Genomic DNA, 144,179 nt, shown 5'->3' with positions numbered 1-144,179 from the left:
TTTATCCTTGTGTCTAAGATAGTTTCTTGTAGACAGTATATAGATGGGTCCTGTTTTTAATCTATTCTGGCGGTCTATGTCTTTTGATTGGGGAGTTTAATCCATTAACATTTAGTGTTATTACTATATGGGCAGTACTTTCTTCTACCATTTTGTCTTTTGGATTTTATATGTCATATCTAATTTTTCTTCTTTTTACCTTTACTGATGGTCTTCCTTTCTACAGTTTTCTCCACACCTGTCTGATCTGTCTTTTTGTATCTGCCTCTAGTGCTCCCTTTAGTGTTTCTTTAAGAGTTGGTCTCTTGGTTACAAATTCTCTCAGTGATTTTTTGACTGAAAATGTTTTAATTTCTCCCTCATTATTGAAGGACAATTTTGCTGGATATAGAATTCTTGGTTAGCAGTTTTTCTCTTCTAGTGATTTAAATATATCATCCCACTGTCTTCCTGCATCCATGATTTCTGCTGAGAAATCTACACATAGTCTTAATGGCTTCCCTTGTGTGTGATGGATTGCTTTTCTCTTGCTGCTTTCAAGATTCTCTCTTTCTCTTTGACGCCTGACATTCTGATTAGTAACTGTCTTGGAGTACCTCTATTTGGATCTATTCTGTTTGGGGTATGCTGCACTTCTTGGACCTGTCATTTTAAGTCTTTCATAAGAGTTGGGAGATTTTTAGTGATAATTTCCTCCATTAGTTTTTCCTCTCCTTTTCTCTTCTGTTCTCCTTCTGGGACACCCACAACATGTATATTCATGCACTTCATATTGTCATTCAATTCCCTGAGTCTCTGCTCATATTTTCCATTTTTTTCCCTATATTTTCTTTTGCTTGCCAGATTCAGATGTTCCCTCCTCCGGTTCATTAATCCTATTTTCTGCCTGTTGAAATTGAACTTTGTAGGTTTCCATCGTGTTCTTATCTCTTCTACCTTGCCTTTCATTCCCATAAGTTCTGTTTGCTTTTTCAGACTTTTGATTTCTTCTTTTTGTTCATTCCTTGCCTTCTCTACCTCCTCCCTGAATTCATTGGCGGATTTTTGATGATGTTTTCCATGTTTGTTTGTACATTCTGAATTGTTTCAGTTCCTGTATCTCATGTGAATTGTTGGTTAGTTCCTTTGACTGGGCCATATCTTCTATTTTCCTAGTGTGATTTGTTATCTTTTGCTGGCATCTAGGCATCTAATTACCTTAATTAGTTTATTCTGGAGACTGTTTTCAGTTCTTTTACATAGGGTTTTCTTGCTGGATGAATTTGTTGTTTGTCTGTTCTTTGACATTCAGTTCAGCTTTTTCTGGACCACCAGCTTAGGTTGTGTTTAACAGAGGAGAATTTTTCAGTTTTTTTTCTGTTCTTGCTTTGCCTGTATGGTGTCTTTCCCCCCACACCCTTAGGAGGGTCTACTTATATATTATAGACCCCAGCTGGGTTTTCCCAGATGAAATTGGCCTCCTGTCAGGAGGAAAGAGTCACTTGTGTCAGTTTTCTGAGGGTGAGACCCAACAGGTGGAAAGACTTTCCTGTGAAGTCTCTGGACTCCGTTTTTATTATTCTGCCCAGTATGTGGCACTTGACTGCCTGCAGGTTGCACCAGCATAAGATGATGCGGTACCTTCAACTTTGGCTGACTCTTCCTGCTGGGGATTTGGTAGAGATAGAGGAGAGGTTTTAGCCTGGTTTTAATGGCTTCAGATTATCAAGCCCTGGGCTCTGAATTCCTTGAGGGAGGGATTCCACCTGAGTTGGGCCTAACTCCTCCCCTGGGGAAGGCACAGCTCCAGAGAAGCCCTCAAAGAGCTTGTTTCTGCCTATGTCTGGGGCAGCTGCAGCCTGAAGTCCTACCGCTGTATCCAAAGGCAGTCAAGACTTTGTAGAAACAGAGCCAGACAAACCTCTGTATTTTTCTTTTTCCGTCAGCCGTGCTCCCTTGGTGATGGGGCAACAATGAGCAACCTCAGCTTTGACCAGGTTCACCTGAGCTGGGGGCCTTTTTCAGTAGTCAGAATTGGTGAATTAGTTCCACAGTTGGAACTTAGTTGTGCTCAGCCCCTGCTGCTAGTAAAGTTTCTTTTATTTCCCCAGGGAAGTAGCCTGGGGGAGGGGAGCCGGCTGCAGCGGCTTGGGGAACTCACGGTTCTGGGGGCCTCACAGATGGTTCAGCTGGTCCAGACTGGGGTACGCTGTGTGTTCAGTCACTGATGTGGCCCCAGGAGCTGTTCTGTACTGTTCCTGGTTATTTAGTAGCTGTTCTGGAGGATGAACTAAATCCCCCACCTCACTAAGATGCCATCTTGGCACCTCCCTCAGTAAACTTCTTTTGTACTTTCATTTTCAGAGTCTGTTTCGAGCAAACAGAACACACAGAAAGATATCAGATATTTGACTGAACCACTGAGACGGAATCCCCCAAGCCTGAAGTCTGTCCTACCACTCACCTTGCTTTTAGGTAAAATAATAAAATTTCTGTCTGCCTTTGGCAACTTGAGAGATGCCTGCTGTCAGCAAGCAAACACTTCCTAACTCAAATAACATTATGAAGAAAAAGACAAAATAAATATCCGAAGTAATTTCAGGAAAAAAAGAACTGTGATAGAAGAGTATGTGCAATTAAAAAAAAGCAGCGAGCTATGAGACCTTGAGATTTTTCAGTTAAATTGAAACAATAGCATAAAATATAACTATAAATACACCTTTTTCCTTGAAAATATTCAAGCATATAGCAAACTTGAAAGAGTATTAAAAAAGAATACCCATAAATCCTCAATCTAGGCTTAACAATATTTTACGATATTTCCTTCATGATTATATGTAATTTTGCTGAAACATTTATGGGAAATTACAGATAACTTGAAATTTAACTGAAAAATTGTAACACATTTCTAGAACATAAGGACAATCTCCTACATAACCACAGTACTCTTATCATACCAACAATACAAACAATGCTTCCAGAGTGTTGCCTACACCCAGACTTTATTTAAATTTACATAAAAATCCTCCAAAATGTTTTGTATAGTTAAGTGTTCCTTTTATTATAAACAAGGAAACCTATCATGGACCATCATAACAAATACCCACAGGAACTAGTATTAAACCTGCTCATTCTATCAACAAGTTTGTTTTAGCAAACATGCTTTCACAACTCAATCTACTAGTAGCATCTCCTAGCTCTTGAAAGTCAGCCAATTAGAGATGGACCATTTCCATTAATACATCTCTGAGTGCCAGTCAATCAACAATCCTGAATTTTACACTTCCCAAATAGGATGAGCAGTCCACATAAGATGACTTGAATGACATGCTTGGGGAGGCAGCCTGAACAGCATAGCTCTTCCTTATACCGATAGTAAACAAGAAATTCAGCTTTGTCTTTTAAATTTCAGGTATTGATTAGTAGTTTCATCACCATTTGATGCTTGTGGTGAATTGTATAATTATGCTAATTAGGATGGTGCAGGCAGTTCATTTCACTATAAAGATTATTTTTTTTCCTAAAGCAATAATCTAGGGAGTGATACTTAAGCATCTTTGGAAAAAATATCTAGTTCACTCTTAGCTCTTCAGTAAATGATTTTAAAATCAGTAATGATTCTTTTCCAAATCAATTATTTCAATAGGGTTTGGAAAATGGTAATTTTCTATATCTAAAATTTATTAGCTGTTTTTTTTTGATCAGCTATGGGTATTTATTTAACATGAAATAATGACAAGGTAAAAGCTTAACCCTTTACTTTGAACCAACAATTTTACAAATGAGAAGCTGATGAAATAATCCCCTATAGTGATGGCATGTGAAGGAGGGTATGCTGCTTATTTCTTTTTTGAATATTATTGTAGATTAAGGATGTGTGCGTGTGTGTGTGTAGTTCAATAGGTTTCAATAAAGTACAATCATGCTTTTCATGGCCAGGACTTCCCATTAATCCATATTTATATTTCAAAATCTAATTTAACTTTGTATAGCTTTCCTTAATTTATTTAATCCGTATACCACATTAACTATGAGAATTATTTTTACTTTGCTATACCTTGTTACTCATAATTGCTAGCCTGGTGGGGATAGCTGGGCATGTATTCTCTGCTTTTCTGGTTCAACCTCAATGTTAGGCAGGCAACGTGTCCTTTGTTTTGGGGGATGGACCCTCTTAGTGATCCTGCCCCTTTCCTGTGTGTTCACCCTGAGACCTAATTTCAATCCAAACTATAGGATTCAGTGTATGTCCTCCCCCTTCTTTATTTGTAACTCCCTTTTCCAATATTAAAAACCCTAGCTTTCACTATTCTTCATATATTTACTTATTTCTTCAATCCTCCTATGTGTGATCCATCTCCAATCTCTACTGCGACCTCCTTTCCCCACACATGCAACCTTTCCTTTCCCTGCTTGTGCTTTGCCTTCTCATGGGCAGCCACGAGTCCTCCATACCCCAGCATGAAGACAGCTTCACCATTCCTGGGTTTTGACCTCCTCCTCTTCGTCTTGCTCAGCCTCTGAAACCCCGTACAGTTCTGCTCCCATGTGTGGACGCCCTCTGTGACCCTCCCGCACTCTGCCCACCCAACAGGAACCCACCTTTCACCCTCTATTTCTGAGACCCTTGGTGAGGCCCCCTCATGCTTGGATGCTTCTTCCCTCTGCTCAGCTTCTGACTTTCCATGCCAAGTCAGCCTTTTTCAATTTGTGTGAGAACTACACGGGGCATGAATCTCCAGAGGCAGTGAGCATTGAAGGTGAGCTCGAAGGCTGATACCACATTACCCCATTACACTTTCTCACCCATCATATTCACATCCCTCCCAAATGCAAAATAAATCCATGCTCACAAATTAATTAGAAATAAGCCCTCTCTACAAATTAGACTAGTTCGTTCAAGACTATTTCGTTCTACCATATTTTAATATGTATCAGTACTCCATTCTTTTAATGGCTGAATAATATTCCTCTGTATGTGTATACCATATTTTGTTTATCTATTCAGCTGATGGAAATTTGGGTTGTTTCCCCTTTTTTCCGTATTAGAAATAATGTTCCTATTATATTCATGACATTTTTCCCCTAGTAAAAAAACACAGCAATGTGTGAAAAGCCATAACAACTTTCTTCCTAGATTTAATATTCATTGTTGATTTTGCTCACACCAGTCTTTACTCTGGTGTTTGCATAATGATAATTTTCCAACTTCACTACTCTTATTACACTTATCAGTAATCATTCTCCTGGAGGGAAAAGTCCCCCCTTTTCCTTTTTATTTATTTATTTAATTGCTTAATTTTCTATCTAATATTGTCAGTGGGGATACATTGATTTCTATTTCATGAACTTTTGGTTTTGTTGAACTTTCTCTAGTTTGTTTATATCTGTTTAATCTTTGTTATTTCTCTTCTTTTCTTTGTTTTGGATTAGTCTGCTGATCTTCTCTAAATTCTACATGGAAGCAGTTATGTCCTTGATTTTTGCTCATTCTTGTTTTTAAATATATGCATTTAGGGGTTATATAAGTATCCGTCTCACCACTGCCCTTTCCGCATCCCATAAATTCTGATATGTTTAATTCTCATTGTCATTCATCCCCAGATGTTTACTGTTTTCTCAAGCAATTTCTTCTATAACCCAATGAGTATTTAATAATATTTTGTTTAGTCTCCATATATTTGTGCAGGTTCCTACTCATTGGTGATTATTAATTTTCAACCTCATTATATTGTGGTCAGAGGAAGTGCTTTGGATAATTTCAGTCTTACTAAATTTATAAAGATTCAGTTTGTGTCTGAGCATATGATCTGGCTGGACAACATTCCATGCTCACTAGAGAAGAATGTGTATTCTGGTGTTTTGTGGTATAATATTCTATCTCTGTCTGTTAGGTCTAATTCATTTATCAGATTGTTTAAGTTCTCTGTTTCCTTGTTGATCCTCTGTCTGATTCTTCTATCTATGGAGGAGAGAGGTGTATTGAAGTCTCCCAGTATTAATGTTGAAATGTCTATAGCTCCTTTCACTTTTTGCTAAAGTCTGCCTCATATTTCTTCTTGGTGAATTGTCCCTTTTGTTAACATGAAGTGTCTTTCTTTGTCTCTTATGACCTCTTTACATTTAAAGTCTATTTTATCTGATGTTAGTATAGCTACTCCTGCTGTCTTTTGGTTACAATTTGAATAGAATACCTTTTTCCATCTTTTCACTTTCAATCTATTTGTGTCCTTGGGTCTGAGATGTGTCTCTTGGAGCAGTGTATAGACAGATTATATATTTTCGATCCATTCTGCCTAGCTGTGTCTTTTAATTGGTGAGTTTAGTCCATTAGCATTCAAAGTTATTACTGTTAGTTAAAGTTATTACTGTTAATAATAATACTGTTAAACTGATACTTTGTTTTCTTCAATTCTGTGCCCTCCTTCCCATCTCCTACTTCTGATATTTCCTCAACTGACAGGACCCCCTTTAGTATTTCTGGTAGAACAAGTCTCTTGTTGACTGGTTTTTTTTTTTTCAAGATTTTAATCTCCCCCTCAGTTTTGAAGGACAACTGCACTGAATAAAGAACTCTTGGCCGGAAAACTTTCTCATTCAGGATCTTAAATATATCATACTTCTTGCTTCCATGGTGCCTGTTGAATATTGCAAATTTAGTCATATGTGTTTCTTCCTGCATGTAGTAGCTTGCTTTCCATGTCCTGTTTTCAGGAACTTTCTGTTTCTCTTCATTATTTGGTAGTTCGCTCTGTCTGTATCTTGGAGTAGGTTTATTTGGATTTATTCTATTTGGTGTTCATTGGGCCTCTTTGATTCATGTATTTATGTCTTCTATAAGGGTTGGAAAGTTTTTCCCAATTATGTCTTCAACTACTTTTCCCAGCCCTTTATTCTTCTCTTCTCCTTCTAGTACACCAGTGATTCTTATACTTGTCTGCCTCCTGTTCTCCATCATCTCCCTGAGATCTAGTTCCATTTGCCCATCTTTCTTGCTGTTTGTTCTTTTATGTGCTCTAGTTCAATTGTTCTGTCTTCTAGCTCACTTGTTCTTCCTTTGGCCTCTTTGGATCTGCTGTTGTGCATCTCTAGTATATTTGTAGTTTGGTCTAATGTATCTTTCATGTCTGAAAGATCTGCCATTTTTCTATGTATCTTTCAGATTCTTCTTTATGCTCTTCTATTATCTTCCTGATTGCCTTTATTTCTTTATAAATATCCTTGAGTAGTTTTCCCACATTCTCTGTTCTCTCTGGTGCTTTGATTATGTTATTTGGCTTTGTCATTTCTGCTTGGATCAGCATGTGCTATGCTATTTCCTGTTGCGTTTTGGGCATTCACTTATCTGAATAAGATTATTTTGCACATTGGTTTCCTTCAATTATCTAAACTTTTTATTTACTTGGTTTTCTATTGAGGGTATCCGGTTGTACTTGGGTTGTTGGTAATTCCCTACCAAATGAAGGCCCAGATCTCATGTAGGGCACAGAATTTTACTTGAAGGTCTACTGAAACTAGTACATGGTATATCATAAGGTATAGTTTTACTTGAGGATCTATTAAATATAGGCCAGGTACAAGTGTACTTCAGTGGTAGCATACCTGCCTGCCACTCAAGAGACCTGGGCTCAATTCCTGGCCCATGAACACCTATGAAAAAATAAATAAATAAATAACAGTAATAAAATAAATAGATAATAAAGATGAAAAAAAACTCAATAACAAAAAAACACACCACACCAGTAGTAAGCCCCACCAAAGTCAAAAGGAGATAAACCAAGATATATTGAGAATGAGTGCAAACTGTGGCTCACAGAAGGCTGAGAAAATACAAATTAAAGAAAAGTAAATAAATGAAATAAAATAATAGGAAAACAAAAATCAGTAGAAAGTACAAATACTTGACTGTATGTAAATAAAAAATAAAAATAATAATGCTACCTATAAGAAATATATATATCTACATAAAATAAGAAAAATGACGTATAGAAAAAGGTACCTAGGAAGATAGGGAGTCTGCTTCCTTTTACTGAGTGCTTTCCCTAGCTGGTGGCTCTTCTTAGATGTCTTCTCCCCTCAGGCCTGTGCATACAGGGAGCAGCTGGTATATCGCACACATCACATAGGGGGATGCTCTCTGTCCACAATGGCTGATCATCTGGTCCTGGTGCATGGGATGGGGGAGTAGATCAGCACCCACGGAGAAGAGCAGCTGACCTGTAGCACTGTAGCTGTTTTCAGCACCTGGCCAGGTGACCGCTTCAGCACTGGGTTGTGTGGCTCTTCACAGCAGATGGCTGGGCCCACCTCCATGGTCCCTGAGGGTGCTGCTCAGGGAGGTTTCCTCAGCCAGCAACCAGGACAGGCTGGAGCAGAGGGAGGTTGGTTCCCTCCAATCCACAACACCCCATACACTGGCTGCCACCCCCAGTGGGGATCCCTGCCAATCCAATCCCCCCTGCCTCTGTCCTCCGCTAAAAACCCTGAAGACCCTCTTCAATGACTCATTCCCCAGAAGCGCCGTCCCAGGCATTCTCTCCCGTCCCCTATCTTATCCCACAGACCAGGGGTGATTTCAATCCATTCTGCTCTGCCATCTTCCCTGAAGTGGTCATTTATATTTTGTATATATTTTCTGTCATTGAAAACTATTAGTTTTGAATTTAGTCATTTTGTTTATTTGTTTATATATTTTTGTTTTCACCTGCATGCTTTTGGTTCAATTGTGAACCAAATGGATTCTATCTCATTTCAAATATCTACTTTTTTCTGTTCTTGTTTTAATGGTTTACAATATACATGAACTTATTGTGACTGACATTCAAATAACACTATATTACATCAAGCACGAAATGATGATATATTTTTGCTTCATGCATCCCATTTATATGATATTTTTGTCATATATTTTAATTCTACATATGTTTAAACTCCACAGTATAGCTTGTAAAGAGATTTAAAAATTAAAATGTTGTTCATATTATTCTAAACATTTTCATATAAATAGATTTCAAAGACAAACATGAACTTGTAGGAGTATATTGAGTGGACAAGAGATGGGGGAATTATTTTAATTATTTTGGTCTCCATCAATCACCCACCTATCCCTCTTGGTGATGTCTTCTGTGTATAATATTTGAATACTTCCAATTATTTTTTTAATTTCAATTACTTTTTAGTTTTCAGAAATGATGCACAGAGAATACTATGCTCCCCTATGGTTGAATAAAATGCTGTATGTGTTATTTTCCCCTCCCGTATCAAATTCATACCTAGTTTTGAAGCAATTTACAGTATTCAGCATTTTCTAAATTTCTCCCAGCACTATGTTCACAAGCATTATGACAGTAATAGCAATTTGATGTTATTGTCCTGTAGTCTTTAGCTCTATCTCACCTGCAATGTGTGGACAACTGTACTTTCTATATAATTTAAATTGTAGCGGTATTTACGTTATGTTATGGAATGACTAAAGGTTTGTTCTAGAACAGAAGTATTTTCTCCTTTCTTTCCTCTCTCCTTTCAGAATGATATGAATAGAGGCAGGTAGCAGCCCCTTCTCTGCCCCGGCTCAGATCCCAGAGGAGACCAAGGCTGGCTGGGGCACGTACACACATGCACATGTGTGCCCAGAACTGTGGACGGGCGGCCATTTACTCAGGTGGGTCCATGTTAGACACAGTATTGTGCAGCTTGATGTTTGTAACGTAACAGTATCGCGGTAAGGACAATTCAACCCCAGAGTCATGTCTTTAGTAGGCAGGTTTCAGAAAAGAAAATGCAAATGATTAGTGAGCATATGAAAGACCCCAAAAAATGTGAAGTTAAATCTATAACTGACTATATTTCACCTACTTGAATGCTAAGGAGAAAAAAACCTTTTATCATATAGAGTATTATTGAGGAGGTGGGGGGAAATGGCCCTTTGGTACTTTGTTCAGTTGTCACCTTCTAATGAAGCCTACTCTGACCATCTCATTGGAAATTGCAACCGTTTTCTGTCCTAAGCCTCCTCATACTGCATCTCCTGGACCCATTTATCCCACATTTTCAGTTTCTGTTGGCACCTTTCACCTCCCAAAAGACCTGTCGTATTCAACAGACATGTGTAGAGAGCACTTTCTTCATGCAGGGTACTTAGTGATCTTAGAGCTCTGAACGTGTTGAAATCAGTCACTCAATATTACAAGTCTATTGGGATAGATGCAAATGCAAAGTATCCATTAATAGTGAAGGGTATATGGGAAATCTGTATTTTCTGCATGAGTTTTGTGGAAACCAACACAACATATCTAACAAAATAATCTCAAAAATCCTTCAGCTTTGTTAAGATATTTACAAATACATCAGATTCAAAATTTAGACAGTTTAACTTGATCTATGTAGTAATTTAAAGTCTTAGGATTCATTCTATGGATACATTCAGTATGTGCACAAGGAAATATGTGAAGTATATACACTGCAGGAGTTTGAGATAAAGGTGAGAAATAATTTACATGCTCTTCACTAGGAGACTATTTAAAAAAATCACGATGTAGCTATATCATGATCTGGTATGAGAAAGTAAAAAATCATTTTTGTCTGTTTCATAGGCAATTGTTGATTATGTTCCAGGCACAGTTCTAAACAGTTTACACACCTCGATTGATTCTAGACTTATCAAAATCCAATGAGGTAAGGACAATAGCAATTCATTAACATTTAACAGACAGAAACATTGGGACACAGAGACTTTCACTGATATTGCCAGTGTCCCAAGGACAATCAGTCCTAGATCTAGGGTCAAACCCACAGGTGGCTCAGGAGTCTGTTCCCGTCAACAGTACTCCACCCTGCTTCTAAGTAGTGGGTCCACGTGAACGGTGGGGAGCAGACAGCATGGTATCCTAGTCTTATCGTCTGTAAGCTGCTAGCATGCGATATACCAGAAATGGAAAGGCTTTCAAAAAGAGGAGTGTGTTAAGTTGCAAATTTACATTTCTAAGGCCATGAAAATGTCCAAATTAAGGCATCCAAGAAAAATACCTTGGTTCAAGAAGGCCAACGATGTTTGCGGTTTCTCTCTGAGCTGGAAAGGCACATGGCGACATGTGCCAGCTTTTTCTCCAGGCTTCTTCAACGGCTTCCCTGGGGTGTTTTCTTTATGTATCTCCAAGGGCCTCTGGCTGTGTGTATTCTGTTAGTTCTTTTGGTGCTTTACAAAGTGGATCTGCTTGGGCCAGTCTTTCCAGAACATCAAACAGTTCCATCCCCCTATCCCATATTATTGAGGGCTCCTTATTAATAACCTCTGTGAAGCTTATTCCTAGAAAGGATAGGCTGAACCTACTTGAAATTAGACCTAAGAGTCACCCCCAGAGAACTTCTTTTGTTGCTCAGATGTGGCCTCTCTCTCTAAGGCAGCTCAGCAGGTGAGTCATGTCCCCTGTGTGGGACATGATTCCTAGGGATGTAAATCTGCCTAGCAACACGAGGCAGGACTCCTGGGAATTAGCTGGAATCCAGCATCATGGGAATGAGAAAGCCTTCTTGACCAAAAGGGGGAAGAGAGAAATGAGGCAAAATAAATTTTCCGTGGCTGACAGATTTCAAACAGAGTTGAGAGGTTCTCTGGATGTTATTCTTATGCACTGTAGGTTATCCTTTTTAATTTATTGTGTATTGGAGTGATTGAAAGGAATACCTGAAACTGTTGAGCTGTGTCCCAGTAGCCTTCATTCTTGAAGTTTGTTATATGAAGATATATCTTTTACAATACGATTGTGTGATTGTGAAAACCTGTCTGATGCTCCTTTTATCCAGTATATGGACAGATTAGTAAAAAGACATGGGACATGACATCTAGGGGTGAAAGTGTCCTTGGAGGTGCGGGGTGTGACTCCCAGGGATGAGTCTGGTCCTGGCACCATGGGATCAACAATCCCATCCTGACCAAAAAGGGGAAAAGATCTATAACTAACAAATTATCAGTGACAGAGAGAGTTCAAATAGAGTTGAGAGGCTCCTCCAGAGATTGCTCTCACAGAAGCTTCAGTTAGACATTGCTACCTATCATAACCTGCTAACCTCAAACCAGGACCATTCCAGCCAATCCCTAAAGAACACTTAGGGCAATTTGTAAGATTCCACAAGGATTCCATGCACTAGAGTGACTTTCCAGAAACCTGCAACCTCCAAATGTGTCCCTGGACCACATAAGTCCTGAAATCTAGAGGGCCCAATCTCTCTGGAACATCAGATAGTTCCATCTCCCTACTCTATATTGTTGACAGATCCTGCCAACATGGAAAAATTCAAATGGCCATAGCCTAAATATCCCTAAAGAGAGGCATAGAAAGATCTATTCACTGTACTGGGCACTAGATGGACCCTTTCTATCGAAATGTCATCATATGGAAGTGGTTTCTCTGAGGACATTCAGTTTTTCCAGGGAAGACTCCTCCAGTATTCTGTAGTTGGCTGTTGGGTTCTTGTGAGCAGAATGTGGAAGGGGCTGAGGGTCTCAATTCTGTGTGTGGAGCTTGGAAACCCGGATTCTAGTACAAGACCTTGTTCTGATGCATTGTTTTTACTTCACCTTGCCGACTCAGCAGTTACTTAATAATGATAGTGAGGGATTTGACTAGAGTATCTCTGAGGTCCCTAAACTTGTAAAGTATTTGTGATAGGATACTGAAGGAACATCACTGGAAAAAGAGAAAAGCAGAACAGAGACTCAATATTCAGGGAAGAAAAGATTGTTCTAATTAGAGCTAGTGAATTTGCTTTTTTCCAAACTTTTGTACATTTCATTTTAACCAACTGGTGTTGCATTCTTAACAGTTCCTGTTTATTTTGAAAGTTACATTTCATAGTGAATTATGCAATACCAAGTTACATAAGATGCTCAGAAAATATGATCCATCTCTTTAATTAATATGTTACCAGGATTGGAAAGTCCAATACTCCAGAGAGGGCGTCCAAGCCTAACCTCTGCCCCTCACAGACTGTGTGTTCTTGGGAAGGCATTGAATCCCTGTGGTTTTCTCTCATCACCTCTAAAAATGGCAAAACTTTTATGGAGGTGACCATTGTTATGAGCAAAGGAGATATAAAAGATGTAAAAATGCTTTGTACTTTGCCCGGTTCCTTGTAGTAATATGTGGTAAAAACACTTTGAAAATACCAAAGTAGTATTGTAGTTTTAAAATAATTGCTCTAAATGATTGAAAACAAATCTGATAGTGCTTTAGAAAAAAAAAAGCTTTGAAAAAAAAAAAAAAACTGTGATCCCTTTAGGAGCTTGGTGTGAAGTGTTGGGATTCAGTCGTGTTACATTTAGCTCCCCAGGGTCCCTCGTGATGTCTCCCAGGACTGTATGTGGTGGTGTCCTTAGCTGAGTCTGTTTTGGGTCAATCCCTGTCTCCCATCTCCCACTTAAGGCCACATGGTGCTGTTCCCCTAGAACCTCTTTTCCTTGCTTTACAGAAGTCATTGGTGGGGTGGGGTGAGGACATTGGGAAGGGGAAAAGCCCTTGTCTCTCAGTCTTCCCCGCTGACTTTCTCTGACCAGGTCTTTCCGTAATGGGCCTGAGCAAGTTTCACCTCCACTGCAATGGGGAATGGAGCAATCAGTCCCTTGGGTTTTGGTTTGGCTTCTTAGGAGCACTTGTGACCTAGTGTATCAGAAAGGGGCTTCCACTTGGTGTGAAAGGTATGAGTGGGTGGTACTTTCATTGTAAGTGGTGATTTCTGTTTACTAATATTGTCCTTCTGGCAGCGAAGATGCATTAGATGGTGCTCTTCAATTGTGCCCAAATGTCTAGTTCAGATCCCTGCCCTGTACTAGTTGTCAATGGGAAAATCTCCATATTTTTCTGAAATTTATAAAATAAAAAACAACGATACTCATTATCCAGGTTTATTTGAGGAGTTCAATTGTAAAGTGTGTGGAGAGTTACTGAACACATATTATTATGCAAAAAATGATTTTTTCATTCAGTGTGAATGCATTATTCTTGCTATTTTTTATATATCCAGCTGTAACTTAATATAACTTCTTAAAATATTTCAAAAGATATCTGTTTACAAGGACAAGGGATTACAGTTTCAGCTGAAGTCATAAGAGGAAGATACTTCTTTTTAAAGGAAGGGCTTAATCACATGTATTGCCCTAAATATTATCAAATCCCAATACGTCATCATGAGCATTCAGAATAGTAGCATTTAAAAAAAAAATAGTCATCTGGTCTAGTGGTCTTTCATCCTGGCTCATATTGCAATCATCTGGGAGATTATTAATCAATATGTCAATGCCTGATCTTCTCTCTAAAGCTGTCAGATTTTACAAATGAACACACACGACATCCAGTTACATTTGAGTTTCAGAAAAGTTTGCGGTATTTGGGTGTTTGAAAGCAGGTATCTGGGCCACTCAACAACAGTCACTCAATTGAAACCTCTCTTTTGAGGAAAACAGATTTATTTTTTCTTTCTTTACTAAAATCTTCTGTACTTTATAATTCCTCCAAATCGTAGAGATGCACTCGTTTGATATTTCATAGCCAGCCAAAGTCCACTTGGAAAAGACCTAAGTTGATGTAGGTGATGAGCCACTGTAGTGATTGGTAGAGCACAGGTCAAGGGGGCACTGGGTGTTTATAAGGCATTCAGTTCCAAGCTTATCAGCTGCCTTAGGAGGAAGAAATCGTTCAGATGAATCCAATTTTGGTCCTACTGCTGTGTCTCTCGTGTTTGCTCCTCCTTTCACACCTGAAACAGAGCTATGGGAAAGGGAGGCTCCCTCCTGGCCCCACTCCTCTTCCAATTATTGGAAATCTCCTCCAGTTAAATCTTAAGAACTTTGGCAAATCTCTAGGCAATGTAAGTGTGCCTGAAGCTCTTCCAGTGGCTTGTAAGGGGAAAGTAGCATAGCTCTGCACTGTTAAGTGAAATATGTTCCTAGAGGCCAATTGTTAAAATAGATCATTGTATTACTGAGTAATTGTAATGCTAATTTTCAGGCTAGTCATTGTCAACAGTAATTGAATAAAGTAATGTTGTTTGTAGGAACTAAGACATAGAAAGCCTGGATGGAAAGAATAGAAACAGTGAAGTGCAAAATGGCCACATTAGGACTTTGCTTTCAATGATTTTTCCATGGTAATGGAATGGAAGTCTCTGTGATTTGTGTATTTTTGTTCAAAAAGCTGTATTTCCTCTTGCAGTGGTGTATCAGGTTGCTGGAAGGGTGGGAACAGTATTCCAAGCAGGGAGATGCATTCAGTCACTGATATTGTATAGAATTCCTGTGGCCATGGTGATAACATTAATAAACCAAACTTTTAGTCAATCATTATTGTTTACAAACTCTACAGTAAATACATCTTTTGTATTAATAAGACCTTTTATTGCCTATCCCAGGCAAAAAACCATTTGGGATTTTAATGATAAAGGTGTAGTGAATTGCTTCCCACATATTAATTGCATAAGTAATGATTTTCCAGTTCAATGTGGATGGTGGATGCATTATTCTTGCGATTTTATGTATATGCAGCTGTAACTGTTGATATGACACTTTAAAATATTTCAAAAGCTATCTGTTTGCAAAGGCATCCCTAGCCCCATTGCCTCAGACTGCCTCTAAAGCAGTGTGTTTTGTTGAGATTTGTTACAAAAAACATTTCAAAGGATGAAAATTATGGTTGAAATCAAGGAAAGAGCCAGGCTTTAGTGCCAGAGGAAGTGAGCTAATCAATAAGGTGCTGACATATCCTGCAGAGGGCTCTGGGGTGCAGATGCTGGAGGAGGGAAGAAGCTGGTGTTCCTGTAGCTTCATTTAATTCAACAACCATCGCTATCCTCCCACTTTTTCTGCATTGGTGCCACTGGGGGTTCTCAAACTGGGTCTGGGTGAATATTTAAAATAGAGTTTTATAGGGATCATCATAGCTCTACTGAATCTGAATTCCCAGGGCCAGAGCCCAGCAACACGCATTTTGAAAGCCCTTCCTGATGATTCTGGACTGTCAGCTTGGGCACTGGTTCCCAGGCAGGCACCAGGAGATGACACATTCGTTAGTTTAGTTTGGCCAAACAGGATTTGAATTCTGCTTTTCTACTTTTTAGAGTTGTGGCCCTGGGTCAGATCCATAAACTCTCTGAATGTCAGTTTTGTCATATGTAGAATGGGGATAAATAACCTTATCTTGAGAGTTTGTTAAAAGCGTGGTTGGAATAGGGTTTGTAAGAGGTTCCTAGACTTAAGTCTAGCACACACTGGTCATCCCATGAATACCAGATTATGGGGACTATATATACAAGAAATGTTTGATATTGTGGGTGCAGATTAAGAATCAGTGGTACACAGGGATATCAATCTGAATTACATACATCCATTCCAGGCCAAAGAAATACCGGTGTGATTAAAGTTTCCCCAGTTGTTTGGTTTCCCAGCTAGCCAAAGTCTATGGCCCCGTGTTCCCAGTGCATTTGGGCATGAAGCCCTCCGTGGTGTTGCATGGGAATGAAGCCGTGAAGGAAGCTCTGATTGACCATGGAGAGGAGTTTTCTGGAAGGGGATCTTTCACAGTGTTAGAAAAAGGTCATCAAGGACTTGGTAGGTTTGTGTGTGTGTGTGTGTGTGTGTGTGTGTGATAGTAGCCTACAAAGGACCAGATTAAATTCATGTTCAAATATCAGAATACCACACCACAGAAGCCATTCACTATTTGAATACTGATTGTTTTTTTTTTTTTTTACTTTCTTTCTTTCTTTTTTCTCCAAAGATCTTTTAATAGGTAGTTTTGTTCATATACCATACAACCCATCCAAAGTGTACAATGGACAGCTCTCAGTAAAATCACAGAGTTGTGCATGGATAACCACAATCAATTTTAGAACATTTTCAGTACTCTGAAAGAAAAACTCCATATCCCTTTTACCCTATCGTTGACACTTAGCATTGTTAAGTAACTTTTTTACAATTGATGAAAGAATATTAAATGTTACTCTTAATTATAGTCCATAGTTTACATTGGACATATTTTTCCCATATACTACCGTATTATTAACACCTTGTAATAGTGATGGACACATGTTATAGTTCGTGAAAGAACATTCTTTATTTGTACTATTAACCAGAGTCATCATCCACAATGGGCTCACTGTTCTCTACAGTGCCATGTTTTATCCTCTAGCTTTCCTTCTAATGACATACATGACCCTAAACTTACCCTTTCGATGACATTCATACACATAGTTCAGTGTTGTTAATTAAATTTCCAATAGCATTCCATCACTCCTATCTATTTCCAGACATTTACAGTCAACTTAATTAGAATTTCTGTACAAATGAACATCAGTTTCCCAGTCTCTATCCATATTCTCTATCCATACTTCTAAAGTTTACGAGGAGTTTCTATCTCCTCGTAAACTTTATTCTAGACTCTAACTCGGTAACTTTACTTATTATACTAAGTTCAATGTAGTGCAATTGCACAATATTTGTCTTTTTGTGTTTGGCTTATTTCACAACATAGTGTTCTCAAGGTTAATCCATGTTGCCACATGAATCAAGACTTCATTCCTTCTTACAGCTGAGTAATATTCTAATGCATGTATGTACCACACTTGGTTTATCCTTTCATTGGTTGATGGACACCAAATAATGCCACCATGAGTGTAAGTGTGAAAATGTCTGTTCACATCTCTGCTTTCAGCTCTTCTGGGTGTATTCCTAGTAGCCTGATTGCTGGATCATAAGACAATTCTATTCTTAGCATCCTAGGAACTACTAAACTGTTTTCCACAGTGTGTACACCTTTTTACTTTCTACCAGCAGTGAATGAGTTCTCTATATCCTCTTTGACACTTGTAGTTTTCTTTTTTTTTTTTTTTAATAGGGGTCTCTTTAGTAATTGTGAAATGATCACTCGTTGTGGTATTGACTTTTATTTCCCTATTAGCGCATTACATTGCATATCTTTTCGCGTGTTTTTTTAGCCATTTGTATTTGCTTTTTGGAACAATGTCTATTCAAGCCTTTTTCCCATTTTTAGAACGAATTGTCTTTTTATTGTTGAGTTATAGGATTTCTTTGTATATTCTGGATATTAAACCCTTATTGATATGTGGTTTCCAAATATTTTCTCCTATTTTGTAGGCTGCCTGCACTTTCCTTTCCTGCCCAGCACATGGCACTCCTCAGACACCTTTTCCTCTGCCGTCTATACTTTCCCTCCACTGCCACACACACAACTCTATTCTTATTCTTGGAAAGGAGCTTCCAGGTCTTTCTCCATCTGTAGCAGCCAGCCAGGGGCCAGACCCAAAGTGGCTCACCTTGAGGGAGGTGAATGGCCACCAGACACCCCTTTTGAGAAAGTTACTCAAGTTTTGTTTTTTCATTAAAAAATTTTTATTTTGAAATATTTTCAAAATTACAGGACAGTTGCAAAAATAATACCAACCCCACACAGAGAACTCCAAAATAACCTATTGAATCATCAAAACACCACCACCTTTGGTCTTTCTTCTATCCCATCACAACCAAGTAGAAAGACATCATTATTTCCATGCTTATGTATCTGTATCCTACCCCTCCACACTTTTACCCTAGCTCACTATTTTACTGTATTTATTTATTTGTTTATGTGTTCTTCCTCCACACTATAACATTGAGCCTTGAGGGCAGGGCCATATCTTACTAAGCACCTTGCAGGGACCTAATAAATATTTGTTGAATAAACGAATATAAATCAAAGCCCATCAAATGATCTGAACAATCATTTGAGCATCTGATTTATAAAAAAATGCAACAAATCTTTAAGTGATATAAAATACTTTTAAAACAGCATCAAAAAGTGAGCCCATTTCATAACACTCAATTAGCTCATAACAGTATGTTTAATGAACTACTAACAGAGAAAGTCAGTTGAACGAAGGCAGAGACACTTTGTCTTGTAGGGACTAGAATCAAGGGGCTCCCTAATCATCTGGCATCCATTTGATGTTGTACCTATGGTTAGAAATGTACACGATAGGCACTCAGGGCGTCTTTTGTATTCTTTGCTTAAAGTCCCAGTCAGTCGTGGCCACAATATAACCCTTGTGCTGAGTTACTCTCTGTACTAAGCAGTCATCTGCCTGGGTTCCTTTATGTGTGCATGGCAGTCATTCAGATTTTGGATCCTTAGTGATCCTTAGAGCCGTTCGGATCTTCTGTCCCAATTTCTCAGTTTCAGCCATTACACAGTCAGTTATACGAAGGATACACTTGGCATACAAACAGTCCATCATTGACTGCACTAAATCCAGTTCGGCTTTAATGGAAAAGCTGATAAAATTGGTATGGACAAGGACGTGGTGAGGAGGGCCCAGCTGTGTATTATATTGGAAGAATAAGCCAGAAGCATGTTGGGGCACTTCTCTTTTCTTGAGTGCTCTGGGATCTTTCCTTTCTTTGTTTTTAGGTTATAATCTGTCCTTTTCATAAGCCTCTGATTTCTGGGACTAAGCATTTGTTTCATGGTCGCATGCTTGCTTGTTATGTTGTGCTTCCCCATGTTCATGGCGCACTCTCACACTCATTTCTGGAATCACCTGCGGTGTGACCCTTTTAGTCATTCACATGCTGTTTCCATCTACTCAGTTTTTTTTTTTTACCCCAGCTTCTCAGCCTCTTCATCTTGTTCTTCCCTGGATGCTGTGGAGTGCTCCCCTGGCCTCCAGATCCTCAGAGCAGTTGTTTCAGATGGTTTCTGACTGTCCAGTAGCTGTTTTTGTAGGAGGAGTGAGTCCTATAGCTTCCTGATCTGACATCTTCCACTAGAGATCATTGGATCCTTTTGAAACATGGAAAAATATAACTCAGCTTTTAATTTTGGACAATTAGGGATAAGGATAAAGAGGCAGAAGGAGAGGATTAAGTAGAAGTAAAGAATGGTGGGGCACGACCTCAGAAAGGATGTAGTCTATCTTGTCCTTCCCTTAAGGACCCCTTCCTGCCTCTAGACTGGAACAAACAGAGCCTTGATAGTTGCACGCTATTTACACTGAAATTATTTACACCAATTACACTAAGGCCTAGAACTTCCCTGTCCTGGTCTTAAATCATCTATTATGAAAAGATGAATAAAAATTACCATGTGGAGTGGACCACAGCAAGAAGCCTTAAGAGTTCTTAAAATGGGTATTTGTTCAGTCCAGATTAGGGCGGATGTGAGACCAGGTTATCTGAATGGTCACATGAAGCAGTTTCCCCTCCTTTTGGAACTGGCATCCTATAACCATGGTTGACAAGGCAGACCCTCGAGTCCACCTATATGGCTTCCTTGACTATCTGGTCTGCGTATGTAGCTGCGTAACTTTGGGTGAGTTCCTTCATGATTCTCTGTCTTACACATTCATATGTAAAAATGGGAATAGTAATAGCGCCCACTTCCTAGGGCCTTTTCTAGGATTAAACGAGACACCCCTGTTTAGTTGGCAGAACAGAACTGGACATAATAATGTTGGAGACGTTTGTACTGTTCACCTGGATCCCTGTGAACTAGCCCAGGTCTTCACAGCTGAGAAGAGATAAGAGTTGCTCTTCCGTAGAGTTCTCATAGCTCAGTCCTGCAAACCTTTCTGTTCTTCTGTTGTCCTACCTCAAGGAAGCTCACTTGGCTCTTACACATTCTTTAGATTGTGAAGCTTCCAAGGCAGAAGATATAGAAGAATATGGAGTTTGAGTAAAATGTCTTTGTGAAGAGTGGAGAGAACTTACCCCTTCTCAGCAAAATTCCCTGCAGAAAATACTCTGTCAGTGCAAATTTCTGGTTGACCAGATTTCAGGAGAGAATTCGTCTAAGAGCTGATGGTGCTTTTCTCACAGTGAGATCTTGGGCCAGGCATTTACCTCTCTGAGCCTCAGAGTTACATTGGACAATAATGCCTGCCTGTTGGTTTGATGAGGTTCAGATGGGCCAATGGACGAAATATCCCTCCTGTAGTATGTGTGTGTATTGTGGGTGATGGGAGCATTACAAATGCCAACTGGAGCATCTCTGGCAGAGGTCGGCCATGGGCATGCCATCCAGGTCTTTCCTCCTAGGACCTCCTACCTGAAACACCACATTGTACTAGATTTCTATGCCTGCTAATACAAATTACCCAAAAATTAGTGGCTTAAAACTTCACACATTTCTTATCTTACAGTCTGAATGTATCCGACATTTTGGTAGACACATCTACTAACCACAATGGCAAAAACTCTCTTCATTTAAGGGCTCGTATGATTATATCTACCCTATAAACCAGGATATTTTCTCCGTCTCAAGGGCCTTAACGTAATCAGATCCGCAAAGCCCTTTGCCATGTCAGGTAACATGGTCACAGGTTCCAAGTTTAGAAGGTAGAGACATGCAGGGCCATTATTCTGACCCCCACACCTTTGAGGGAGGATTTTCTCCTGCTTCCCATCCTGGTAGGAATCATTTCACCAATGGAGAAATGTGGAAGCAAACGCGGCGCTTCTCGCTCATGACCCTGCGGAATTTCGGGATGGGGAAGAGGAGCATCGAGGACCGCGTCCAGGAGGAAGCCCGCTGCCTTGTGGAGGAGCTGAGGAAGACCAACGGTGGGTGACTCTTTCCTCTGTCACTGCCTCACCACACTCATCTCTCCTCTGCTACGGCCTGGGAAGAACTGCAGCAGCTGCTGACCTTTCTGAGGAATGGCTAAGTTAGCCCTCAGCCGGGGGGCAGGAAGCTTCTCTATGTGGGTGCCCAAGTGATTGTAGGTACAGTGAGGATATAAAAGCCTCATTTAATTGCCTCATTATCCAAGCTTTGACTTTTTTAACTCAAAATATCCTGATGGTAGGAAATTATGAGATATATTTTCATTATCACAAAAAATAGGGACAAACAAAATCCTGGGCCAGCAAGTAAGAATTTTAGGCTTTGGAGCCAAGAGACAAAATGAGGGATATCATGGGTGTACTTTGTAACTGTTGGACCTGTAACTATTTAAAATATACCCCTGAAAAATGTAAAAACCATTCTAAGCTCACAGATCTTCAAAAACCCACAAGTTAGAGATATCCTTGTAGAGTAGAGTTTTAAAATAATAAATGTAAGTGCTTTAATTATTCACTACTGTTCTTTTTCAGGTATTTCAAAATAACTTTAAAAATTAATGAAGATACGCATACATAATGACCAATGTGACAACTTACAACAACTCACTGTGTCTGACTCTAGCAGCTTTTACCTGGAGGGCAGATTGTGGGAGGAGGGTCACCCTGGAGAGGACTTTCCCAGGGAGGATTTCCCAGCTAAGGCAGGGGCAGGGACCCATGAAGGGGACACAGATCAGTGCCAGAAAGCCCTGGGCGGAGTCAGGAAAGGGGCCTTAAAGCCTTTGGGTCAGCTTCCCAGAGCTGCACTTTCATGGCCTGCCCAGCAGATGGCAGACTTCAGTGAACTTTGCAGTGTTGGGAAGTCCTCATCTGTAAACTTCCATCTCTTTCCTCCTATCAGAGATGGGGTTGAAACAATGGTTGCTGGTCCCTGCGTAGGACGGACTGAAACTGCAGTTCAGAGCTGAGACCCAGAGAGTCAATTTGCTGATCAAAAGCCATGATCAGTGGTCAGCCATACCCTCTCTCACCCCATTCTTCGGGAAAAGGGTTTTGATGTCCATTTCCATCTGCAGAACGAGTCAGGGACCAGACCCCTGCTGTCTCTCCTCAAGAGTCGGGTGTGGGCTCCTGGCTGCTATGTAAAAGTTACTCACAGTTTTACCACAGTTTCTCAGTCCCTTTGTCCTGCTCTTCCCTTAGTGCTGAGGAGTGCTCCCCGGGCCTCCAGAGCCCCAGAACAGTTGTTTCAGACCGTTTCTCCCTGTCAGCGAGCTGTTTTTGTGGGAGAAGTAGCTGCTTCTGCTGCCATTTTCTTATCCATATAAGGGACATTAGAAATAACTTCACTTATTACGTGTTTGGTTTGCCTGCAGATTCACAGGGTTACAGATAGTGGGAGTAAGGCAGCAGTGCCAGGCTGAGCCATACTGGAGCCTGAAGCCACAGAAAATACGTCCACCCCTATATTCAGGTTTTAATGGTTATTTTTTTAATGGTTAATGGTTTTTATAAAAATATTATTGATGAATTTGCTTCCTTTAAACTCAAGAAAGTAAAATTAGGATCAATTCTGTTTTTGTTATAAATAAAATATTTATCTTAAAATTGAGAATTTTCATTTACCAAGTTTTCAGTTTGAAATGTTGCAACTACCTTTATCTTATGAAAAATATGACCATTATACAGACAAAAAATTGTTGTTATTCACTTTGTCATTTATTTTGGCATTAATTTTGATCTTTTGAAATATTGCATAAAATAAGCTTTTTCTTAATTGGTGAGATTTTGTTGCCTCCTTAAATTTTGTACTCAAGAGGAATGCTTCACTCATTTCACCCTAGGTTCACTCCTGAAAGTCAGATGAGTTAAGTGGATGTTTGGAAAATATTATTACGTTGTTTAGGATGGAACAATGAGTTCAGTTATTCAGGTAAAAGGATATGTTTGATTTAATAGCCCCTTTTAAAAAATGGGATTTTCAGGTGGTAATGGCTTCAAAACTTCTAAAAGTTAAATGTGCTGTTATCTCAAAAAACCATTCGATTTATTGTTTGTATTAATTAATAACACTATTTCTTTCTGTTTAGGTTCTCCCTGTGATCCCACTTTTATCCTAGCATGTGCTCCCTGCAATGTGATCTGCTTCATCATTTTTAAGAATCATTTTGAGTATAATGATGAGTGTTTTCTTAATTTGTTGGACAAATTCAATGAGAATTTCAAGATTGTGAGCTCAACATGGATCCAAGTGAGGTTAAGACCCTTTTTTCAGGAACTATTTATGCTCTTGTGCTGGCAAGTTCAAAATTCTTCGTGGACCAAGCTGTGATATACAGTATCTGAACAACAAAATGTTGCTCAGGGCTTAAAGTGATAGAGTATACATCTTGGAAAGTCTCTGGTAATCATTTGTTCCAATCCCTGAATATTATGAATGAAGAAACTAATGCCCAGAAATGCTAAGCAAAGTTTTAAGGTAGGTCATGCAAGAAGCTCAAGTGGAAAGTAGGGATGGAGCCAAGTCCACTGGCTCCCTATTTAGTGATGTTTTCACTGTGTCCATTGTCCCCATGTCCAAATAGATGGCTCTGGGCTCTCCAGGTGCATGCCTGTAGTCCTCAGTGAGCATCCAATCCCTGTGAACACCTCACAGGTCACCTAATCAGAAGCAGGGACAATGTTCTACCTGGTTGTAATGCAGGACTGCAACACCCTACTTTGTGATGTGGAAGAAAGGGAAGTTTGGGGCAACAGGTACTTATATAAAGATGAAAATATGATTAGAGAGTAACGTGCTACCACTGGTGCATTAGCTACCAGGGGTCCAGAAATCTGGGTTAGGGATGTTCAAATGGTGGAGTATGAGTATTAATTATAGGTACATATCACACTTTTACCCTCTGCTACAATACCATGTCTCACACTCACCCTAAACCTCAATTAATGGTGTGACTTTATAGTAATCACTTAATCTCTTGATCCAAGGCCAATTCAAGTATAAAGTATGGAACTCCATTTTGTGATATATTTAGACCCTTCTCATTTTTAAACTATGGTATTAGTGATAGCCTGGTGGAAGTAGAAGGAGAAGTGACCAATTTTGTGCTCTATAACAAATTTCCAAATCTGTGTTATTCTGTCCTTATCTGCAAAATTTGGATCACCTATAATTGCTACCATCCTGAAACTCAGGATTGCAGTGAAAATGCCGATGCAGGAATGTGAAAATTGATCGAAGGAAATGACATTGTCTGTAATCATCTAGTATGATTCCTCCCTTGAATTCTCTGTCAGTGTACAGAATTGTTTTGTGTGTATAGTATGAGGTTCTCTCTCAAGCAACAGGCCATTGCCTAGCATAATGGTGAGTATTCACGGCTGTGCTCAAATGTATTTTCATTGAATAAATGACTTTCCTCTTTTAGGTCTGCAACATATTTCCCATCATCACATATTTTTTTTACCAGGAATTCATAACAAGTATTTTAAAAATAAATATTACTTACATAATTTTATTTTGGAGAAAGTAAAGGAGCACCAAGAATCCCTTGATATTAATAATCCTCAAGACTTCATTGATTGTTTCCTGATCCAAATGGAAAAGGTAGGACGTGAACAAATGGTTGACTATCAAGGTTATATAATTCATTAAGAAGTCCAGTGCATTTAGCTTACTTGGTAAACACTACTTGATAAGTAGTTAGACCTTGCTGTAGGGTCAGTGCCATGCATCACATAGATTTTTATATGTGAATGGTTAAAAATTAGGAATCCTTGTGCCTAATCTGGAGGTGTTGATAATAAAGCGAAGAAAGGTAGTTCTAATCAAGCACATTGTACTCTTTAAGAGAAATGAGCATAACTATGAAATGCAGTTCAGTATGCTACCCAGTGATGAGTGGAGGTAGTGTATCAGAGAGTAAGAACAATGAGCATAGCCTAGGACGTCTACTTGTATATCCCTAACTTTGATTAGGTATTGAAAGGAAATTGAAAGAAAATGAGGATGTAAATTGAAAAAGGGGAACAGGTGAGGGGATTTCCAGTGGCATGGACAATAGAGGTCCAGAGGTGTCGGCTATCGAAGAGATGGAAGAGGGAGGTTTAAATGGGTTTCCTAAAATAGGAGTTTGGTCAGAGGTTGGTGTTTTTGAAGAAACTTGAATACTGGGTTGGAAATCTTAGATTATTTTTAGATAACAGTTTGAACAAACATGGAGGTGTTTGAGGAAAATTATTTCTGGTGTTCTGAAGGATATGGATGTCTGGGAGAATGAAGTTTAAGGGATAGCTAGATTATTTTTCATTTTGGCATGATGGAAATCCTCACAAGTTTGGGGATGCAGAGAATGTGGTAGAAGCTGAAATAACTCTGTGCTTGCTTAGCTTGCTTGATTCTGAAGATATCAACTGAACCAGAGACTCCATGAGTGTTAGGTGTGTTTCTCCAATAGCAACATGCCCAAGTCTAGTCAATACCTCAGTAATAGGGTCAGGTACCTGGATACTTTCCCTTTTCCTCCAACTTTCCTAGCATATTGTCCCACCTTCATCCTCACATGCATGTTGAAAGAAGGAGGACGTAGGAAACCAACATCTTCGCCCTTTTATTTCATTGTCAGAAATGATATTTAATCATTTAATAATCACATTTAATTATGTAAACCAAGTCTGGGTGTGTGAGGGTGTGTTGAGAGTTGGGTGAGAAATTAAAATTTAATTTTTAAAGTCACTATGTAACAGTTGAACACACATATTTATCTCTTTCCATCACAAGTCCTTCTAAAATAATTACAAAGGACATTTTAAAAAGTAAATATTTGCAAAGACAAAAGAAAAGCGGGGGAAACAGAAGATTTAAATGCAGATTTGTAATGTAGAAAATAATGCTAATTTCAGCAGAGTGGCTAAAACAGGAGTCCTTCTCATATTACATTCTCCTATTTTTAGCTTTGCTGAATTTTACACTCCTGAGTAGCTTTAAATGAATTGTTATTTAATATGCTGGCAAATTAATTTAAAATAATTGTATCATATTATTCCTAGGAAAACCACATTCAGTATTCTAAATTTTTCATTGAGAACTTAGTAATCACAGCAAATAATCTCTTTGTGGCTGGGACAGAGACAACAAGCACAACCCTGAGATATGGACTCCTACTGCTGCTGAAACATCCAGAGGTCACAGGTATGACAGTAGAAATGAGCAAGTCATGGTAGTCCCAATGTAGAAAAGAGTCATTATGTGAATTTGTGTATCTCCAGCTTCATCTGTTCAGTGGTTCCCAATGGTGACAAAGACACACTACAACAGAGAGGAAAAAAAATGTGTGGGTCTTAGGAAAAGTGACAACTCTCTCAGCTGTGATGCAGGTCTTGACTACAAGGGAAAGAGCCTGGGGCAGGCACAGATTGACGTAGGATCGGGTATTTGTTGGTAAGGAAAAGGACCAGTCCAGGTTCAGGTGTTCTTCTGCTGGGCATGTGTTCTGGGTATCTCTTATGAACCCCATTCTTGCCTAAAAAGCTAAGTTTAGCTCTTGATCTGAAAATAATAATATACAGACACTGCATTATGAGTCTTTGGAAAGCGGTGTTTTCTTCTTTTCCCATCAATTTTTATTTGTGTCTCATAAGCTAAAGTCCGGGAAGAGATTGACCGTGTGGTTGGGAGACACTGCAGACCCTGCATGCAGGACACGAGCAGCATGCCCTACACGGACGCCGTGGTGCATGAGATCCAGAGATACGTTGACCTTGTTCCCACCAGCCTGCCCCACACCGTGACACAGGACACTCAGTTTAGAGGGTATCTCATCCCCAAGGTGAGTCTAGTGTGTTTCCTGCACTCCCTGTAAATGCCCTTGAAGTGCCCATTGGCACAGTATAATTGCAAGAATTCAGTCAGTTCTCAACTATAACAAAATGGAAGGAGGAGTGAGTCACTGAGGGGACATCGCTAGAAGACTGGTTTGGGCAGATGTAGAAGGTCAGGAGTCTGTTTCTTAACTTCATCGTGCCTGGAATTTATTGAGTATGGCAGCTCTTGATAACTTCTTAAATTTTTATAGCCTTTTAACTGTCCTTCCTCTGAATACATGACATTTTACAAGTTGAAAAATACATACCCACTATGCTTTATTTGAGAATCACATATTTAGCATGTATGAAAGTCAATTCCATGTGTTCACAATTGGAGGTATGATGAGTTGTGGTACACCCATGTCACGGAATACTTTGCAGCTATTTGGAGGATCATCTGGAGCTTTCCTAATAGAAAGATAAATGTGTTTATACTACAATGCTAACTGAAAAGAGCTGAATGTAAACAGTATGTAAAATGTGATCACTTTTTAAAAGATTTCCCCATGAATTTATTATGAATATACTATAACAGATACTTTGGAAGAATTATACAGTGAAAATCTAGCTCTCTCCTATTCAGATCCTACAGCTAACATGTATTATATTTGTTTTATCACATATTTCTCTTTGTTTCTACATGCATCCATCAATCATTGTTATATTTGATGCTTTGTAAAGTATATTAAAGACTTCAGTTTATTTTACCTGTACATACTTCAGTATGGTATCATTTAGTACAGTTCCCTATTTGTTTGAAGTCCTTTCTTTAACTGTTGAGGTAAAATTTATTATGCCATGAACTACACAAACCACACTAGTGTCTTTCAATGAATTGTGACAAATGTATACACCAGTTTTTACTCAGAACCCTATCAAAACATAGAAAAAATTACTACCATCTTAGACTGTTCCCTCATGCCAGTTCTTTTGGTCTCTACTCTACCCAAAGACCTTCATAATTTTTTCTTTAACCAAAGAATAGTTGTATAATTTCATTTAAGTAGAATTCTACCATATGTGAGTGTTCTACTGTGCTAGCTGCCAGAATGCAATGTACCAGAGACAGAATGGCTTTTAAAAGGGGAAATTTATAAAGTTGCAAGTCCACAGTTCTAAGGCCATGAAAATGTCCCAACTAAAGCAAGGCTATAGAAATGTCCAATCTAAGGCATCCAGAGAAAGATACTTTGGTTCAAGAAGGCTAATAACATTCAGGGGTTCGCTCTCAACTAGAAAGGCACATGGTGAAGATTGTGGCATCTGCTAGCTTTCTCTCCCGATTTCTTCTTTCATGATGCTTCCCGGGGATCACTTTCCTTGTTCATAGCCCACGGTCTTGGGCTGTGTGGCCTCTGTTTCATTGCTCTAAAAAGGACTCTGTCCAAAATGTTTCTTCTTTTAACAGATTCCATTAAACTAATCAAGACCCACCTGGAATAGGTGGAGTCACATCTCTCTCTAATCAAAAGTTTAATACCCACAACTGGGTGGGTCACATCTCTGTGGGAACAATCAAAATGCTCTCAGCTAACAATACTGAATGAAGATTAAAGGCATGGCTTTCTGGGGTCCATAATAGATTCAAATCAGCACAGTAAGTATGTAGCCAAGAAGTGTAAGGCTTCTTATTCAGGGTAAGAGTTTTGAGATTCATACATATTATTGAATGCATGAATACTTTGTTTCTTGGTATTGCTGACTGATTTTCCATTGCATGAATATACTGCAATTTATTTATCCATTTTCCTGATGGTGGACACCAAGACTGTCTCCAGAATGGGGACATTTTGAATAATTTGTTCTTTTTCATGTCTTTCAATTTTTCATTTCTCTTGGTTAATTACCAAGCCTGGCATTGCTGGACTATACATTGGGGGTATGTTTAGTTTTATTAAGAAAGTTATAGGAAATTTTCCTACTTGGATGTGCCTTTTTATACTTCAAAAAGTATATAGGCAGGTGGTGCAAGTGTAGTTCATTGGTAGAAATTTTGCCTGCCATGTGGTAGACCTGATTTCAATTCCTGGTCCATGCACTTCTCCCAAAACAAACAAACAAAAACAAACAAATAAAATTCAACAAACAACCAAAATCCAACAAATGGTGCTGCCATTACGAGATAACTAACATGGAAAAATCATGAAATATGACTACACCAGACAGTATACTAAAGAAATATATATGTGAGAGTCCTGGTTCTGCATCCTCCCTGATATTTGGTGGTGTTAGTCTTTTAGATTTTAGCTATTTTGGCTGGTGTATAGAGACATTTCGCTAAGGTTTAATTTCCATTTCCCTAAGGGCTAATGATGTTTAACATTTTTTCATGTACTTGTTGGTAATATCTTCTTTTCTGAAGTGTCTCTTCAAGTATTTTGCCCATTTAAAAATTTTTTGTCTTGTTATAATTAAGTTATACGTGATATTTTTATCTTAGATACCAATCTTTTGTTAAACATGTACTGTGCATATTTTCTCCCCATTTGTTCCTGACCTATTTTTTATTTTTATTTTTTGGCACAGGTAGGGTCCAGGAATTGAACCTACGTCTCTGGCATGGCAGGCAAAAATTCTGCCACTGAGCCACCTTATTTCTTTTAACAATAACTTTTGGCACACAGACAACTTTGATTTTGGAAAAGTCTAATTAATGAATTTGTTCCTTCATAGTTACTGCTTACTGTGTCCTAAGATAAGTTTGTCTATGGCTAATTCACAAACATTCTCTAATTCTTTCATCTGGAGTGTTGTAGTTTTAGGTTTTATGTTTAGGTCCATCTTGAATTAATTTTCGTGTATGGTGTCAGGTATGTGTTGATAAATTTTTGAAGATGTGGATATGGAATTGTTTTGGCACCATTTGTTGAAAGACTTTCTTTTCCATATTGGATTGATTAGTCTTATTTTAATTGACTGTATGACATTATAGAAATCAATTAATCTTGGGATGCAGAATGAGAGTTTGGGTAATATGTTTTGTAATTGAACCCAGGATACCTGGGATATTGTTTAGGCTCTGGTCCTTAATGGTTCTATGGGGTTGGGAATGCTACTTCCTTTACTTAGAAATAGGTTTTCTTATTTATAAATTAAGGATATTGGGCTAGTGATTTTCAGTGATTCCTCCAGCTCCATGTGCTCCTTATAATGAAGTGTCTCTGTTCATTCCAGAGAACGACTGTTTTAGTGTCACTGAGTTCTGTCCTGCATGACAACAAAGAATTACCCAGCCCATGTCAGCTTGGCCCTGGCCACTTCCTGGATGAAAGTGGAAACTTTAAGAAGAGTGACTACTTCATGGCTCTCTCAGCAGGCAAGACTGATTCTTTTGTCCATCTGAAAGAATAGATCTCTTGGAGAAAAGGAGGGGTTCTCTGGGGTGGCGAGGACTGCTCTCTATAATAATCCTAAGCACCGATCTCAATGCCCCAGGTCTTTTTTATTTCATGACAACTCTTCGTTGTAGGACCAGTTCAGTGTTACCTTAGGGCCTGGCCTTATTTCTTACAAAGGCAAGGCAGGAGGAGTCTGGAGTAACTGAATCTCTGACCAGGGAGTCTCCTGTATTCCATGGCATTTAATGCCTGATTTGGACTCAATGTTGTAGATACCAATAAAGCTGGGACAGGTCCTGCCCTCTGGTGCCACATTTCAACAGGGGGGAAGGATAAACAACAGGAGGATTATGTCTTGGGCTGATCCATGCTTCAATGGAAACATTAATGTGAAGCTGAAGAAAACCCAGAGAAGAAACGTTTCTACTGTCAGAGGAATTTAGAGAAATTTTCCCACAGGAAAGGAAATGAAATTGAAGCTGGGTCCTGAAGGCAGGGGTAGAGGAGGGGAATTGTGCATTTCAATCAAAGGGAACAGAATGAGATTAGTTTTACCACTGGCTGTCTTATTTGGGAATTGGTGAGTGCTGAGTGTGGCTGTCCCTGCAGGTAGAGGGTAGGAAGAGTGGAAGGAGAGAGCACGGACTGCAAGACAGGGGACAGAATATGAATGTCTCACAATTGAAAGTAATCGTATAGACCACGTAAGGAGAGCCATGTCAAGTGGTTGAATAGGGGAGTGCAGTAGTTTGCAAGACCACTAGCAATCACAGGAGAGGTTTGAACCTTTTGTTAAATTCTGTTCCAGAAACAGAAGGAGAAACACAATTGCACAGCCCCTTTCATTTGTCTACTGCTCCATCCCTTTGACAGATCAACATGTGGGTCATTCTGGAAAGCCCAAATCCCCAAAGCTGAACAGTTTCATTATGTGAATGTTTATTTAAATTCCTTTTGTTGGGCAAATATTACAGAAGGTAAGGTCAGGAAGTGCATCCTTTCATCTATCCATCCATCTACACATCCACTGACACACTCACCTAGTAATTCTTGAAATAGTTATGGGAATTCACTTGGTGCCATTTCAGAAACAGGATTCAAAGAGAAAATAATTTTTGTTTTCTTTATAGGAAAACGAATCTGTGCTGGGAGAGCCTAGAGCACATGGAGCTGTTTTTATTCCTGACCACCATTTTACAGAATTTCACCCTGAAATCTAGGGTTGAGCCTAAGGACATTGACCTCACCCCAGCTTCCACTGGGATTGTCCACGTGCCACCCTTGTTCCAGCTCTGCTTCATTCCTGCCTGAAGAAGGGGAGACCAGCTGCGTGTGTTCTGTTGTCTGCAGCTACCCTTCCTCTGGGGTGTTGTACTTCCCACTACCTTGGACACCTTTTCTGGATTCTTTTCCTGCCCTGTTTCCCCTCATCATTAACTATCTAGTGATAGTTCTCTCTAGAGAACTCTCTCTTTCACCAAGAAAGAGAGAACACTGTTCCCTTGGAGTGGGAGGCTAGACAGTTTTCAAGAACTGGATGAGCAAAGGGAAGAGTACTGAAGATGGAAGTCAAGCAATAGGATGTGTCCATTAAGGAGATCATCTCCTGAGTGTACTGTTGAGGCCAGGTAGAACATGTTGTATGTGTATTCTGCAGAAGCCAAGGTGAGGGAGGTCAGGGGCCTAGACACAAGGAGAAACTTATGTAAAAAATAGGTAAGCTAAGGAGAAGTTAAGACCATCTTAGTTAGTAACCTAGTAGGTAGGAGATTTCTTACCTTACACTGTTTTCCTGGATCACAAAGTTCAGGCAAAATTCAACACTGTAAGTCTCCCGTTTTGTTCAAGATGATGATATTTGTTTATCACTGAACAATTCAGAGGGTCATAGATCTGAGTGGGGTGAAGCATTATCAAAAAATGTTCCACTGAGGATTTCTGATGCTGCTGTTCCTAGAAAACCAGTTGAACCTCTTAGTATTAGCAATAATGGTCAGTTGCTTCAGGATCTGCCTTCTTCAAAAAGGGATGCTAGTCTTCCTTAGTGACTCAGTCAAGCAACTTCCCGAGGAGAAATCTTGTCTGATGCAGTAATGAGACCTTCAATGTATATGTTAAGTTGTTGAGTTTAGCTTGCAGTGCTTCTTCAAATCGTGGGGCAAGGTCAGCTGCAAGGCAACCTAGAGTCCTGGTAGGGATATGGGCTGTCACACTTTAGTTCTCAGTGATGTTCTCTCAGTAGGGTGAGAGAATACATGGGGACATTCCTCTAGAGAGTTGTAAGCTGATATCCAAGAAACCTGGAAGAAGTGAGACGTTAAGTGTTAACACAGTGTGCAAGAAGACAGGGTCCGGTCCAGTTAATAGGTAGGTAATAAACCAGGCAGTTATCTGCAGTTAATAGAGGGGCACAAAATAGGTGAAAGGCAATGAACAGGAGTTGAATTTTATAACCCCCAAGAATGTGCTTTAGTTTTCTGTTGAAGCAACAAAATTTCTCTCTATAGTCAACCTCTGTTTGGTTTCTGGGCTGCAATCACAAATACCCCAAAATGGATTGGCTTAACAGGAACTTTTTGCTTCCTGATTTTGAGGCTGGGAGAAGTTCAAATTCAAGGTTTCAGTAAGGTGATGCTTTCTTCTTAAGAATGTGGTGATCTGGGCTGGCTATTGGCAATCCTTGTGTATTTGGCTTTTCTGCCAACGTGACAATGCTAATGTCCTCCCTGATCTCTTCCACGTTTGGTGACTTCCAGCCTCTTACTCCTTCCTGTGATTTTTCTCTTCATAAGGCCTTCAATCAGTTGTGCTATATCCTAATTAAAAATAACATTTTTAAAATGTCTTATTTGCAATGACTTCATAGTCAGTGGAATTGATTAAGAACATATTTTGGGGGAAGATACTGTAATTCAACATTTTCATCAAAGATAACCAAAGTAAGATTATTCTTGTTCAGAAAACTAGACAGGCTTCATTAGATTTGTATTGATTATTTACATAAATGTCAAAGAATATGGTTTACCCCTTAGGCCTTTTTAAGTTTGTTTTACTGGAAGTTTTCATAAGGTACCTCAGATTGGTCTTTAAAAATCTCTCAAGGATAGGAAGCCTAGCCAACTCACCACCAGATTTCACTTATAATACCTATAGATCTGGGTGAAATCTTCTTTCTTTCAGTCCCCAAGTTAACATATATTTCCTATGCCTGCCAGGAAATGACTCACTTTAGTCACCAGTAAAGCTTGAAGCCCTGTCAGCCAGGTACTATAAAGTAAGACATAATAATGGCCAAGAAGTGTCTAGTTATGTCTGATCAAATGTTATTGTCAAATAACAGATGGCTAGTTATGGATAACCAACTAGCTTTAGATTATCTTTCAGATGAAGAAGGTGGTATTTGCTCTGCTGCCTATAAATTCTCCTGGATCAATATCACGAGACAAGTACCACTCATCATTCAATACAACTTCAAGCAAGACAAATGGCTTCACGGTATGAACAGGCAACCCCAGAGAAATATAGGAACCAATCAGTCAGTCTGCCTAACACCTCCAAGTTGTATTCCCTTGTCTCACTGCTGATCATGTTAGTCTTTCTCCTATTCCTCAGACCTGTCTTTATCCTCACCATCACCAGCTTCATCACACAATAAGCCACCCACCTCTAAAAGCCACCCACCTCTTTCTCTGTCCCATGTAGCTTTTGGGTAGCAGCATATAAAATCACAAACCCACTGTGTTTGGTCTTTTTGGAGAAAAATGGAGGGAATGTGAAAATGGAACAGTTGTTAGCTTCACTAACCCACTTGATATGCTTGAACTTTCTTTTTATGCGGGAACTACAAAGAGGAAACAGAAAAACAGGCTGATGGACCCGTTGTGCTGGTCCAGGCCACATTCTTGCAGAGCACGGGCCTGGGCTGCAGAGAGATGGAAAAAAGAGGCCAGGCACAGACGCAGACGTGAATTTCATTGGGAGTTGCGAATAGGAGAAGATTCCAGATGTGAGCATTCCACAAAGGGAACAGAGGTGCACAAGACTATGCACATTTTTAGAACAGAGACATTCCGTAGTATGAGGACATCAGGTCTCTAGTATAACCATTAGAGGGGCCTAACAGCTCATATTTCTAAGGTCAGAGTATAAGATAAAATCTTTTGCATCAGTCAGTACAGTCCTCCCCTGCTGGCAGATCATTTTGTCTCTTAAACTTTGTCCTTGGCTCCAGCAGGTTTGTTACAGACTTTTAGGAGTGGACCTGGGCATCAGGCCACCACACCAGTAATCCTTCATGGGGCTAACTTAGACCTTTGCCCCTGCAGAAAAGAAACAAGTCCTGCGGACACCAAGTTTGCTTATTTTCACCAGATAGCCATGCTTCTGCAGAGTTGTCCTCCCTCTCCAGCTTGCAAAATCAATGAAAGATGGCCCAAGGACACCCCACCCCAAACAACTCCTATAGCTCACTCTCCCTTCTTCTGTCTTCCCATTCCTACACTCCCCCTTTGTTCCTAGCAGCCATATATACTGCCTGGCTAAAACTTGCGTTTTGAGCACTTAACTTTTTGTTGCTGTGCTGCATTAATGCTACATTAGTCAGTAAACTTTTTTTTATTAATTTTTTTTTAAATACCAAAAAACACCAAGCAAACTCAAGCATGCGTAACTTCGATCATTCTGTTCTACTTATATAATCAGTAATTCACAATATCATCACATAGTTACATATTCATCATCATGATCATTTCTTGGAATAATGGCATCAATTCAGAACAGCAATAGAAAGAAAACAGAAAACAATTCATACATACCATATCCCCCATGCCTCTAATCACCAGCATTTCACTCTAAATTTATTTTAACATTTGGTACCTCTATTATTCATCTCTACTCCATACATTTTACTCGTCTGTTGATAATGTAGATAAAAGGAGCATCAGGCACAAGGCTTTCACAATCACACAGTCACACTGTGAAAGCTATATCATTAGACAATCATCTTCAAGAACCGTGGCTACTGGAACACAGCTTCGCATTTTCAGGCAGTTCCCTCCATCCTCTGCACTACATCTTGACTAACAAGGTGATATCTATTTAATGCGTAAGAATAACCTCCAGGATAACCTCTTAACTCTGTTTGGAATCTCTCAGGCATTGACACTTTGTTTTGTCTCATTTCACCCTTCCCCCTTTTGGTCAAGAAGTTTCTCTCAATCCCCTGATGCTGAATCTCAGCTCCTTCTAGGGTTTTTCTCAATCCCTTGATGCTGAGTCTCAGCTCATTCCAGGATTTCTTTTCCACATTGCCAGGAAAGTCCACACCCCTGGGAGTCATGTCCCACGTAGACACGGGGAGGTTGCTGAGTTTGCTTGTTGTGTCAGCTGGAGAGAGAGGACACATCTAAGCAACAAAAGAGTTTGTCTTGGGGGTGACTCTTAGGCCTAATTTCAAGTAGGGTTGACCTATCCTTTGTGGAGTTAAGTTTCATATGAACTAACCCCAAGATATGGGGCTCAGCCTATAGCTTTGATTGTCCTCCCTTCTTGTGAGAATATCAAGAATTCAACTTGGCGAAGTTGAATTTTCCCCCTTTCTTACCATTCCCTGAAGGGATCCTTGCAAATACTTCTTTATTCATTGTTCAAATCATTCTGGGAATTTTGGGGACATCATTCTGGACAAACCCACAAAATCTCATGCCCTACTCGAGGTTCCATGTACTTCTGGTATTCAGTTAAGCTGTCTACATAAGTTATATTAGGAAATGCACCTGTCAAAATACAAATTTTGTACCAAATAAACATTTTTTGCTTTAGTCTCACATATAATGTAAAACTTTTAAGTATTATTTACCATTTATTTTCAACACCCTGCAGGAATGACATTCTTTAGTTCTTCCTCATGCAAAAACATTTTTGAAATTTGCATGGTTAATCACTATCATTATACACTCTAGGCATTCCTAGATTATACCATCTCAGTCTTTATCGTCTGTCTTTCTTTCTTTCTGATTTCATTTGTCCTCCTAGCCCTCCTCCATCAATCATACTCACATTCATCTTCATTCAGTGTTTTAACATAATTGTTTTACAGTTAGGTAGTATTGTGCTGTCCGTTTCTGTGTTTTTACATTCAGTCCTGTTGCACAATCTGTATACCTTCTGCACCAATTACCCATTATCTTACCCTATCTCTACCTCCTGCTGGTCTCTGCTACCAATGAAATTCTCAAGTTTATTCACTAATGTCAGTTCATATCAGTGAGACCACACAGTCTTTATCCTGTTGTTTTGGCTAATCTCACTCAGCATAATGTCCTTAAGGTCCATCCATGTTGTTACATACATCATAACTATATTCTGTCTTATGGCTGCATAATATTCCATCATATGTATATACCACAGTTTGTTTAGCCACTCGTCTCTTGATGCTTGATGGGCATTTTGGCTGTTTCCATCCCTTTGCAATTGTAAATAATGCTGCTGTAAACATTGGTGTGCAAATGTCTGTCTGTGTCCTTCCCCTCATGTCCTCTGAGTAGATACCTAGCAATGGTACTACCGGTTCCTTTAGCAATTCTATATTTAGCTTTGTGAGGATCCGCCAAACTGCCTTCCACGGCGGTTGTAACATTTGACATTCCCACCAACAGTGGATAAGTGTTCTTTCTCCACATCCTCTCCAGCACTTTTCATTTTCTGTTTTATTGATAATGGCCATTCTGGTGGGTGTGAGATGGTATCTCATTGTGGTTTTGATTTGCATTTCTCTAATAGCCAGGGAAATTGAACATCTCTTCATGTGCCTTTTGGCTATTTGTATTTTCTCTTCTGAGAAGTGTCTGTTCAAGTCTTTGGCCCATTTTGTAATTGGGTTGTCTGTCTTTTTGTTGTTGAGTTGAACAATCTGTTTATAAATTCTGGATACTAGACCTCTATCTGACATATCATTTCCAGATATTATTTCCCCCTGTGTAGGCTGTCTTTTTACTTTCTGGATGAAGTTCTTTGATGCGCACAAGTGCTTAATTTTGAGGAGTTCCCATTTATTTGTTTATTTCTTCAATGCTCTTGCTTTGGGCGTAAGGTCTAGGAAACTGCCTCCTAGTATTAGATTTATAAGATATTTCCCTACATTTTCTTCTAACAGTTTTAGTTAAATCTAGTGTTTAGGTCTTTGATCCATTTTGAGTTAATTTTTGTATAGGGTGTGATATATGGGTCCTCTTTCATTTTTTTGCATATGGTTATCCAGTTCTCTAGGCACCATTTATTGAAGAGACTGTTCTGTCCCAGGTGAGTTTGTTTGACTGCCTTATCAAAGATGAATTATCCATAGATGAGAGGGTCTGTATCTGAGCACACTATTCTATTCCATTGGTCAGTATACCTATCTTTATGCCAGTATCATGCTGTTTTGACCACTGTAGCTTCATAATATGCCTTAAAGTCAGAGAGCATGAGACCTCTGACTTCATTTATTTTTCTCAGGATACTTTTAGCTATTTGGGGCACCCTGTCCCTCCAGATAAATTTGGTTATTGGTTTTTCTATTTCTGAAAAATACGTTGTTGGAATTTTAATTGGTCTTGCATTGAATCTGTAAATCAATTTAGGTAGAATTGACATCTTAACTATATTTAGCCTTCCAATCCATGAACACGGTATGCCCTTCTATCTATTTAGGTCTTCTGTGAGTTCTTTTAAGAATTTCTTGTAGCTTTCTTTGTATAGGTCTTTTGTCTCCTTAGTTAAATTTATTCCTAAATATTTTATTCTTTTGGTTGCAATTGTAAATGGAATTCTTTTCTTGATTTCCCCCTCACACTGTTCATTACTAGTGTATCAAAACAGTACAGATTTTTGAGTGTTGATCTTGTAACTTGCCACTTTGCGGTACTCATTTATTAACTCTAGTAATTTTGCTGTGGCTTTTCAACATATAGTATCATATCATCTGCAAACAGTGAGAGTTTTTCTTCTTCCTTTCCAATTTAGATGCCTTGTATTTCTTTTTTCTTCTCTAATTGCTCTGGCTAGAACTTCCAACACAATGTTGAGTAACAGTGGTGATAGTGGGTATCCTTATCTTGTTCCTGATCTTAGGGGGAAAGTTTTCAGTTTTTCCCCAGCGATGATGTTGTTTACTGTGGGCTCTATATATTCCCTTTATCATTTCAAGGAAGTTCCCTTCTATTCGTATCCTTTGAAAGGTTTTCAACAGGAAACGATGTTAGATTTCGTTAAATGCCTTTTCTCCATCAATCGAGTTGATCATGTGGTTTTACTGCTTTGATTTGTTGATATGGTGTATTGCATTAATTGATTTTCTTATGTTGAACCATCCTTACATATCTGGGATGAATCCTACTTGGTCATGATGTATAATTCTTTTAATGTGTTGCTGGATTCAATTTGCTCACATTTTGTTGAGAATTTTTGCATCTATATTCATTGGAGCGATTGTTCTGCAGTTTTCTTTTTTTTGTAATATCTTTGTCTTTGGTATGAGGGTGATATTGGCTTGGTAGGATGAGTTAGGTATCTTTCCCTCCTCTTCAATTTTTTTGAAGAGTTTGAGCAGCATTGGTACTAATTCTTTCTGGAATGTATGGTAGAATTCACCTGTGAAGCAACTGGTCTTGGACTTTTCTTTTTGGGAGCTCTTAATGACTGATTTAATTTCTTTACTTGTGATTGGCTTGTTGAGGTCGTCTGTTTCTTCTTGAGTCAAAGTTGGTTGTTCATGCCTTTCTAGAAAGTTGTCCATTGCATCTACATTGTCATGTTTATTAGCGTAAAGTTGTTCAACGTATCTTGTCATTACTTCCTTTATATCTGTGGGGTCAGTAGTTATGTCTCCTCTTCTATTTCTGATCTTATTTGTTTGGAACCTCTCTCTTCTTTTTGTCAGTCTTGCTAAGGGTATATCAATCTCATTGATTTTCTCATAGCAACAGCTTCTGGTTTTGTTGATTTTCTCAATTGTTTTCATATTCTCAATTTCACTTATTTCTGCTCTAATACTCATTATTTCTTTCCTTTTACTTGTTTTGGGGTTAGTTTGCTGTTCTTTCTCTACTTCTTCCAAGTGGACAATTAATTGCTCGATTTTTGCCCTTTCTTCTTTTTTGATATAGGCATTTAGGGCAATAAATTTCCCTCTTAGCACTGCCTTTGCTGCATCCCATAAGTTTGGATATGTTGTGTTTTCATTTTCATTTGCTTGGAGATATTTACTGATTTCTCTTGTAATTTCTTCCTTGACCCTCTAGTTGCTTAAGAGTGTGTTATTGAGCCTCCACCTATTTGTGAATTTTCTGGCACTCTTCTTATTTTGGATTTTCCACTTCATTCCTTTATGATCTGGAAAGTGTTTTGTATGATTTCCATCTTTTTAAATTTATTGAGACTTGCTTTGTGACCCAGCATATGGTCTATCCTTGAGAGTGATCAATGAGCACTTGAGAAAAGGGTGTATCCTGCTGTTGTTTGGTGTAATGTTCTATAAATGTCTGTTATGTCTCGCTCATTTATTGTGTTATTCAAATGCTCTGTTTCTTTATTAATCCTCTGTCTAGATGTTCACTCTATTGATGAGAGTGGGGAATTGAAGTCTCCAACTATTATGGTAGATGTGTCTATTTCTCTTTTCAATGTTTGCCTCATGTATTTTGAAGCATTCTGGCTTGGTGCCTAAACATTTATGATTGTTATGTCTTCTTGTTGAATTGTTCCTTTTATTAATACATGGTGTCCTTCTTTGTCTCTTTTAATTGTTTTACATTTGAAGTCTAATTTGTTGGATATTAGTATCACTATTCCTGCTCTTTTCTGATTGTTATTTGCATGGGATATCTTTTCCCAACCTTTCACTTTCAAACTATGTTTATCCTTGGGTCTAAGATGTGTTTCCTGTAGACAGCATATAGAAGGGTCCTGTTTTTTAATCCATTTTGCCAGTCTATATCTTTTGATCGGGCAGTTTAATCCATTACCATTTAGTGTTATTACTGTACAGGAAGTATTCTCTTCTACCATTTTGTCTTTTGGATTTTATATGTCATATCTACTTTTTCTTCTTTTTACCTTTACTGATAGTCTTCCTTTCTACACTCTTCTCCACACCTCTCTCTCCTGTCTTTTCATATCTGCCTCTATTGCTCCCTTTATTAATTCTGGCAGAGCCAGAAATTGGTCACAAATTCTCTCAGTGACTTTTTATTTTAATTTCTCCCTCATTTTTGAAGGACAATTTTTGCTGGATATAGAATTCTGGGTTGGCAGTTTTTCTCTTCTAGTAATTTAAATATGCGATCCCACTGTCTTCTCACCTCTATGGTTTCTGCTGAGAAATCTACAAATAGTCTTATTGGCTTCCCTTGTATGTGATGGATTGCTTTTCTCTTGCTGCTTTCAAGATTCTCTCTCTCTCTCTTTGATCTCTGACATTCTGATTAGTAAGTGTCTTGGAGTATGTCTACTTGGGTCTATTCTCTTTCGGGTATGCTGCACTTTTTGGATCTGTAATTTTAAGTCCTTCATAAGAGTTGGGAAATTTTCAGTGATAATTTCCTCCATTGGTTTTTCTCCTTTTCTCTTCTCTTCTCCTTCTGGGACACCCACAACCTGTATATTTGTGTGCTTCATAATATCATTCATTCCCTGAGTCCCTGCTCATATTTTTCCATTTTTTCCCTATATTTTCTTTCACTTGTGGGTTTTCAGATGATCCGTCCTCTAGTTCACTAATCCTATCTTCTGCCTCTTGAAATCTAACATTGTAGGTTTCCATTGTTGTTTTCATCTCTTCTACTGTGCCTTTCATTCCCGTAAGTTCTGTGATTTGTTTTTTCAGACTTTCAATTTCTTCTTTTGTTCATTCCTTGCTTTCTTTACATCCTTCCTCAATTCATTGATTTGATTTTTGATGAGGTTTTCCAGGTTTGTTCATATATTCTGAATTAATTGTTTCAAATCCTGTATCTCATTTGAATTGTTTGTTCCCTTGACTGGGCCATATCTTCCATTTTCCCCGTGTGATTTGTTTTTTTTTGCTGGCGTCTTGGCATTTAAGCACCTTAATTAGTTTATTCTGGAGATTGTTTTCACTTCTTCTGCCTAGAGTTTTCTTGATGGATGAATTTGTTGTTTGTCTGTTCTTTGACATTCAGTTCAGCTTTTTCTGGACCACTAGCTTAGGTTTTGTTTAACAGAGGAGAATTTTTCAGTTTTTTTTCTTGTTTCTGGCCTTGCCTGTATGGTGCCATTCCCCACCACCCTTAGAAGGGTCTACTTAAGTATTATAGACCCCAGCCAGATTTTCCCACGTGAAATTGCCCTCCTGTGAGGAGGAAAGTGTCATCTGTGTCAGTTTTCTAAGGGTGAACCCAACAGATTGAAAGACTTTCCTGTGAAGTCTTTGGACTCTGCTTTTCTTATCCTACCCAATATGTGGTGCTCGTCTGCGTGCAGGTCCCACCAGCATAGGATAATGTGGTACCTTTAACTTTGGCAGACTGTCCCTGCTGGGGATGTGGTGGAGACGGAGGAGAGGTTGTAGGCTGGTTTTAATGGCTTCAAATTACCAAGCTCTAGGGTCTGAATTCCTTGAGGGAAGGAATCCACCTGAGTTGGGACTAACTCCTCCCCTGGGGAAGGCACACACTACAGAGAAGCCCTCAGAAAGCTTGTTTCTGCCTATACCTGGGGCAGTGGCAGCCTGAGAAGTCCTGCCACTATATCCAAAGTCAAGACTGCCACTGTATCCAAAGTCAAGACTTTGTAGAAACACAGCCACAAAAACCTCTGTTTCTTTTTTTTTCTTTCTCCATCAGCTATATCCCCTTGGTGCCAGGGCAAAAATGAGCAACCTCTGCTTTGACCAGGTTAACCTGAGCTGGGGGCCTAGTTTCAGTAGTCAGAATTTGTGAATTAATTCCACAGTTGGAGTTTAGTTGCCCTCAGCCCCTGCTGCTGGTAAAGTCTCTTTCATTTCCCCTCTGGGAAACAGCATGTGGGGGAGGGGCACTGGCTGCTGTGGCATGGGGCACTCATGGTTCTGGCGGGCCTTGCAGCTGGTCCAGCTGGTCCAGACTAGGGTACGCTGTGTGTCCAGTCACTGATGTGGCCCCAGGAGCTGCTCTGTACTGTTCCTAATTATTTAGTAGCTGTTCTGGAGGATGAACTAAATCCCACACCTTGCTAAGACACCATCTTGGCTCCTCCCTCAGTAAACATCTTTTATACTTTCATTTTCAGAGTCTGTTTCAAGCAAAATAGAACACATACAAAGATATCAGATATTTGACTGAACCACTGAGACTGAATCCCCCAAGCCTGAAGTCTGTCCTACCACTCACCTTCCTTTTAGGTAAAATAATAAATTTCCATCTGCCTTTAGGCATCTTGAGAGATGCCTGCTGTCAGCAAGTGAATGCTTCCTAACTCAAATAACATTATAAGGATAAAGACAAAATAAATATCTGAAGTAAATTAAGGAAAAAAAAAACTATGATACAAGAGTATGTGCAATTAAAAAAAAGCAGTGATCTACGAGACCTAGAGAGCTTTTAGTTAAATTGAAACAATGGTATAAAATATAATTATAAATATTCCCTTTACCTTGAAAATATTCAAGTATATAGCAAAATTAAAAGAATGTTAAAATGAATTTCCATAAATCCTCAATCTAGATGTAACAATATTTTACCATATTTGCTTCATGATACATATGTAATTTTGCTGAAACATTTATGGGAAATTACAGATGACTCGAAATGTAACTGAAAAATTGTAACACACATTTCTAGAACATAAGGACAATCTCCTGCATAACCACAGTACTATTATCATACCAACAATACAAACAATCCTTCCAGATGTTGCCTACATCCAGCCCTTATTTAAATTTACATAAACATTCTCCAAAATGTTTTGTGTAGTAAAGTGTCCCTTTTATTATAAACACAGAGCACTATCAAGGACCAGCATAACAAATAGCTGCAGGAACTAGTATTAAACCTGCTCATTCAATCAACAAGTTTGTTTTAGCAAACATGCTTTCCCAAGCCAATCACTTAGCAGCATCTCCTAGCTCTTGAAAGTCAGCCAATTAGGGATGGACCATTTCCATAAATACATCTCTGGGTGCCAGTCAATCAACAATCCTGAATTTCACACTTCCCAAATAGGATGAGCAGTCCACATAAGATGACTTGAATGACATGCTTGGGGAGGCAGCCTAACCAGCATAGCTCTTCCTTGCACTGATAGTAAGTAAGAAATTCAGCTTTTGTCTTTTTTAATTTCAGGTATTAATTAGGGGTCATCATCTAATGCTTGTAACGTATTGTATTAGTGATGCTAATTAGGATGGTGCAGGCAGATCATTTCACTGTAAAGTATATTTTTTTACTAAAGCAGATAATCTAGGGAGTGATACTTTGGCATCTTTGGATACAAATATTCAGTTCACCCTTAGCTCTTCAGTAAATGATTTTAATATCAGTGATGATCCTTTTCCAAATCAATTATTTCAATAGGGTTTGCAAAATGGTAATTTTCGAATTCTACAATTATTTAGTTGGTTTTTCTTGATCAGCTATGGGTATTTATTTAACCTGAAATAATGACAAAGTAAAAGTTTAACCCTTTACTTTGAACCATCAATTTTACAAATGAGAAGCTGATGAAATAATCCCCTATAGTGATGGCATGTGGAGGAGGGTATGCTGCTTATTTCTTTTTTGAATATCATTGTAGATTAGGGACGTGTGAGTGTGTGTAGTTTAATAGGTTTCATAAAGTACAATCATGCTTTTGATGCCCAGGATTTGCCATGAATCCATATTTATATTTCAAAATGCAATTTAACTTTGTATAGCTTTCCTTAATTTATTTAATCCCTATACCACATTTACTATGAAAATTTTTTTTACTCTGCTATACCTTATTACTCATAATTGCTAGCCTGGTGAGGACAGCTGGGCATGTATTCTCTGCTTTTCGGGCTCTCTTCAATGTCGGAGGGGCAGCGTGCGTGGGTTTGGAGGATGGATGCTCTTAGTGATCCTGCCCCTTTCCTGTGTGTTCACCTTGAGACCTAATTTCAATCCAACACCACAGGATTCAGTGTATGTCCTCTCCCTTCTCTATTTGTAACTCCCTTTTCCAATATTAAAAACCTTAGCTTTCACTATCCTTCATATATTTACTTATTTCATCAGTCCTCCTATGTGTGATCCATCTCCTATCTCTACTGCCACCTCCTTTCCCCACACACACAACCCTTCCTTTCCCTGCTTGTGCTTTGACTTCTCATGGGCAGCCACGAGCCCTCCATACCCCAGCGTGAAGACAGCTTCACCATTCCTGGGTTTTGACCTCCTCCTCTTCGTCTTGCTCAGCCTCTGAAACCCCGTACAGTTCTGCTCCCATGTGTGGACGCCCTCTGTGACCCTCCCGTACTCTGCCCACCCAACAGGAACCCACCTTTCACCCTCTATTTCTGAGACCCTTGGTGAGGCCACCTCATGCTTGGATGCTTCTTCCCTCTGCTCAGGTTCTGACTTTCCATGCCAAGTCAGCCTTTTTTCAATTTGTGAGAGAACTACACGGGGCATGAATCTGCAGAGGCAGTGAGCATTGAAGGCGAGCTAAAACGCTGATACCACATTACCTCATTACACTTTCTCACCCGACATATTCACATCCCTCCCAAATGCAAAATAAATCCATGCTCACAAATTAATTAGAAATAAGCCCTCTCTACAACTTAGACTAGTTCGTTCAAGACTATTTCGTTCTACCATATTTTAATATGTATCAGTACTCCATTCTTTTAATGGCTGAATAATATTCCTTTGTATGTGTATACCATATTTTGTTTATCTATTCAGCTGATGGAAATTTGGGTTGTTTCCCCTTTTTTCTGTATTAGAAATAATGCTCCTATTATATTCATGACATTTTTCCCCTAGTAAAAAAACACAGCAATGTGTGAAAAGCCATAACAACTTTCTTCCTAGATTTAATATTCATTGTTGATTTTGCTCACACCAGTCTTTACTCTGGTGTTTGCATAATGATAATTTTCCAACTTCACTACTCTTATTACACTTATCAGTAATCATTCTCCTGGAGGGAAAAGTCCCCCCTTTTCCTTTTTATTTATTTATTTAATTGCTTAATTTTCTATCTAATATTGTCAGTGGGGATACATTGATTTCTATTTCATGAACTTTTGGTTTTGTTGAACTTTCTCTAGTTTGTTTATATCTGTTTAATCTTTGTTATTTCTCTTCTTTTCTTTGTTTTGGATTAGTCTGCTGATCTTCTCTAAATTCTACATGGAAGCAGTTATGTCCTTGATTTTTGCTCATTCTTGTTTTTAAATATATGCATTTAGGGGTTATATAAGTATCCGTCTCACCACTGCCCTTTCCGCATCCCATAAATTCTGATATGTTTAATTCTCATTGTCATTCATCCCCAGATGTTTACTGTTTTCTCAAGCAATTTCTTCTATAACCCAATGAGTATTTAATAATATTTTGTTTAGTCTCCATATATTTGTGCAGGTTCCTACTCATTGGTGATTATTAATTTTCAACCTCATTATATTGTGGTCAGAGGAAGTGCTTTGGATAATTTCAGTCTTACTAAATTTATAAAGATTCAGTTTGTGTCTGAGCATATGATCTGTCTGGACAACATTCCATGTTCACTAGAGAAGAATGTGTATTCTGGTGTTTTGTGGTATGATATTCTATCTCTGTCTGTTAGGTCTAATTCATTCATCAGATTGTTTAAGTTCTCTGTTTCCTTGTTGATCCTCTGTCTGATTCTTCTATCTATGGAGAAGAGAGGTGTATTGAAGTCTCCCAGTATTAATGTTGAAATGTCTATAGCTCCTTTCACTTTTTGCTAAAGTCTGCCTCATATTTCTTCTTGGTGAATTGTCCCTTTTGTTAACATGAAGTGTCTTTCTTTGTCTCTTATGACCTCTTTACATTTAAAGTCTATTTTATCTGATGTTAGTATAGCTACTCCTGCTGTCTTTTGGTTACAACTTGAATAGAATACCTTTTTCCATCTTTTCACTTTCAATCTATTTGTGTCCTTGGGTCTGAGATGTGTCTCTTGGAGCAGTGTATAGACAGATTATATATTTTCGATCTATTCTGCCTAGCTGTGTCTTTTAATTGGTGAGTTTAGTCCATTAGCATTCAAAGTTATTACTGTTAGTTAAAGTTATTACTGTTAATAATAATACTGTTAAACTGATACTTGTTTTCTTCAATTCTGTGCCCTCCTTCCCATCTCCTACTTCTGATATTTCCTCAACTGACAGGACCCCCTTTAGTATTTCTGGTAGAACAAGTCTCTTGTTGACTGGTTTTTTTTTTTCAAGATTTTAATCTCCCCCTCAGTTTTGAAGGACAATTGCACTGGATAAAGAACTCTTGGCCGGAAAACTTTCTCATTCAGGATCTTAAATATATCATACTTCTTGCTTCCATGGTGCCTGTTGAATATTGCAAATTTAGTCATATGTGTTTCTTCCTGCATGTAGTAGCTTGCTTTCCATGTCCTGTTTTCAGGAACTTTCTGTTTCTCTTCAATATTTGGTAGTTCACTTTGTCTGTATCTTGGAGTAGACTTATTTGGATTTATTCTGTTTGGTGTTCATTGGGCCTCTTTGATTCATGTATTTATGTCTTCTATAAGGGTTGGAAAGTTTTTCCCAATTATGTCTTCAACTACTTTTCCCAGCCCTTTATTCTTCTCTTCTCCTTCTAGGACACCAGTGATTCTTATACTTGTCTGCCTCCTGTTCTCCATCATCTCCCTGAGATCTAGTTCCATTTGTCCATCTTTCTTGCTATTTGTCCTTTTGTGTGCTCTAGTTCAATTGTTCTGTCTTCTAGTTCACTTGTTCTTCCTTTGGCTTCTTTGGATCTGCTATTGTGTATCTCTAGTGTATTTGTAGTTTGGTCTAATGTATCTTTCATGTCTGAAAGATCTGCCATTTTTCTATGTATCTTTCAGATTCTTCTTTATGCTCTTCTATTATCTTCCTGATCGCCTTTATTTCTTTATAAATATCCTTGAGTAGTTTTCCCACATTCTCTGTTCTCTCTGGTGCTTTGATTATGTTATTTGGCTTTGTCATTTCTGCTTGGATCAGCATGTGCTATGCTATTTCCTGTTGCGTTTTGGGCATTCACTTATCTGAATAAGATTATTTTGCACATTGGTTTCCTTCAATTATCTAAACTTTTTATTTACTTGGTTTTCTATTGAGGGTATCCGGTTGTACTTGGGTTGTTGGTAATTCCCTACCAAATGAAGGCCCAGATCTCATGTAGGGCGCATAATTTTACTTGAAGGTCTACTGAAACTAGTACATGGTATATCATAAGGTATAGTTTTACTTGAGGATCTATTAAATATAGGCCAGGTACAAGTGTACTTCAGTGGTAGCATACCTTCCTGCCACTCAGGAGACCTGGGCTCAATTCCTGGCCCATGAACACTTATGAAAAAATAAATAAATAAATAACAGTAATAAAATAAATAGATAATAAAGATGAAAAAAAAACTCAATAACAAAAAAACACACCACACCAGTAGTAAGCCCCACCAAAGTCAAAAGGAGATAAACCAAGATATATTGAGAATGAGTGCAAACTGTGGCTCACAGAAGGCTGAGAAAATACAAATTAAAGAAAAGTAAATAAATGAAATAAAATAATAGGAAAACAAAAATCAGTAGAAAGTACAAATACTTGACTGTATGTAAATAAAAAATAAAAATAATAATGCTACCTATAAGAAATATATATATCTACATAAAATAAGAAAAATGACGTATAGAAAAAGGTACCTAGGAAGATAGGGAGTCTGCTTCCTTTTACTGAGTGCTTTCCCTAGCTGGTGGCTCTTCTTAGATGTCTTCTCCCCTCAGGCCTGTGCATACAGGGAGCAGCTGGTATATCGCACACATCACATAGGGGGATGCTCTCTGTCCACAATGGCTGATCATCTGGTCCTGGTGCATGGGATGGGGGAGTAGATCAGCACCCACGGAGAAGAGCAGCTGACCTGTAGCACTGTAGCTGTTTTCAGCACCTGGCCAGGTGACCGCTTCAGCACTGGGTTGTGTGGCTCTTCACAGCAGATGGCTGGGCCCACCTCCATGGTCCCTGAGGGTGCTGCTCAGGGAGGTTTCCTCAGCCAGCAACCAGGACAGGCTGGAGCAGAGGGAGGTTGGTTCCCTCCAATCCACAACACCCCATACACTGGCTGCCACCCCCAGTGGGGATCCCTGCCAATCCAATCCCCCCTGCCTCTGTCCTCCGCTAAAAACCCTGAAGACCCTCTTCAATGACTCATTCCCCAGAAGCGCCGTCCCAGGCATTCTCTCCCGTCCCCTATCTTATCCCACAGACCAGGGGTGATTTCAATCCATTCTGCTCTGCCATCTTCCCTGAAGTGGTCATTTATATTTTGTATATATTTTCTGTCATTGAAAACTATTAGTTTTGAATTTAGTCATTTTGTTTATTTGTTTATATATTTTTGTTTTCACCTGCATGCTTTTGGTTCAATTGTGAACCAAATGGATTCTATCTCATTTCAAATATCTACTTTTTTCTGTTCTTGTTTTAATGGTTTACAATATACATGAACTTATTGTGACTGACATTCAAATAACACTATATTACATCAAGCACGAAATGATGATATATTTTTGCTTCATGCATCCCATTTATATGATATTTTTGTCATATATTTTAATTCTACATATGTTTAAACTCCACAGTATAGCTTGTAAAGAGATTTAAAAATTAAAATGTTGTTCATATTATTCTAAACATTTTCATATAAATAGATTTCAAAGACAAACATGAACTTGTAGGAGTATATTGAGTGGACAAGAGATGGGGGAATTATTTTAATTATTTTGGTCTCCATCAATCACCCACCTATCCCTCTTGGTGATGTCTTCTGTATATAATATTTGAATACTTCCAATTATTTTTTTAATTTCAATTACTTTTTAGTTTTCAGAAATGATGCACAGAGAATACTATGCTCCCCTATGGTTGAATAAAATGCTGTATGTGTTATTTTCCCCTTCCGTATCAAATTCATACCTAGTTTTGAAGCAATTTACAGTATTCAGCATTTTCTAAATTTCTCCCAGCACTATGTTCACAAGCATTATGACAGTAATAGCAATTTGATGTTATTGTCCTGTAGTCTTTAGCTCTATCTCACCTGCAATGTGTGGACAACTGTACTTTCTATATAATTTAAATTGTAGCGGTATTTACGTTATGTTATGGAATGACTAAAGGTTTGTTCTAGAACAGAAGTATTTTCTCCTTTCTTTCCTCTCTCCTTTCAGAATGATATGAATAGAGGCAGGTAGCAGCCCCTTCTCTGCCCCAGCTCAGATCCCAGAGGAGACCAAGGCTGGCTGGGGCACGTACACACGTGCACATGTGTGCCCAGTACTGTGGACGGGCGGCCATTTACTCAGGTGGGTCCATGTTAGACACAGTATCGTGCAGCTTGATGTTTGTAACGTAACAGTATCGCGGTAAGGACAATTCAACCCGAGAGTCATGTCTTTAGTAGGCAGGTTTCAGAAAAGAAAATGCAAATGATTAGTGAGCATATGAAAGACCCCAAAAAATGTGAAGTTAAATCTATAACTGACTATATTTCACCTACTTGAATGCTAAGGAGAAAAAAACCTTTTATCATATAGAGTATTATTGAGGAGGTGGGGGGAAATGGCCCTTTGGTACTTTGTTCAGTTGTCACCTTCTAATGAAGCCTACTCTGACCATCTCATTGGAAATTGCAACCGTTTTCTGTCCTAAGCCTCCTCATACTGCATCTCCTGGACCCATTTATCCCACATTTTCAGTTTCTGTTGGCACCTTTCACCTCCCAAAAGACCTGTCCTATTCAACAGACATGTGTAGAGCACTTTCTTCATGCAGGGTACTTAGTGATCTTAGAGCTCTGAACGTGTTGAAATCAGTCACTCAATATTACAAGTCTATTGGGATAGATGCAAATGCAAAGTATCCATTAATAGTGATGGGTATATGGGAAATCTGTATTTTCTGCATGAGTTTTGTGGAAACCAACACAACATATCTAACAAAATAATCTCAAAAATCCTTCAGCTTTGTTAAGATATTTACAAATGCATCAGAGTCAAAATTTAGACAGTTTAACTTGATCTATGTAGTAATTTAAAGTCTTAGGATTCATTTTATGGATACATTCAGTATGTGCACAAGGAAATATGTGAAGTATATACACTGCAGGAGTTTGAGATAAAGGTGAGAAATAATTTACATGCTCTTCACTAGGAGACTATTTAAAAAAATCACGATGTAGCTATATCATGATCTGGTATGAGAAAGTAAAAAATCATTTTTGTCTGTTTCATAGGCAATTGTTGATTATGTTCCAGGCACAGTTCTAAACAGTTTACACACCTCGATTGATTCTAGACTTATCAAAATCCAATGAGGTAAGGACAGTAGCAATTCATTAACATTTAACAGACAGAAACATTGGGACACAGAGACTTTCACTGATATTGCCAGTGTCCCAAGGACAATCAGTCCTAGATCTAGGGTCAAACCCACAGGTGGCTCAGGAGTCTGTTCCCGTCAACAGTACTCCACCCTGCTTCTAAGTAGTGGGTCCGCGTGAACGGTGGGGAGCAGACAGCATGGTATCCTAGTGTTATCGTCTGTAAGCAGCTAGCATGCGATATACCAGAAATGGAAAGACTTTCAAAAAGAGGAGTGTGTTAAGTTGCAAATTTACATTTCTAAGGCCATGAAAATGTCCAAATTAAGGCATCCAAGAAAAATACCTTGGTTCAAGAAGGCCAACGATGTTTGCGGTTTCTCTCTGAGCTGGAAAGGCACATGGCGACATGTGCCAGCTTTTTCTCCAGGCTTCTTCAATGGCTTCCCTGGGGTGTTTTCTTTATGTATCTCCAAGGGCCTCTGGCTGTGTGTATTCTGTTAGTTCTGTCGGTGCTTTACAAAGTGGATCTGCTTGGGCCAGTCTTTCCAGAACATCAAACAGTTCCATCCCCCTATCCCATATTATTGAGGGCTCCTTATTAATAACCTCTGTGAAGCTTATTCCTAGAAAGGATAGGCTGAACCTACTTGAAATTAGACCTAAGAGTCACCCCCAGAGAACTTCTTTTGTTGCTCAGATGTGGCCTCTCTCTCTAAGGCAGCTCAGCAGGTGAGTCATGTCCCCTGTGTGGGACATGATTCCTAGGGATGTAAATCTGCCTAGCAACACGAGGCAGGACTCCTGGGAATTAGCTGGAATCCAGCATCATGGGAATGAGAAAGCCTTCTTGACCAAAAGGGGGAAGAGAGAAATGAGGCAAAATAAATTTTCCGTGGCTGACAGATTTCAAACAGAGTTGAGAGGTTCTCTGGATGTTATTCTTATGCACTGTAGGTTATCCTTTTTAATTTATTGTGTATTGGAGTGATTGGAAGGAATACCTGAAACTGTTGAGCTGTGTCCCAGTAGCCTTCATTCTTGAAGTTTGTTATATGAAGATATATCTTTTACAATACGATTGTGTGATTGTGAAAACCTGTCTTATGCTCCTTTTATCCAGTACATGGACAGATTAGTAAAAAGACATGGGACATGACATCTAGGGGTGAAAGTGTCCTTGGAGGTGCGGGGTGTGACTCCCAGGGATGAGTCTGGTCCTGGCACCATGGGATCAACAATCCCATCCTGACCAAAAAGGGGAAAAGAACTATAACTAACAAATTATCAGTGACAGAGAGTTCAAATAGAGTTGAGAGGCTCCTCCAGAGATTGCTCTCACAGAAGCTTCAGTTAGACATTGCTACCTATCATAACCTGCTAACCTCAAACCAGGACCATTCCAGCCAATCCCTAAAGAACACTTAGGGCAATTTGTAAGATTCCACAAGGATTCCATGCACTAGAGTGACTTTCCAGAAACCTGCAACCTCCAAATGTGTCCCTGGACCACATAAGTCCTGAAATCTAGAGGGCCCAATCTCTCTGGAACATCAGATAGTTCCATCTCCCTACTCTATATTGTTGACAGATCCTGCCAACATGGAAAAATTCAAATGGCCATAGCCTAAATATCCCTAAAGAGAGGCATAGAAAGATCTATTCACTGTACTGGGCACTAGATGGACCCTTTCTATCGAAATGTCATCATATGGAAGTGGTTTCTCTGAGGACATTCAGTTTTTCCAGGGAAGACTCCTCCAGTATTCTGTAGTTGGCTGTTGGGTTCTTGTGAGCAGAATGTGGAAGGGGCTGAGGGTCTCAATTCTGTGTGTGGAGCTTGGAAACCCGGATTCTAGTACAAGACCTTGTTCTGATGCATTGTTTTTACTTCACCTTGCCGACTCAGCAGTTACTTAATAATGATAGTGAGGAATTTGACTAGAGTATCTCTGAGGTCCCTAAACTTGTAAAGTATTTGTGATAGGATACTGAAGGAACATCACTGGAAAAAGAGAAAAGCAGAACAGAGACTCAATATTCAGGGAAGAAAAGATTGTTCTAATTAGAGCTAGTGAATTTGCTTTTTTCCAAACTTTTGTACATTTCATTTTAACCAACTGGTGTTGCATTCTTAACAGTTCCTGTTTATTTTGAAAGTTACATTTCATAGTGAATTATGCAATACCAAGTTACATAAGATGCTCAGAAAATATGATCCATCTCTTTAATTAATATGTTACCAGGATTGGAAAGTCCAATACTCCAGAGAGGGCGTCCAAGCCTAACCTCTGCCCCTCACAGACTGTGTGTTCTTGGGAAGGCATTGAATCCCTGTGGTTTTCTTTCATCACCTCTAAAAATGGCAAAACTTTTATGGAGGTGACCATTGTTATGAGCAAAGGAGATATAAAAGATGTAAAAATGCTTTGTACTTTGCCCGGTTCTTTGTAGTAATATGTGGTAAAAACACTTTGAAAATACCAAAGTAGTATTGTAGTTTAAAAATAATCGCTCTAAATGATTGAAAACAAATCTGATAGTGCTTTAGAAAAAAAAAAGCTTTAAAAAAAAAAAACTGTGATCCCTTTAGGAGCTTGGTGTGAAGTGTTGGGATTCAGTCCTGTTACATTTAGCTCCCCAGGGTCCCTCGTGATGTCTCCCAGGACTGTATGTGGTGGTGTCCTTAGCTGAGTCTGTTTTGGGTCAATCCCTGTCTCCCATCTCCCACTTAAGGCCACATGGTGCTGTTCCCCTAGAACCTCTTTTCCTTGCTTCACAGAAGTCATTGGTGGGGTGGGGTGAGGACATTGGGAAGGGGAAAAGCCCTTGTCTCTCAGTCTTCCCCGCTGACTTTCTCTGACCAGGTCTTTCCGTAATGGGCCTGAGCAAGTTTCACCTCCACTGCAATGGGGAATGGAGCAATCAGTCCCTTGGGTTTTGGTTTGGCTTCTTAGGAGCACTTGTGACCTAGTGTATCAGAAAGGGGCTTCCACTTGGTGTGAAAGTTATAAGTGGGTGGTACTTTCATTGTAAGTGGTGATTTTTGTTTACTAATATTGTCCTTCTGGCATCGAAGATGCATCAGATGGTGCTCTTCAATTGTGCCCAAATGTCTAGTTCAGATCCCTGCACTGTACTAGTTGTCAATGGGAAAATCTCCATATTTTTCCGAAATTTATAAAATAAAAAACAACGATACTCATTATCCAGGTTTATTTGAGGAGTTCAATTGTAAAGTGTGTGGAGAGTTACTGAACACATATTATTATGCAAAAAATGATTTTTTCATTCAGTGTGAATGCATTATTCTTGCTATTTTTTATATATCCAGCTGTAACTTAATATAACTTCTTAAAATATTTCAAAAGATATCTGTTTACAAGGACAAGGGATTACAGTTTCAGCTGAAGTCATAAGAGGAAGGTATTTCTTTTTAAAGGAAGGGCTTAATCACATGTATTGCCCTAAATATTATCAAATCCCAATACATCATCATGAGCATTCAGAATAGTAGCATTTAAAAAAAAAATAGTCATCTGGTCTAGTGGTCTTTCATCCTGGCTCATATTGCAATCATCTGGGAGATTATTAATCAATATGTCAATGCCTGATCTTCTCTCTAAAGCTGTCAGATTTTACAAATGAACACACACGACATCCAGTTACATTTGAGTTTCAGAAAAGTTTGCGATATTTGGGTGTTTGAAAGCAGGTATCTGGGCAACTCAAGAACATCCACTCAACTGAAACCTCTCTTCTGAGAAAAACAGGTTTTCTTTTTCTTTCTTAACTAAAATCTTCTATACTTTATAATTCCTCCAAATCGTAGAGATGCACTAGTTTGATATTTCATAGCCAGCCAAAGTCCACTTGGAAAAGACCTAAGTTGATGTAGGTGATGAGCCACTGCAATGATTAGTAGAGCACAGGTCAAGGGGGCACTGGGTGTTTATAAGGCATTCAGTTCCAAGCTTATCAGCTGCCTTAGGAGGAAGAAATCGTTCAGATGAATCCAATTTTGGTCCTACTGCTGTGTCTCTCGTGTTTGCTCCTCCTTTCACACCTGAAACAGAGCTATGGGAAAGGGAGGAGATTTCCAATAATTGGAAGAGGAGTGGGGCCAGGAGGGAGCCCTTCAGTAGATCATCATAGCTCTACTGAATCTGAATTCCCAGGGCCAGAGCCCAGGAACACGCATTTTGAAAGCCCTTCCTGATGATTCTGGACTGTCAGCTTGGGCACTGGTTCCCAGGCAGGCACCAGGAGATGACACATTCATTAGTTTAGTTGGGCCAAACAGGATTTGAATTCTGCTTTTCTACTTTTTAGAGTTGTGGCCCTGGGTCAGATCCATAAACTCTCTGAATGTCAGTTTTGTCATATGTAGAATGGGGATAAATAACCTTATCTTGAGAGTTTGTTAAAAGCGTGGTTGGAATAGGGTTTGTAAGAGGTTCCTAGACTTAAGTCTAGCACACACTGGGCATCCCATGAATACCAGATTATGGGGACTATATATACAAGAAATGTTTGATATTGTGGGTGCAGATTAAGAATCAGTGGTACACAGGGATATCAATCTGAGTTACATACATCCATTCCAGGCCAAAGAAATATCGGTGTGATTAAAGTTTCCCCAGTTGTTTGGTTTCCCAGCTAGCCAAAGTCTATGGCCCCGTGTTCCCAGTGCATTTGGGCATGAAGCCCTCCGTGGTGTTGCATGGGAATGAAGCCGTGAAGGAAGCTCTGATTGACCATGGGGAGGAGTTTTCTGGAAGGGGATCTTTCATAGTGTTAGAAAAAGGTCATCAAGGACTTGGTAGGTATGTGTGTGTGTGTGTGTGTGTGTGTGTGTGATAGTAGCCTACAAAGGACCAGATTAAATTCATGTTCAAATATCAGAATACCACACCACAGAAGGCATTCACTATTTGAATACTGATTGTTTTTTTTTTTACTTTCTTTCTTTCTTTTTTCTCCAAAGATCTTTTAATAGGTAGTTTTGTTCACATACCATGCAACCCATCCAAAGTGTACAATGGACAGCTCTCAGTAAAATCACAGAGTTGTGCATGGATAACCACAATCAATTTTAGAACATTTTCAGTACTCTGAAAGAAAAACTCCATATCCCTTTTACCCTATCGTTGACACTTAGCATTGTTAAGTAACTTTTTTACAATTGATGAAAGAATATTAAATGTTACTCTTAATTATAGTCCATAGTTTACATTGGACATATTTTTCCCATATACTACCGTATTATTAACACCTTGTAATAGTGATGGACACGTTATAGTTCGTGAAAGAACATTCTTTATTTGTACTATTAACCAGAGTCATCATCCACAATGGGCTCACTGTTCTCTACAGTGCCATGTTTTATCCTCTAGCTTTCCTTCTAATGACATACATGACCCTAAACTTACCCTTTCGATGACATTCATACACATAGTTCAGTGCTGTTAATTAAATTTCCAATAGCATTCCATCACTCCTATCTATTTCCAGACATTTACAGTCAACTTAATTAGAATTTCTGTACAAATGAACATCAGTTTCCCAGTCTCTATCCATATTCTCTATCCATACTTCTAAAGTTTACTAGGAGTTTCTATCTCCTAGTAAACTTTATTCTAGACTCTAACTCGGTAACTTTACTTATTATAATAAGTTCAAGGTAGTGCAATTACACAATATTTGTCTTTTTGTGTTTGGCTTATTTCACAACATAGTGTTCTCAAGGTTAATCCATGTTGCCACATGAATCAAGACTTCATTCCTTCTTACAGCTGAGTAATATTCTATGGCATGTATGTACCACACTTGGTTTATCCTTTCATTGGTTGATGGACACCAAATAATGCCACCATGAGCGTAAGTGTGAAAATGTCTGTTCACATCTCTGCTTTCAGTTCTTCTGGGTGTATTCCTAGTAGCCTGATTGCTGGATCATAAGACAATTCTATTCTTAGCTTCCTAGGAAATACTAAACTGTTTTCCACAGTGTGTACACCTTTTTACTTTTCTACCAGCAGTGAATGAGTTCTCTACATCCTCTCTGACACTTGTAGTTTTCTGTTTTTTTTTTCAATAGTGGTCTCTTTAGTAATTGTGAAATGATCACTCGTTGTGGTATTGACTTTTATTTCCCTATTAGCGCATTACATTGCATATCTTTTTGCGTGTTTTTTTAGCCATTTGTATTTGCTTTTTGGAACAATGTCTATTCAAGCCTTTTTCCCATTTTTAGAACGAATTGTCTTTTTATTGTTGAGTTATAGGATTTCTTTGTATATTCTGGATATTAAACCCTTATTGATATGTGGTTTCCAAATATTTTCTCCTATTTTGTAGGCTGCCTGCACTTTCCTTTCCTGCCCAGCACATGGCAGTCCTCAGATACCTTTTCCTCTGCCATCTATACTTTCCCTCCACTGCCACACACACAACTCTATTCTTATTCTTGGAAAGGAGCTTCCAGGTCTTTCTCCATCTGTAGCAGCCAGCCAGGGGCCAGACCCAAAGTGGCTCACCTTGAGGGAGGTGAATGGCCACCAGACACCCCTTTTGAGAAAGTTACTCAAGTTTTGTTTTTTCATTAAAAAATTTTTATTTTGAAATATTTTCAAAATTACAGGACAGTTGCAAAAATAATACCAACCCCACACAGAGAACTCCAAAATAACCTATTGAATCATCAAAACACCACCACCTTTGGTCTTTCTTCTATCCCATCACAACCAAGTAGAAAGACATCATTATTTCCATGCTTATGTATCTGTATCCTACCCCTCCACACTTTTACCCTAGCTCACTATTTTACTGTATTTATTTATTTGTTTATGTGTTCTTCCTCCACACTATAACATTGAGCCTTGAGGGCAGGGCCATATCTTACTAAGCACCTTGCAGGGACCTAATAAATATTTGTTGAATAAACAAATATAAATCAAAGCCCATCAAATGATCTGAACAATCATTCGAGCATCTGATTTATAAAAAAATGCAACAAATCTTTAAGTGATATAAAATACTTTTAAAACAGCATCAAAAAGTGAGCCCATTTCATAACACTCAATTAGCTCATAACAGTATGTTTAATGAACTACTAACAGAGAAAGTCAGTTGAACGAAGGCAGAGACACTTTGTCTTGTAGGGACTAGAATCGAGGGGCTCCCTAATCATCTGGCATCCATTTGATGTTGTACCTATGGTTAGAAATGTACACGATAGGCACTCAGGGCGTCTTTTGTATTCTTTGCTTAAAGTCCCAGACAGTTGTGGCCATAATATAACCCTTGTGCTGAGTTACTCTCTGTACTAAGCAGTCATCTGCCTAGGTTCCTTTATGTGTGCATGGCAGTCATTCAGATTTTGGATCCTTAGTGATCCTTAGAGCCATTCGAATCTTCTGTCCCAATTTCTCAGTTTCAGCCATTACACAGTCAGTTATACGAAGGATACACTTGGCATACAAACAGTCCATCATTGACTGCACTAAATCCAGTTCGGCTTTAATGGAAAAGCTGATAAAATTGGTATGGACAAGGATGTGGTGAGGAGGGCCCAGCTGTGTATTGTATTGGAAGAATAAGCCGGAAGCGTGTTGGGGCACTTCTCTTTTCTTGAGTGCTCTGGGATCTTTCCTTTCTTTGTTTTTAGGTTATAATCTGTCCTTTTCTTAAGCCTCTGATTTTTGGGACTAAGCATTTGTTTCATGGTCGCATGCTTGCTTGTTATCTTTTGCTGACCCATGTTCATGGCGCACTCTCACTCTCATTTCTGGAATTACCCACGGTGCGACCCTTTTAGCCATTCACATGCTGTTTTTGAATACTCAGTTTTTTTTTTTTTTACCCCAGCTTCTCAGCCTCTTCATCTTGTTCTTCCCTGGATGCTGCGGAGTGCTCCCCTGGCCTCCAGATCCTCAGAGCAGTTGTTTCAGATGGTTTCTGACTGTCCAGTAGCTGTTTTTGTAGGAGGAGTGAGTCCTATAGCTTCCTGATCTGACATCTTCCACTAGATATCATTGGATCCTTTTGAAACATGGAAAAATATAACTCAGCTTTTAATTTTGGACAATTAGGGATAAGGATAAAGAGGTAGAAGGAGAGGATTAAGTAGAAGTAAAGAATGGTGGGGCATGACCTCAGAAAGGATGTAGTCTACCTTGTCCTTCCCTTAAGGACCCCTTCCTGCCTCTAGATGGAACAAACAGAGCCTTGATAGTTGCACGCTATTTACACTGAAATTATTTACACCAATTACACTAAGGCCTAGAACTTCCCTGTCCTGGTCTTAAATCATCTATTACGAAAAGATGAATAAAAATTACCATGTGGAGTGGACCACAGCAAGAAGCCTTAAGAGTTCTTAAAATGGGTATTTGTTCAGTCCAGATTAGGGCGGATGTGGGACCAGGTTATCTGAATGGTCACATGAAGCAGTTTCCCCTCCTTTTGGAACTGGCATCCTATAACCATGGTTGACAAGGCAGACCCTCGAGTCCACCTACATGGCTTCCTTGACTATGTGGTCTGCGTATGTAGCTGCGTAACTTTGGGTGAGTTCCTTCATGATTCTCTGTCTTACACATTCATATGTAAAAATGGGAATAGTAATAGCACCCACTTCCTAGGGCCTTTACTAGGATTAAACGAGACACCCCTGTTTAGTTGGCAGAACAGAACTGGACATAATAATATTGGAGATGTTTGTACTGTTCACCTGGATCCCTGTGAACCTACCCAGGTCTTCACAGCTGAGAAGAGATGACAGTTGCTCTTCCGTAGAGTTCTCATAGCTCAGTCCTGCAAACCTTCCTGTTCTTCTGTTGTCCTACCTCAAGGAAGCTCACTTGGCTCTTACACATTCTTTAGATTGTGAAGCTTCCAAGGCAGAAGATATAGAAGAATATGGAGTACGAGTAAAATGTCTTTGTGAAGAGTTGAGAGAACTTACCCCTTCTCAGCAAAATTCCCTGCAGAAAATACTCCGCCAGTGCAAATTTCAGGTTGACCAGATTTCAGGAGAGAATTCGTCTAAGAGCTGATGGTGCTTTTCTCACAGTGAGATCTTGGGCCAGGCATTTACCTCTCTGAGCCTCAGAGTCACATCGGACAATAATGCCTGCCTGTTGGTTTGATGAGGTTCAGATGGGCCAATGGACGAAATATCCCTCCTGTAGTATGTGTGTGTATTGTGGGTGATGGGAGCATTACAAATGTCAACTGGAGCATCACTGGCAGAGGTCGGCCATGGGCATGCCATCCAGGTCTTCCCTCCTAGGACCTCCTACCTGAAACACCACATTGTACTAGATTTCTATGTCTGCTAATACAAATTACCCAAAAATTAGTGGCTTAAAACTTCACACATTTCTTATCTTACAGTCTGAATGTATCCGACATTTCGGTAGACACATCTACTAACCACAATGGCAAAAACTCTCTTCATTTAAGGGCTCGTATGATTATATCTACCCTATAAACCAGGATATTTTCTCCGTCTCAAGGGCCTTAACGTAATCAGATCCGCAAATCCCTTTGCCATGTCAGGTAACATGGTCACAGGTTCCAAGTTTAGGAGGTAGACATGTGGGGGCCATTATTCTGACCCCCACACCTTTGAGGGAGGATTTTCTCCTGTTTCCCATCCTGGTAGGAATCATTTTCACCAGTGGAGAAATGTGGAAGCAAATGCGGCGCTTCTCGCTCATGACCCTGCGGAATTTCGGGATGGGGAAGAGGAGCATCGAGGACCGCGTCCAGGAGGAAGCCCGCTGCCTTGTGGAGGAGCTGAGGAAGACCAACGGTGGGTGACTCCTTCCTCTGTCACTGCCTCACCACACTCATCTCTCCTCTGCTACGGCCTGGGAAGAACTGCAGCAGCTGCTGAACTTTCTGAGGAATAGCTAAGTTAGCCCTCAGCTGGGGGGCAGGAAGCTTCTCTACGTGGGTGCCCATGTGATTGTAGGTACAGTGAGGATATAAAAGCCTCAATTAATTGCATCATTATCCAAGCTTTGACTTTTTTAACTCAAAATATCCTGATGGTAGGAAATTATGAGATATATTTTCATTATCACAAAAAATAGGGACAAACAAAATCCTGGGCCAGCAAGTAAGAATTTTAGGCTTTGGAGCCAAGAGGCAAAATGAGGGATATCATGGGTGTACTTTGTAACTGTTGGACCTGTAACTATTTAAAATATACCCCTGAAAAATGTAAAAACCATTCTAAGCTCACAGATCTTCAAAAACCCACAAGTTAGAGATATCCTTGTAGAGTAGAGTTTTAAAATAATAAATGTAAGTGCTTTAATTATTCACTACTGTTCTTTTTCAGGTATTTCAAGATAACTTTAAAAATTAATGAAGATACACATACATAATGACCAATGTGACAACTTACAACAACTCACTGTGTCTGACTCTGGCAGCTTTTACCTGGAGGGCAGATTGTGGGAGGAGGGTCACCCTGGAGAGGACTTTCCCAGGGAGGATTTCCCAGCTAAGGCAGGGGCAGGGACCCATGAAGGGAACACAGATCAGTGCCAGAAAGCCCTGGGCGGAGTCAGGAAAGGGGCCTTAAAGCCTTTGGGTCAGCTTCCCAGAGCTGCATTTTCATGGCCTGCCCAGCAGATGGCAGACTTCAGTGAACTTTGCAGTGTTGGGAAGTCCTCATCTGTCAACTTCCATCTTTTTCCTCCTATCAGTGATGGGGTTGAAACAATGGTTGCGGGTCCCTGCGTAGGACGGACTGAAACTGCAGTTCAGAGCTGAGACCCAGAGAGTCAATTTGCTGATCAAAAGCCATGATCAGTGCTCAGCCATACCCTCTCTCAGCCCATTCTTCGGGAAAAGGGTTTTGATGTCCATTTCCATCTGCAGAACTAGTCAGGGACCAGACCCCTGCTGTCTCTCCTCAAGAGTGGGGTGTGGGCTCCTGGCTGCTATGTAAAAGTTACTCACAGTTTTACCACAGTTTCTCAGTTTCTTTGTCCTGCTCTTCCCTGAGTGCTGAGGAGTGCTCCCCGGGCCTCCAGAGCCCCAGAACAGTTGTTTCAGACTGTTTCTGCCTGTCAGCGAGCTGTTTTTGTGGGAGAAGTAGCTCCCTCTGCTGCCATCTTCTTATCCATATAAGGGATATTAGAAATAACTTCACTTATTACGTGTTTGGTTTGCCTGCAGATTCACAGGGTTACAGATAGTGGGAGTAAGGCAGCAGTGCCAGGCTGAGCCATACTGGAGCCTGAAGCCACAGAAAATACGTCCACCCCTATATTCAAGTTTTAATGGTTATTTTTTTAATGGTTAATGGTTTTTATAAAAATATTATTGATGAATTTGCTTCCTTTAAACTCAAGAACGTAAAATTAGGATCAATTCTGTTTTTGTTATAAATAAAATATTTACCTTGAAATTGAGAATTTTCATTTACCAAGTTTTCAGTTTGAAATGTTGCAACTACCTTTATCTTATGAAAAATATGACCATTACACAGACAAAAAATTGTTGTTATTCACTTTGTCATTTATTTTGGCATTAATTTTGATCTTTTGAAATATTGCATAAAATAAGCTTTTTCTTAATTGGTGAGATTTTGTTGCCTCCTTAAATTTTGTACTCAAGAGGAATGCTTCACTCATTTCACCCTAGGTTCACTCCTGAAAGTCAGATGGGTTAAGTGGATGTTTGGAAAATATTATTACGTTGTTTAGGATGGAACAATGAGTTCAGTTATTCAGGTAAAAGGATATGTTTGATTTAATAGCCCCTTTTAAAAAATGGGATTTTCAGGTGGTAATGGCTTCAAAACTTCTAAAAGTTAAATGTGCTGTTATCTCAAAAAACCATTCGATTTATTGTTTGTATTAATTAATAACACTATTTCTTTCTGTTTAGGTTCTCCCTGTGATCCCACTTTTATCCTAGCATGTGCTCCCTGCAATGTGATCTGCTTCATCATTTTTAAGAATCATTTTGAGTATAATGATGAGTGTTTTCTTAATTTGTTGGATAAATTCAATGAGAATTTCAAGATTGTGAGCTCAACATGGATCCAAGTGAGGTTAAGACCCTTTCTTCAGGAACTATTTATGCTCTTGTACTGGAAAGTTCAAAATTCTTCGTGGACCAAGCTGTGATATACAGTATCTGAACAACAAAATGTTGCTCAGGGCTTAAAGTGATAGAGTATACATCTTGGAAAGTCTCTGGTAATCATTTGTTCCAATCCCTGAATATTATGAATGAAGAAACTAATGCCCAGAAATGCTAAGCAAAGTTTTAAGGTAGGTCATGCAAGAAGCTCGAGTGGAAAGTAGGGATGGAGCCAAGTCCACTGGCTCCCTATTTAGTGATGTTTTCACTGTGTCCATTGTCCCCATGTCCACATAGATGGCTCTGGGCTCTCCAGGCGCATGCCTGTAGTCCTCAGTGAGCATCCAATCCCTGTGAACACCTCACAGGTACCCTAATCAGACGTCTTTACTCTTCTACTGTGAAGCAGGGGCAATGTTCTACCTGGTTGTAATGCAGGACTGCAACACCCTACTTTGTGATGTGGAAGAAAGGGAAGTTTGGGGCAACAGGTACTTATATAAATATGAAAATATGATTAGAGAGTAACGTGCTACCACTGGTGCATTAGCTACCAGGGGTCCAGAAATCTGGGTTAGGGATGTTCAAGTGGTGGAGTGTGAGTATTAATTATAGGTACATATCACACTTTTACCCTCTGCTAAAATACCATGTCTCACACTCACCCTAAACCTCAATTAATGGTGTGACTTTATAGTAATCACTTAATCTCTTGATCCAAGGCCAATTCAAGTATAAAGTATGGAGCTCCGTTTTCTGATATATTTAGACCCTTCTCATTTTTAATCTATGGTATTAGTGATAGCCTGGTGGAAGTAGAAGGAGAAGTGACCAATTTTGTGCTCTATAACAAATTTCCAAATCTGTGTTATTCTGTCCTTATCTGCAAAATTTGGATCACCTATAATTGCTACCATCCTGAAACTCAGGATTGCAGTGAAAATGCCGATGCAGGAATGTGAAAATTGATCGAAGGAAATGACATTGTCTGTAATCATCTAGTATGATTCCTCCCTTGAATTCTCTGTCAGTGTACAGAATTGTTTTGTGTGTATAGTATGAGGTTCTCTCTCAAGCAATAGGCCATTGCCTAGCATAATGGTTAGTATTCACGGCTGTGCTCAAATGTATTTTCATTGAATAAATGACTTTCCTCTTTTAGGTCTGCAACATATTTCCCATCATCACATATTTTTTTTACCAGGAATTCATAACAAGTATTTTAAAAATAAATATTACTTACATAATTTTATTTTGGAGAAAGTAAAGGAGCACCAAGAATCCCTTGATATTAATAATCCTCAAGACTTCATTGATTGTTTCCTGATCCAAATGGAAAAGGTAGGATGTGAACAAATGGTTGACTATCAAGGTTATATAATACATTAAGAAGTCCAGTACATTTAGCTTACTTGGTAAACACTACTTGATAAGTAGTTAGACCTTGCTGAAGGGTCAGTGCCATGGGTCACATATTTTTTAAATGTGAATGGTTAAAAATTAGGAATCCTTATGCCTAATCTGGATGTGTTGATAATAAATGGAAGAAAGGTAGTTATAATCAAGCACATTGTACTCTTTAGGAGAAATGAGCATAACTATGAAATGCAGTTCAATATGCTACCCAGTGATGAGTGGAGGTAGTGTATCAGAGAGTAAGAACAATGAGCATAGCCTAGGACGTCTACTTGTATATCCCTAGCTTTGATTAGGTATTGAAAGGAAATTGAAAGAAAATGAGGATGTAAATTGAAAATGAGGAACAGGTGAGGGGATTTCCAGTGGCATGGGCAATAGAGGTCCAGAGGTGTCGGCTATCAAAGAGATGGAAGAGGGAGGTTTAAATGGGTTTCCTAAAATAGGAGTTTGGTCAGAGGTTGGTGTTTTTGAAGAAAGTTGAATACTGGGTTGGAAATCTTAGATTATTTTTAGATAACAGTTTGAATAAACATGGAGGTGTTTGAGGAAAATTATTTCTGGTGTTCTGAAGGATATGGATGTCTGGGAGAATGAAGTTTGAGGGATAGCTGGATTATTTTTCATTTTGGCATGATAGAAATCCTGATGGGGGATTGCAGAGAATGTGGTAGAAGCTGAAATAACACGGTGTTTGCTTAGCTTGCTGGATTCTGAAGGTGTCAAGTGAACCAGAGACTCCATGAGTGTTAGGTGTGTTTCTCCCATAGCAACATGCCCAAGTCTAGTCAATACCTCAGTAATAGGGTCAGGTACCTGGATACTTTCCCTTTTCCTCCAACTTTCCTAGCATATTGTCCCACCTTCATCCTCACATGCATGTTGAAAGAAGGAGGACGTAGGAAACCAACGTCTTCGCCCTTTTATTTCATTGTCAGAAATGATATTTAATCATTTAATAATCACATTTAATTATGTAAACCAAGTCTGGGTGTGTGAGGGTGTGTTGAGAGTTGGGTGAGAAATTAAAATTTAATTTTTACAGTCAATATGTAACAGTTGAACACACACATTTATCTCTTTCCATTACAAGTCCTTCTAAAATAATTACAAAGCACATTTTAAAAAGTAAATATTTGCAAAGACAAAAGAAGAGTGGGAGAAAAAGAAGATTTAAATGCAGATTTGTAATGTAGAAAATAATGATAATTTCAGCAGAGTGGCTAAAACAGGAGTCCTTCTCATATTACATTCTCCAATTTTTAGCTTTGCTGAATTTTACACTCCTGAGTACCTTTAAATGAATTGTTATTTAATATGCTGACAAATTAATTTGTAAAATAATTGTATCACATTATTCCTAGGAAAAGCACATTCAGAATTCTAAATTTTTCATTGAGAACTTAGTAATCACAGCAAATAATCTCTTTGTGGCTGGGACAGAGACAACAAGCACAACCCTGAGATATGGACTCCTACTGCTGCTGAAACATCCAGAGGTCACAGGTATGACAGTAGAAATGAGCAAGTCATGGTAGTCCCAATGTAGAAAAGAGTCATTATGTGAATTTATTTATCTCCAGCTTCATCTTTTCGGTGGCTCCCAATGGTGACAAAGATACACTAGAACAGAGAGAAAAAAAATGTGTGGGTCTTAGGAAAAGTGACAACTCTCTCAGCTGTGATGCAGGTCTTGACTCCAAGGGAAAGAGCCTGGGGCAGGCACAAATTGATGTAGGAAGGGGTATTTGTTGGTAAGGAAAAGGACCAGTCCAGGTTCAGGTGTTCTTCTGCCGGGCATGTGTTCTGGGTATCTCTTATGAACCCCCTTCTTGCCTAAAAAGCTAAGTTTAGCTCTTGATCTGAAAATAATAATATGCAGACACTGCATTATGAGTCTTTAGAATGTGGTGTTTTCTTCTTTTCCCATCAATTTTTATTTGTGTCTCATCAGCTAAAGTCCCGGAAGAGATTGACCGTGTGGTTGGGAGACACTGCAGTCACTGCATGCAGGACAGGAGCAGCATGCCCTACACGGACTCCGTAGTACACGAGATCCAGAGATACATTGACCTCCTTCCCACCAGCCTGCCCCATGCAGTGACACAGGACACTCAGTTTAGAGGGTATCTCATCCCCAAGGTGAGTCTAGTGTGTTTCCTGCACTCCCTGTAAATGCCCTTGAAGTGCCCATTGGCACAGTATAATTGCAAGAATTCAGTCAGTTCTCAACTATAACAAAATGGAAGGAGGAGTGAGTCACTGAGGGGACATCGCTAGAAGACTGGTTTGGGCAGATGTATAAGGTTAAGGGTCTGTTTCTTAACTTCATTGTGCCTGGAATTTATTGAGTATGGCAGCTCTTGATAACTTCTTAAATTTTTATAGCCTTTTAACTGTCCTTCCTCTGAATACATGGCATTTTACAAGTTGAAAAATATATACCCACTACACTTTATTTTAGAATCACATATTTAGCATGTATGAAAGTCAATTCCACGTGTTCACAATTGGAGATATGATGAGTTGTGGTACACCCATGTCATGGAATACTTTGCAGCTATTTGGAGGATCATCTGGAGCTTTCCTAATAGAAAGATAGATGTGTTTATGCTACAATGCTAACTGAAAAGAGCTGAATATAAACAGTATGTAAAATATGATCACTTTTTAAAAGTTTTTCCCCATGAATTTATTATGTATATACTATAACAGATACTTTGGAAGAATTATACAGTGAAAATCTAGCTCTCTCTTATTCAGATCCTACAGCTAACATGTATTATATTTGTTTTTATCACATATTTCTCTTTGTTTCTATATGCATCCATCAGTCATTGTTATATTTGATGCATTGCAAAGAAAATTAAAGACTTCAGTTTATTTTACCTGTACATACTTCAGTGTGGTATCATTTAGTACAGTTCCCTATTTGTTTGAAGTCCTTTCTTTAACTGTTGAGGTAAAATTTACATGCCATGAACTACACGAACCACACTTGTGTCTTTCAATGAATTGTGACAAATGTATACAGCAGTTTTTACTCAGAACCCTATCAAAACATAGAAAAAATTACTACCATCTTTGACTGTTCCCTCATGCCCGTTCTTTTGGTCTCTACTCTACCCAAAGACCTTCATGATTTTTCTTTAACCAAAGAATAGTTGTATAATTTCATTTAAGTAGAATTCTACCATATGTGAGTGTTCTACTGTGCTAGCTGCCAGAATGCAATGTACCAGAGACAGAATGGCTTTTAAAAGGGGAAATTTATAAAGTTGCAAGTCCACAGTTCTAAGGCCACGAAAATGTCCCAACTAAAGCAAGGCTATAGAAATGTCCAATCTAAGGCATCCAGAGAAAGGTACTTTGGTTCAAGAAGGCCAATGACATTCAGGGTTTCTCTCTCAACTAGAAAGGCACATGGTGAACATTGTGGCATCTGCTAGCTTTCTCTCCTGATTTCTTCTTTCATGATGCTTCCCGGGGATCACTTTCCTTGTTCATAGCCCAAGATCTTGGGCTGTGTGGCCTCTGTTTCATTGCTCTAAAAAGGACTCTGTCCAAAATGTTTCTTCTTTTAACAGATTCCATTAAACTAATCACGACCCACCTGGAATGGGTGGAGTCACATCTCCCTCTAATCAAAAGTTAATACCCACAACTGGGTGGGTCACATCTCTGTGGGAACAATCAAAATGCTCTCAGCCAACAGTACTGAATGCCAATTAAAGACATGGCTTTCTGGGGTCCATAAGAGATTCAAATCAGCACAGTAAGTATGTAGCCAAGAAGTGTAAGGCTTCTTATTCAGGATAAGAGTTTTGAGATTCATACATATTATTGAATGCATGAATACTTTGTCTTGGTATTGCTGATTGATTTTCCATTGCATAAATATACTGCAATTTATTTATCCATTTTCCTGATGGTGGACACCAAGACTGTCTCCAGAATGGGGACATTTTGAATAATTTGTTCTTTTTCATGTCTTTCAATTTTTCATTTCTCTTGGTTAATTACCAAGCCTGGCATTACTGGACTATACATTGGGGGTATGTTTAGTTTTATTAAGAAAGTTATAGGAAATTTTCCTAGTTGGATGTGCCATTTTTTACTTGAAAAAGTATATAGGCAGGTGGTGCAAGTGTAGTTCATTGGTCGAATTCATGCCTGCCATGTGGGAGACCCAAGTTTAATTCCTGGTCCATGCACTTCCCCCAAAACAAAAAAAACAAACAAATAAAATTCAACAAACAACCCAAATCCAACAAATGGTGTTGCAATTATGAGATAATAACATGGAAAAATCATGAAATGTGACTACACCAGACAGTATACTAAAGAAATATATATGTGAGAGTCCTGGTTCTGCATCCTCCCTGATATTTGGTGGTGTTAGTCTTTTAGATTTTAGCTATTTTGGCTGGTGTATAGAGGCATTTTGCTAAGGTTTAATTTCCATTTCCCTAAGGGCTAATGATGTTTAACATTTTTTCATGTACTTGTTGGTAATATCTTCTTTTCTGAAGTGTCTCTTCAAGCATTTTGCCCATTTTATAATTTTTTGTCTTGTTATAATTAAGTTATAGGAGATATTTTCATCTTAGATACCAATCCTTTGTTAAACATGTACTGTGCATATTTTCTCCCCATTTGTTCCTGACCTATTTTTTATTTTTATTTTTTGGCACAGGTAGGGTCCAGGAATTGAACCTACATCTCTGGCATGGCAGGCAAAAATTCTGCCACTGAGCCACCTTATTTCTTTTAACAATAGCTTTTGGCAGACAGACAATTTTGATTTTGGAAAAGTCTAATTAATGAATTTGTTCCTTCATAGTTACTGCTTACTGTGTCCTAAGATAAGTTTGTCTATGGCTAATTCACAAACATTCTCTAATTCTTTCATCTGGAGTGTTATAGTTTTAGGTTTTATGTTTAGGTCCATCTTGAATTAATTTTCGTGTATGGTGTCAGGTATGTGTTGATAAACTTTTTAAAGATGTGGATATGGAATTGTTTTGGCACCATTTGTTGAAAGACTTTCTTTTCCATATTGGATTGATTAGTCTTATTTTAATTGACTGTATGACATTATAGAAATCAATTAATCTTGGGATGCAGAATGAGAGTTTGGGTAATATGTTTTGTAATTGAACCCAGGATACCTGGGATATTGTTTAGGCTCTGGTCCTTAATGGTTCTATGGGGTTGGGAATGCTACTTCCTTTACTTAGAAATAGGTTTTCTTATTTATAAATTAAGGATATTGGGCTAGTGATTTTCAGTGATTCCTCCAGCTCCATGTGCTCCTTATAATGAAGTGTCTCTGTTCATTCCAGAGAACGACTGTTTTAGTGTCACTGAGTTCTGTCCTGCATGACAACAAAGAATTACCCAGCCCATGTCAGCTTGGCCCTGGCCAGTTCCTGGATGAAAGTGGAAACTTTAAGAAGAGTGACTACTTCATGGCTCTCTCAGCAGGCAAGACTGATTCTTTTGTCCATCTGAAAGAATAGATCTCTTGGAGAAAAGGAGGGGTTTTCTGGGGTGGTGAGGACTGCTCTCTATAGTAATCCTAAGCACCATTCCCAATGCCTCAGCTCTTTTTTATTTCATGACAACTCTTCGTTGTAGGACCAGTTCAGTGTTACCTTAGGGTCTGGCCTTATTTCTTACAAAGGCAAGGCAGGAGGAGTCTGGAGTAACTGAATCTCTGACCAGGGAGTCTCCTGTATTCCATGGCATTTAATGCCTGATTTGGGCTCAATGTTGTACATACCAGTAAAACTGGGACAGATCCTGCCCTCTGGTGCCACATTTCAACAGCGGGGAAGGATAAACAACAGGAGGATTATGTCTTGGGCTGATCCATGCTTCAATGGAAACATTAATGTGAAGCTGAAGAAAACCCAGAGAAGAAACGTTTCTACTGTGAGAGGAATTTAGAGAGATTTTCCCACGGGAAAGGAAATGATTGAAGCTGGGTCCTGAATGCAGGGGTAGAGAAGGGGAATTGTGCATTTCAACCAAAGGAAACAGAATGAGATTAGTTTTACCACTGGCTGCCTTATTTGGGAATTGTTGAGTGCTGAGTGTGGCTGTACCTGCAGGTAGAGGGTAGGAAGCGTGGAAGGAAAGAGCACGGACTCTAAGACGGGCGACAGAATATGAACGCCTCACAATTGAAAGTAATCGTATAGACCACATAAGGAGAGCCATGTAGAGTGGTTAAATAGGGGAGTGCAGTAGTTTGCAAGACCTCTAGCAATCACAGGAGAGGTTTGAACCTTTTGTTAAAATCTGTTCCATAAACAGAAGGAGAAACACAATTGCACAGCCCCTTTCATTTGTCTACTGCTCCATCCCTTTGACAGATCAACATGTGGGTCATTCTGGAAAGCCCAAATCCCCAAAGCTGAACAGTTTCATTATGTGAATGTTTATTTAAATTCCTTTTGTTGGGCAAATATTACAGAAGGTAAGGTCAGGAAGTGCATCCTTTCATCTATCCATCCATCTACACATCCACTGACACACTCACCTAGTAATTCTTGAAATAGTTATGGGAATTCACTTGGTGCCATTTCAGAAACAGGATTCAAAGAGAAAATAATTTTTGTTTTCTTTATAGGAAAACGAATCTGTGCTGGGAGAGCCTAGAGCACATGGAGCTGTTTTTATTCCTGACCACCATTTTACAGAATTTCACCCTGAAATCTAGGGTTGAGCCTAAGGACATTGACCTCACCCCAGCTTCCACTGGGATAGTCCAAGTGCCACCCTTGTTCCAGCTCTGCTTCATTCCTGCCTGAAGAAGGGGAGACCAGCTGCGTGTGTTCTGTTGTCTGCAGCTACCCTTCCTCTGGGGTATTGTACTTCCCACTACCTTGGACACCTTTTCTGGATTCTTTTCCTGCCCTGTTTCTCCTCATCATTAACTATCTAGTGATAGTTCTCTCTAGAGAACTCTCTCTTTCACCAAGAAAGAGAGAACACTGTTCCCTTGGAGTGGGAGGCTAGACAGTTTTCAAGAACTGGATGAGCAAAGGGAAGAGTACTGAAGATGGAAGTCAAGCAATAGGATGTGTCCATTAAGGAGATCATCTCCTGAGTGTACTGTTGAGGCCAGGTAGAACATGTTGTATGTGTATTCTGCAGAAGCCAAGGTGAGGGAGGTCAGGGGCCTAGACACAAGGAGAAACTTATGTAAAAAATAGGTAAGCTAAGGAGAAGTTAAGACCATCTTAGTTAGTAACCTAGTAGGTAGGAGATTTCTTACCTTACACTGTTTTCCTGGATCACAAAGTTCAGGCAAAATTCAACACTGTAAGTCTCCCGTTTTGTTCAAGATGATGATATTTGTTTATCACTGAACAATTCAGAGGGTCATAGATCTGAGTGGGGTGAAGCATTATCAAAAAATGTTCCACTGAGGATTTCTGATGCTGCTGTTCCTAGAAAACCAGTTGAACCTCTTAGTATTAGCAATAATGGTCAGTTGCTTCAGGATCTGCCTTCTTCAAAAAGGGATGCTAGTCTTCCTTAGTGACTCAGTCAAACAACTTCCTGAGGAGAAATCTTGTCTGATGCAGTAATGAGACCTTCAATGTATATGTTAAGTTGTTGAGTTTAGCTTGCAGTGCTTCTTCAAATCGTGGGGCAAGGTCAGCTGCAAGGCAACCTAGAGTCCTGGTAGGGATATGGGCTGTCACACTTTAGTTCTCAGTGATGTTCTCTCAGTAGGGTGAGAGAATACATGGGGACATTCCTCTAGAGAGTTGTAAGCTGATATCCAAGAAACCTGGAAGAAGTGAGACGTTAAGTGTTAACACAGTGTGCAAGAAGACAGGGTCCGGTCCAGTTAATAGGTAGGTAATAAACCAGGCAGTTATCTGCAGTTAATAGAGGGGCACAAAATAGGTGAAAGGCAATGAACAGGAGTTGAATTTTATAACCCCCAAGAATGTGCTTTAGTTTTCTGTTGAAGCAACAAAATTTCTCTCTATAGTCAACCTCTGTTTGGTTTCTGGGCTGCAATCACAAATACCCCAAAATGGATTGGCTTAACAGGAACTTTTTGCTTCCTGATTTTGAGGCTGGGAGAAGTTCAAATTCAAGGTTTCAGTAAGGTGATGCTTTCTTCTTAAGAATGTGGTGATCTGGGCTGGCTATTGGCAATCCTTGTGTATTTGGCTTTTCTGCCAACGTGACAATGCTAATGTCCTCCCTGATCTCTTCCACGTTTGGTGACTTCCAGCCTCTTACTCCTTCCTGTGATTTTTCTCTTCATAAGGCCTTCAATCAGTTGTGCTATATCCTAATTAAAAATAACATTTTTAAAATGTCTTATTTGCAATGACTTCATAGTCAGTGGAATTGATTAAGAACATATTTTGGGGGAAGATACTGTAATTCAACATTTTCATCAAAGATAACCAAAGTAAGATTATTCTTGGTCAGAAAACTAGACAGGCTTCATTAGATTTGTATTGATTATTTACATAAATGTCAAAGAATATGGTTTACCCCTTAGGCCTTTTTAAGTTTGTTTTACTGGAAGTTTTCATAAGGAACCTCAGATTGGTCTTTAAAAATCTCTCAAGGATAGGAAGCCTAGCCAACTCACCACCAGATTTCACTTATAATACCTATAGATCTGGGTGAAATCTTCTTTCTTTCAGTCCCCAAGTTAACATATATTTCCTATGCCTGCCAGGAAATGACTCACTTTAGTCACCAGTAAAGCTTGAAGCCCTGTCAGCCAGGTACTATAAAGTAAGACATAATAATGGCCAAGAAGTGTCTAGTTATGTCTGATCAAATGTTATTGTCAAATAACAGATGGCTAGTTATGGATAACCAACTAGCTTTAGATTATCTTTCAGATGAAGAAGGTGGTATTTGCGCTGCTGCCTATAAATTCTCCTGGGTCAATATCACGAGACAAGTATCACTCATCATTCAAAACAACTTCAAGCAAGACAAATGGCTTCACGGTATGAACAGGCAACCCCAGAGAAATATAGGAACCAATCAGTCAGTCTGTCTAACACCTCCAAATTGTATTCCCTTGTCTCACTGCTGATCATGTTAGTCTTTCTCCTATTCCTCAGACCTGTCTTTATCCTCACCATCACCAGCTTCATCACACAATAAGCCACCCACCTCTAAAAGCCACCTACCTCTTTCTCTGTCCCATGTAGCTTTTGGGTAGCAGCGTATAAAATCACAAACCCACTGTGTTTGGTCTTTTTGGAGAAAAATGGAGGGAATGTGAAAATGGAATGGTTGTTAGCTTCACTAACCCACTTCATATGCTTGAACTTTCTTTTTATGCGGGAACTACAAAGAGGAAACAGAAAAACAGGCTGATGGACCCGTTGTGCTGGTCCAGGCCATGTTCTTGCAGACCATGGGCCTGGGCTGCAGAGAGATGGAAAAAAGAGGCCAGGCACAGACGCAGACGTGAATTTCATTGGGAGTTGCGAATAGGAGAAGATTCCAGATGTGAGCATTCCACAAAGGGAACAGAGGTGCACAAGACTATGCACATTTTTAGAACAGAGACATTCCATAGTATGAGGACATCAGGTCTCTAGTATAACCATTAGAGGGGCCTAACAGCTCATATTTCTAAGGTCAGAGTATAAGATAAAATCTTTTGCATCAGTAAGTACAGTCCTCCCCTGCTGGCAGATCATTTTATCTCTTAAACTTTGTCCTTGGCTCCAGCAGGTTTGTTACAGACTTTTAGGAGTGGACCTGGGCATCAGGCCACCACAGCAGTAATCCTTCATGGGGCTTACTTAGACCTTTGCCCCTGCAGAAAAGAAACAAGTCCTGCGGACACCAAGTTTGCTTATTTTCACCAGATAGCCATGCTTCTGCAGAGTTGTCCTTCCTCTCCAGCTTGCAAAATCAATGAAAGATGGCCCAAGGACACCCCACCCCAAACAACTCCTATAGCTCACTCTCCCTTCTTCTGTCTTCCCATTCCCACACTCCCCCTTTGTTCCTAGCAGCCATATATACTGCCTGGCTAAAACTTGCGTTTTGAGCACTTAACTTTTTGTTGCTGTGCTACATTAATGCTACATTAGTCAGTAAACTTATTTTATTAACTTTTTTTTTAAATACCAAAAAACACCAAACAAACTCAAATCATGCATTCGTAACTTCGATCATTCTGTTCTACTTATATAATCAGTAATTCACAATATCATCACATAGTTGCATATTCATCATCATGATCATTTCTTGGAATAATGGCATCAATTCAGAACAGCAATAGAAAGAAAACAGAAAACAATTCATACATACCATATTCCCCATGCCTCTAATCACCAGCATTTCACTCTAAATTTATTTTAACATTTGGTACCTATATTATTCATCTCTACTCCATACATTTTACTCATCTGTTGATAATGTAGATAAAAGGAGCATCAGGCACAAGGCTTTCACAATCACACAGTCACACTGTGAAAGCTATATCATTAGACAATCATCTTCAAGAACCGTGGCTACTGGAACACAGCTTCGCATTTTCAGGCAGTTCCCTCCATCCTCTGCACTACATCTTGACTAACAAGGTGATATCTATTTAATGCGTAAGAATAACCTCCAGGATAACCTCTTAACTCTGTTTGGAATCTCTCAGGCATTGACACTTTGTTTTGTCTCATTTCACCCTTCCCCCTTTTGGTCAAGAAGTTTCTCTCAATCCCCTGATGCTGAATCTCAGCTCCTTCTAGGGGTTTTCTCAATCCCTTGATGCTGAGTCTCAGCTCATTCCAGGATTTCTTTTCCACATTGCCAGGAAAGTCCACACCCCTGGGAGTCATGCCCCACGTAGACAGGGGGAGGTTGCTGAGTTTGCTTGTTGTGTTAGCTGGAGAGAGAGGACACATCTAAGCAACAAAAGAGTTTGTCTTGGGGGTGACTCTTAGGCCTAATTTCAAGTAGGGTTGACCTATCCTTTGTGGAGTTAAGTTTCATACGAACTAACCCCAAGATATGGGGCTCAGCCTATAGCTTTGATTGTCCTCCCTTCTTGTGAGAATATCAAGAATTCAACTTGGCGAAGTTGAATTTTCCCCCTTTCTCACCATTCCCTGAAGGGATCCTTGCAAATACTTCTTTATTCATTGTTCAAATCATTCTGGGAATTTTAGGGACATCATTCTGGACAAACCCACAAAATCTCATGCCCTACTCGAGGTTCCATGTACTTCTGGTATTCAGTTAAGCTGTCTACATAAGTTATATTAGGAAATGCACCTGTCAAAATACAAATTTTGTACCAAATAAACATTTTTTGCTTTAGTCTCACATATAATGTAAAACTTTTAAGTATTATTTACCATTTATTTTCAACACCCTGCAGGAATGACATTCTTTAGTTCTTCCTCATGCAAAAACATTTTTGAAATTTGCATGGTTAATCACTATCATTATACACTCTAGGCATTCCTAGATTATACCATCTCAGTCTTTATCGTCTGTCTTTCTTTCTTTCTGATTTCATTTGTCCTCCTAGCCCTCCTCCATCAATCATACTCACATTCATCTTCATTCAGTGTTTTAACATAATTGTTTTACAGTTAGGTAGTATTGTGCTGTCCGTTTCTGCGTTTTTACATTCAGTCCTGTTGCACAATCTGTATACCTTCTGCACCAATTACCCATTATCTTACCCTATCTCTACCTCCTGCTGGTCTCTGCGACCAATGAAATTCTCAAGTTTATTCACTAATGTCAGTTCATATCAGTGAGACCACACAGTCTTTATCCTGTTGTTTTGGCTAATCTCACTCAGCATAATGTCCTTAAGGTCCATCCATGTTGTTACATACATCATAACTATATTCTGTCTTATGGCTGCATAATATTCCATCATATGTATATACCACAGTTTGTTTAGCCACTCGTCTCTTGATGCTTGATGGGCATTTTGGCTGTTTCCATCCCTTTGCAATTGTAAATAATGCTGCTGTAAACATTGGTGTGCAAATGTCTGTCTGTGTCCTTCCCCTCATGTCCTCTGAGTAGATACCTAGCAATGGTACTACCGGTTCCTTTAGCAATTCTATATTTAGCTTTGTGAGGATCCGCCAAACTGCCTTCCACGGCGGTTGTAACATTTGACATTCCCACCAACAGTGGATAAGTGTTCTTTCTCCACATCCTCTCCAGCACTTTTCATTTTCTGTTTTATTGATAATGGCCATTCTGGTGGGTGTGAGATGGTATCTCATTGTGGTTTTGATTTGCATTTCTCTAATAGCCAGGGAAATTGAACATCTCTTCATGTGCCTTTTGGCTATTTGTATTTTCTCTTCTGAGAAGTGTCTGTTCAAGTCTTTGGCCCATTTTGTAATTGGGTTGTCTGTCTTTTTGTTGTTGAGTTGAACAATCTGTTTATAAATTCTGGATACTAGACCTCTATCTGACATATCATTTCCAGATATTATTTCCCCCTGTGTAGGCTGTCTTTTTACTTTCTGGATGAAGTTCTTTGATGCGCACAAGTGCTTAATTTTGAGGAGTTCCCATTTATTTGTTTATTTCTTCAATGCTCTTGCTTTGGGCGTAAGGTCTAGGAAACTGCCTCCTAGTATTAGATTTATAAGATATTTCCCTACATTTTCTTCTAACAGTTTTAGTTAAATCTAGTGTTTAGGTCTTTGATCCATTTTGAGTTAATTTTTGTATAGGGTGTGATATATGGGTCCTCTTTCATTTTTTTGCATATGGTTATCCAGTTCTCTAGGCACCATTTATTGAAGAGACTGTTCTGTCCCAGGTGAGTTTGTTTGACTGCCTTATCAAAGATGAATTATCCATAGATGAGAGGGTCTGTATCTGAGCACACTATTCTATTCCATTGGTCAGTATACCTATCTTTATGCCAGTATCATGCTGTTTTGACCACTGTAGCTTCATAATATGCCTTAAAGTCAGAGAGCATGAGACCTCTGACTTCATTTATTTTTCTCAGGATACTTTTAGCTATTTGGGGCACCCTGTCCCTCCAGATAAATTTGGTTATTGGTTTTTCTATTTCTGAAAAATACGTTGTTGGAATTTTAATTGGTCTTGCATTGAATCTGTAAATCAATTTAGGTAGAATTGACATCTTAACTATATTTAGCCTTCCAATCCATGAACACGGTATGCCCTTCTATCTATTTAGGTCTTCTGTGAGTTCTTTTAAGAATTTCTTGTAGCTTTCTTTGTATAGGTCTTTTGTCTCCTTAGTTAAATTTATTCCTAAATATTTTATTTTTTTGGTTGCAATTGTAAATGGAATTCTTTTCTTGATTTCCCCCTCACACTGTTCATTACTAGTGTATCAAAACAGTACAGATTTTTGAGTGTTGATCTTGTAACTTGCCACTTTGCGGTACTCATTTATTAACTCTAGTAATTTTGCTGTGGCTTTTCAACATATAGTATCATATCATCTGCAAACAGTGAGAGTTTTTCTTCTTCCTTTCCAATTTAGATGCCTTGTATTTCTTTTTTCTTCTCTAATTGCTCTGGCTAGAACTTCCAACACAATGTTGAGTAACAGTGGTGATAGTGGGTATCCTTATCTTGTTCCTGATCTTAGGGGGAAAGTTTTCAGTTTTTCCCCAGCGATGATGTTGTTTACTGTGGGCTCTATATATTCCCTTTATCATTTCAAGGAAGTTCCCTTCTATTCGTATCCTTTGAAAGGTTTTCAACAGGAAACGATGTTAGATTTCGTTAAATGCCTTTTCTCCATCAATCGAGTTGATCATGTGGTTTTACTGCTTTGATTTGTTGATATGGTGTATTGCATTAATTGATTTTCTTATGTTGAACCATCCTTACATATCTGGGATGAATCCTACTTGGTCATGATGTATAATTCTTTTAATGTGTTGCTGGATTCAATTTGCTCACATTTTGTTGAGAATTTTTGCATCTATATTCATTGGAGCGATTGTTCTGCAGTTTTCTTTTTTTTGTAATATCTTTGTCTTTGGTATGAGGGTGATATTGGCTTGGTAGGATGAGTTAGGTATCTTTCCCTCCTCTTCAATTTTTTTGAAGAGTTTGAGCAGCATTGGTACTAATTCTTTCTGGAATGTATGGTAGAATTCACCTGTGAAGCAACTGGTCTTGGACTTTTCTTTTTGGGAGCTCTTAATGACTGATTTAATTTCTTTACTTGTGATTGGCTTGTTGAGGTCGTCTGTTTCTTCTTGAGTCAAAGTTGGTTGTTCATGCCTTTCTAGAAAGTTGTCCATTGCATCTACATTGTCATGTTTATTAGCGTAAAGTTGTTCAACGTATCTTGTCATTACTTCCTTTATATCTGTGGGGTCAGTAGTTATGTCTCCTCTTCTATTTCTGATCTTATTTGTTTGGAACCTCTCTCTTCTTTTTGTCAGTCTTGCTAAGGGTATATCAATCTCATTGATTTTCTCATAGCAACAGCTTCTGGTTTTGTTGATTTTCTCAATTGTTTTCATATTCTCAATTTCACTTATTTCTGCTCTAATACTCATTATTTCTTTCCTTTTACTTGTTTTGGGGTTAGTTTGCTGTTCTTTCTCTACTTCTTCCAAGTGGACAGTTAATTCCTCGATTTTTGCCCTTTCTTCTTTTTTGATATAGGCATTTAGGGCAATAAATTTCCCTCTTAGCACTGCCTTTGCTGCATCCCATAAGTTTGGATATGTTGTGTTTTCATTTTCATTTGCTTGGAGATATTTACTGATTTCTCTTGTAATTTCTTCCTTGACCCTCTAGTTGCTTAAGAGTGTGTTATTGAGCCTCCACCTATTTGTGAATTTTCTGGCACTCTTCTTATTTTGGATTTTCCACTTCATTCCTTTATGATCTGGAAAGTGTTTTGTATGATTTCCATCTTTTTAAATTTATTGAGACTTGCTTTGTGACCCAGCATATGGTCTATCCTTGAGAGTGATCAATGAGCACTTGAGAAAAGGGTGTATCCTGCTGTTGTTTGGTGTAATGTTCTATAAATGTCTGTTATGTCTCGCTCATTTATTGTGTTATTCAAATGCTCTGTTTCTTTATTAATCCTCTGTCTAGATGTTCACTCTATTGATGAGAGTGGGGAATTGAAGTCTCCAACTATTATGGTAGATGTGTCTATTTCTCTTTTCAATGTTTGCCTCATGTATTTTGAAGCATTCTGGCTTGGTGCCTAAATATTTATGATTGTTATGTCTTCTTGTTGAATTGTTCCTTTTATTAATACATGGTGTCCTTCTTTGTCTCTTTTAATTGTTTTACATTTGAAGTCTAATTTGTTGGATATTAGTATCACTATTCCTGCTCTTTTCTGATTGTTATTTGCATGGGATATCTTTTCCCAACCTTTCACTTTCAAACTATGTTTATCCTTGGGTCTAAGATGTGTTTCCTGTAGACAGCATATAGAAGGGTCCTGTTTTTTAATCCATTTTGCCAGTCTATATCTTTTGATCGGGCAGTTTAATCCATTACCATTTAGTGTTATTACTGTACAGGAAGTATTCTCTTCTACCATTTTGTCTTTTGGATTTTATATGTCATATCTACTTTTTCTTCTTTTTACCTTTACTGATAGTCTTCCTTTCTACACTCTTCTCCACACCTCTCTCTCCTGTCTTTTCATATCTGCCTCTATTGCTCCCTTTATTAATTCTGGCAGAGCCAGAAATTGGTCACAAATTCTCTCAGTGACTTTTTATTTTAATTTCTCCCTCATTTTTGAAGGACAATTTTTGCTGGATATAGAATTCTGGGTTGGCAGTTTTTCTCTTCTAGTAATTTAAATATGCGATCCCACTGTCTTCTCACCTCTATGGTTTCTGCTGAGAAATCTACAAATAGTCTTATTGGCTTCCCTTGTATGTGATGGATTGCTTTTCTCTTGCTGCTTTCAAGATTCTCTCTCTCTCTCTTTGATCTCTGACATTCTGATTAGTAAGTGTCTTGGAGTATGTCTACTTGGGTCTATTCTCTTTCGGGTATGCTGCACTTTTTGGATCTGTAATTTTAAGTCCTTCATAAGAGTTGGGAAATTTTCAGTGATAATTTCCTCCATTGGTTTTTCTCCTTTTCTCTTCTCTTCTCCTTCTGGGACACCCACAACCTGTATATTTGTGTGCTTCATAATATCATTCATTCCCTGAGTCCCTGCTCATATTTTTCCATTTTTTCCCTATATTTTCTTTCACTTGTGGGATTTCAGATGATCCGTCCTCTAGTTCACTAATCCTATCTTCTGCCTCTTGAAATCTAACATTGTAGGTTTCCATTGTTGTTTTCATCTCTTCTACTGTGCCTTTCATTCCCGTAAGTTCTGTGATTTGTTTTTTCAGACTTTCAATTTCTTCTTTTGTTCATTCCTTGCTTTCTTTACATCCTTCCTCAATTCATTGATTTGATTTTTGATGAGGTTTTCCAGGTTTGTTCATATATTCTGAATTAATTGTTTCAAATCCTGTATCTCATTTGAATTGTTTGTTCCCTTGACTGGGCCATATCTTCCATTTTCCCCGTGTGATTTGTTTTTTTTGCTGGCGTCTTGGCATTTAAGCACCTTAATTAGTTTATTCTGGAGATTGTTTTCACTTCTTCTGCCTAGAGTTTTCTTGATGGATGAATTTGTTGTTTGTCTGTTCTTTGACATTCAGTTCAGCTTTTTCTGGACCACTAGCTTAGGTTTTGTTTAACAGAGGAGAATTTTTCAGTTTTTTTTCTTGTTTCTGGCCTTGCCTGTATGGTGCCATTCCCCACCACCCTTAGGAGGGTCTACTTAAGTATTATAGACCCCAGCCAGATTTTCCCACGCGAAATTGCCCTCCTGTCAGGAGGAAAGTGTCACCTGTGTCAGTTTTCTAAGGGTGAACCCAACAGATTGAAAGACTTTCCTGTGAAGTCTTTCGACTCTGCTTTTCTTATCCTGCCCAATATGTGGTGCTCGTCTGCGTGCAGGTCCCACCAGCATAAGATAATGTGGTACCTTTAACTTTGGCAGACTGTCCCTGCTGGGGATGTGGTGGAGACGGAGGAGAGGTTGTAGGCTGGTTTTAATGGCTTCAAATTACCAAGCTCTAGGGTCTGAATTCCTTGAGGGAGGGAATCCACCTGAGCTGGGACTAACTCCTCCCCTGGGGAAGGCACACACTACAGAGAAGCCCTCAGAAAGCTTGTTTCTGCCTATACCTGGGGCAGTGGCAGCCTGAGAAGTCCTGCCACTATATCCAAAGTCAAGACTGCCGCTGTATCCAAAGTCAAGACTTTGTAGAAACACAGCCACAAAAACCTCTGTTTCTTTTTTTTTGTTTCTCCATCAGCTATACCCCCTTGGTGCCAGGGCAAAAATGAGCAACCTCTGCTTTGACCAGGTTAACCTGAGCTGGGGGCCTAGTTTCAGTAGTCAGAATTTGTGAATTAATTCCACAGTTGGAGATTAGTTGCCCTCAGCCCCTGCTGCTGGTAAAGTCTCTTTCATTTCCCCTCTGGGAAACAGCATGTGGGGGAGGGGCACTGGCTGCTGTGGCATGGGGCACTCATGGTTCTGGCGGGCCTTGCAGCTGGTCCAGCTGGTCCAGACTAGGGTACGCTGTGTGTCCGGTCACTGATGTGGCCCCAGGAGCTGCTCTGTACTGTTCCTAATTATTTAGTAGCTGTTCTGGAGGATGAACTAAATCCCACACCTTGCTAAGACACCATCTTGGCTCCTCCCTCAGTAAACATCTTTTATACTTTCATTTTCAGAGTCTGTTTCAAGCAAAATAGAACACATACAAAGATATCAGATATTTGACTGAACCACTGAGACTGAATCCCCCAAGCCTGAAGTCTGTCCTACCACTCACCTTCCTTTTAGGTAAAATAATAAATTTCCATCTGCCTTTAGGCATCTTGAGAGATGCCTGCTGTCAGCAAGTGAATGCTTCCTAACTCAAATAACATTATAAGGATAAAGACAAAATAAATATCTGAAGTAAATTAAGGAAAAAAAAAACTATGATACAAGAGTATGTGCAATTAAAAAAAAGCAGTGATCTACGAGACCTAGAGAGCTTTTAGTTAAATTGAAACAATGGTATAAAATATAATTATAAATATTCCCTTTACCTTGAAAATATTCAAGTATATAGCAAAATTAAAAGAATGTTAAAATGAATTTCCATAAATCCTCAATCTAGATGTAACAATATTTTACCATATTTGCTTCATGATACATATGTAATTTTGCTGAAACATTTATGGGAAATTACATATGACTCGAAATGTAACTGAAAAATTGTAACACACATTTCTAGAACTTAAGGACAATCTCCTGCATAACCACAGTACTATTATCATACCAACAATACAAACAATCCTTCCAGATGTTGCCTACACCCAGCCCTTATTTAAATTTACATAAACATCCTCCAAAATGTTTAGTGTAGTAAAGTGTCCCTTTTATTATAAACACAGAGCACTATCAAGGACCAGCATAACAAATAGCTGCAGGAACTAGTATTAAACCTGCTCATTCAATCAACAAGTTTGTTTTAGCAAACATGCTTTCCCAAGCCAATCACTTAGCAGCATCTCCTAGCTCTTGAAAGTCAGCCAATTAGGGATGGACCATTTCCATAAATACATCTCTGAGTGCCAGTCAATCAACAATCCTGAATTTCACACTTCGCAAATAGGATGAGCAGTCCACATAAGATGAGTTGAATGACATGCTTGGGGAGGCAGCCTAACCAGCATAGCTCTTCCTTGCACTGATAGTAAGTAAGAAATTCAGCTTTTGTCTTTTTTAATTTCAGGTATTAATTAGGGGTCATCATCTAATGCTTGTAACGTATTGTATTAGTGATGCTAATTAGGATGGTGCAGGCAGATCATTTCACTGTAAAGTATATTTTTTCACTAAAGCAGATAATCTAGGGAGTGATACTTTGGCATCTTTGGATACAAATATTCAGTTCACCCTTAGCTCTTCAGTAAATGATTTTAATATCAGTGATGATCCTTTTCCAAATCAATTATTTCAATAGGGTTTGCAAAATGGTAATTTTCGAATTCTACAATTATTTAGCTGGTTTTTCTTGATCAGCTATGGGTATTTATTTAACCTGAAATAATGACAAAGTAAAAGTTTAACCCTTTACTTTGAACCATCAATTTTACAAATGAGAAGCTGATGAAATAATCCCCTATAGTGATGGCATGTGAAGGAGGGTATGCTGCTTATTTCTTTTTTGAATATCATTGTAGATTAGGGACGTGTGAGTGTATGTAGTTTAATAGGTTTCATAAAGTACAATCATGCTTTTGATGCCCAGGATTTGCCATGAATCCATATTTATATTTCAAAATGCAATTTAATTTTGTATAGCTTTCCTTAATTTATTTAATCCCTATACCACATTTACTATGAAAATTTTTTTTACTCTGCTATACCTTATTACTCATAATTGCTAGCCTGGTGAGGACAGCTGGGCATGTATTCTCTGCTTTTCGGGCTCTCTTCAATGTCGGAGGGGCAGCGTGCGTGGGTTTGGAGGATGGATGCTCTTAGTGATCCTGCCCCTTTCCTGTGTGTTCACCTTGAGACCTAATTTCAATCCAACACCACAGGATTCATTGTATGTCCTCTCCCTTCTCTATTTGTAACTCCCTTTTCCAATATTAAAAACCTTAGCTTTCACTATCCTTCATATATTTACTTATTTCATCAATCCTCCTATGTGTGATCCATCTCCTATCTCTACTGCCACCCCCTTTCCCCACACATGCAACCCTTCCTTTCCCTGCTTGTGCTTTGACTTCTCATGGGCAGCCACGAGCCCTCCATACCCCAGCGTGAAGACAGCTTCACCATTCCTGGGTTTTGACCTCTTCTTCATCTTGTTCAGCCCTGAAACCCCGTACAGTTCTGCTCCCATGTGTGGACGCCCTCTGTGACCCTCCCGTACTCTGCCCACCCAACAGGAACCCACCTTTCACCCTCTATTTCTGAGATCCTTGGTGAGGCCACCTCATGCTTGGATGCTTCTTCCCTCTGCTCAGGTTCTGACTTTCCATGCCAAGTCAGCCTTTTTCAATTTGTGAGAGAACTACACGGGGCATGAATCTCCAGAGGCAGTGAGCATTGAAGGTGAGCTTGAATGCTGATACCATGTTACCTCATTACACTTTCTCACCCGACATATTCACATCCCTCCCATATGCAAAATAAATCCATGCTCAGAAATCAATTAGAAATAAGCCCTCTCTAGTACTTAGAATAGTTTGTTCAAGGTTCTTGTATTTTGTAATATGTATCAGTACTCCATTCTTTTAATGGCTGAATAATATTCCTCTGTATGTGTATACCACATTTTGTTCATCCATTCAACTGATAGAAATTTGGTTTTTTTCCCCTTTTTCACTATTAGAAATAATTCTGCTATTATATTCATAATATTTTTCCCCTGGTAAAAAAAAAAAAAAAACAGCAACGTGTGAAAAGACAGTTTTAAAGTCATACAAATGTCCGTGACAAACTTTCTTCCTAGATTTAATATTCATTGTTGATTTTGCACAAACCAGTCTTTACTCTGGTGTTTGCATGATGATAATTTTCTAACTTCACTACTCTCATTACACTTATCAGTCATCATTGTACTGGAGGGAAGTGTTTTTATTTATTTATTTATTTATTTACTTAGTTTTCTATCTAATATTATCAGTGGGAATTCATTGATTTCTATTTAATAAACTTTTGGTTTTGTTGAACTTTCTCTAGTGTTTCATTTCTGGTTTAATCTTTCTTATTTCTCTACTTTTCTTTGCGTGGGATTAGTTTGCTGATCTTTCTCTAAATTCTACAAGTAAGCAGTTAAGTCCCTGTTTTTTGCTCATTCTTGTTTTCAATATATGTATTTAGGGGAATAAGTTTCCATCTCACCACTGCCTTTTCTGCATCCCATAAATTCTGATATGTTTATTTCTCATTGTCGTTCAACCCAAGATATTTACTGTTTTCTCTAGCAATTTCTTCTTTAACCCAATGATTTTTTAAGAGTGTTTTGTTTAATCTCCATGTATTTGTGAAGTTTCCTGTTCTTTGTGATTATTAATTTCCAACCGCATTACGTTGTGGTCAGAGGAAGTGCTTTGGATAATTTCAATCTTACTAAATTTATAAAGATTCAGTTTGCGTCTGAGCATATGATCTGTCTGGACAACATTCCATGTTCACTAGAGAATAATGTACATCCTGGTGTTTTGGGGTGCAATGATCTATCTGTGTCTGTTAGGTCTAGTTTATTTACCAGATTGTTTAAGTTCTCTGTTTCCTTGTTGATCTTCAGTCTGATTCTTCTATCTATGGAGGAGAGAGGTGTATTGAAGTCTCCGAGTATTAATGTTGAAATGTCTATAGCTCCTTTCAGTTTTTGCCAATGTTTGCCTCATATACATTGAAGGTCCGTGTTTGGGAGCATAAAATTAATACTGATTATTATTTCTTCTTGGTGAATTGTCCCTTTTATTAATATGCAGTGTCCTTCTTTGTCTCTTATGACCTCTTTACATTTAAAGTCTCTTTTATCTGATGTTGGTATAGCTAGTCCTGCTGTCTTTTGATTACAACTTGCATAGAAGATCTTTTTCATCCTTTCACTTTCAGTCTAATTGTGTCATGGTTCTGAGATGTGTCTCTTGTGAACAGTGTATAGACAGATTATATATTTTTGATGCATTCTGCCTAGTTGTGCCTTTTAGTTGGTGAGTTTATTCCATTAGCATTCAAAGTTATTACTGTTAAAGTCGTTCTTGAATCTACCATTTTATTCTCTAGGTTTTATATGTCCCATCTCTCTCTATTTTTTCCCTCTCTCCCTTTTTTACTCCTTCAATTACTGATACTTGCATTCTTCAATTTTGTGCCCTCCTTCACATCTCCTACTTCTGACATTTCCTTCAGCTATCAGGACCCCCTTTAGTATTTCTTGTAGAACAGGTCTCTTGTTGGCTAGTTCTCTTAGTTTTTGTTTGTCTTTGAAGATTTTAATCTCCCCCTCAGTTTTGAAGGACAACTGGGCTGGATAAAGAAATCTTGGCTGGAAATCTTTCTCATTCAAGATGTTAAATATATCATACTTCTGCCTTCTTGCTTCCATGGTGCCTGTTGAATATTGCAAATTTGGTCATATGTGTTTTCTCTTGTATGTAGTAGATTGCTTTTCTCATGCTGTTTTCAGGAACTTTCTGTTTCTCTTCAATATTTGGTAGTTTGACTTGTCTGTTTCTTGGGGTAGGCTTATTTGGATTTATTCTATTTGGCGTTCATTGGGCCTCTTTGATTCATGTATTTATGTGTTTTATAAGGGTCTTCTCCCTTCCGGCTTGTGCCTACAGATAGCAGCTGGGGAGATCGCATGCATCGCATTGGGGATGCTCTCTGTGTGCAACAGCAGATCAGCTAGTCCTGGTGCATGGGGTGGCGGAGCAGATCAGCACCTGCGGAGGGAAGCAGCTGACCTGCAGCACTGTGCCTGTTTTCAGCACCTGGCCAGGTGACCGTTTCAGCACTGTGGGGTGTGGCTCTTCACAGCAGACAGTGGGGCCCACCTTGTGGTCCCCGAGGGTGCTGCTCAGGGAAGTTTCCTCAGCCAGCAGCTGGGACAGGCTGGGGCAGAGGGAGGTTGGTCCCCTCCAATTCACACCACCCCACACACTGGTGGCCACCCCCAGTGGGGATCCCTGCCAATCCGATCCCCTTGCCCCTCTCCACCCCCAAACACCCTGAAGACCCTCTTCAATGACTCATTCCCCAAAATCACAGTCCCAGTCATTCTCTCCCATCCCCTATCTTATCCCACACACCGGGGTGATTTCAATCCACTCTGCTCTGACATCTTCGCAGAAATGACCATTTATGTTTTGTATATGTTTTCTGTCATTGAAAACTATTAGTTTTTATTTTAGTCATTTTATTTATTTGTTTATGTATTTTTGTTTCCACCTGCATGCTTTGCGTCCAATTGAGTATTTTTTGGATTCTATCTCATTTCAAATATCTACTTTTTTCTGTTCATTTTGTTTTAAAGGTTTACATTATACATCAACTTATTGTGGCTGATGTTGAAATAACACTATATTACATCAAGCACGATTCGATGATATATTTTTCTTTCCTGCATCCCATTTTTATGATATCTTGTCATATATTTTAATTGTACATATGTTTAACTCCACAATATAGTGTGTAAAGAGATTTAAAAATTACAATGTTATTCTAAATTATTCTAAACATTTTCATATAAATAGATTTCAAAGAGAAGCACCAGCTTGTAGGAGTATATTGAGTGGATAAGGGATAGGGGGAATTATTTTAATTATTTTGCTCTCCATCGATCACCCACCTACCCCCTCATTGGTGTTGTCATCTAAATATAATATTCTAATACTTTAAATTATTTTTTTAATTTCGATTACTTTTTAGTTTTTAGTTTTCAGAAGTACACAGAGAATACTATGCATCCCTATGGTTTAATGAAGTGCTGTATGTGTTATTTTTCCCTCCCACCCCAAATTCATCCCTAGTTTTGAAGCAATTTACATGATTTATTATTTTCTAAATATCTTCCACACTATGTTCACAAGTGGTATGACAGCAATAGCAATTTGATGTTATGGTCCTGTGGTCTTTAGCTCTATCTCACCTGCAATGTGTGGACAACTGGACTTTCTATATATTTTATATTGTAGCATTATTTATATTATGTTATGGAAGAACTAAAGATTTATTCTAGAACATTGGGAAACAGAAGTATTTTCTTCTTTCTTTCCTCTATCCTTTTATAATGATATGAAATAGAGGCAGGTAGCAGCACCTTTTCTGCTCCAGCTCTCATCCCAGAGGTGACCAGGGCTGGCTGGAGCACGTACACACATGCACACGTGTGCCCAGTGCTGTGGACGGGCGGCCATTTACTCAGTTGCGTCCATGTTAGAGACATTATCGTGCAGCTTGATGTTTGTAATTTAACAGTATTGCGGTAAGGACAATTCAACTCCAGAGTCATGTTTTCGGTAGGCAGGTTTCCGAAAAGAAAATGCAAATGATTAGTGAGCATATGAAAGAACCCCCAAAAAGCTAAATAAAATCCATAACTGATTATATTTCACCTACTTGTATGATAAGGAGAAAAAACTTTTATCATATAGAGTATTATTGAGGAGATGGGGGTAAAAGCCCTTTGGTACTTTGTTCAGTTTTCACCTTCTAATGAAGCCTACTCTGACCATCTCATTGGAAATTGTAATCGTTTTCTGTCCTAACCCTTCTCATACTGCGTCTCCTGGGCCCGTTTATTCCATGTTTTCATTTTCCGTTGGCACCTTTCACCTCCCAAAAGACCTGTTGTATTCAACAGACATGTGTAGAGCACTTTCTACATGCAGGGTACTTAGTGATCTTAGAGCTCTGAACATGTTGAAATCAGTCACTCAATATTACAAGTCTATTGGGGTAGATGCAAATGCAAAGTATCCATTAATAGTGATGGGTATATGGGAAATCTGTATTTTCTGCATGATTTTTATGTAACCTACACAACTTATCTAAAAAATAATCTTAAAAATCCTGTAGCATTGTTAAAGTATTTACAAGTATATCACATTTAAAAATTTAAACAGTTTAACTTGATCTATGTAGTAATTCATTTTCTTAGGATTCATTTCATGGATATATTCCCTATGTGCTCAAGGAAATATATGAAGTAGTGCATTGCAGTAGTTTGAGATAAAGGTGAGAAACAATTTACATGTTCTTCATTAGGAAACTATTTAAATAAATCATGATGCATCTATATCTGGTATGAGAAAGGAAAAAATCATTTTTGTCTGTTTCATAAGGAATAGTTGATTAGGTTCCAGGCACTGGTCTAAACAGTTTAACACACATCGATTGATTCGAGACTTATCAACTCCCAGTGAGGTAAGGACAGTAAAAATCCATTAACATTTAATAGATGGAAACATTGGGACACAGAGACTTTAACTGATATTAAAGTCTCAGGGGGCTCAGGAGTCTCTTCTCGTCATCACCACCCCACCTGCCTCTAAGTAGTGTGTCCACGTGAACTTTGGGGAGCAGAAAGCACGGTATCCTAGTGTTCTCGTCTGTAAGTTGCTAGAATGCGATATACCAGAAATGGAAAGGCTTTCAAAAAGAGGAATTTGTTAAGTTGCAAATTTGCATTGCTAAGGCCATGAAAATGTCCAAATTAAGGCATCCAAGAAAAGATACAGTGGTTCAAGAAGGCCGATGATTTGTAGTTTCTCCCTCAGCTGGAAAGGCACATGGCGACATCTGCCAGCTTTTTCTCCAGACTTCTTCAATGGCTTCCCAGGGGTGTTTTCTTTATGTATCTCCAAAGGTCTGGCTTTGTATATTCTGTTGGCTCTAGTGGCCCTTTGAAAAATGGATCTGCTTGGGCCAGACTCCTTAGAACCTCAAATAGTTCTATCCCCCTATCCCATATTATTGATAGCTCCTTATCAATAGCTCCTGTGAAGCTTATTCCTACCAAGGATAGGCCAAGTCTACTTGAATTTAGGCCTAAGAGTGTCCCCCACGGAGCTTCTTTTTTTGCTCAGATATAGCCTTTCTCTCTAAGGCAGCTCAGCAGGGGAGTCATGTCCCCTGTGTGGGCCATTTTGTAGGGATGTAAATCTGCCTAGCAACACGAGGCAGGACCCCTGGGAATTAGCTGGAATCCAGCATCATGGGAATGAGAAAGTCTTCTTGACCAAAAGGGGGAAGAGAGAAATGAGACAAAATAAAGTTTCGGTGGCTGACAGATTTCAAACAGAGTTGAGAGGTCATCTGGAGTTTATTGTTTGCACTGTAGTTTATCCTTTTTCAATTATTGTGTATTGGAGTGATTGGAGGGAATATCTGAAACTATTGAGCTGTGTCCCAGTAGCCTTGATTCTTGAAGTTTATTATATGAAGATATATCTTTTACAATGTGATTGTGTGATTGTGAAAACCTGTCTGATGCTCCTTTTATCCAGGATATGAATGAATTAGTAAAAAGACATGAGGCATGACATGCAGATGTGAAAGTCTCACTGGCAGTGTGGGATGTGACTCCCAAGGATGAGTCTGGTCCTGGCACTGTGGGCTCAACCATCCCATCCTGACCAAAAAGGGGAAAAGAAGTATAACTAATAAACTATCAGTGACAGAGAGAGTTCAAATAGAGTCGAGCGGCTACTCTAGAGATTGCTCTCACAGAAGCTTCAGTTAGACATTTCTACCTATCATAACCTGCTAACCCCCAACCAGGACCATTCCAGCCAATCCCTAAAGAACATTTAGGGCAATTTATAAGATTCCACAAGGGTTCCATACACTAAAGTGACTTTACAGAAATCTACAACCTCCAAATGGGTCCCTGGAACACATAAGTCCTGAAACCTAGAGGGACCAACCTCTCTAGAACATCAGATAGTTCCATCTCCCTACTCTATATTATTGACAGACCCTGCCAACATGGAAAAATTAGAATGGCTATATCCCAAATATCCCTAAAGAGAGGGATAGAAAGATCAATTCATTGTGATGGGCACTAGAAGGACCCTTTCTATCTAAATGTTATCATATGGAAGTTGTTTCTCTGAGATTATTTAGTATTTCCAGGGAAGACTCCTCCAGTATTCTGTAGTTGGCTGTTGGGTTCTTGTGAGCAGAGTGTGGAAGGGGCTGAGGGTCTCAATGCCATGTGTGGAGCTTGGAAACCCGGATTCTAGTACAAGACCTTGTACTGATGGATTGTTTTTACTCCACCTTGCTGACTCAGCAGTTACTTAATAATGATAGTGAGGGATTTGACTAGAGTATCTCTGAGGTCCCTAAAGTTGTGAAATATTTGTGATAGGATACTGAAGGAACATCACTTGAAAAAGAGAAAAGCAGAGCAGACCCTCAATACTCAGGAAAGAAAAGATTGTTCTAATTAGAGCTAGCGAATTTGTTTTTTTCCAAACTTTTCTAAACTACATTTTAACCTACTGGTGTTGCATTCTTAACAGTTCCTGTTTTTTTTGAAAGTTACAATTCATAGTGAATTATGCAACACTGAGTTACATAAGATTCTCAGAAAATATTGGTCAATCTCTTAAATTAATGTATTGCCAGGATAGGAAAGTCCAATAGTCCAGAGAGGGGGTCCAAGCCTAATCTCTGCCACTCACAGACTGTGTGTTCTTGGGAAGGCATTGAATTCCTGAGGTTTTCTTTCATCACCTCTAAAAATGAGAATACTTTTATGGAGGTGACCATTGTGATGACCAAAAGAGATAGAAAGGATGTCAAAATGCTTTGTACATTGCCTGGTTCCTTGTAGTAATATATGATAAAAACAGTTTGAAAATACCAAAGTAGTATTGTATTTTAAAAATAATTTCTCTAAATGATTGAAAGCAAATCTGATAGTGCTTTACAAAAAAAAAGCTTTGGAAAAAAACTGTATTCCCATTAGGAGCTTGGGTGAAGTGTTGGGATTCAGTCGTGTTACATTTAGCTCCCCAGGGTCCCTCATGCTGTCTCCCAGGTCTGCACGTGGTGGTGTCCTGTGCCTTTGCTGTGTTGGGAGCAGTCCCTGTCTCCTGTCTCTCACCTAAGGCCACACGGTGCTGTTCCCCTAGAACCTCTTTTCCTTGCTTTACAGAAGTCGTTGGTGGGGTGGGGTGAGACACTGGGAAGGGGAAAAGTCCTTGACTCTCAGTCTTCCCCACTGACTTTCTCTGACCAGGTCTCTCCGTAATGGGGCTGAGCTAGTTTCATCCCCACTGCGATGGGGAAGGAAGCAATCAGCCCCTTGGCTTTTTGTTTGGCTTCTTATGAGCATTTGTGACCCAGTGTATCAGAAAGGGGCTCCTACTTGGTGTGAAAGACATGAGTTGGTGGTGCTTTCATTGTAACTGATGATTTTTGTTTACTAATATTTTCCTCCTGGCAGCTAGGATGCATTATGGTGCCCTTCAATGGGGCCCAAATGACTAGTTCGGATCCCTGCATTGTAGTAGTTGTCAGTGGGAAAATCTCATATTTCCCCCTCATTTACAAAATAAAAAACAATGATACTCATTCTCCAGGTTTATTTGAGGTGTTCAAAGGAAAAGTGTGTGGAGAATTCTTAAAACCTATTATTACGCAAAAAATGATTTTTCCCATTCAGCGTGAATGCATTATTCTTGATATTTTTTTATATATCCAACTGTAACTGTTAATATAACACCTTAAAATATTTCAAAAGATATCTGTTTTCAAGGACAAGGTATTACAGTTTTAGCTGAAGTCATAAGAGGAAGATACCTTTTTTTAAAGCAAGTACTTAATCACCTGTATTGCCCTAAATATTGTCTCATACTAATATGTCATCATAAGAATTCAGAATATTGGCATTTAAAAAAAAGTCATCTGTTCTAGTGGTTATTCATCCTGACTCATATTGCAGTCATCTGGAAGATTATTAAAAAGTATATTAATGCCTGATCTTTTCTCTAAAGCTGCCAGATTTTGCACATGAGTATATACCACATCCAGTTACATTTGAGTTTCACATAAATCCAAGATAATATCTGGGATATTTTGGGTGTTTGAAAGCAGGTATCTGGGCCACTCAAGAACAGTCACTCAGTTGAAACCTCTCTTTTGAGAAAAACAGGTTTTCTTTTTCTTTCTTAACTAAAATCTTCTATACTTTATAATTCCTCCAAATCGTAGAGATGCACTCGTTTGATATTTCATAGCCAGCCAAAGTCCACTTGGAAAAGACCTAAGTTGATGTAGGTGATGAGCCACTGCAATGATTGGTAGAGCACAGGTCAAGGGGGCACTGGGTGTTTATAAGGCATTCAGTTCCAAGCTTACCAGCTGCCTTAGGAGAAAGGAAACGTTCCGATGGATCCAATTTTAGTCCTACTGCTGTGTCTCTCGTGTTTGCTCCTCCTTTCACTCCTGAAACAGAGCTATGGGAAAGGGAGGCTCCCTCCTGGCCCCACTCCTCTTCCAATTATTGGAAATCTCCTCCAGTTAAATCTGAAGAAATTCAGCAAATCCCTAGACAATGTAAGTATGTCTGACGCTCTTCCAGTGACTGTAAGGGGAAAGTAGCATAGATCTGCACTGCTAAATGAAATGTGTTCCCAGAAGCCAATTGTTAAAAGGATCATTGTATTACTGAGTAATTGTAATGCTAATTTTCAGGCTAGTCATTGTCAACAGTAATTGAATGAAGTAATGTGGTTTAGGGAAGTAAGACATAGAAAGCTAAGATCGAAAGAATACAAACAGTGATGTGCGAAATGGCCACATTAGGGCTTTGCTTTCAATGATTTTTCCATGGTTGCAGAATGGCAGTCTCTGTGATTAGTGTAGTTTTGTTCGGAAAGCTGTATTTCCTCTTGCAGTGGTGTATCAAGGAGCTGGGAAGGTTGGGAACAGTGTTCCCAGCAGGGAGATGCATTTAATCACTGATATTGTATAGAATTCCTGTGGGTATGGTGATAATATTAACAAATCAGACTTTAAGTCAATCATTATGGTTTACAAACTCTATAGTAAACACACTCTTTTATGTTAAATAAAAACTTTTATTGCCTCTCCCCAGCAATCAACCATTTGGGATTTTAATGATAAAGGGTGTGGTGAATTGCTTCGCACATATTAATTACACAAGTAATGATTTTCCAATTCAATGTGGATGCATTATTCTTGGGATTTTATGTATATGCAGCTGTAACTGTTAATATGACACCTTAAAATATTTCAAAAGCTATCTCTTTACAAAGACATCCCCAGTCCCATTTCCTCAGACTGCCTCTAAAGCAGTGTGTTCTGTGGAGATTTGTTACAAAACTTTTGAAAAGATGAAAATGATGGTCGAAATCAAGGAAAGAGCCAGGCTTTAGTGCCAGAGGAAGTGAGCTAATCAATCAGGGCGCAACATATCCTGAGAGGGCTCTGGGGTGCAGATGCTGGAGGAGGGAAGAAGCTGGTGTTCCTGTAGCTTCATTTAACTCCAACAACCATCACTGTCCTCACACTTTTTCTGCATTGGTGCCAGCAGGGGTTCTCAAACTGGGTCTGGGTGAATATTTAAAGTAGAGTTTTATAGGGATCATCATAGCTCTACTGAATCTGAATTCCCAGGGCCAGAGCCCAGCAACATGCATTTTGAAAGCCCTTCCTGATGATTCTGGACTGTCAGCTTGGGCCCTGGTTCCCAGGCAGGCACCAGGAGATGACACATTCCTTAGGCTTTAGTTGGGCCAAAGAGGATTTGAATTCTGCCCTTCTGCTTTTCAGAGGTGGAGCCCTGGGTCAGATCCATAAACTCTCTGAATTTCAGTTTTGTCATATGTAGAGTAGGGATAGATAACCGTATCTTGAGAGTTTGTTAAAAGCATGATTGGAATAAGGTTTGTACAAAGTTCCTAGACTTACATCTAGCACACACTAGGCATCCCATGAACAGCAGATTATGCAATCTATATATAAAAGAAATGTTTGATATTGTGGGTGAAGATTAAGAAACCAGTGGTACAAAGGGATATCAACCTGAATTACATACAACTGTTTCAGCCCAAAGAAATACCTTTGTGATTAACGTTTTCCCTGTTGTTTGGTTTCCCAGCTAGCCAAAGTCTATGGCCCCGTGTTCACAGTGCATTTGGGCATGAAGCCCTCCGTGGTGTTGCATGGGTATGAAGCCGTGAAGGAAGCTATGATTGACCATGGAGAGGAGTTTTCTGCAAGGGGATCTTCCATAGTGTTAGAAAAAAGTCATCAAGGACTTGGTAGGTATGTGTGTGTGTGTGTATGTGTGTGTATGTGTGTGTATGTGAGTGTGTGTATGTAGTAGTAGCATACAAAAGACCAGATTAAATTCATATTCTAATCTCGGAATACCAAACAGCAAGAAACAATCCACTAATAGAATACTGATTTTTTTTCTTTGTTTCTTTGTTTTTTTTCACATGGGCTGGCACCAGGAATCAAATCCAGGTTTCTGTCATGGCAGGAGAGAATTCTGCCTGCTGAACCACCATCGTACTACTCCCCAAGCTTTTTTAATAGGACGTTTTATTGAGTTATATTCAGATACCGTACAATCCATCCAAACTGTACAAGCGATAGCTCTCAATAAAATCACAGAGTTGTGCATCCATCACCACAATCAATCATAGAACATTTTCATTACTCCAAAAAGAAAAACTCTATATCCCTTTTACCCTCCTATTGTTGACACTTTCCATTGGTTAGTACCTTTGTTACAATTGATGAAAGAATACCAAACATTACTCTTAACTATAGTCCATAGTTTACATTGGACATATTTTTCCCATATACCACCCTATTATTAGCACCTTGTAATAGTGAAGGACACCTGTTATAGTTCATGAAAGAACGTTCTTTTATTTGTAATGTTAACCATAGTCAACCACTACGGGCTCACTGTGCTCTACAGTGCCATGTTTTATCTTCTCACTTTCCTTCTAGTGACATACACAACCCTAAACTTACCCTTTCAATGACATTCATACCCATAATTCAGTGCTGTTAATTAAATTCACAATAATGTTTCATCACCCCATCCATTTCCAGACATTTCCAGTCAACTTGATTAGAATTTCTGCACAAATAAGCATCAGTTCCCCATTCTCTATCCACATTCTGTCTCCTAGTAATCTCTATTCTAGATTCTAACTCAGTGACTTTACTTATTATAATTAGTTCATAGTAGTGCAATTGCACAATATTTGTCTTTTTGTGTATGGCTTATTTCACAACATAATGTCCTCAAGGTTAATCCATGTGGTCACATGAAACAAGACTTCATTCCTTCTTACAGCTGGACAATACTACCTTGTAGAAGAATTTCTTTCCTTCTGATAGCTGAATAATATTCTATTGGATGAATGCACCACACTTGATTTAACCATTCATTGGTTGATGGGCACCTAGTTTGTTTCCATCTTTTGGCAGTTGTGAATAATGCCACCATGAATGTAGGTGTGAAAATATCTGTTCACATCTCTGCTTTCATTTCTTCTGGGTATGTAACTAATAGCCCGATTGCTGGATCATAAGGCAAGTCTATTCTTTGCTTCCTGAGGAACTGCCAATGAATGAATTTCCACATCCTCTCCAAAACTTGTAATTTTTTGGTTTGATGAGGTTCAGATGCGACAATGGAGGAAATAGACCGCCTGTAGTATGTGTGTGTATTGTGAGTGGTGGGACCATTACAAATGCCAGTTGTAGCATCTCTGACAGAGGTTGGCACATGGACATGCCAGCCAGGTCTCCCCTCATAGGACCTCCTACCTGAAACACCATATTGTACTAGATTTCTATGCCTGCTAATACAAATTACCCCAAAATTAGTGACTTAAAACTTCACACATTTGTTATCTTACAGTCTGCCTGTATCTGACTTTTCGGTAGGCACATCTCCTAAGCACAACTGGCAAGATTCTCTGCTTTTAAGCACTCATGTGAATAGATTACACCTACCCTATAAACCAGGATATATTCTCAGTCTCAAGGGCCTTAATGTAATGAGATCCGCAAAGACCTTTGCCATGTCAGGTAACATGGTCACAGGTTCCAGGTTTAGGAGGTGGAGACATGCAGGGGCCATTATTCTGACCCCCACACCTTTGAGGGAGGATTTTCTCCTGTTTCCCATCCTGGTAGGAATCGTTTACAGCAATGGAGAAACATGGAAGCAAACGCGGCGCTTCTCACTCATGACCCTGCGGAATTTCGGGATGGGGAAGAGGAGCATCGAGGACCGCGTCCAGGAGGAAGCCCGCTGCCTTGTGGAGGAGCTGAGGAAGACCAACGGTGGGTGACTCCTTCCTCTGTCATGGACCTCACCACACTCATCTCTTCTCTGATTTGGCCTGGGAAGAATTGCAGCAGTTGCTGACCTTTCTGAGGAATGGCTAAGTTAGCCCTCAGCTGGGGAGCAGGAAGCTTCTCTATGTGGGTGCCCATGTGATTGTAGGTACAGTGAGGACATAAAAGCCTCAATTAATTGCATCATTATCCAAGCTTTGATTTTTTTCACTCAAAATATCCTGACAGTAGGAAATTATCACAGAAAACGAGGACAAAGAAAATCCTGTGCCAGCTAGCCACTAATTTACATATAACGGGCCAGCAAGTAAGAATTTTAGGCTTTGGAGCCAAGAGGCAAAATGAGAGATATCATCTGTGTATTTTGTAACTGGGTTGGACCTGTAACTATTTGAAATATACCACTGAAAAATGCAAAACCATTCTAAGCTCACAGATCTTCCAAAAACAGACAGGTTAGAGCTAGACTTGAAGAGCATAGTTTTAAAATAATAAATTAGCAATGTAAGTGCTTTAATTATTCACTACTGTTCTGTTTCATATATTTCAAGATAACATGGAAAATTATGAAAGATGTGCATACATAACACTGGTGTATGAACATTACTTTTGATAAGATTTAATCTGCTACTAGATCATACTTACCATCTCCTCACTGTTTGAAATTTATCTCTGTTCTCAATTCTGCTTAATTATTTTAGTTTCAACTTTTTTTTATGGCTATTACGAATGAGAACATTAGTATAAGTATTTCCCTCCTATTGCCAACTCTAAGACTCTTGTTGAGCTTCCAGTGGCACCTGATGTTTGATTCATTCTGTGATTCTGAGAATCATATTGGAATTCAAATGTCCCCATCCTCAGTTTTTAATTCCTTCTATTAAATAAGTAAGAAGAAAGGGTGGAAGGAAGATTTTCATCTAGAAACATAAAGGAATGTCTCAAATCCTTTAAAAATATCTCCTTGAGGTAATATAAAACTTTCTTTAAAAGCTCAGTCTTTTTTTTTTTTAATCTAGAAAGGAAGCTGGCACAAGGCCAGTTAACTCTTCAATGTCTAATAGTTTTTTCACAATGCATATAGCTCAAGTCATCTAATTCTTTCTACATGTATGAATTGTAAAAATTAGTTCTTTTACATCTCAGGTTATGGAGCAGTTGAACACAACAATCTCATTTTATAGATTCACTCTACTACATTTTTTGCCTAAATTAGTTCATTTGTAAAATGAAAATAAAACCCCAAATGATGGCCGAATGTAACAACTTACAACAACTCACTGTGTCTGGCTCTAGCAGCTTTTACCTCGAGGGCATATTGTGGGAGGAGGGTCACCCTGGAGAGGACTTTCCCAGGGTGGATTTCCCAGCTAAGGCAAGGGCAGGGACCCACACAGGGGATACAGATCAGTGCCAGAAAGTGGCAGAGTCAGGAAAGGGGCCATAAAGCCTTTTGTTCGGCTTCCCAGAGCTGCACTTTCATGGCCTGCCCAGCAGATGGCAGACTTCAGTGAAGTTTGCAGTGTTGGCAAGTCCTCATTTTTAAACCTCCATCTCTTTGCTCCTATCAGGGCTGGGGTTGAAACAATGGTTGCTGGTCCCTGTGTAGGACGGGCTGAAACTGCAGTTCAGAGCTGAGACCCAGAGACTCAATTTGGTGATCAAAAGCCATGATCAGTGCTCAGCCATACCCTCTCTCACCCCATTCTTCGGGAAAAGGCTACTGTGTGAAAGTTACTCACAGTTTTTACCGCAGTTTCTCAGTCTCTTTGTCCCACTCTTCGCTGAGTGCTGTGGAGTGCTCCCCTGGCCTCCAGAGCCCCAGAAGAGTTGTTTCAGACTGTTTCTGCCTGTCGGCTAGCTGTTTTTGTGGAAGGAGTACTCCCTCTGCTGCCATCTTCTTACCATGTAAGGGATTTTAGAAATAGCTTCTCTTAATATGTGTTTTGCCTGTGGATTCACAGGGTTACAGAATAGTGTGAGTAAGGCAGCAGTGCCAGGCTGAGCCATATTAGAGCCTAAAGCAACAGAAAATACGTCCACCCTTATATTCAGATTTTAATGGCTATTTTTTAAATGGCTGATGGTTTTAATGAAATATTATTGATGACTTTGTTTCCTTTAAAGTCCAGAAAGTAAAATTAGGTTCAATTCTGTTTTTCTTATAAATAAAGTATTTATCTTGAAATTATGAATTTTAATTTACCAATATTTCAGTTTGAAATATTACACTACTTTAATCTTACGGGTTCTAGTTTGCTAGTTGCCAGAATGCAGCGATTGGTTTTTAATAAAAGGGGGTTTATTTTGTTAGTTCTTCGAAGAAAGGCAGTTAACTTTCCCCTGAGGTTCTTTTGTATGTAGGAAGCACAGGATTGTCTCTGCTGACCTTCTCTCCAGGCCTCTGGGTTCCAACAACTTTCCCCGGGGTGATTTCTTTCTGCATCTCCAAAGGCCTGGGCTGAACCTCGAATGCTGTAATGAGGTATGCTGAGCTGCTTGGGGTGTGCTACGTTGCACTATCTTCTTTAAGCACCAGCCAACAAAGTCAAACGTCATTCATTTTAGCAGGCACGCCGCCTAGCCAACTACAGATGTAATTAGCAACAGATGAGGTTCACATACCATTGGCTCATGACTGCAGCAACAAAACTAGGTGCCTTCACTTGGTCAAGTTGACAAATGAATCTAACTACCACATTATGGAAGATATGTCCTTTAAGTATACAAAAAATTGTCGATATTCACTTCGTCATTTATTTTGGCATTACGTTTGATTTTTTGAAATATTGCATAAAATATGATTTTTCCTAATTGCTGAGATTTTGCTGCCTCCTTAAATTTTGTATGCAAGAGGAATGCTTCACTCATCTCACCTTAGTTTCACTCCTGAAAGTCAGATGAGTTAAGTGGATGTTTGGAAAATATTATTACATCGGTTAGGATGGAACAATTAGTTCAGTTATTGGGGTAAAGGGTATGTTCGATTTATTTATTTTTGAAATTTTAACATTAATTTAAAAAATTTTCCCCAAACTATGACAAGAAAGAAACAGAAACATTCTTAACATATTATAATTCCTTTCTATATATATAATCAGTAGTTCACTATATCATCACATAGCTGCATATTCATCATCACAATAATTTCTTAGAATATTTGTATCAATTCAGAAAAAGAATAAAAAGACAACAGATAAAAATTCATACATACCATACTCCTTACCCCTCCCTTTTACTGATCACTAGCATTTTGATCTCAGTTTATTTTAACATTTGTTCCTCCTATTATTTATTTTTATTCCATATGTTTTACTCATCTGTTGATAAGGTAGATAAAAGGAGCATCAGACACAAGGTTTTCACAATCACACAGTCACCTTGTGAAAGATATATCATTATACAATCATCTTTGATTGTATCTAGAAACATGGCTACTGGAACACAGCTCTACATTATCAGGCAGTTCCCTCCAGCCTCTCCATTATATTTTGACTAACAAGGTGATATCTATTTAATGCCTAAGAATAACCTCCAGGATAACCTCTCGACTCTGGAATCTCACAGCCATTGACACTTTATTTTGTCTCATTTCCCCCATCCCCCATTTGATCGAGAAGGTTTTCTCAATCCCTTGATGCTGAGTCTTAGCTCATTTTAGGGTTTCTGTCCCAGATTGCCAGGAAGGTCCACATGCCTGGGAGTCATGTCCCACATAGACAGGGGGAGGGTGGTGAGTTTGCTTGTTGTGTTGGCTGGAGAGAGAGAGAGAGGCCATATCTGAGCAACAAAAGAGTTTCTCTTGGGGTTGACTCTTAGACCTAAAGTTATGTAGGCTTGACCTATCCTTTATGGGGTTAAGTTTCATATGAACAAACCCCAAGATTGGGGGCTCAGCCTATAGCTTTGATTGTCCACACCGCTTGTGAGAATATCAGGAATTCAACTTGGGGAAGTTGAATTTTTCCCCTTTCTCTCCATTCCCTTAAGGGGACTTTGCAAATACTTTTTTATTCACTGTTCAAATCACTCTGGGATTTATTGGGGCATCAGTCTGGACAAACCAACGAAATCTCATGCCCTACTCAAGATTCTATGTACTTATGGTGTTCAGTTAAACTGACCACATAAGTTATATATGGAACTGCAGTGGTAAAAATATAAATTTTGTACCAAATAAACATTTTTTGCTTTTGTCTCACACACGTTATAATTTTTAAATATTAACTATCATTTATTTTCAACACCCTGCAGTAATGACATTCCTATGTTCTTCCTCATGCAAAAGCAACTTTTAAAATTTGTACTTTTAGTCACTATCATTACACGCTCTAGGATTCCTAGATCATACCATCTCAGTCTTTATTGTCTATCTTTCTGATTTCATTTATGCGCCCAATCCTACTCCCTCTATCATTCTCACATTCAGCTTCATTCAGTATTTTAACATAATTGTATTACAGTTAGGTAATATTGTGTTATCCATTTCTGAGTGTTTACAACCAGTTCTGTTGCACAATCTGTATCCCTTCAGCTCCAATTTCCCAATATCTTACCCTATTTCTATCTCCTGATGGTCTCTGTTGTCAATGAAATTCTCCAAGTTCACTTGCTAATGTCAGTTCATATCAGTGAGACCATACGGTATGTGTCCTTTTGTTTTTGGCTAATCTCACTCAGCATAATGTCCTTAAGGTCCACCCATGTTGTTACATACTTTATAACTATATTCTGTCTTATGGCTGCATAATAGTCCATCGTATGTATATACCAGTTTGTTTAGCTGCTCATCTGTTGATGGGCATTTTGGCTGTTTCCATCTCTTCATACTTGTAAATAATGCTGCTATAAACATTGGTGTGCAAATGTCTGTTTGTGTCCTTGCCCTCAGGTCCTCCAAGTAGATACCTAACAATGTCATTGCTGGGTCATATGGCAATTCTCTAATTAGCTTCCTGTTGAACTGCCAAACTGCCTTCCACAGTAGTTGTGCCATTTGACACTCCCACCAACAATGGATAAGTGTTCCTCTTTCTCCATATCCTCTCCAACACTTGTCATTTTCTGTTTTATTGATAATGGCCATTCTGGTGGGTGTGAGATGATATCTCATTGTGGTTTTGATTTGCATTTCCCTAATAGCCAGGGAAGTTGAGCATCTCTTCACGTGCCATTTGGCCATTTGTATTTCCTATTCTGAGAAGTGTCTGTTCAAGTCTTTTGCCCATTCTGTAATTGGGTTGGCTGTCTGTTTGTTGTTGAGTTGAACATTCTCTTTATAAATTCTGGATACCAGACCTTTATCCGATATGTCGGTTCCAAATATTGTCTTCATTCATGTCGGCTGTGTTTTTACTTTCTTGATGAATTTCTTTGATGAGCAAAAGTGTTTAATTTTGAGGAGTTCCCATTTTTTTCTTCAGTGCTCGTGCTTCAGGTGTAAAGTCTAGGAAATCGCCTCCTAGTGTAAGATTTATAAGATATCTCCCTACATTTTCTTCTAACAGTTTTATGGTCTTAGATCTAATGTTTAGGTTTTTGATCCATTTTGAGTCAATTTTTATATAGGGTGTTAGATATGGGTCCTCTTTCAATTCTTTTGCATATGGATATCAAGTTCTCTAGGCACAATTTATTGAGGAGACCGTTCTGTCCCAGGTGAGTTGGCTTGACTGCCTTGTCAAAGATCAATTGTCCATAGATGAGAGGTTCTATATCTGAACACTCTATTCTATTCCACTGGTCAGTATATCTATTTTTATGACAGCACCATACTGTTTTGACCACTGTAGCTTCATAGTATGCCTTAAAATTACATAGTGTGAGACCTCCAATTTCATTTTTCTTTCTCAGGATATTTTTAGTTCTTCAGGGCACCCTGCACCTCCAGATAAATTTGGTTATTGGTTTTTCTATTTTTGAAAAGTCAGTTTTTAAGATTTCAATTGGTCTCACATTGAATCTGTAAATCAATTTATGTAGAATTGCATCTAAATTATATTTACTCTTCCTATCCATGAACATGGTATACCCTTCCATTTATGTAGGTCTTCTGTGATTTCTTTTGACAATTTCTTGTGGTTTTCTTTGCATAAGTCTTTTGCATCTTTAGTTAAGTTTATTCCCCAATATTTTATTCTTTTGGTTGCAATTGTTAATGGAACTTTTTTTCTATATTTTCCCCTCAGATTGTTCATTACTAGTGTATTGAAACAGTACAGATTTTTGATTGTTGATCTTGTAACCTGTCACTTTGTACTCATTTATTAGCTCTATTAGTTTTCTGTGGATTTTTCAGGTTTTTCGACGTATAGTATCATATCGTCTGCAAACAGTGAGTGTTTTACTTCTTCCTTTCCAATTTTGATGCCTTGTATTTCTTTTTCTTGTCTAATTGCTCTGGCTAGAACTTCCAATGCAATAGCGGAATAACAGTGGTGATAGTGGGCATCCTTATCTTGTTCCTGATCTTAGGGGGAAGTTTTCAGTTTTCCCCCATTGAAGTTGATGTTAGCCGTGGGCTTTTCATATATTCCCTTTATTGTGTTGAGGAAGTTCCCTTATATTTGTATCCTTTGAAGTGTTTTCAAGAAGAAATGATGTTGAATTTTGTCAAATGCCTTTTCTGCATCAATCAAGATGATCATGTAGTTTTTCTGCTTTGATTTGTTGATATGGTGTATTGCATTAATTGATTTTCTTATGTTGAACCATCCTTGCATACCTGGGATGAATCCTCCTTTGTCATAGTGTATAATTTTTTAATGTGCTGCTGGATTTGACTTCCTAGAATTTTGTTGATGATTTTTGCATCTCTATTCATTAGAGATATTGGCATTTTTGGATTTTTTTTTTCTTGCAATATCTTTGACTGGCTTTGGTATGAGAGTGATGTTGGCTTTGTAGAGTGAGTTAGGTATCTTTCCCTCCTCTTCAATTTTTTTGAAGAGTTTGAGCAAGATTGATACTAATTCCTTCTTGAATGTTTGGTAGAATTCACATGTGAAGCCATCTGATCCTGGACTTTTCTTTTTGGGGAGCTTTTTAATGACTGATTCAATTTCTTTACTTATGATTGGTTTGTTGAGGTCATCTATTTCTTTTTGAGATAATGTTGGTTGTTCATGCCTTTCTAGGAAGTTGTCCAATTCATCTGCATTGTCGAATTTATTAGCTTAAAGTTGTTCATAGTATCCTCTCATTGCTTCTTTTATTTCTGTGGGGTCAGTATTATGTCTCCTCTTCTATTTCTGATTTTACTTATTTGCATTCTCTTTTTGTCAACCTCTTCCTCTTCTTTTTGTCAACCTCGCTAAGGGTCCATCAATCTTATTGATTCTCTCATAGAACCAACTTCTGGTTTGTTGATTTTCTTGATTGTTTTCATGTTCTCAATTTCATTTATTTCTTCTCTAATCTTCATTATTTCTTTCCTTTTGCTTGCTTTGGGGTTAATTTGCTGTTCTTTCTCTACTTCTTCCAAGTGGACCATTAATACCTCGATTTTTGCTCTTTCTTTGGATATAAGCATTTTAGGACAATAAATTTCCCTCTTAGCACTGCCTTTGCTGCATCCCATAAATGTTGATATATTGTGTTTTCATTTTCATTTGCCTCAAGATATTTACTGATTACTCTTGTAATTTCTTATTTGACGTACTGGTTGTTTAAGATTGTGTTATTGAGCCTCCATATATTTGTGAATTTTCTGGCACTCTGCCTATTATTGATTTCCAGCTCCATTCCTTTATGATCTGAGAAAGTGTTGTGTATGATTTCAGTCTTCTTAAATTTATTGAGACTTGCTTTGTGTCCCAGCATATGGTCTATTCTTGAGAATGATCCATGAGCATGTGAGAAAAAGGTATATCCTGCTTTTGTGGGGTGTAATGTTCTAGAAATGTCTGTTAAGTCTAGTTCATTTATTGTATTATTCAAATTCTCTGTTTCTTTATTCATCTTCTGTCTAGATGTTCTGTCCATTGATGAGAGTGTGGAATTGAAGTCTCCAACTATTATGGCAGATGTGTCTATTTCTCTTTTCAGTGTTTGCCTCATATATTTTGGAGTATTCTGCCTTGGTACATAAATATTTATGATTGTTATGTCTTCTTGTTGAATTTTTCCTTTTGTTAATACACAGTGTCCTTTTTTGTCTCTTTTAACTGTTTTACATTTGAAGTCTAATTTGTTGGATATTAGTATAGCTACTCCTGCTCTTTTCTGATTGTTATTTGCATGGGATATCTTTTCCCAACCTTTCACTTTTAACCTATGTTTATCCTTGGGTCTAAGATGTGTTTCCTGTACACCGCATATAGATGGGTCCTATTTTTTAATCCATTCTGCCAGTCTATGTGTTTTGATTGGGGAATTTAATCCATTAACATTTAGTGTTATTACTGTATGGGCAGTATTTTCTTCTACAATTTTGTCTTTTCGATTTTATATGTCATATTTCATTTTTCTTCTTTTTACCTTTACTGATGGTCTTCATTTTATACTCTTTTCCACACCTCTCTCTCCTGTCTTTTCTTAACTGTCTCTCATGGTCTATTGAGTATTTTGCCAAACTGGTCTTTTGGTCACAAATTATTTCAGTGAATTTTTGTCTTTAATTTCCCCCTCATTTTTGAAGGATAGTTTTGCTGTATATAGAATTCTTGTTTGTCAGTTTTTCTCATTTAGTGTCTTAAATATATCATCCCATTGTCTTCTTGCCTCCATGGTTTCTGCTGAGAAATCTACATGTAGTGTTATTGGCTTCCCTTGTATGTGATGGATTGCTTTTCTCTTGCTGCTTTCAAGATTCTCTCTCTCTCTTTGACATCTGACATTCTGATTAGTAAATGTCTTGGAGTATTTCTATTTGGATCTATTCTCTTTTGGGTATGCTGCACTTCTTGGATCTGTAATTTTAAGTCTTTCATAAGACTGGGAAATTTTCGGTGATAATTTCCTCCATCAGTTTTTCTCCTCCTTTTCCCTTCTCATCTCCTTCTGGGACACCCACAACCTGTATCTTCATGTGGTTCATTTTGTCATTGAATTTCCTAAGTCCCTGCTCATATTTTTCCATTCTTTTCCCTATATTTTCTTTTGCTTGTTGGATTTCAGATGTCCCTTCCTCCAGTTCACTAATCTTATTTTCTTCCTCTTATAATCTGACATTGTAGGTTTCCATTGTTTTCTTCATCTCTTCTACTGTTCCTTTCATTCCCATAAGTTCTGTGATTTGTTTTTTCAGATTAGATTTCTTCTTATTGTTCATTCCTTGCCTTCTTTATGTCCTCCCTGAATTCACTGGTTTGATTTTTGATGAGGTTTCCATGTTTGTTCATACATTCTGAATTAATTATTTCAACTTCAAATTATCTCATTTGAATTGTTGATGTGTTCCTTTGACTGGGCCATTTCCTCAGTTTTCCTTGTGTGATTCATTATTTTTTGCTGGCGTCTGGGCATTTAATTACCTTGATTGGTTTATTCTGGAGATTTTCACTTTTTTTTCCCTAGGATTTTCTTGCTGGATGACTTTGTTGTCTATCTGTTCTTTGACATACAGTTCAGCTTATTCTAGTCATCTGGCTTAGGTTTTGTTTAATAGATTAGAATTTTTCAGTTCATGTTTTTTTTTTTTTCTTGCCCTGCCTGTATGGTGCCTCCCCTCCCCACCCCCCGTGCTTAGGAGGGTCTACTCAGGTATTACAGACCCCAGTCAGATTTTCCCAGGCCAAACTGGTCTCCTCTCAGGAAGAAAGAGTCACCTGCATCAATTTTCCCTGAGGGTGAGACCCAGTAGATTAAAAGATTTTCCTATGTAGTCTGTGTCTCTGGACTCTGTATTTTTCCTACCCTGCCCAGTGTTTTCTGCCTGCAGGTCCCACCAGCATAAAGTGATGTCGTCCCTTTAACTTCAGCAGACTCTCCCTGCTGGGGGCATGGTGAAGACAGAGGAGAGGTTGTAGGCTGGCTTTAATCACTTCCCTTTTCCAGGCCCTCGGGTCTGAATTCCTTGGATGAGGGATTCCTCCTGAGCTGGGCCCTACCCCTCTCCTGGGAGGGCACAGGCTCCAGACAAGCTCTCAAACAAGCCTGTTTCAGCCTATGCCTGGGGCAGTGGAACCCGAGAAGACTTGCAGCTGTATCCATACAGTAATCAATCTGTAGAAACACAGCCACAAAAGAGAAAAGGAATAATCCTTTTCAGAGAAGAACCCATTCCTCATGTTTGCCAATCATGAGCTTAAGTTGGTACATTGCTCTGTGTATCTCCAGGTCTATGTGCCCCCTCCTTTCCTGCAGGACCCAGTCCTTTTCAGAAACAAAAAAGCCTGTTTTTCTTTCCTTTTCCTTTTTCTGTCAGCCCTGCCCTCTCTGCTCCAGGGCAAAAACCAGTGACCTCCACTTTTACTCAAGGTTCAGCTGAGCTCAAGGCCTATTTTTAGTAGTCAGAATTTGTTAATCAATTCACAATTGGTGTTTGGTTGTGCTCAGCCCCTGCTGGTAGTAAAGCCTCTTTCCTTTCCCCTCTGGGAAACAACCTGTGGGGGAGGGTCACCAGCTGCTGCAGCTTCTGGAACTCACTGTCCTGGGGGGTCTCGGAGCCCATCCAGCTGGTCCAGACTGGGGTATGCTGTGTGTCTGGTCACTGTTGTGGCCCCAACCATTGTTCTGTATTATTTCTGGCTATTTATTAGCTGCTCTGTAGGATGAACTAAATCCCACACCTAGCTAAGCTGCCATCTTGGCTCCTCTCCCATATGTTTGATTTAATAGCCCTTTTCAAAATATGGGAGTTTCAGGTGGGAATTGCTTCAAAACTTCTAGAAGTTAAATGTGCTGTTATCTCAAAAACCCATGAGATTTATTGTTGTATTAATTAATAAAAATATTTGTATCTGTTTAGGTTCTCCCTGTGATCCCACTTTTATCCTGGCGTGTGCTCCCTGCAATGTGATCTGCTCCATCATTTTTAAAAATCGTTTTGAGTATAATGATAAGAGTTTTCTTAGTTTAATGGAGACATTCTATGAAAATTTCAAGATTGCGGGCTCAGCATGGATCCAGGTGAGATTAAGACCCTTTCTTCAGGAACTGTTTATGCTTTTGTGCTGGAAAGTTCAAAATTCTTTGTGGACCAAGCAATGATATACAGCATCCGAACAACAGAACATTGCTCAGAGCTTAAGGTGATAGAATATACATCTTAGAAAGTCTCTGGTGATCATTTATTCCAATCCATGAATATTATGAATGAAGAAAGTATTGCCCAGAAATGCTAAGCAAAGTTTTAAGGTAGCTCTTGCAAGAAACTGGAGTGGAAACTAGGGATGGTGCCAAGTCCATTGGCTCCCTATTTAATGATGTTTCCACTGTCTCCCATGTCCCCATGTCCACATAGATGACTCTGGGCTCTCCAGACGCATGCTTACAGTCCTCAATAAGCATCCAATCCCTGTGAACACCTCACAGATCACCTAATCAGATGCCTTTACTCTTCTGCTGTGAAGCAGGGACAACATTCTAACTGAATGTAATGCAGGACTGCAACACCCTACTTTGTGACGTGGAGGAAAGGGAAGTTTGGGGCAACAGATACTCACATAAAGATGTAAAATATGACTGGAGAGTTGCATGCTACAGTCAGTGCCCTAGCTACCAGGGGTCCAGAAATCTGGGTCAGGGATGTTCAAATGGTGGAGTGTGAGCATGAATTATTGGTACATATCACACTTTTACCCTCTGCTGAAATACCATGTCTCGCACTGTTGTAAACTTCAATTAATGGTGTGACTTTATAGTAATCACTTAACCTCTTGTTCCAAGGCCGATTCAAGTATAAAGTATGGAGCTCCATTTTGTGATATATTTGGACCCTCCTCATTTTTAAATTCTGGTATTAGTGATTGCCTGGTGGAAGTAGAAGGAGCAGTGACCAATTTTGTACTCTATGACAAATTCTCAAAACTGTGTTAGATTCTGTCCTTATCTGTAAAATTTGGATCACATATAATTGCTACCATTCTGTACTCAGGATTGCTGTGAAAATGTTGATACAGGAATGTGAGAATTGATTGAAGGAAATGACGTTGTCTGTAATCATCTAGTATGATTCCTCCCTTAAATTCTCTGTCAGTGTACAGAATTGTGCAGGTGTGTATAGTATGAAGTTATCTCTTAAGCAATAAGCCATTGCCTAGCGTAATGGTTAGTATATATGTCTGTGCTCAAATGCATTTTCATTGAATAAATGAGACTTTCCCCTTTTAGGTCTGCAACATGTTCCCCATGCTTGTACATGTTTTTCCAGGACGTCATAACAAGTATTTTAAAAATAAAGATTACTTACATGATTTTATTTTGGAGAAAGTAAAGGAACACCAGCAATCCTTCGATATTAATAATCCTCAAGACTTCATTGATTGTTTCCTGATCCAAATGGAAAAGGTAGGATGTGAAAAAATGTTTGACTATCAAGATTATATAATTTCATTGGTAAGTCCAGTACATTTAGCTGACTTGGTAAACACTACTTGATAAGTAGTTAGACCTTGCCAAAGCATGCATCACATGGTTTTCTAAATGTGAATGGTTAAAAATTAGGAATCCTTGTGCCAAATCTGGAGGTGTTGATAATAACTGGAAGAAAGGTATTTATAATCAAGTACACATACTCTTTAGGAGAAATGAGCATAACTATGAAATGCAGTTCAATATGCTACCCAGTGATGAGTGGAGGTAGTGTATGGGAGAGTAAGAACAATGAGCATAGCCTAGGACGTCTACTTGTATATCCCTAGCTTTGATTAGGTATTGAAAGGAAATTGAAAGAAAATGAGGATGTAATTTGAAAATGAGGAACAGGCGAGGGGATTTCCAGTGACATGGGCAATAGAGGTCTAGAGGTGTCAGCTAGCAAAGAGATGGAAGAGGGAGGTTTAAATGAGTTTCCTAAAATAGGAGTTTGGTCAGAGGTTGGTGTTTTTGAAGAAACTTGAATACTGGGTTGGAAATCTTAGATTATTTTTAGATAACAGTTTGAACAAACATGGAGGTGTTTGAGGAAAATTGTTTCTGGTGTTCTGAAGGATATGATTGTCTGGGAGAATGAAGTTTAAGGGATAGGTACATTATTTTTCATTTTGGCATGATGGCAATGCTCACAACTTTGGAGAAGCAGAGGATGTGGTAGAAGCTGAAATAACACTGTGTTTGCTTATCTTTTATCGTGCTTGATTCTGAAGGTGTCAAGTGAACCAGAGACTCCATGCATGTCAGGTGTGTTTCTCCCATAGCAACATGCCCAAGTCTAGTTCAATACCTCAGTAATAGCATCAGGTACCTGGATGCTTTCCCTTTTCCTCCAACTTTCCTAGCATAGTGTCACACCTTCATCATCACATGCATGTTGAAAGAAGGAGGAATATGGAACCAACATCTCTGCCCTTATATTTCATTGTCAAAAACAATCCTTAATCATTTAATAATCACAGTTCATTATGTAAATCAAGTCTGGTTGTTTGGGGGTGTGTTGAGAGTTGGGTGAGAAATTAAAATTGAATTTTTGCAGTCACTATGTAACAGGTGAACACACACATTTGTCTTTTTCCATCACAAGTTCTTCTAAAATAATTACAAGGACATTTTAAAAAGTAAATATTTACAAAGACAAAAGAAGAGCAGGGGAAACAGAAGATTTAAATGCAGGGTGTAATATAGAACATAATGATAATTTCAGCAGAATGGCAACAACTGCAGTTTCTTCTAATATTACATTCTCCAATTTTTAGCTTTGCTGAATTTTACATCTCCTGAGTAGCTTTAAATGAATTGTGATTTAATATGCTGGCAAATTAATTTGTAAAATAATTGTATAACATTATTCCTAGGAAAAGCACAATCAGAGTTCTAAATTTTTCATTGAGAATTTGGTAATGACAGCAAGTAATCTCTTTGTGGCTGGGACAGAGACAACAAGCACAACCCTGCGATATGGACTCCTACTGCTGCTGAAACATCCAGAGGTCACAGGTATGACAGTAGAAATGAGCAAGTCATGGTAGTCCCAGTGTAGAAAAGACTCATTGTGTGAATTTATTTATCTCCAGCTTCACCTGTACTGTGGCTCCCAATGGTGACAAAGTCACACTACAACAGAGATGAAAAAAATGTGCGGGTCTTAGAAAAAGTGACAACTCTCTCAGCTGTGATGCAGGTCTTGACTCCAAGTTATGGAGTCTGGGGCAGGCACAGACTGACGTAGGAGTGGGTATTTGTTGGTGAAAAAAAGGACCGGTCCAGGTTCAGGTGTTCTTCTGCTGGGCACGTGGTCTGGGCATCTCTTATGAACCCCATACTTGCCTAAAAAGCTAAATTTAGCTCTTGATCTACAAATACTAATATACCGACACTACATTGAGAGTCTTTGGGAAAGTGGTGTTTTCTTCTTTTCCCATCGACTTTTACTTGTGTCTCATCAGCTAAAGTCCAGGAAGAGATTGACCGTGTGGTTGGGAGACACCGCAGTCCCTGCATGCAGGACAGGAGCAGCATGCCCTACACGGACGCCGTGGTGCACGAGATCCAGAGATACGTTGACCTTGTTCCCACCAGCCTGCCCCGTGCGGTAACACAGGACACTCAGTTTAGAGGGTATCTCATCCCCAAGGTGAGTCTAGTGTGTTTCCTTCACTCCCTGCCAATGCTCTTGAAGTGCCCATTGGCACAGTGTAATTGCAGAGAATTCAGTCAGTTCTCAACTATAAAAAAATGGAAGAAGGAGTGAGTCATTGTAGAGAAAGTCATGGGAAGACTGTGGTTTGGACAGAGGTAGAAGTTCTGGAGGCTACTTCTTAACTTCATCATACCCTGAAATATATTGGACATGGCAACTCTTGATAACTTCTTAAATTTTTTATAGCCTTTTGTCAGCCCTTCCTTTGAACACATGGCATTTTACAAGTTGTAAAATATATACCCACTATTTACTTTATTTGAGAATCACATATTTGGCATATATGAAAGTCAATTCCAATATCCACAACTGGAGGTATGATGGATTATAGTACAGCTATGGCTGGAATACTAATAAACTGTTTAGATAATGATGTGGAAATTTCCTAATAGAAATATAAACTTGTTTATGCTACACTGCTAACTGAAAACAGCAGGATGTAAAATGGTATGTAAAACATGATCACTTTTTAAAAGTTTTCACCATCTTTTTACTATGAAATATTATAACAGAGACTTTGGAAGAATTATACAGTGAAAATCTACCTCTCTGCCTCTCAGATCCTATAGTTAACATGTATTATATTGTTTCATCATATATTTCTCTTCGTTTCTATATGCATCCATCAACTAATGTTTCTTCTGATGCATTATAAAGTGAGTTAAATACTTCAGTTTATTTTATCTGTAAATACATACAATATGTGAATTATTTACTATAGTTCCTATCCATTTGAGATTCTTTCTTTAACTGTTGAGGTAAAATTTACATGCCACGAACTACACTAACCACATTTGCATCATTCAATGAATTGTGACAAATGTATACACCATTTTTTACTTAGAACCCTATCAAAATATAGGACAAATTACTACCATCCTAGACTGTTCCTTCATGCCCATCCCTGTCAGTTTCTATCCTATGCAATGACTTTTGTGATTTCTTTCAACCAGAGAACAGATGTATAATTTCATATAAGTGGAATTCTGCTATATGTAAGTGTTCTAATTTGCTAGGTGCCATAATGCAATATGCCAGAAACAGACGGGCTTTTAAAAAGGGGAATTTATTAAGTTGCAAGTCCACAGTTCTAAGGCCGTGAAAATGTCCCAACTGAAGTGAGGCTATAGAAATGTCCAATCTAAGGCATCCAGGGAAAGATAACTTGGTTCAAGAAGTCCAATGACATTCAGGATTTCTCTCTCAAGTGTGAAGGCACATGGTGAACATGGCAGAATCTGCTAGCTTTTTCTCCCAGCTTTTTGGCTTTATGAAACTCCCCTGTGGGTGTTTTCCTTCTTCATCTCCAAAGGTCTCTGGCTGCACAGACTCTACTTCATTGCTCTAAAAAGAGACTCTCTCCAAAATGTTTCCTCTTTTAAAGGATTCCATTAAACTAATTAAGACCCAACAGGAATCGGTAGAGTCACATCATCCTCTAATCAAAAGTTAATACCCATAATTGGGTAAGTCACATCTCTATGGGAACAATCAAAAAGCTCCCAGCCAGCAATATTAAATGAGGATTAAAGGACATGGCTTTTCTGGGGTCCAGCACAGATTCAATCTGGCACAGTCCACCCTTTGGACCCTAAAATGACATGTTCTTTCCAAATGCAAAATACATTCATTCCATAACAATATAAGGAAGTCTTAAAGCATTTCAGTAGCAATGCAAATGCAATACAAAGTCAGAAGCAAATTCTCAAAGTTAGTTATGGGCATGGTCTGTCCTAAGGCAAAATTCTCCTCTGGTTCTAGACTGTAAAACTCAGAAAAAGTTATTTGCTGCCAACATACAAACGTGGAACATTCATAGGATAAGTACCCTCATTTCCATAGGGAAAAATCGGAAGAATCACAGGGTCAACAGACCCAAGCAGTCTCAAAAAACTGCTGGGCAAAGTCCTCCAGATTTATAAGTCTGAGAGTCATTTATCTTTTGGGCTTTAGAAAGTGGCAGTCCCACCCTTTCCAAGGGTCTACACAGTGACCCTCTTCTCTCCAAAAGCAACCTTGGGGGACATTGGGGGGACCACATTTTTCTTAGCTCCACCCTCTCCAAACATTGGGGCTGTGCCTGGGCTCTCTGCCATCTCTGAGGCACAAGTTTAACCCCTCCATGTGGTGGCAACCAGACAGACTCTCTGCAATCCTGAAGAAGTGTGCTCCACCCTCTCCAAAGCCTGAGGCAGCAGCACTCTTGCAATGCAAAGAGGTGAGGTGGAAGGTCCATCCTCTGTGTTGGGGCAAACTCACCCTCTGCACATGCTTGGGTGGGTCTGCTGTTCTGGTCTGAGGTTGCTTGACTCTAGACTTTAGCTTCCATAGTTCTGCCTCTGAAGTTGTATTTACTCTAGTGTGTCCCTTTTCTGGTCCCTCTCAGTCCAGGCTGGCAGTGGTTCTGGTTACTGCTTGCAGGTTCTGTTCCTGCAACACTCTTGTTGGCTTTATATGTAGTAGAAACTCCATCAGACATAAGGAATTATCATAAATCCTTCCTGAATAATTCCATCTCCAATCCGAGCTTTCTCTGAAATGGCTGACTGGTTACACATTTGGCCAAATCCTCATGTGGGCTACCACTCTCTGGGGTCTCCCCTCCTGGAAGCCCAGAATTTTCCAGAACATCAATTTCTGGTTTCTTTGTACCCAAGAGTTCAGTTCTCAGCTTATCTCCTTCTTGTTTCATTTCTCTATAATCTGTGAGGAGAAACCAGGCTGCACTTTCTGCATTTAATATGGAGATCTCTTCTGCTAAATATCCAAGTTCATGACTTTTAAAATCTGCCTTCCAGCCAAAGCCTCTAGTCAATTTTGCTTGATTACCTGCCATTTTACAACAAAGATCATCTTCCTTCCAGTTTATGATGACACATACCTCATTTCTTTCTAACACCTTATCAGAAGTATCTTTAGAATTCACATTTCTTCCAACAGTCTCTTCAAAGCATTCTCGGCCTTCTCTATCAAGCTCCTTGCAACTGCTCCAAAGTCTTCCCCTTATCCTTTTAAAAAGCCGTTCCAACATGTTTGGTATTTGCAAACTGCAACAGTACTCCACTTCTCCAGTACCAAAATCTGTTCTAGTTTGCTAGGTGCCAGAGTGTAATATATAAGAAACAGAACAGCATTTTAAAGAGGGAATTTATTAAGTTGCAAGTCCACAGTTCTAAGGCCATGAGAATGTCCCAACTAAAGCAAGGCTATAGAAATGTCCAATATAAGGCATCCAGGGAAAGATATCTTGGTTCAAGAAGGCCAAAGACAGAAGGGATACAGACTGTGCAACAGGACTGGATACAAAAACTCAGAAATGGATAGCACAATACTATCTAATTGTAATGTAATTAGGTTAAAACACTGAATGAAGCCGCATCTGAGGTATAGTTTTTTTTTCTTCTTTTTTTCTTTTTTTTAAATTCTTTTCTCTCTATTATTGTTTTATTTCTTTTTCTGTTGTCTTTCTATTTCTTTTTCTAAATCGATGCAAATGTACTAAGAAACGATGAATATGCATCTATGTGATGATATTAAGAATTACTGATTGTATATGTAGAATGGAATGATTTCTAAATGTTCTGTTAGTTAATTTTTTTAATTAATAAAAAAAAAAAAAAAAGAAGGCCAAAGACATTCATGGTTTCTTGCTCAACTGGAAAGGCACATGGCTATCTTTCTCTCCTTGCTTCTTGTTTCATGAAGCTTTCCTGGGGACATTTTCCTTCTTCATTTCCAAAGGTCTCTGGCTGTGTGAGCTCTGCTTTGTTGCTCTGAAAAGGGACTCTCCAAAATGTTTCCTCTCTTAAAGGATTCCATTAAACCAATGAAGACCCACCTGGAATAGGTGGAGTCACGTCTCCCCCTAATCAAAAATTAATACCCATAATTGGGTGAGTCACATCTCCATGGGGACAATCAAAAAGTTCCCAGCCAACAATATTGAATGAGGATTAGAGGACATGGCTTTTCAGGGGTCCACCACAAATTCAAATTGGTACAGTAAGTATGTAGCCATTGGTATAAGGCCTCTTATAATACTCTTGAGATTCATGCATATTATTGCATGTATTAGTACTTTGTTTCTTGGTATTGCTGATTGATTTTACATTGCATAAATATACTACAATTTATTTATCCATTTTTCTGATGATGGACACCTAGACTGTCTCCAGTATGGGGAAATTTTGAATAATTCAACTTCTTCATGTCTTTTGATTTGTTTGTTTCTCTTGGGTAATTACCAAGTCTTGAATTGCTGGACCATGCAATGGGGGTGTGTTTAGTTTTATAAGAAATTTATAGGAAAATTTCCTACTTGGATGTACAATTTTATACTTCAAAAATTATGTTATGCTACAGAAAAAAAATACAGGAAGCAAAGGCTAAAATATATTGGGTAAATGGAAATACTAGCAATCAATGAGAGGGAGGGATAAGGGGTATGGTATGTATGAGGTTTTTTTCTTTCTATTTCTTTTTATGAATTGATGAAAATGTTTTAAGAAATGATCATGGTGATGAATATACAATGATGGATGATATTGTGAGTTATTTATTATATACCAAGAATGGAATGATCATATGGTAAGAATGTTTGTGTTTGTATGTTGTTATGTTTAAAAAAATTTTTTTTAAGAGAGAGCACAGCTTGTTGAGTGAAAGAGCAGATTGAACATAATGCACATAATGTCATCGTTTATGGAAATTATTTTTATATGCACTCTTCAGCATATGGGCTATATCAAAACATGGTCGCCACCACAACAACAATGTTATTTTGGAGAGAGAGGGTTTTTTTTTTACTTCCTTCTTTATGTTTCCTGTATTGCTTGGATTTTCTACAACCAGCATGTATTAGCTTGATGACAGAAAAATTGATTCTGTAACATTTAGGATTTTTGTTAATGTTCCAAATAACTATTTATTGGCATGGAAAAATATAGTGACATATCTCTTATGCCTAATGAAAAACATGTTGCAAAAAAAAATTATGTATGAGAGTTCTGATTCTGCATCCTCAGTGATATTTGGTGTTGTAAATCTTTTAGATTTTAGCTGTTTTTTGATTAGCCTTTGCCTAAGGGCTAATGATGTTGAATACTTTTTAATGTACGTGTTGGTAATATCTTCTTTTTTGAAGTGTCTCTTCAACTATTTTGCCCATTAAAATTTTTTTGTCTGGTTATAATTATATAATAGGAGATATTTATACATCTTAAATACCAAACCTTTGTTAAATAGGTATTGTGAATATTTTCTCCCAGTTTTCTAGCTTACCTATTTTTTTTAAACAATGTTTGGTAGACAGACAATTTTGATTTTAGGAAAGTCTGATTAATCAATTTGTTCCTTTATAGTTACTGCTAAAAGTGTCCCAAGATACTTTTGTCTATGGCTAAGTCACAAACATTCTCTAATTTTTTCTTCTGGAGCATTATAGTTTTAGGTTTTATGTTTAGGTCCATCTTGAATTAATTTTTGTGTATGGTGTGAGGTTTGTGTTGATAAACTTTTTAAAAATGCAGATATCCAATTGTTTTGGTACCACTTGTTGAAAGACTTTCTTTCTCATATTGGATTACTTAGTCATCTTACCATAATTAACTATGTGACTTTATGGAAATCACTTAATCTTGAGATAGGGAAATGAGAGTTTGTGGAATACACTCTAATTGAACTCAGGATACCTGGGGTATAGTTTAGGCTCTGTGACGTAATTGATCTGTGGGGCTGGGAATGACACTTCCTCTACTTGAAAATAGGTTTTCTTACTTATAAATTAAGGATATTGGGCTAGTGATTTTCAGTGATACCTCCAACCCAACATGCTCCTTATAATGAAGATTCCTTCTTCATTCCAGGGCACAACTGTTTTAGTATCACTGAGTTCTGTCCTGCATGACAACAAAGAATTCCCCAACCCAGGTCAGTTTGACCCTGGCCACTTCCTGGATGAAAGTGGAAACTTTAAGAAGAGTGACTACTTCATGGCTTTCTCAGCAGGCAAGACTAATTCTTTTTTCCATCTGAAACAAGAGATCTCTTGGAGAAAAGGAGGGGTTCTCTGGGGTTGTCAGGCTTTCTCCCTGTAGTAATCCTAAGCACCATTCCCAAAGCCTCAGCTCTTTTTTATTTCTTGATACCTGCTTATCATAGGACCAGTTTGGTGGTTCTTTGGTGCATGGCCCATTACTTACAAAGGCAAGGTAGCAAGAGTCTGGAGTAACTGCATGCTGTCCCCAATTGATCCTTTCAGGAGCTTGGCATTATTAAGACTCTTTTTTTGCTCTGAAGAGAGAGCTCTCTCATCAACTTCATTTAGACCAGTCTATGTGGCTGCTGCAGGCTAAGCTCTAGGTATGGTCAGAGCCTTTCTCCAAGGAACAGACAAGGCTTAGGAGTGAGGCAGGACACTTGTGATGATTTCTAAGCCCTGAAATGTTCCACCAACCATGATCATCCAACCTGGTTATCGGGATGCCCACCCCCACAGCAAACTCTGTGCACAGAATCTCCTACCAGGAAGTGTCCTGTATTCCATGGTATTTAATGCCTCATTTGGGTGCATTGTTGTGGATACCAAGTAGACTGGGACAGGTGCTTCCCTCAGGCACTACCTTCCAGCAGGGGAGGATAAACAATAGGAGGATTATGTCTTGGGCTGATCCATGCTTCAGTGGAAACATTAATGTGAAGCTGAAGAAAACCCAGAGAAGAGACAGTTCTATTGTCAGAGGGATTCAGAGAGATTTTCCCACAGGAAAGGAAATGAAATTTAAACTGGATCCTGAAGGCAGGGGTAGAGGAGGGGAATTGTGTATTTCAATCAACGGGAAGAGAATGAGATTAATTTTACCACTGGCTGTCTTATTTGGAAATTGGCGAGTGCTGAGTGTGGCTGTCCCTGCAGGTAGAGGGTAGGAAGAGTGGAAGGAGAGAGCACGGACTGCAAGACAGGGGACAGAATATGAATGTCTCACAATTAGAAACTAATCCTATAGACCAAACAAGGAGAGTCATGTAACTGTTTAAATTGGGGAGTGGAGTGGTCTGACAGGACCTTTAGAAATCACATGAGAGGAATCAATCTTTTGTTAAATTCTATGCCGGAAATAGAAGGAGAAACATAATTGCACAGCCCCTTTCATCTGTCTATGCTCCATCCCTTTGACAGATCAACCTGTGGGTCATTCTGGAAAGCCCAAATGTCAAAAGCTGAACAGTTTCATTACGTGAATGTTTATTTAAATTCCTTTGGTTGAGCAAACACTCAGCAACTATCATGGAAGGTAGGGACAGAAATTACATCCTCATCCATCCATCCATCCATCCATCCATCCATCCACCCAAACATCCACTGACACACTCACCTAGTAATTCTTGAAATAGTTATGGGGATTCACCTGGTGCCATTTCAGAAACAAGATTCAGAGAGAAAATAATTTTTGTTTTCATTATAGGAAAACGAATTTGTGCTGGAGAGGGCCTGGCGCGCATGGAGCTGTTTTTATTCCTGACCACCATTTTACAGAATTTCACCCTGAAATCTGTGGTTGAGCCTAAGGACATTGACCCCACCCCAGCTTCCACTGGGGTTGTCCAAGTGCCGCCCTTGTACCAGCTCTGCTTCATTCCTGCCTGAAGAAGGGGAGAACAACCGCGTGTGTTCTGTTGTCTGCAGCTACCCCTCCTCTGGGGTGTTGTGCTTCCCACTATCTGGGACACCTTCTCTGGATTCTTTTCCTGTCCTCTTTCCCCTCATCATTAACTATGTAGTGAAATATTCACCTCCGTTAATTATATTTTCCTGATTTATCACTTGCCAAAATTACCTCCTATCCTCCAATCTCTGCCCTTGTGTTAGAAACTATTTGCCTTATGTATTTGCTGGCTGGATGTTCCCTTGAGTAATTGGGGGTTTGGGTTTGAGAAGAAGAGAAAAGGTTTGAAGAAGTAGCTGCAATATCTAAGGATATATTAAGAGGTTAAGTAATGTGAAGAAAGTTATTCTAAGATATTTTGCTCTGCATTAATGATTCACCCATTCCCTGCCCCCGTTGTTGTTGCCTTTCACATCCCAAATATATTTTAAATATTTTAATTACTTTTTGTCTTCAGATATGACAATGTAATGATGCATCTTTTACTATTGTTTAATTATGTATCCTGGGTGTTATTTCTTTCTAACCAAAATGTAAACCTAGTTATTGTCAAAGAAAAATGACACTGGCAAAGATGACTTTATTCAAAATCATACGAAGTAGAGAAGATAGAGAGAGATGAGAAGGCTATCACAACAGGAGAGAGAGAGGACACAGTTCCGCTGAAGTGAGGGGCTAGACAGATTTTAAGGCCTAGGATGAACAAAGGGAACAATACTGAAGGGGAAGGTCAAGCAATGGGGTGTGTTTATTAAGGATATTACCCCTGAGTGTACAGTTGAGGCCAGGTAGAACATGTTCTATGTGGATTCTGCAAAGGCGAAGGTGAGGAAGGTCAGGGCCCTAGAGACAAGGAGAAGCTTATGTAAAGTTTAGGTATGCTAAGAAGTTAAGCCATCTGTCACAGTAATCCAGTGGGTAGGGGATTTCTTATTCTGTTCTCTTTTCCAGAATCATAAGGTTCAGGTGAAATTCAGCACTGCAAGTCTCCCCTTTTGTTCAAGATGATGATATTTGGTCATTATTGAACAATTCAGAGGGACCATAGATCTGAGTGGGGTGAAGCATCATCTAAGAATGGTCCACAGAGATTCCTGATGCTACTGTTCCTAGAAAACCAGCTGAACCAACTTAGAAGAGGTGGTGGTAATGACCAGTTGTTTTAGGTTCAGGCCAGTCTTCCTTAGTGACTCAGTCAAGCAGCTTGCCAAGGAGAAATCTTGTCTGATGCAGTGATGAGTCCTTCAGTGTATATGTTAAGTTGTTGGGTTTAGATGCAGTGCTGCTTCAGATCCTGGTACAAGGCTAGCTGCAAGGTAACCTAGAGTCCTGGTAGGGATTTGGGCTGTCACACTTTAGTTCTCAGTGATGTTCTCTCAGGAAGGTGAGAGAATGAATGGAAATGTTCCTTTAGAGATCTGTTGGCTGATATCCAAGGAAACTGAGGAAGTAAGAAGTTGGTAAGGGTTGACACACTGTGCAAGAGAATAGGATGCAGTCCAGTTAATAGGTAGGTAACAACCCAGGCAGTTATCTGTAGTTAATAGACGGACAAAAAATAGCTTAAAGATAATGAACAGGAGAAGAATTTGATAACCCCAAGAGTATGCTTTAGTTTTCTGTTGAAACAACAAAATTTCTCTCTATAGTCAACCTCTGACTTGGTTTCTGGGCTGCAATCACAAATATCACAAAATGGGTTGGTTTAGAGAAACTTTTTGATTCATGATTTTGAGGCTGGGAGAAGTCCAAATTCAAGGTTTCAGTAAGGTGATGCTTTCTCCTTCAGACTGTGGTTATCAGCAACTATTTGGTATGTGGATTTTCCATCACCTGGCAATGCCCATGATAATGTCCTCCCCTTTCTCTTCCAAGTTCGGTTGACTTCCAGCCTCTTGCTCCTTCCTGTGATTTTTCTCTCCAAAAAGCCTTCACTCAGTTGTGCCACACCCTAATTAAAAATAACATTTTTAAAATGTCCTATTTACAATCAATTCATACTCACATGAATTGTAAGAACATATTTTGGGGGAGATACTGTAGTTCAATCTTCTCATCAAAGATAATCAAAGTAATATCATTCTTGATCAGAAAATAAGACAGGTTTCATTAGATTTGTCTTGATTATTTACATAAGTGTAGCAAGAATATGATTTACCCCATAGGCCTTTTTAAGTTTGTTTTGTTGGAAGTTTTTAAAGGAAACACAGATTGGTCTTTAAAAGCATATCAAGGATAGGAAGCCAAGCCAACTCACCACCAGATTTCACCTATGATACCTATAGATCTGGGTGAAGTCTTCTTTCTTGCAGTCCCCAAGGTAATATATGTTTCCTAAGCCTGCCAAGAAGTGACTCCCTTAGATACCAGTAAAACTTGGACCCCAGTAACCCAGGTAGCTGCCCAGCTTTTTTCCAAGAGGATTTTGTAAGGACTGTCTCCATAAAGTGAGACATAATAATGCCTTAAAAATGTCTGGTTATATCTGATTAAGCATCATTCTCAAATACCATATTGCTAGTTATGCATAACCAATCAGCTTTAGATTATCTTTCAGATGAAGAAGGTGGTATTTGTACTTGCTACCTATAAATCCTGCTGGGTCAATACCCACCAGACAAGTCCAAGTCATCATCCAAAAAATCTTCAAGCAAGCCAAATGGCTTCATGGCATGAACAGGCAACCCCAGGGACATATGGGAATCAATCAACGGGTCTGCCTAATGCCTCCTGATTGTATTCCCTTGTCTCACTGCTGATCATGTTAGTCATTATCCTACTCCTCAGACCTGTCTTCATCTGCACTATCACCAACTTCATCATGCAGTGCCTCAAAAGCCACCCACTTCTTTCCTTGTCCCATATAGCTTTAGGGTACCAGCCTATAAAATCACAAACCCACTGTGCTTGGCCTTGGGGAGTCCAAGGACTTCCTTGACCACAAAGGAAGGAATACGAAAATGAAATTGTTGTTAGCTTCAGTAATCCACTTGATATGCTTGAACTACCTTTTTATGCCAGAAACTACAAAGAAGAAACAGAGAACAACTGAGTCAGGCTGATATACCAATTGTGCTGGCCTAGACTCAGTTCTTGTAGATGACTGAGATGGGCTGCTGCAAGATGGAGAAAAACACGCCAGGCCTGGATGCAGATGTGAATTTTATTGGGACTTATGAACAGGAGATTTTTCCAGTGGTGGCCATTCCAGAAGTGAGCTCTTCACAAAATGAACAGAAACGCACAAAACTATATACATTTGCAGAACAGAGACATCCCATACAGTTTGAGTACTTCGGGTCTCAAATGTAATCATTACAGGGGCCTGAGATCTGTTTGTTCCTAAGGTCTGTATTTAAGATAAAATCAACCTTTTTTTTGCATCAGTAATTACAGTCCTCCCCCTCTGGCAGATCATTTAGTTTCTTAACCTTTGTCCTTGGCTCAAGCAGGTTTGCTATGGACTTTTAGGAAGGGACCTGGGCATCAGGCCACCACACCAGTAATCCTGCATGGGGCTTACTTAGACCTTTGCCCCTGCGGAAAAGAAACAAGTCCTGCTGACATCAAGTTTGCTTATTTTCACCAGGCAGTCATGCTCCTGCAGTCATCCTCCGTGTCCAAGTTGCCAAATTAATGAAACATGGCCCAAGGACATCCCACCCCAAGTCCTCCTGTAACTCACTCTCCCTTGCTCCCCCTCCCCATTCCCGTACTCTCCCTTTCTTCCTATCAGCCATATATACTTCCTGATTAAAATTTGCCTTTTGAGCACTTAATATTTTGTCGCTGTGCCACATTAATACTACTTAGTTCAATAAACATCTTCTCTACTTTGCGGTAGAGAGTCTGTTTTGAACTAAACAAAGTACTTTAGAAAGGTACGAGATATTTGACTGAACCACTGAGACTGAATCCCCTAAGCCTGAAGTCTGTCTACTCACCTTGCTTTTAGGTAAAATAATGAATTGGATTTATTTTATTTTACGTAATTAATTTATTTTACCTAAAAGGTCCAAAACACCTCTGTCAGCTGGGAAGGCACGTGGCTGGCATCTGCTGGTTCTTTGGTTTCTTGTTTCAACCACCTCCCCCGGAGACCTTTTCATTCCACATATCCAAATGTCTGTGTTTTGTGTTGGCACTGTAGGCTCTGTTCTCCAAACATTTGCATCTAAGTTTTCTTCAAATTGTTTCACCTTTTAAAGGACTATAGTAAACTAATCAAGACACACTTTAAATGGGCATAATCACAGCTCCATCTGATCAAAAGTTCAAAACCAAAATTGAGTGGATTGTATCTCCATGGAAACAATCCAACCAAAAGTTCTCACCCTACAATACTGAATCTGGATTAGGACTTCTGGGAAGATTGTGGAATAGGATTAGTTGAGTTCAACCCTGCTCCAAAGAACAGCTATAGAAAGGACAGAAAAATAAACCAGGAGAGTGGTTCCACGTACAAGTGACCTGGGAGGGTCTTCTACACCACATGGGGAGGTCCTGGTTGAAAAAGCAGAATTGAGATGCAGAGAACTGGGGACAGGTCAGCTACTGCAAACAGCCTAGCATGTTCATTTCCAGATGGAGGCCTGTAGCCCTCAGCAGTGCATGGACATGGAGACTGGGACTAGGAAGTAAGCCAAGCCACATTTCCTGAAAGCACTTCCTCTTGTGTTCCGCCCATGCCCTGCAACCTGCAATTCTCCCCCACACCTCTTGCACTTGAACCCAATCATCCACTCCCCCACAGCACTCCACGCACCCCTGCTCAGACCCATCTCCCCATGCATCCTCACCCCACACTCTGCCCTGTGCATGCATGGTCTGTCCCAGTCCAATGCATATCTCCTGCACAAACAACCATTGTTGCCCCACTGTTTCTGACCCAAGTACCTGTAGCCAACCCCCTGATACCCACACCCTCTCTCTGCTCCTTGCAGGCAGTCACTTGCACATCCAGGCTGCAGGTGCTGACCTTCATACCCACTCCACACTTGTATCCAGCCCTCAGAGTTGTGCGACTCTGCCTGGCACCCCCGAGGTTGGTGCATGCGCACATCATCATCTGGCCCCCAGATACACATGTGCCCACTCATGCCATGCCCTGCAAACACTGACCTGCACTTCCAGGCCACATATGCCTCAAGCCCAGCAGGCACAAACCCACCCAGCTACCCCTCAGCTCTGCGCATGTCCACACCAGTGCCATAACCCCCAGACCCACACACACCAGGACCCTACTCCCCAGATCCATACACCAGCATAGCCACTTCCTCCCTACCGGGCACCCATGTATTGGCACACAGACCTTTTGACACTTGCACTCCACCCTCTCCCCACACACACATGCACAACCTTACCCCACCCCACAGCATAAGTGGATCTGCTCCAACCATCCCAACCTACCCAACCATCGTTACCCACCCTACACTCATTCCACAACCTCTGCAACCTGTGCCCCACCCGTACACACTTGTGAATCCAGATCCCGGCCCCCCGAGCCCCTCCTCCAGCACAAGGACACACCTGTGCTCCAACTTCCCTGTGCTCAGATTTTTCCCTGTACCCCACACCCTGACACCCATGAATCACATGCTTCATGTACCCACCTGCATCTTGGCCACATACCAGCCCCCGTGCATCCACTCAGCACTGCCATCTGTCTCCTGCTGTACCCTACTTCTGTGTCCCCCATGCCACACCCTGTTCCTGCTCTCCAAGCCCTCCCTGAGTTGTACCTCACCCCCACGGCCCCCACAGTTCATGAGCTCCATGCTCACAGCCACCAGCATGGAGTTCCACACCCATTCATATACTTGCACTGCAACTCATCACCATACTGTTTTGCCCCTCCCCACGCCCCACGTTCTGCTCCAAATGTGTACATCAAACACAAAGCTTTAGACTACTGAAGGAAATCACACCCAAAGTAACCCTATCAGGATATTGACATGCTGTGAAGACAACAGAAGATCACTAACCACGTGAAGATGCAGGCAGATACAGCTCAGTCTAACGACTAATTAAAACTCCAAGGTGGGCAATGGCAACTCAGTGAAAGAGTTCTCACCTGCCATGCCGGAGACCCAGGGTCGATTCTCAGTGCCTGCTCATGTTAAAAACAACAACAACAAAGCAAAACAAACAAACAAAAATCTCCAGAGGAGACACAGACTTTGGAACTAATCAAAGATGTTCATATAACTCTACTAAATAAAATCAGTGGAATGGGTAATGACATAAAAGAGATCAAGAAGACACTAGAAGAGCATAAACAAAAATTTGAAAGAATGAAAAAATAGCAGTTATCTCAGAGATTAAAGATGCTGTAGACCAAATAAAAAAATATACTAGAGACATACAAAGCAGATTTGAAGAGACAGAAGAAAGAAGTGAACTAAAGGACAGGATAACATTTTTAACACATAAAAGAGCAAGTGACAAAAACGATGGAAAAATTTGAATTGGATTTCAAGGAACTGATGAACAAAACAAAGCTCACAAATATAGGAATTATCAGTTTCCCAGAAGTAGAAGAAAAAAGTAAAGATTAATGGAGGATATAATGGGGCAAAACTTTCCAACCCTTTTAAAAAACACAGATATGCACATCGAAGAAGCCAAACAAACTCCAAATAGAATAAATCCAAATAGGCCTATACCAGGACATATACTAATCAGTCTGTCAAATGTTGAAGAGAAGCAGAAAATCCTGAATGCAGCAAGAGAAAAACAATCTACTACATTCAAGGGAAACCACATAAGACTGAGTTTGGACTACTCAACTGGCATTATGGAGGTGAGAAGGAAGTGATATGATATATTTAAGATTCTGAAAGAGAAAGAATTCCAGCCAAGAATTCTGTGCCAAGTCAAATTGTCCTTCAAAACTGAGGGAGAGATTAAAACTTTCACAGACAAACAAAGGCTGAGAGAATATGTCAAAAGGAGATCAGCTCTACAAGTAATACTAAAGGGAGTTCTGCTGGGTGAAAAAAAACAGGAGAGGGAGGTCTAGAGGAGGGCACAGAATTGAAGAGTACCAGAAGGGTAACTTAAGGATAAAAAGAGAGAAGGAAAAGAACATATAGACCTGACAAACAAAATCCAAAGATAAGATGGTGAATTCAAGAAATGCCTTTAAATTTGAATGTTAATGGACTAAACTACCAATTAAAAGATACAGATTGGCAGAATGGATTAAGAAATATAATCCAACTATATGCAGCTTGCAGGAGATTAAATAACACACAAGGATACAAATAGATTGAAAGTGAAAGGATGGAAAAAGATGTTCCATGAAAGCTGTAACCAAAGGAAAGCAGGAGTAGCTATACTTATATCAGACAAAATAAACTTTAAATTTAATAACAGCATAAGAGACAAAGAAGGACATTAAATATAGTGAAAGGGACAATTAACCAAGAAGAACTAAGAATCATAAATGTCTATGCTCTCAATCAAGAAACTCCAAATTATATGAGACAGACATTAACAAAACTAAAGGCAGTAATAGACATTTCAACAACAATAGCAGGAGACCTCAACACACCACTCTCCTCTACTGACATAACAACCAGACACAGGATCAACCAGGAAATGGAGAACTTGAACAATTTGATAAATGAATTAAACCTAACAGATATATCACTCCAAACCACCAGGATATGCATTCTTCTCTCGTGCTCATGGAACATTCTCCAAGACAGATAAAATGCTGGGGCACAAAACAGGCCTTTATTAATTTAAAAATATTGCAATTATTCAAAGCACTTTCTCTGATCACAATGGAATGGAGCTGGAGCTGGATATCAACAACCAGCAACAAACAAGAATTTTCACAAATATATGGAGATTAAATAACACACACTTAACCAGAGGGTTGAAGAAGAATTGCTAGAGAAATCAGTAACTATCTGTAAATGAGTGAAAATGAGAAAACAACATATCTGAACTTATGGGATGCAGCAAAGGCTGGGCTGAGAAGAAAATTTATTGCCCTAAATGCCTATAATAAAAAAGAAGAAAAAGTGAAAACTGAGGACTTAACTGCTCACCTGGAGGAAATTGAGAAAGATCAGCAAAATAACCCCAAGGCAAATGGAAGAAGAGAAATAAAAAAGGTTAAAGCAGAGTTGAACGGATGGGAGAACAAAAGAGCAATAGAAAGTACCAATAAAGCCAAAAGTCGGTTCTTCAAGAAAATTAATAAAATTCGTGGGCCATTAGCAAGGCAGACAAAGAAAAAAAGAGAGATGAAAAAAAATCAGAGATGAGAGGGGGGTCATTACTAAGGACATCTTTTTCTGATTAAAAAAATCATAAGAGGATACTATGAACAACTATATGCCAACAAACTAGAACACTATGTGAAATGGACAAATTTCTGCAAACACACAAACAAGCTACACTGACTCAAGAAGAAATATAAGATCTCAACAAACCAATCAGAAGTGAAGAGATTCAATCAGTCATCAAAAATCTCCCTACAAAGAAAGGCTCAGGGCCAGATGGCTTCACAAGGGAACTTTATTAAACATTCCAAAAAGAACTAAATCAATCCGGCTCATACATTGCAAGAAAGTTGAGGAAAAGGGAACACTACTTACCTTATTTTATGAAGCTAACATCACTTTAATACCAAAACCAGGTAAAGATGCTACATGAAAGGAAAACTACAGGTCAATCTTCCTAATGAACATAGATGCAAAAATTCTCAAGAAAACATTAGCAAATTGAATCCAGAAGCACATTAAAAAAATTATCTAATATGACCAAATGGGTTTTATACCAGGGATGAAAGGATCATCCAACACAAAAAATAAATTAATAAATACAGCACATTAACAAAACTAAGAGGAAAAATTACATGATCATCTCAATCGATGCTGAAAAATGATTCAACAAAATTCAACATCCTTTTCTAGTAAAACATTTCAAAAGCTAGGAATCAAAGATAACTTCCTCGACATGATAAAAGGCATACATGAAAAACCCATAGTCAGCATCATATGCAATGTTGAGAGGTTGAAAGCTTTCTTCCTAAGATCAGGACCAAGACAAGGATACCCACTGTCATCACTATTATTCAACAGTGTACTAAAATTTCCAGCAAGAGCAATCAGGCAGGAAAAAGAAATAAAAGGCAGCCATATTGGAAAAAAAGAAGTAAAACCTCCATTATTTGCAGATGACGTGATACTCTTGGTAAATCCTGAGAAATCTACAACAAAGTAACTTGAGCTAATAAATTCACCTAGGTGGTGGGTATAAAATTAATGTGCAAAAATCAGTAACATTTCTGTACACAAGCAATGACCTAACTGAGGAATCAATTAAGGAAAAAATTCCATTCAATAGCAACTAAATGAATCAAGTATCTAGGAATGAACTTAACCAGGGATATAAAGGACTTGTATACAGAGAACTGCAAAGCATTGTTAAAAGAAATAAAAAACAATCTAAATATATGCAAAGACATTCCATGCTCATGGATAAGGAATTTAAATGTAATTAAGATGTCAAGTCTACCCAAATTGGTCTACAGTTTCAAAGCAGTGCCTCTCAAAATTCCATCACCTATTTTGAAGACTTGAGAAAAACTAATTACCAAATTCATCTGGAAGAGAAAAATACCCAAATACCTAAAACATCCTAAAAAAGAAGAATGAAGTGGGAAAATTAACACTGCCTATTTTAAAAATTTATTATAAAGCCACAGTGGTCAAAACAGCAAGGTACTGGAACAAAGATAGAAGTATTGACCAATGAAATAAAATCGGGAGTGCAGAAAGAGACTACCAGATCTATGGTCAACTGATTTTCGACAAGGCCCCCAAATCCACTGAACTGGGACAAAATAGTCTTTTCAGTAAATGGGCATGGGAGAACTGGATATCTATAGCCAGAAAAATGAAAGAGAATACTTCCCTTATACCCTATACAAAAATTAACACAACTCGGATCAAACACCTAAACATAAGAACCAGTACAATAAAGGTCTTATACGAAATTGTAGGGAAACTTCTTCAAGACCTAGTAATAGAAGGTAGCTTTCTAAACTTTACACTCAAAGCACAAGCAATAAAATAAAAAATAGGGGTAAATGGGAATTCCTCAAAATCAAATGCTTTCGCACTTCAAAAGACTTTGTCAAATAGGTGAAGAAGCAACCAACTCAATGGGAAAAAATATTTGGAAATCAGAACATGGATAAAGGTTTGATATCCTGAATACATAAAGAAATCATACAATTCAACAACAAAAGAACAAGCAACCCAATTATAAAGTGCCTAAAGATATGAATAGACATTTTTCTGAAGAGCAAATACACATGGCTAAAAGGCATGTGAAGAGTTGCTCATTCTCATATATAAAAGAAATGCAGATCAAGCCCTACAATGAGATTCCACCTCACACCTCTAAGAATAACTGCTATTAAATAATCAGGAAAGTGGGAGAAGATGTGGAGTAACTGGAACACTTATGCCCTGCTACTGGGAATGTATAATGGTACAGATGCTATGGGAGACAATCTGGCGGTTCTTCAGAAAACTAAATATTGAGTTGCCCCATGACCTGGCAATACCACCACTCAGTATATATGCAGAAAAGCTGAAAGCAGTGACACAAACAGTCATTTGCACGCCAATGTTCATAACAGCACTATTCACAATCACAAAAAGACAGAAACAATCCAAACGCCCATCAACAGAAGAGTGGATTAATGAAATGTGGTATCTACATAAAACAGAATGTTATACAGAAGTAAGACAAAATGACACCCTGAACCACATGACAAGACAAATCAACCTTGAGGACATAATGCTGAGAAAATGAACCAGGCACCAAAGGACAGATATGGTACGATTCCACTTTTATGGCCATCAAAAAGACAAAATCAGAGGCTTATGATAAAGGATATAGGCGACCTAGAGATACAGAGAAGCTTGATATGGGTAACAATTTGCTAATGAGGTTGAACTTAATTGTAAGGGAATAGAGAGAAGTGATGTCAGTTCACTGGTGGGTCTATAAGTAATATTACCACATTGAAGGTGAACCTTATTAAAAGGGGTTGTATAGCCATGTATCCTAGCAATTAACACTAGAAATATGAATAAATTCTTGCATGAACTACTTCAAAGGTCCTAATTTGTACAAACAGTGTATAATTTCAGGGTGTACGGGGAAAACTGCTATTGCATGCTCTGAGCTAGGTTTAACAGGAAAACATCAACAGTACTGCAGCAATACCAGGGGTACATATCACTGGGAGAGACAAGAATTAGGGGAAGGTTTAGACTTTCTATTTGGTGAGGGTGTGTTTATTGGCTATCTTTCTCTTGGGAACAACAAATTATCTAAAATTGAGAGTGTTGGTGGCTTGTTGACTTATACATGAGGCCCAGTAGATAGAGGTGGCTGAAAGATGCACTGACTGAGAAGTAGATAGGTGAATAATGGTGTAAACATATGATTGAGCACAGTACTGCTTCAAAAAGGAACAAAGTTGTGAGGCATGCAATGATGTGAATGAATCTGTGGGACATTTGGTAAGGCAAAATAAGCCAGAAACAAAAGAGCAATATTATATGATTTCATTTAGAAAGTACTTGTGAGAAAACTGGGGCCTAGATTGTAAGCTCTTTTAGCAGTCACATTTAGTCTGAAGTGGTAATTGTTACTTCTGGATTTTGAGGCCTGTTTCATATATATATAACCTGGTATGTAGAGGTACTTCAGAATACAGGGGTAAGGAAGACATTGCGTGTATTTTAGAACTTCACCTACTCTTTGAGACCAAAAGAAGAAGGTTTTATTACATCCTGCGCTGGTTTGAAATGATGTATGTACCCCAGAAAAGCCATGTTTTATTCCTAGTCCCATTTTGTAAAGACAGCCGTTTCTTTTAATCCCTATTCAATACTGTAGGTTTGAAACTGCAATTAGATCATCTCCCTGGAGATGTGATTCAATCAAGAGTGGTTGTTAAACTGGATTAAGTGACGACATGTCTCCACCCATGCGGGCAGGTCTTGATTAGCTTCTAAAGTCCTATAAAAGAGGAAATATTTTGGAGAATGAGAGAGATTGAGAGAGAGCAGAGCAAAATGCCATGAGAAACAGAGTCCACCAGTCAGTGACCTTTGGAGATGAAGAATGAAAATGCCTTCTGGGGAGCTTCATGAAACAGGAAGACAGGAGAAGAAGTTAGTAGATGAGGCCATGTTCACCATGTGCCCTTCTGGGTGAGAGAGGAACCCTGTGTTCACCATGTGCCCTTCCACTTGAGAAAGAAACCCTGCAAACTTCATCAGCCTTCTTGAACCAAGGTACCTTTCCCTGGATGCCTTAGATTGGACATTTCTATAGATTTGCCTTAATTGGGACATTTTCCTGGTCTTAGAACTGTAAACTAGCAACTGATTAAATTCCCCTTCTTGAAAACCATTCTGTTTCTGCTATATTGCATTCCAGCAGCTAGCAAAGTAGAACATGTCCCGACCCTAAGTTTTCTGTAGCACATACTCTAATTCAACCTGTCTGGACAGATCATTTAAACAATCCAAACACAGGGAGCCTAGAATAAGAATGAGAGCCTTTAATCCTGTATAGCATAATATAATGCTTGGATATATGTGAGAGTATATTAAGCAGAAATAAAAAAATGTATTAGCAAAGTCCCTTGAGGGATGGGAGAAAAATTGTGGAAATGTTAGACTTTATTGCTAGGGAAACCTCAGATACTGTGCCAAGGATTAGGGACACCCAAATCAATAGGCCAGGCCCTTGTTTTTTTTTTTTTTTTAATCATAAGGATATAGTTTACTTGAATGGCACTATCAGTCAACTTCATCTAATTGGCATTTATAGGATACTTTATTCAACAAGTGCAAAATACACATTCTTCTCAAGCTTACATGGAACATTCATCAAGACAGACCACAGCTTGTGCTACAAACACACCTTAACAAATTTGAAAGAAAGAAATCATTCAAAATATGTTATCATACCACAATGGAATTAAAAAAGAAATCAATAGCAAAAAGATAGCTGAAAAAATTCCAAATCTCTAGAAATTAAACAGACCTTTTCTAAATAGCACAAGCGTCTAAGAAGCAGTATCAAGATAAATTTTAAAATGAAGATGAAAATATCGTTTATTAAAATTTCTAGGATGAAACAAAAGCAGTACCTAGAGGGAAATGTATAGTATTAGTGCAAATATTAGAAGAGGAGAAAAATCTAAATCAATAACCTAACCTTCCACCTTAGGAAACTAAAGAAAGAAGGTTAATATAATTCTAAAGTAAGAAGAAAAGAAATAACAAAAATTTAATCAGAAATCAATGAAATTATATACAGGAAAACAAGAAAATACACAAAACCCAAAGTTGGTTATCTAGAAAGATCAATATAAAATTGTTAAACATTTACCCAGGCTAAAGAAAAAAGAGAGAATACACAAATTACCAATATAATAAATCAATTAGGTGTCATCACCCCTGATCTCACAGACATTAAAAAGCATAACCAAACAAAGTCTTTGTAGTTGTAACATAAGCTTCTCTTAATCTTTCTCTAGGAGTAGAATGACTGGGTCATATGTTATGTACACATTGAATTTTTTAAGAAATAAACAAGCTGTTTTGGAAAGTAGTTGTACCATTTTTAATTCCCACCAGCATGGTATGAAAATTACTGTGCTACATGCTTAGCAATGCCAGATACAGTTAATCTTTTAAATTTTAGCCATACTGGTAAGTGTACAATGGTATATCATTGCAGTTTTGTTCAAATTTCTCTAATTACTGATCATGTTGACCATCTTTTTATGTGATAATTTGCCATTTATATATCTTCTTTGGTGAAGTGTGAAATCTTTCACCCATTTAAAAATTTTTACTTTTTTTAATTAAAGTTTTCAGCATTCTTTATATATTATGGATACAAGTTCTTTAACAGATATGAATTTTTTTTAATAATTGTTTTAAAAAGTTTTTAATTGTGTAATATAACACATATACAAAGCAAAGAAAGAAAAAAGTGATAGTTGTCAAAGCACTCTTCAACAAGTAGTTACAGGACAGAATCCAGAGTTTTTCATGGGCTACCAGCTACCATACCATCATCTCAGATTTTTCCTTCTAGCTGCTCCAGAACACTGGCAGCTAGAAGGAATATATACATATATAAAATCATCACTTTGTTTTCTTTTTTTGTGAAAAATAACATATATACAAAAAAGCAATAAATTTCAAAGCATAGTGCAACCACTAGTTGTAGAATAGATTTCAAAGTTTGGTATTCCACAACTGAAGACTTTTACTTCTATCTGCCTAAGATACTGTAGACTAAAAGAAATATCAACCTAATGATTCCCCATCATATTCCCTTGTTAAACCTGACTTTCTCTGTATAACTCCACCATCACCCTTGATCTTTCTCCCACTCTTTAGGGGTGTTTCAGCTATGGCCATTCTAACATTTTCATGTTGGAAGGGGCTGTCAGTAATATGGGGTAGGGAGATGGAAATGGTTAATATTCTGGAGAGGGTGGCCCCTCTAGGTTTCAGGACTTTTTGGGGTCCAGGGTCCCATCTGGAGGTTGTAGGTTTCTGGAAAGTTACCCTAGTGCATTGAACCTTTGTAGAATCATATATATTGCCCTAGGTATTCTTTAGGATTGGCTGGAATGGTTTTGTTTGGGGTTTGGCAAGTTATGATATGTAGTAATGTCTAACTGAAGCATGTGTAAGAGCAACCTCCAGAGCTGCCTCTTGACTCTACTTGAACTCTCTCTGCCACTGATAACTTACTTGTTACACTTCTTTTCCCCTTTCTGTTCAGAATGGAGTATTTGATCCCATGGTGCCCGGGAGAGACTCATCCCTGGGAGTCATCTCCCATGCTGCCAGGGAGACTTTCACCTCTGGATGTCATGTCCCATGTAGGGAGAAGAACAATGATTTCACTTACAGATTTAGGCTTAGAGAGAGAAAGGCCACATCAGAGCAACAAAAGAGGACCTCCAGAAGTAACTCTTTGGCAGACCTATAAGTAGGCTAAGCTTCTCTGCTACGTAAGATTCACAAGAGTAAGCCTCAAGATCATGGTTTGTTCTATTGATTGGATGTCCTTAATGTTTGACAGAGTATCTGGAGTTTCCCAAGTGATAAAGTTCAATAGTTCCATATTTTTTCTCCCATCCCTCAAGTGACTTTGTCAATTTTTTTTATTATCTGCTTAATATATTCTAGGATGTATCCAGGCATTGCATTAAGCCATACAGGATTAAAAGCTCTTATTCTTATTCTAATTCCCTGCATTTGGATTGTTTAAATGATCTATCCAGACAGGTTGAGTTAGAGGATATGCTACAGAAAACTTAAGGGTGGGACATAATAAAACTTTCTTCCTTTGGTCTCAAAGAGTAAGTGAAGTTCTAAAATACATGCAAACATCTTCCTTACCCCTGTATTCTGAAGTACCTTAATCCCAACCAGATCAGATTCATTCTTACCTCTACATACCAGGTTATACATATATGAAACAGGCCTCAAAATCCAGAAGTAACAATTACCACTTCAGACTAAATGTGACTGCTAAAAGAGCTTACAATCTAGGCCCCAGTTTTCTCATAAGTATTTTCTAAATGAAATCATATAATATTGCTCTTTTGTTTCTGGCTTATTTTGCCTTACCAAATGTCCCACAGATTCATTCACATCATTGCATGCCTCACAACTTTGTTCCTTTTTGAAGCAGTACTGTGTTCAATCATATGTTTACACCATTATTCACCCATCTACTTCTCAGTCAGTGCATCTTTCAGCCACCTCTATCTACTGGGCCTCTTGTATAAGTCAACAGGCCATCAACACTCTCAATTTTAGATAATTCGTTGTTCCCAAGAGAAAGATAGCCAATAAACACACCCTCACCAAATAGAAAATCTAAACCTTCCCCTAATTCTTGTCTCTCCCAGTGATATGTACCCCTGGTATTGCTGCAGTACTGTTGATGTTTTCCTGTTAAACCTAGCTCAGAGCATGCAATAGCAGTTTTCCCCGTACACCCTGAAATTATACACTGTTTGTACAAATTAGGACCTTTGAAGTAGTTCATGCAAGAATTTATTCATATTTCTAGTGTTAATTGCTAGGATACATGGCTATACAACCCCTTTTAATAAGGTTCACCTTCAATGTGGTAATATTACTTATAGACCCACCAGTGAACTGCCTTCACTTCTATCTGTTCCCTTACATTTGAGTTCAATCTCATTAGCTAACCATTCACCCATCTCTAGCTTCCATGTGTCTCTATGTTCCCTATATTCTGTATTATAAGTCTCTAATTTTACCTTTACCATGGTCATAAAAGTGGAGTCATATGGTATCTATTATATTGTACCTGGTTTATTTCACTCAGCATTATGTCCTCAAGGCTCATCTAGTTTGTGATGTACAGCAGGGCATCATTTCATCTTACTGCTGCATAATATTCCACATTTCATGTATATACCACATTTCATTAATCCACTCTTCTGTTCATGGGCACTTGGATTGTTTCCATCTTTTAGCAAATGTGAATAAAATGCTGCTATGAACGCTGGTGTGCAAATGTCTGTTTGTGTCACTGCTTTCAGGTTTTCTGGGTATATACTAAGTAGTGCTATTGCTGGATCATATGGCAAGTTGTCACTTAGTTTCCTCAAGAACCACCAAAATGTCTTCTATAGCAGCTATACTGTTATGCATTCCCACCAGCAGTGTATAGGTGTTCCAATTACTCCGCATCCTCTCTTATATTTGTAGTTTTCTGATTGTTTAATAGCTGCCATTTTTATAGGTGTGAGGTGGTGTGCTGGTTTGAAAGGATGTATGTCCTCTAGAAAAGCCATGTTTTAATCAAAACCCCATTTCATAAAGGCAGAACAATCCCTATTCAATACTGTATGTTTGAAACTGTAATCAGATCATCTCCTTGGAGATGTGATTTAATTAAGAGTGGTTGTTAAACTGGATTAGGTGATGAAATGTCTCCACCCTCTTTGGTGGGTCTTGATAAGTTTCTGGAGTCCTATAAAAAAGGAAACATTTTGGAGAATGAAGGAGATTCAGAGAGAGCAGAGCAGAACGACATAGCCATGTGAAGCAGAGTCCACCAGCCAGCAACCTTTGGAGATGAAGAAGGAAAATGCCTCCCAGGGAGCTTCATGAAACAGGAAGCCAGGAGAGAAGGCTAGCTGACGATACAATGTTCACCATGTGCCCTTCCAGCTGAGAGAGGAACCCTGACCATGTTCATCATGTGCCTTTCCATATCAGAGAAAAACTCTGTGTTCACTATGTGCCTTTCCAGATGAGAGAAAAACTCTGAACTTCATCAGCCTTATTGAATCAAGGTATCTTACTCTGGATGCCTTAGATTGGACATTTCTATAGACTTGTTTTAACTGGGACATTTTCTTGGCCTTAGAACTGCAAACTAGCAACTTACTAAATTCCCCTTTTTAAAAGCCATTCCATTTCTGGTGTATTGCATTCCGGCAGCTAGCAAACTAGAACAGGTGCTATCTCTTTGCAGTTTTGATCTACATTTCCCTTTTAGCTAGTTGCATTAGTTAGGGTTCTCTAGAGAAACAGAACCAACAGGGAACACTTGCAAATATAAAATTTATGAAAGTGTCTCACGTGACCGTAGGAACGCAGAGTCCAAAATCCACAGGGCAGGCTGCGAAGCCGACGACTCCAATGGATGGCCTGGATGAACTCCACAGGAGAGGCTCACCAGCCAAAGCAGGAATGCAACCTGTCTCCTCTGAGTCCTCCTTAAAAGGCTTCCCATGATTGGATTTAGCATCACTAATTGCAGAAGACACTCCCCTTTGGCTGATTACAAATGGAATCAGCTATGGATGTAGCTGATGTGATCATGACCTAATCCTATGAAATGTCCTCATTGCAACAGACAGGCCAGCGCTTGCCCAATCAGATGAACAGGTACCACAACTTGGCCAAGTTGACACCTGTCCCTAACCATGACAGTCAACCCCTTGTCAACTTGGCACACACACACACACACACACACACACACACATATATATATATATCACCTTAGACCATACTTAATTTCCAAATGAAAACAAATAAGCACACATTTTTTCTTTTACCTGACAATACTCAACTGTCCTGCATATAACTGGAAACACATTAAATCTCTCCAAAATAGCGTGCAAATCCTTGGGCAACATTCATTCTTAAACTTGATATCTTACAACTTAAATAGTATAATACAAACAAAACAGCATTACAGTCCTCGTTTCTGTAACGGATCACGTGGTCGAAGTTCACATTTATCACTACCTTCTTCCACTACCCATTCCATGTTCCCTTTCCCCTCAGCAAGCACTTCAGCTGGCCGTGGTTCTTTGCCTGGTGGGGTGACCCAAACCTTCATTCCTGAAGTCTCAGAGCCATTAGTGGTCCTGCCTGGATTGTGTTGTTGCAGTTTTCCATTGATTTTAATCACAGGGCATGGTAGTACTAATAGACGCCCCAGGGGATCTCCTATATTCCAAGAAAACTCTTCTTTACCTCCATTATGTAGTTGCAGTCCTACTTCCTTCTAATAGTCAGGGTCAATTACCCCAGACAATAATGTAATCCCCTTCTTGGTGTGTTGATCCAGAGGCATAAGTAGCCCAAAGTGGCCAGGTGGCAATCTTAACTTCCAGTTCAGTGGTATCACTGTTGTTTCTCCTGGAGAAAGCACACCCCGTTTTGGAACTAAAACCTGCAGACCAGCAGAACTCAGGGTAGCAGGGACAGGAAGCAAAAATTTTCCTAGTGGATCACTAGGAGTAATAGTGAGTGGCACCACACCCATTTCCACCCCTTGGTTCCTGGACCCATGGATCCTGGCTATGGGAGAAACAGCACCATACAGTGGACGCTGATTCAGAGCATACACAGCTTCCTGGAGAACATTACCCCAGCCTTTCAAGTTTTTGCCACCTAGTTGGCACCGTAATTGAGTTTTCAAAAGGCCATTCCACCGTTCTATCAATCCAGCAGCTTCTGGATGATGGGGAACATGGTAAGACCAGAGAATTCCATGAGCATGTGACCATTTCCGCACTTCATTTGCTGTGAAGTGTGTTCCTTGATCCGAAGCAATGCTATGTGGAATACCATGACGATGGATAAGGCATTCTGTAAGCCCACGAATAGTAGTTTTGGCAGAAGCATTGCGTGCAGGGAAAGCAAACCCATATCCAGAGTATGTGTCTATTCCAGTTAGAACAAATCGCTGCCCCTTCCATGAAGGGAGTGGTCCAATGTAATCAACCTGCCACCATGTAGCTGGCTGGTCACCTCGGGGAATGGTGCCATATCGGGGGCTGAGTGTGGGTCTCTGCTGCTGGCAGATTGGGCACTCAGCAGTGGCTGTAGCCAGGTCAGCCTTGGTGAGTGGAAGTCCATGTTGCTGAGCCCATGCATAACCTCCATCCCTACCACCATGACCACTTTGTTCATGAGCCCATTGGGCAATAACAGGAGTTGCTGGGGAAAGAGGCTGACTGGTATCCATAGAATGGGTCATCTTATCCACTTGATTATTAAAATCTTCCTCTGCTGAAGTCACCCTCTGGTGTGCATTCACATGGGACACAAATATCTTCATGTTTTTAGCCCACTCAGAGAGGTCTATCCACATACTTCTTCCCCAGACCTCTTTGTCACCAATTTTCCAATTATGGTCTTTCCAAGTCCCTGACCATCCAGCCAAACCATTAGCAACAGCCCATGAGTCAGTATACAAATGCACCTCTGGCCAGTTTTCCTTCCAAGCAAAATGAACAACCAGGTGCACTGCTCGAAGTTCTGCCCACTGTGGGATTTCCCCTCACCACTGTCCTTCAAGGACACCTGAGAAAGGGGTTGTAATTCTGCAGCTGTCCACTTTCGGGTGGTACCTGCATATGGTGCTGAACCATCTGTAAACCAGGCCCGAGTTTTTTCTTCCTCAGTCAATTCACTATAAGGAACTCCCCCAAGAGGCCATAGCTCTGGTCTGGGAAAGAGAAGGTAATGTGGCAGGAGTGGAGACCATGGACATTTGGGCCACTTCTTCATGTAACTTACTTGTGCCTTCAGGACCTGCTCTGGCTCTATCTTGTATATACCATTTTCATTTTACAATAGAGTGCTGCTGTGCACGCCCAACTTTATGGCTTGGTGGGTCAGACAACACCCAACTCATGATAGGCAACTCAGGTGTCATGGTAACTTGGTGACCCATGGTTAAGCGTTTAATCTCTACTAAGGCCCAGTAGCAGGCCAAAAGCTGTTTATCAAAAGGAGAGTAGTTATCTGCAGCAGATGGTAAGGCTTTGCTCCGAAATCCTAAGGGTCTGCGTTGTGATTCTCCTATAGGGGCCTGCGAAAGGCTCCAGACAGCATCTCTATTTGCCACTGACACTTCCAGCACCATTGGATCTGCTGGATCATATGGCCCAAGTGGCAGAGCAGCTTGCACAGCAGCCTGGACCTGTCGCAGAGCCTCCTCTTGTTCAGGTCCCCACTCAAAATTAGCAGCTTTTCTGGTCACTCGATAAATGGGCCGGAGTAGCACACCCAAATGAGGAATATGTTGTCGCCAAAATCCAAAAAGACCCACTAGGCGTTGTGCCTCTTTTTTGGTTGTGGGAGGGGCCAGATGCAGCAATTTATCCTTCACCTTAGAAGGGATATCTCGACATGCCCCACACCGCTGGACACCTAGAAATTTTACAGAGGTGGAAGGCCCCTGTATTTTTGTTGGATTTATCTCCCATCCTCTGACACGCAAATGCCTTACCAGTAAATCTAGAGTAGTTGCTACTTCTTGCTCACTAGGTCCAATCAACATGATATCATCAATATAATGGACCAGTGTGATGTCTTGTGGGAGGGAGAAACGATCAAGGTCTCTGCGAACAAGATTATGACATAGGGCTGGAGAGTTGATATACCCCTGAGGTAGGACAGTGAAAGTATATTGCTGACCTTGCCAGCTGAAAGCAAACTGTTTCTGGTGGTCCTTACTAATAGCTATTGAGAAAAAAGCATTTGCCAGATCAATAGCTGCATACCAGGTACCAGGGGATGTATTGATTTGCTCAAGCAATGATACTACATCTGGAACAGCAGCTGCAATTGGAGTTACCACCTGGTTGAGTTTACGATAATCCACTGTCATTCTCCAAGACCCATCTGTTTTCTGCACAGGCCAAATAGGAGAGTTGAATGGGGATGTGGTGGGAATCACCACCCCTGCATCTTTCAAGTCCTTAAGAGTGGCAGTAATCTCTGCAATCCCTCCAGGAATACGGTATTGCTTTTGATTTACTATTTTGCTTGGTAGGGGCAGTTCTAGTCGCTTCCACTTGGCCTTTCCCACCATAATAGCCCTCACTGCACGAGTTAGAGAACCAACATGGGGATTCTGCCAGTTGCTCAGTATGTCTATGCCAATTATACATTCCGGAACTGGGGAAATAACTACAGGATGGGTCCGGGGGCCCACTGGACCCACTGTGAGATGGACCTGAGCTAAAACTCCATTGATCACCTGGCCTCCATAAGCCCCCACTCTGACTGGTGGTCCAGAGTGATGTTTTGGGTCCCCTGGAATTAATGTCACTTCTGAACCAGTGTCTAATAATCCCCGAAATATCTGATCATTTCCTTTTCCCCAATGCACAGTTACCCTGGTAAAAGGCCGTCGGTCTCCTTGGGGAAGACTTAGAGGAAGGTTAACAGTATAAATTTGTGGCAGTGTAACAGGTTTCTCCCCCATAGGGACCTGGCCTCCCCTTCATTCAAGGGGCTCAGGGTCTGTAAACTGTTTCAAGTCTGGAAATTGGTTAAGGGGCCGTGACTCTGTGTTTTTGTAATTCAGGTTAGACTTCTGTTCCCTTGACCTAGAACTCTTTTGTTTATACAGCTCCAGCAAGAATTTAGTAGGCTGTCCTTCTATTGTATTTCTAGGCACCCCATGAATTACTAGCCAATGCCACAAATCTCTGCATGTCATATAATTTTGATGCCTCCTTTGAGTTTGTTGTCTATTATAATACCCACGTCTACCCTGTCTTTGGTGATTAAGTGCTCCCACCTGGCTTCTGCCAACTCGGGATCCTGTCATTCCCATTGTGTTTAAGGATTCCAGCTCAGTGACAGCAGTTCCTACAGTAATATCTGACCTACAGAGAAGTGCAACCACAGAGCTCTTGAGGGATGATGGTGCTAGTCTCACAAATTTATTTCTCACTGTTCTGGTAAAAGGTGCATCCTCTGGACATTCCTGGGGTGTAAGAGCAGGCTTTGCATGATAAATCCACTCTAACATCCCAATCTCTCTAAGCCTCTGGATCCCCTCATCTACATTATACCAGGGCAGTTCTGGCATTTCAACCTCAGGTAATGTTGGCCACCTTTTGATCCATGTTTCAACCAACTACCCAAACAAGCTGTTAACACCTTTTCTAACTGCTCTAGCTATAACATTGAATGCAGAATCTCTGCTTAGTGGGCCCATATCAATAAATTCAGCCTGATCCAGCCTTATATTCCTCCCACCATTATCCCACACTCTTAAAATCCATTGCCACACATATTCCCCTGATTTCTGTCTATATAAATTGGAAAACTCACACAGTTCTTTTGGAGTATAATGTACCTCCTCATGTGTCATACTTTGTACCTCACCTTTAGGGGCCTGTTGGGACTTTAGTCTAGTTATAGGTCTAGAAGAAATGAGGGGTGGTGGGGGTGGGTCATGAAAAGAATTAGAAATATCTTCCAAGCCATTTGCTTCAGGGCTTTCATTTGCAGTTTCATCTGGTGAAACAGGATTAATAACTCTAGGGCTAATCCCTTCAGGAGGAGGTTGGGTGGCCAATTCCTCAAGGCAGGCTGGAGGTGGGGCAGCTATGTCCTCAGGGAAGACTATTACAGGGTTATCTAAAGAAGGCTCAGCATGGCCTAGGGTTTCAACCTCACCCCCAACATCATTATCAATCCATATGTCACCATCCCATTTTTCAGGGTCCCACTCCTTTCCAATCAATGCCCTCACTTTAACAGCAGACACCATGCAAGACTGAGATTTCAGTTTATGTTGTAAAGTTGCTACTCTAACAATAAGATTCTGAGTCTGATTTTCAGAGATCTCTAGTCTATGGCTACAGGAAATAAAATTTTCCTTCAGGATACTCATAGAAACCTCTACATCTTTCAGACGGCACTTAAGCTTCTTGTTTGAAGCCTTAAGCCCATCCCTTTCACCCTTTAATGTAGACAGTGTATCTAACAACAACCAACCAACATCTCTATAACCTTTATTTCTACAAAACTCTGTAAAGGTGTCAAAAACATTATCCCCCAGAGTCTGGCTTCGTACAAGCGAAGCATTAGGAGACTCGAATGATGATATTGTGACTATCTCCTTTGCCAACTCAGTCCATGGATTGGGAGTGTCATTCTGATTACGGGAATCAGAGTCCTTAGTGTCTCTGAGCCCAGTCAGAGTAGAAAACCATTCATAAAAACCCATTTTTAAGATTCTGTTCCTTAAGAACCACTCCCGGTACCAAGATGTATTAGTTAGGGTTCTCTAGAGAAACAGAACCAACAGGGAACACTTGCAAATATAAAATTTATGAAAGTGTCTCACGTGACCGTAGGAACGCAGAGTCCAAAATCCACAGGGCAGGCTGCGAAGCCGACGACTCCAATGGATGGCCTGGATGAACTCCACAGGAGAGGCTCACCAGCCAAAGCAGGAATGCAACCTGTCTCCTCTGAGTCCTCCTTAAAAGGCTTCCCATGATTGGATTTAGCATCACTAATTGCAGAAGACACTCCCCTTTGGCTGATTACAAATGGAATCAGCTGTGGATGTA

The 144,179-nt window shown here is 39.2% G+C and overlaps 1 protein-coding gene and 4 pseudogenes across 3 annotated transcripts; 3 read left to right on the top strand and 2 right to left on the bottom strand.

Annotated features, from left to right (window-relative positions):
• Positions 1–16,259: 16,259 nt before the first annotated feature.
• On the top strand, positions 16,260–32,225 carry LOC143654029 (cytochrome P450 2C18-like; annotated as a pseudogene). Its single transcript, XR_013161644.1, has 8 exons — positions 16,260–16,586; positions 21,432–21,580; positions 23,674–23,834; positions 25,012–25,190; positions 26,633–26,774; positions 27,224–27,411; positions 30,623–30,764; positions 31,917–32,225. The product of XR_013161644.1 is annotated as a cytochrome P450 2C18-like (transcript).
• Positions 18,934–19,523, bottom strand: LOC143654030 (rRNA-processing protein FCF1 homolog pseudogene; annotated as a pseudogene).
• A 23,141-nt stretch (positions 32,226–55,366) lies between the features above and the next one.
• On the top strand, positions 55,367–71,750 carry LOC143653166 (cytochrome P450 2C18-like; annotated as a pseudogene). Its single transcript, XR_013161134.1, has 9 exons — positions 55,367–55,479; positions 55,992–56,179; positions 61,028–61,177; positions 63,271–63,431; positions 64,631–64,809; positions 66,249–66,390; positions 66,839–67,026; positions 70,230–70,371; positions 71,522–71,750. The product of XR_013161134.1 is annotated as a cytochrome P450 2C18-like (transcript).
• LOC143653165 (rRNA-processing protein FCF1 homolog pseudogene) lies at positions 58,524–59,119 on the bottom strand (annotated as a pseudogene).
• Positions 71,751–93,803: 22,053 nt separating the features above from the next.
• On the top strand, positions 93,804–122,193 carry LOC143654028 (cytochrome P450 2C19-like). The gene is made up of 9 exons (XM_077125490.1): positions 93,804–94,018; positions 95,586–95,748; positions 97,652–97,801; positions 108,726–108,886; positions 110,090–110,266; positions 111,709–111,850; positions 112,300–112,487; positions 118,418–118,559; positions 120,017–122,193. Exons 1-9 carry the CDS (start codon positions 93,851–93,853, stop codon positions 120,196–120,198), a joined length of 1,473 nt encoding a protein of 490 aa, XP_076981605.1. The 5' UTR covers positions 93,804–93,850; the 3' UTR covers positions 120,199–122,193.
• Positions 122,194–144,179: the final 21,986 nt, after the last annotated feature.

This window comes from Tamandua tetradactyla, chromosome 13 (genome assembly GCF_023851605.1).
Source record: "Tamandua tetradactyla isolate mTamTet1 chromosome 13, mTamTet1.pri, whole genome shotgun sequence".
NCBI classification, from domain to species: Eukaryota; Metazoa; Chordata; class Mammalia; order Pilosa; family Myrmecophagidae; genus Tamandua; species Tamandua tetradactyla.
Note: the sequence above shows the minus strand (reverse complement) of the source record. Positions and strands in the feature narration are given on the sequence as shown.

What these genes read in the sequence shown, in the direction of transcription:
- LOC143654028 (XM_077125490.1), top strand. Translation starts at nt 93,851, where the DNA reads ATGGATCCAATTTTAGTCCTACTGCTGTGTCTCTCGTGTTTGCTCCTC. An exon ending in TCAGCAAATCCCTAGACAAT is followed by an intron (nt 94,019 to 95,585) that starts GTAAGTATGTCT and finishes TTGGTTTCCCAG; the next exon opens with CTAGCCAAAGTCTATGGCCC. An exon ending in AAAAAGTCATCAAGGACTTG is followed by an intron (nt 95,749 to 97,651) that starts GTAGGTATGTGT and finishes CCATCCTGGTAG; the next exon opens with GAATCGTTTACAGCAATGGA.